Here is a 144,179-nt window from a genome sequence, read left to right on the forward strand (position 1 = left end):
GTGGAGGATGTGGAGTGTTTACTTGTTTGTTTCTACTTTCTTGTGCAAAAAGAGTGCAACTGCTATTTTATTCTGACTTTATTTTTATGGGTTAGAATATTTTTCCAAGTAAGGACTGGACTATATTTGTACTGAGAAATGACAGGATCTCTCTTTCGGATGACTAGTCCCACTGAGGCCCAAAGCAGGATATGGCCCTCACAGTCAACGCTACTTAGCCGAAAGTGTTGGCGTGCCTTTCATCCTCCTTTTAATGAAATCACGTTGCAAAGGGAGTGATGGTGTGGATCCTACCCATGAAAACAAAAGTAGTAGAGCTGACAGCACAGAACTAGCAGACAAATACAGAAAATGTACAGTGAAGCATACTTGAAATGGCCAATGTCCTTGTGCATATATACCAATGATAATTTTTCTTTCAAAACTCAGTTGCTTTTTCACCTCTTGTGCAAAACCTGCTGCTCAATCAAAGGTTCAAACGGTATAGGAGAGTTGTCTTTTTCCAGCCACCATCCTTTCAGAGGAAGTGCTGTGCTGAAGCAATCTGAAATTCTTCATTCCTATAAATGCATATCTTAAATTCCCTCCCTCCCCCCCTTTTTTTTCCACTGAAGTTGTGAGAAGGGATATCTGAGGACTGATAGCTGAGGCTTGTTTCAGGGATTAGTTCCCACTGGCTTAATATCATTTTCAATATACTTTGAATGGATGAAAATTTGGGCAGTGTTTGGTTTTGAGAAAGTTATAAATAGGGTAATTTACATGGTGCTTTAATCCTGTTTAATTAGAATGGTGTTTTTTTGGTTTATTTTTCTTTTTGAATCTTTGTAACTTAAGGGCTGCCAGAATACTTTGATAGGTCTGCTTAAAACAGGCAGTTCAAAGGAAAGAAATGAGTATATAGTCACGTTTCCTGAAATATAACCCTGAAGGAATTTAGGCAATATTCTAGGACCATTTTACAGAAATGTCTCTTCAGATATTATTGTAATATTTCATTGGGAGCGGTGTGGTATGTAGCAAAAAAAAACAAGTTTTTTTTGAGTAATACTACAGCTCAGACAAAGGATGCTGTAATGTATTACACTTTCTAAATCGATCTTGGTTCAAATGTTCAAGAGTAACTTATCTGATGGCAGAAAGTGTCTCCACAACGAGGTTACACCAGTAGTCAATCTATTCCTTCCTCAGAGCAAAGCTACTGAAAATGTGATCAGTGCATTGCTAAATCTGTGAAATTAATAGGAGTGAACCTCATTATTAAGGCAGAATTGATAAAGAAACAATATTAACTGGAAAGTTAACAATTTACCTAGTCCTCACAGAGCTGTTACTAAGTTTGGTAATTTAAGGTGGCTTGCTTAGGGTACTTTTTACTTGCTGGTCACTGAAAATGATTGTCAAACCATATTGGCTCAAGAATCACCCATAGCTTTCCTGTTCGTCCAAGGATGTTGCAGGCACTCCTTTCTTCTGGAGGCAGAGTAGCAACCTTGGCTCCTTGTTATAGGAGTCACGTAAGCACCCATCATAAAAGTTATCTAGCTCCAAGAGATTAGAGTAAATAAAATAAATAATAACGATAATAAAAACTAAACGAAACCTGTAGTTGTTAATGTGTTTCATGGCTAGTTTTGCATTCTGTAGAGACACTGATTTTAAATTCTGAAAAGATGAGGTGTGGTTACAACATCCACATCATGCACAGCAAAGTACCTTACATTATTTTTTTTAGGTGTCTTTAACCATGAAGACCAGAATCTATGGTAATTCCACACACAAGTATACTGGTTGACATTCTGTTGTGTCCCCTCTTTCATGTAAGTGCTATTAATGAGTTTACATTTGGATACTTTAATTTTTTGTGTCCTTTTGTGCCAGCACAGAAGTATCATTTAGAAAAGGCAGTGTGCTGGTACCCATGGGCCACCTTAGAGAAGCTTAATTACATACATTGATGCTGTTTTGATGCATTTCTCCTTAAAAAGCATCCATTTTGTAAAAATGGTCTGAAGTACAGAGCTAGAATCATGGAATGGCTTGGGTTGGAAGGGACCTTAAAGATCATCTAACTCCCACCCCAAGACTGTTAACAGAGAGCAGTGTGAAGAAGTGTCGGCACCAGTGCATGCAAAGAGGCTGCAGCACAGAGCAGGGCTCCACATGAAGCAGATGCCTTCCCTATCAGCCCAGAACGTGTAGCAGCACATTGGGTGCCACGTGGGGCAGGCAGGGTTTCAGCTAGCAGGTTATCGCTGCAAGCACTGCTGCCAAAAGGGCAAGTTATGATAAACATTGACCCAGGGCGGCAATCCTACAAACAATGACTGGACTGAGCAGAGTCCCTGTTCTTTCCATGCCCACAGCAGCATTTTTCCAGGGTGCCTTTGCATTCCTCTTGGCTGCCTAGCAAGGAAGTATGAGTAGCTGGATGCTCAGACAGTGTTTTCTAGATTTTCATTTTTGTCTGAGAACATAAAATGGTTTTATCTTAGACTTTGAAGGGAAGATGCTACAGAAACAGAAATTACCTGTTCTTTATGCTGTTATAAGCAGAAATACTTTGCCTGCTTGGTTGGCTATTTTTCCTTTAGGGAAGCAAACTAAAATGGTTCAAAGCTTTTCCTTACTACTTGCTGTTATACAAGGCTTTTCAAACTGAAGGAAGAAAATTATCCAAGCAACACAGATAATATTGAAAAAAAAAATGAAAATTCAACTAACACTTATCACCCGAGGTTTACTTTTTATATACAAAAAGGCAGACTTCTTAGAGCAGTAAATTTCATCATTATAAAAGGTGATATTATAACCATTTTATTTCAGTTTTCATCATGTGCATTTTCAGAATCTTTTTCACTTAACCTACGTTGTCATCTCTAAGGCAGTTTGGTGTTTTTCTTGATGAGTTCTTACCTTGGCTGGGTTTTCCAGGTTCTCCTGCTCCTGCCTTTCCATTCTCTCTCCATGTCTTACCTGCAGTTTTCTCTTTCAAGAGGCACCGTGTACTGCTGATCTTGTGGGACACAGAAGTGCCCAGTTCTCCCCAGATCACGACTCCGTTCAGGCCCTCACATGTGGCAAGGGGTCACTTAAGTACCAAGAAAAGCTACCTGAAGGCTGGACAAGGGGGCTTCATTCCCCCAGCAGACTTCAAGGAGGACAGTATTGGCTATTGCAGTTTGCTGGCCCAGATGGACTCACCAAGATATTTTCCTCCGTGACTGATTACATTAATGACAAGGGCTTGAGTCAAGGAATTCAATGATAAAATGATTTGCTACACCAGTAACATAGTTTGGGCTCAGGATTCCGCGAAGGTGTTTCAAGGAGAGTAGATTGTAAGAGAGCACAGCACGTCTTAGAATGGAAATAAACTGGCCACGGGATCATCTGCTTGTGCTGGGAGATTTGTCATGTGGAGAGCATAAACAAATCTTAAGAACGAGGCGAAAAACAACTTATATTAATGGCACAGATCAATGCAAAACATTATGGCACTGAGCCTTGCGGTGACAATGATATTAAAGAACCTCAGATGAGCTGCAAGATACATGAGTCTCCTGGTTAATGAATGATGGTGTTAATACCTCAAGGTGTAGAGGGCATGGGTGTATGCATTTTTCCTGAATGTGTAAAAAACTTTACCAGCTGATTTTGGCGCCACTTCCAATAATGTCCAGTTCTTGTACTGTACCCGGCTTTTTGTTTTGTTTGCTGTACCCAGGATGTCACCAGAGTGATGAGAAATAAACATTACCAAGAGGGAACGGCAGCCCAGCAAATGCTTCGCACCATTTACCTTTATATTGTTTGCTGAAGCCTGGGCTGCCCCTGACGTGCCCTCCTCGCAGTTGGACAAGGAGGGACCGGCAGTGCTAAGGGAGACTGGAGCAGGACCTCAAGTCTCACAACCCAAAAGGCAGATACTGTGCAGATGCACACCACTGAATTTCAGCTCCTCGCAAACAGCAGCTGCTTTCCGTGATTGGCAGGGTATTTCCCACAAACTGAAAATAATCTAATATTTATTTTCAGCCTCAGGATCCAGCTGTGTTTGGAGCCGATTCACTTTTGGTGAAAACCTCCAAACATTACTTGAACATTCGCTATACTTTGCTGCCCTACCTGTACACCCTCTTTTACAAAGCTCATACCCAAGGGGACACGGTTGCACGTCCAGTTTTGCACGAGTAAGTGTACCAAAGAGCCTTTGTGGTAATTTTATTAGGAATAAAAGATTCAGACAGCTTGAATGTTGATAGGAGCTATCCAAATAGGTATGTAATTTGTGAAAATGCATGTTGGAATATATATATAGAGAGACAACTTCTGAATTCATGAAATACCATTTTGGTGTAATCAGAAGAGTAATCAGAAACCATCTGTAATTTCTGTATATATGCATATATTATTGTCAGTCAGTCTTAAGAGGTGCTATGAAATGTTATTGCCAGCTAATCAAATCACTCTGGGCCATGATCTGTATATTAGAATGTACATTTCCTTACCTGGAAACTTTTGAACACAACTAGGTCAAGAATACGTCAAGAAAAAGAAGGAATTTTCACCTGACACTTTTCAGTCATGATTCTGGGCAATCAGTACTTTGAAATACTAGGATTACTGATGATGGTCTAGTTCTTCAAAATGAGTTAGTGCCCTGTCCTTCCCAATTCCCAGGTTCTACTCAGATGAAGCGACGTGGGGAGTTGATAGGCAGTTCCCGTGGGGTCCTGGTCTACTTATTTCTGCTGTCCTTCATCCAGTACGTTTGGCTCTTTGTGTGACAATTTTGTTATTCAGCTTGAAGATAATAGTTCCTCTCTTGTGTATGTATTTCCTCCTGAAATCACACTTCCTCTCCCGTTTAATGCTGAACAAGGTGAACCACAAAAATGGGGTCTTCCTATTTCGCATAGGAGCTCAGGAAATGTCCTCTGGTCCTATTCTGGTCTGAACTCTTCTGTTTTGAGCAGACCTTGAGCGAAGTTTGTCATATGTCAATAAGGTGCTCATATGTCATTACTTTTTCATAACTTTTAAGTGAAAAAAAATCTGTTATTTAGTTAGTCTTCCTTTTTATTTATTTATTTTTTTCCCCCATGTTTTCACTGTAGCTACAAATATGTTAAGGTTTGGTACATTAGCATTCTGACTGTTAAACTGTGGTGTCAAGATTGATACATATTCTGGTATAGATCCAAATTAGTTTCAACGGGTGCAAGAATTCACATAATTAGCGTTGGACACTACAAACAGGTAGAAAATGAAAAAGTAGCGCTTTTTTTTAACTCTCTGGAGTTATTTAAATTACTTGTGAAAACAGTAGAGATTATGTCAACTCAAAGATACAGTATTGAAGCCAAAATATTTCGTGCCATCTGGTTCCCACAGCACACCGGTGCACGAGCATACAAGTAAGCATGTACAGGCTATATTTGCCATGTTGCCAACCTCGCCTTTGCAAAAGCAGTCAGGGAAGTTGTTTCCCCTGGGACAGTCACTATAATTATGCCAAAGCCTGTCAACTTCATCTCTGGTGGTGAACTGGCATTGATAATCCTTACCTCGACAGTTTTGTTCTGTCAAAAAAAAAAAAAAGATACAAACCTCAACCTCTAGTTTACAGTCAAATTAATTTCTGTTTTCATGAAAATTAATGCATTTGGAATACATGCATGTCTAAGGAAATCAGTGTTAGTTCTAGCGCAATGGAAGAACCTTGGAAAAAATAGAAATAGAAATAGAAATTTTAATCTTGAGGGGAAGAAAGTTTTGAAAAATGGAAAACCTTGAACCATGGGATTTTCTATGGTATTTCTGAGGATTTAGGTAGGCATTCAGTTTCCATTAAAATAAAAGGATTTGAGGTACTTCAGTCCTTTAGGCTGCTTTTGCAGCCTTTGTCCTTTATTATGTATATTTTGAGAGAAGTCAGCAAGCAGGTTGAACATTAATTCTGAAACAATTGTTTTGAAGAGCTTTTATAGAACACTGTATCTTGCATTAACATTTTAAGAAGTGTTAGGACAGATCTTATTGTTTTCTTTGCAACAAACCATATCATTCAGAGCTAAGGATTATAGTTTATGGTGGATGCCAGCTGGTACTGCCGCATTTCAGGTGGACCCAATCTTCTCTCTTTCATGTCCTATTGTGTCCATAGACAGCTGTCCAAGACAAAAGTACCTGAGCTTTCTGTAGCTGTACTGGAATAAAATGTAGGTGTGAACGTAGCAAGAACTGCAGCAATAGGAATGCACAGCTAAAAATGAAGTCAGAGTAATACTACCACTGAGGTTAAAATATATATTTTGGGCATGTCCAATTCGTATTCCTAAAGATTAGGCTCAGGTTCTGCAGATGGTTGCTCACAGAGGCAGTTTGATATTTTCCCATGTGAATTAACCTGACTACTGTCCATCTGTAGGTGGTATCTGCATTGGTGCAGTCATGCCTCTGTCTTCTGATAGGAAAAAAAACCTCCTCCTTGTAGATACTTTGGCGGTCCCTTTTTTTTTCTGGTTTATCATCCAGTTGTTAAATGCTACCTTTATCCTTGGTATAATCTGTTTTTCCACTCGTCTGAAGCCCAAGGCTGTAAATCCACTTGCATGAAAGCAAGCATCTGTTGGGGTTCAGAACTGTATCCACTTTTCCTAAATTCGTAAATGCTTTGTGCTGTGCTGGCAGTCACTGTCTTTGTAACAAAAGCAGCAGGAGAAAAGATGTGATTATGCTTTGTTTCCCCTGCCTCAGCTGACACTGTGAGGTTCCACCCTGGGAGAAGGTCAGGACGGACAGCTGGAGGGGGCAAGGCTAGGGAACAGCTTGGCTCTCTTGACTGGAGCACCTCTGTCAGAGCCTTCAGATTCACTCGCGTGTCTCTTTGAAGTAGCAAACCTCGGTCAGGTATTTCCTACTGGGACATGTACATCAGAAATCTTAGCCCAGAAATCTGTAGTTTGAAGGGTTTCTACACCCTAATGCTGCAAAGGAAGATGCTGGTGGAGTGTTTTGTGCAGTCTGTTAGGAAGACAGCTACGGAAAATGCCAGAAAGTAAGGTATTTGTGCTCCACAGGTATTGTGATGGCAATCCTAGAAAATCTGTTGGAATGAGAAAAACTTCATGCATCGGACTTGTAGGACTCCCTTTTATTATTTTAACTGTGCCAATCATATCTCACAGAAAAACTTCCAAGCGTCTAGTTTTCTTTAGATTTTTGTGAAAGTTTGGGATGCTTTTAAGAAATAGAGCTGTGATTTGGCTGATTATTGCAGCAGTAAATATTGAAGGCCTTGGGTGGCTGCTGATATGACAGCCGTATGTACTGCTTTGTCAAAATCTAAAATAACGAAGCTGTTATTGTACTCTCTTCTGTTGAGAAACAAAACAATAAAACATCTTGTGATTCTATTTCCTGGCCAAAACTTACAGGTTGCAGTCTTTTCAGAGAAACAGTTTACAGTTTGCTTGCATTTACATTTTCTCATATGGAAAAAAGTAACAGATTGTAGTCAATTTCTGTATTTCTTTTTCCTGGTGGTGCGTTGTTTCCTCTGTTATGTCTCCATGGCATACATTATTAATATTACAGTCATTTTCTGCATGAAACACTTACTTTAAATATTTTGAAGGCTTCACTTTGAACCATACATCTACATTTAAGAAGATATGAGTAAAAAAATATCCATTCATTTTAGAGATGCTGAATATATTATTTTGGGGGGAAGTTTAGGAGAAGGGCAATAATTATTATGTTAAGAAAACAGTATCAGTTTACTTTATACTACTGCACAGAGAACTAATAAGAAAAATAAATTAAGTCAGGAGAACTTTATGCTGATTTTTTTGATAATAAATCGATGGTGTGAAGACCAAAATTGTCTATTAGCTCCTCCTGAAACAGCAACAGATGAATTGGTACAGGAAGTTCCCTGAATTTGTTGCATTCTTAGGAAGATTTTTGCAATTTTGGATATTTGGAAATGTTTTTTCATGTGAAATCAAACTCTGGTCATGTTATGGACTGTGTATGTTTTAAACATTTGCTCAAGTTGAAAGGTACTTTGATTTTGATAATGACAGATGAATAAATATTCATTAGCAGCTCAGATGTGAGGAGCAGGCATAGTTTCATTAGAACAACTAGGCAAGATTAATGAGAAGTATGCAGAGGTGGAAGGCTAATGCATTAACCTGCGTCAGCTCATCTAATCTCAGAATACCTAGTCTGAGTGTTTCTATTGAATTATAGGAGGATACTGAAAGATGCCCGCACAGGACTATTGGAGCTATCCCATTTGATAAAGATGGAAACGCTCTTTTATAATAAGTCATAGATGACAGTATGGATGCCTAAAAGAGAGTGAACACAAAAGAAATCATGACCATTAACAAAAATTAACTGCAGTTGTTATAGAATACTCCTCATTAAAAATATTTTTTTTCTTTTCTTCCCTTCTCATTAGATTTGCCTTCTCATTAGATTTGGGATCCCAGCCAGATGATTTAATTGTCAAAACTCCATGCATGGAAGGTCAGCAGTATCTTCCGGACGGTACCCCAGTTAGACACTATGATGTCCACAGTCTTTACGGATGGTCACAAACAAAACCTACCCTCGAGTAAGTGAGATTTGCATACTTTCTTGCTATCTCCAAAATGTGTTGCCAAGAAAGTTGGTGTCCATATTCTTATGGCCCAAACCTGCCTGAGTCTCTTTCAGATGTCTGCGAAATCTTCCTTTTCATCCTAGTAGTGTTGATTCTGCCGTTCTGTTCAAAGTGGAGTTTGGTGTTCAGAGCACCAATGCTCCAGGTTTTGCAGTTGGCAGTATTTCAGTCACGTTCCTGCTCAGCTTGCGCTGTGATCTCGCGTGTGGTGCAAGCAGGGTGGTAGGAACCTGAGCAAGGATGTGCAGGGGAAGGCATGGTGGGTGTGTGCAGGTCGGAGCTGAAGCTCAGCTTCCACTGTTGCAGTGCAATAAAGGCATACTGCTGTTGGAGCCAAGTAGAAAAAAACTAACTCAAGCATGTCTACACCAGCAGCTGCTTCACTCGTTGTGTCAGGACAGGCAGGCAAAGCCTTTATTTTGAGTGTGGCAGCTTTAAAATCACTGACCCTGAGCAGATGCAATTTTCAAGGTACCTTTTAGCGGCAGTTTACCCAAGTCTGATATTAAAGAAAGTTATTCTTCACCTAGCTGCAGAGCAAGTCTTTGTATAGCAGTTCTAAGGGTTTCATCCATACACATTTTAAGTTGTGCAAGCCCAACTGCTGACCTGTATTATGAAATGAGGTGGTCACGGTGCTATTTCTCATATAGTTTAATTGGGATGTAATAACTCGCCACCAATCGTTGTCCTGTCCCAGGGTGTTCACACATAACACGTTGCCTTTTCAGCAGAGGTTTCTATTAAGAGTCAGCCTTCAAGGCCATCCTGGGGCGATGCTCAGCATTGTAAATGGGAGCAGTCAATCAAAAGGCATTGGTCTGCTATTCTGTTACAAGGCAGAACAGGTCTGAACATTTGGATCAGCTGTTGTTAACAGTAATTACTCAATGACAGTCTCACCTCATTACTGCAATTAAAATATAAAACATGTGTTTTCTGTTTCTAGCTAGTGCTAGGATAGCCTCTTATTTCTAGCCTTGATACTGTTTTAGCCTTACACATGTAGTGAGGGAAAACGAATACAGGTTTTTTAAGAATGTTAAGAAGGGCTCTATTATCTTGGGTATTCAAAATTACTTGAATATGGGTGAAGAGAGAAAACAGTGACTTTTAAAAAAACACATTCTGTTCATAAGGCTTTCCTTTTAGGAATTTATTTTCTCGGTTCCAAGACAGTTGTCTGTTCCTTAGTGAATAGGATCCCAGCTGACTTTAGATAGCGTCTGATCTAACGATAGTATATTTGTGCTGTTTCATTTCCAATTCAAGGAGTAAGCAAGGAACAGTGTTTCCTTATAGGTCTTAATGATCTTAAAGCCCTTGGTAACTTTGATGTTGCCATAAGACAAGAAAATACCAAGGCTATTTGATTTTTTGACTGAGTGGATGCTACTGTCGGCAGCGTGCATGGCAGCGCTGTCGGTCAAGGCACGCATGAATCTGCTGACAGGAGAGGGAGGAAAGTCTGATACCTCTGCTGTCAGCCAAATCACATGCAATTTGGATATTGTAAATAGACAATAATTTAACAGTGGGAGCAATATTGCTGTCATTCCTGTGCATCAGGTGTGAACTGAAATGTAGTGAAATATTTTCTTCTCTGTTGAGAGGTACTGTAACAGAAATGAGTACAATAAATTACACAGCCTATACAGATAGTCTCACAGTTGAAACAAACAGAAAACTGTTATTAATAAAAAAAAAGAAAGAGATCACAACTAAGAGATCTCTCTAATTAGATCTCTCTCTAGTACTCCTGACTAAAGGAGTAATTGTGACACAGAAGATGTGTAGTAATAATAACTTATTCTAAGAGTAAACCATCCAAACAAGAAGATTGTTCGCATACAAAAACCACAATATGGGAAAAAAAAAAAAAAAAAACCACACTGTAATGGAAAAGTAAGCTGTAAATTTTTGCCTAATTTGATAGTTTCATTTCTCTGTTAATTCAACAGAGGAACCTTCTTTGTATTGGCTCAAGGCTGTTCTTTTGTAAAAAGGCTTTTGCAGAGATGTGAAAGCCAGAACCTTTAAGAGTGAATCTAGCAACCATTTTGAGGTAAAGGTTTGGAGGGCTTGGTGACATGAGGGATTTCTTTTCAGGGATACAGTTTTTGCTCAGTCCTGAAGCAGAGAGCTGCCACCCTAAGTCAGTAAAAAAATTTGGGCCCTGCTCATCCCTGGGCGGTTCAGTGGGCAACGTACACTTTCTTTGGATTTCAAATTTTAGCAGGACCTTCCAAAGACTGTTGAAGGAGGGTAAACGAAGCAGCGGCTGAAAATGTTTGATAATACATTACAAAGAAATAAAAGGTACTAGAAAACTTACCGTTTGTCTTGGAAGAAATAATTACAGCACATTAGTCTAGTTTAATTACTACGGTAATTTAAGTGACTTGTGTATTTTTGCTATAATTATAGCATCACTAAAGCTGCAAATCCTGTCGAAAAATAAATAAATAATGCCTTATTGAAGCAGCTGTTTAGGCAATTATGGTGGAGCTAGCATTGGAGAGCAGTGCAATTCAATCAGTGCAGCTTTCTAACTAGTATTGCAGTTCAGTATTTTGCTGTAATGATTCACAGTATGCGTGCACGCCTGCAAAGGGATTCTTCGAAGAAACCAGGGCAGTTATGCATCCACACTAGGCACACAGCATAGACCAGCAGCAGCAAGGTGTGAGTATCCTTTGCGGGACAATTAGGAAGCATAAATTCTTCTCATCTCCACAACTTTTTTTCATAAAGCCTATTTGTTACCTTTGGAGGTATTTTGTGGCAATTGCCAAGCCTTTATTTAAGAAAATAAACCATTTTTTTTTATTTGTGGATTGGACCTAGCTGGTGAATTGTTTTTCTTTCCAGCTCATTTGCAGAGAGACATCACCTAATGCCAAGGCAGTCACCCAAACTAGTCTTCCTTGAGCTGTGTGGCTCATTACCTGGTGTGAGATGGAAACAACTGCTTTAATATATGTTCTTCTAGACAAGCCCATGTTGGTCTCTTCTCATCAAATCACAGAGTCATAAAATTATAGAATACTCTGTGTTTGAATGTACCCACAAGGATCATCAAATCCAACACTTGTCTCCACACAGAACAACTTGAAAATCAAACCACATGTTTGAGACCATTGTCCAAACACTTCTTGAACTCTGACTAGTTTATTTGTTTCTGACATGATTATAGCTCCATGGCTTGTTTTTTGTTCAGATGAGTTTTTGGTTCCTGCTGAACATCTTCGTATGCATCTGACATCCAGCTCTCAGTTCTTTACATACCACAAAAATATGAGAAATTAGAGAAATTGTGAAACACTTTTTTTCTTCTCATTCTGCATTATGTGTGTATTATCTTTTCAACTATTGACATACCAAAGTGGAAAGAAAAACAGCTGGTAACATTGATTTATTTCTTCCTTCAGGTATGATGGACTTCAGTCTCTACATTATCTTATGTAAGTTAATGAGTTATTAGCTTATATTTAATTATCTTGACACTGTACAAGAAATTACAGTATTCCAGCTGGATTATTTGTCAACTTTCAGACAGGAATTGATATCTGTGGCTTCTTTAATGAGTCAAAGTACGAGCTGTGTCTTTGTTGGATGCAGCTGGGTCCATTTTACCCATATTGAAGGAATCACGATGGGAAAGGAACAAAGGTGAGTTGCAGATTTTTAGTGGTTGTTAATGGATAGACCTTTGCAATGCACATGTAGAGAACAGCTGGGGCATCACACAAGCCTGCCAGTGTCAAAAAAAGCACATTCCAAGCAAAACGGACATGAAAAGAACATGTTTTCCTCTTCATAAAACAAACAATAGTCTTTGTATGCTAGTTCTATTGTAATCCTCCCCTCGCATGGGAGGTTTTATGCCTGCAAAGGGGCTGCTCTGGTATTTAGACCACTTGGAGAAAACATGATCTACATTTGCTAAATGCTCTTAAAGGAGCAAAACTGACCTTGGAGTTTGAAGCCCTAATTGTCCATAATTATTACCACAAATGAGAAAACGGGACAGTGTAATATGACTCTGGAATAAGAGTCAGGAATTTATGTACTTTACACATTTGCCACCATCAGATATTGTATTTCTTTTAGGAATAAAGGAAAATAATTGCTTAAGCGTAGGCCTTGATGGCCAAGGACTATATTGTAGAAAGCTGTAAAACTAGGTAAGTGGAAAAATAAAAATTGAAACAGCACGTAGATTCCAGTTAAAGCTTCAGGTCTAGCCGAGTAGTGCTATTTGTGTGGCACAGGCCTAATGAATCCGAGTCTTTTCAAAACCTACGTGCTTATCTTGCCATGGCACACCCTTCAATAGGACTTCCAAAGCCTTTAAAAATGCAGATTCAGGGTTATCATGTTGCTTGCAGTCTTAGCCAATTTGCCAAGGTATTGTTCAATACATTTAGTAAAGATTGGAAGTGCTCCCTGACATCAGTCATTAGTGCTTTGGTCTCTTTTTGCAAGTCCTGAGTGCTGCCCTGCAGGAGAGAGGGATAATAAATTATGTACTCCAGGATGTGTAACGCCTTCAGGACAACTTGCAAGAAATATTTTTTACAGTACTCCCCACAGGTTTTTCTCGTCTTCCTTCTTTCTAGTTCCCCTCTTAGGGATGACAGTCATACCTACTGTTTTCACTGTCACGTAGTCCTTTACCAAGATCTTAGTGATCTGCTTGCTGTAGATCAGAAAAGCAGAACCCACAATGCCCACTATCATCAGCATTGCTTTCATTAGTTCATTAGAGTTCATTTTGTGCTGAATAAGAGGACTGGTAAAATATATAACAATGATTTCAAAGAAGCATCAACATCTAACATTATCATGCATAATTGGACAGTGAATAGATATGGAAATGGGAAATCACTCCCGTGCTTCCTTCAGCGAGAAACATTTTTCTCTTGTTGGTCTTAGCTTCCTTGATCTTTCTGAAGCAGTTTGTTTGCCTTCTTATATGTCTTACCTCTAAAATTTGTTCTCATTTAAATAGCAAACAGTCCAACAAGAAAGTATCTTATGTCTAAAAGCATTTCTTGCACAAATGCAGTTATACTCTCTTTATATACAGTGAGAGATATACAATATGCATATATGAGTAGAGCATATGGGCACCCTTCTTCAATTGAAAGTTTTATAATATATTAACTGTACAACTAAACAGCGAACACACTTGATTGTATTCTTTCTTTCTAACAGATGCATATGAAGATGGTTCATATCTGCTAACATCACTTACTGCTAAGCAGGTATGTAATGCTAGCTAACAGTTTTTGAATAATCACTTGAGATGATTCTTAACTCATTCTTAACTACTCATATTTTAATTTGGCCCTTTGCAAAGTTTAGGTATTCCCCCTTCTCACATTAATTCTAGATGACAGACCAGTTGTTATTCAGTAGGGTGAAGACTGTTATGGGTCTATACATATTGCTTAAAAAAATTATTTGGTAATCCAGAAGCATATATTAGTGCACACTAGAAGAACAAATTCGTTTGGCACTTTGTACTCATATACATCAGAGTAACCTGGTTTATTTCAGTGGGGTTATTACACAGATGTGAATGTTCATTTTAAGGAGTTGGCCCACAGTGAAAGCTGCAGGACGGATGTTGGTGCACATCCTGTAGCTGGAGATGGTTTCTCACAGGGAACTGCGTTTGCAGCTTAAGAGTAGACTGGCTGGAATCCTAGAAGTACACATCTGACAGTCTTTTTGGCCTATCAGAAGGAATTGACAAGGAGTCTGTTGTGCTCATCATCGAATCCACCACAGGTTGTACGATTAAACTGTGTTAAGAACAAATTTAAGAATGATCCCAACTGTTCTTTCTTCTCATTTAATTCTGTCTTTGTCAATTACTTGGATGTTAATTGGTAAGGAAGAGAAGCGTGTTTTGCTAACATACACTATTTGCAGCTGAAAGGAGAGTATGAAATAAATACACCTTTTCCTGCTCTTACAGAAAGCTGGTAAGGAAAAGCCTAATTAAAGGGGTCGTGAATCAACCAAAAGTTAGAAATGCTCACACTAAAATAAACAGACCCATGACTACTGCATTAAATATGCAGAATTATATCATAGCACATTTAGTCCATAGAAGCAGAGAAACATTTCTGATGGATCTAATAGATTTGGACCCTACTCAGAACCAGAGTCAGTTCAAAAAAGGTCTTAACTGAAGCTCTGCAGGTGAAAATGTGTTTTTTAATCCTAGTTCAGGCCTCACAGAAACTGGGAGATGAGGCATAACTGCTGTCCTGGTGACAGCAGAGGACAGGTTTGCCTATGCGGCAGTATCTGCCTGTGACAAGGGTTAAGAGCATGTGGCTGCTTTGCTCCTTACACCTTGCAGCTGAGCAGCAATTAAAGACATAGCAGATTCCAGGACCTAGATAGATTAACAATGTGAAGAAAACTGAAGCCTTCAGCATTTGGAAAATAAACAAGAATATACAGATATATTTTCTTTAAAACACCTGAAAGGAAGGATGGCAATTGAAAGGCTCAAGTGGACTTGAACCAGTCTAATGCCAACATCCCATTTCATTTTTTTTTCTTTCAGAATGTTTTAGTTTTTCTTTCAGAATGTTTTAGAGATCACAGTTGTACATCACGGTTACACTGATCCAAGCAACTGAATGTTTACCAAAATTAAAGTCCTGCGCATGACCACCAACGTTCACCAGCTGGGACAATTCCATCAGCTTATGTGCTGAGCTACAACAGCACCACCCAGGTAGGATGCTGTTTTTGGCATAATGGAAAATATTCACAACTTCACAACTTATGTTAGCAATATGCTCTTAAGCCTTTGGGGATTCAGCTCTCAGCTCTAATACCATATTTAGAGGATAGTTCAGCAGGACATATCATCATTAACTGACAGTCACTTTTAGGAGGTACTGTTTAATAGAGAGTAAATATTGTGCAGGAGGTGCAGTAGAGCTTTTAAGCACAGAAATTACTGTAGAGGAACCCAGGCTGCTCCTGACTGTGAAGAAATGGTGGGGTTTGTTTTGTGCTGGTTTCTACTCTTCCTAATAGCTTACTCACAGCCTGCGATTTGAAGGAAGGAAAAGCAACAAATGTTTTTGTAGTCTCTACATGACCCTATTGTTGTCAGTTTTGTCTGACAACTTTATTTCCTACCTCTGTTTGCCAACACCATTTCTTCCTCTGTCAAGTCAGATTTGAGCTGTAGGCAAGGCAGCTCACACAGGGCCGCTACGTGCACAAGTCCAATTCCATGCCTCTGAAGTTATCGGCTAAGCTTCCCACCAACTTCAGAGTGCCAGGCTTTCCATCTGCACGGGTCATGTCTGTCCCGGGCATTTTTTCCCAGACAATAAAGTCAAGCACTGCTAAAGCCAACTGAGACAAATGACTACAATTGTATCGCCACTCAGGACAGCACTCCAATGGAGCATCTTTCAAATGCAAACAGAACTGCTGGGGCACTCGGTCTCACCACTTTTCTGGTAGAGGGCCTAATCTCTTCTGCTATTGGGATCTTACCATCCTTTCTTTGAAATTCAGTATTTTGTTAAGTCTCAGTACTTTCCGTCTTTCAGTGGAAAGCCAAAATTATGTAACTTTTGTACGTAACGAAACAGATGAATTAAGATTGTGAAACAGAATGGATGTATTTCATTCTGGTTTTTATTTTGGATGAAAGAAAAAAAATGGATATGCACAGCTGAATTGTAGTGTGTTCCAAATTTTGCTGCCTTATATATATGTATATATAAAAACTAAATGCTAAAACATCCACCGAATGAAGAAAAGTAGAATCTCTGTCTGGCTTCCTGCTTGCCCCCCCCCCCTTTTTTTTAAAGAATATGCAACATAAAGATATGTAACATAAAGATATTGCTTATTGCAACATAAGGAATATGTTACCTGCATGGACTTTGAGTTATAATATTACCCATAATAAGTTCTACCATCTTAATTTTAACTCTGCCAATTGTAGTCACTACTGATTAAAAGTATTTAAGTATGCGCAAAGTAAATGTTTTCAGATTGTTTTAGCATGAAACAATGCTTCCAGTTGTTATCCATAAACTACTATGGTACTTGCAAAATGTCAGCCAGACCTTTGTGTTCCCCAATGCTGAAGTCGCAAAATTAAACTTGAAGTTTCAAGGTTAAATGATAAATATTGGTCTCTGAGTTTTTATTTCACTGAAGGAAATGTCGTATGTTTACTATAATAGTGATTCATGTTAACGACTTTCTGTATCCTAAGAGTGCAGCATACAAACTAAAAGGATTAGTACAGTGTGTTTACAATTAAATTTGATGGGAATAAACTGCTGTCAGAAGTAGTGGTAATCTCTACTGACTGTGCTTAAAAATCATTTAAAGGCTGCTTCTCTGCTTTAAAGGTTTGTAGTAGAGCAGCCAAGTAGCTAACATCTCATAGGAAGATCAGTGTTCTAATAGGACTGAATTTGCTGAAATTTGCCTGTAAAGTAAGGAAATTGGAAATGCAGGGGAAACAGGTAATAGAACAGATGAATAGATCATTTAAGAATGAATTCACCATTTTGATGAATATTTTTGTCCAAAGGAACAAAGTACAATCTTGAGCTAGTAATGACCAACTGCATAAGCAAGCAAACACAAGGAAATTGCTTCAGAAAGGGGACGTGCAGGTTACTAAGCCTTCGACCCATCCCCTGTCAGGTTATGTGCTACCACTCGGTGCCTGCCCAACTGATGTGGGAAACATTAGGCACAGACAAAAGCTTCCAAGAGCTTATTTTCATCACTTTTGGTATTACCATGTTTATTTGAGGAATCATTTGGTTTTCTTGGCTTTGTAAGGGCTTGTCAGAGCACAGCATGTTAGCTGAACTACACGCATTTCGGCCAGGGGGAACGGCTTTTACTGAATCCCCAAGATAATAATTCATCAGGAACTCATTCAGACTGAGAAATCACAGCTTCCAACAGGTGTTGGCTGCCTCAGGGAGGTGCTCCCCACTCTGTCTCTTCCCAATGGCTGAGGAAATGAGGATTGTGGCCAGGTTTTTGTGCTGGGGGCATCAGGAGCGTTTTCCGTGAGGAGAGACCAGGGGCTGCCACTGCCAGCACAGCCGCTTCCAGCCGAACTGCCACAGCACGTGGCTGAGCCCATCAGCAACCTGGGTGGTGCCTCTGTAATAACGTATCTAGGAAAGAGTAAAAAAAATCATGGTGGTGCAGCTCTGAGAGAGAGGAGTGAGGAAAAATGTGAGACAACCAGCCCTGCAGACACCAAGAAAGAGGGGCAGGAGGTGCTCCAGGTGCTGAAGGAGAGGTTCCCCTGCAGTCCGTGGTGGGGAGGACCATGGCAGAGCAGGCTGGCCCCCTGCAGCCCTTGGAAGACCACTGTGGAGCAGATATCCACACGGTAGCCCACGGAGGACTTCACACAGGAGCAGGAGAATATGCCCTGAATGGATCTGCAGCCCATGGGGAGCCCACGCAGGCTCAGGCCTCTGTCAGGAGCTGCGGCTTGCTGGGGACCCGCACTGCAACAGTCGGTTCCTGAGGACTGCAGCCCATGGAAGTGACCCATGCTGGAGCAGTTTGTGAAAGACTGCATCCTGTGGGAGGGACTCCACGCTGGAGCAGAACCGTGCGAGGAGGAAGGAGTGGCACAGGTGATCTGCCTGTCTTTGGCTCAACCTGTGTGCTTTTTTGTCATATTTTCTCCTTATCCTGTTGAGGAGGGGGAGAGAGAGAGGCCTGGTATGTGCCTGGGAGCCTGTCAAGGTTTGCCCACCACACACGCAAACTTGATTTTGACCATTTGGGTCCAAGGATTTTAAGTTCACAGTACAGGAACTTACAGATTGTGATGTTTGTTTGATCAATAATAATCACCCATTATGCTTTCCTCAAGATGTCTGCAGTTGAGAAAGACAGGAATCATTGAAGGCCTTTGCCTTTACACTTCAATAATATGCTTTCAAATTGAATTATTTTTATCACAAAGGAATTGTTTCAAGAGTGACAATGAATAAAAAAAAATAACAAACTGAGTATTTATCTTCCTGAGGCGCTGATAATAGGTGAAGACATTAAACTGTTGATATATATAAATACATATATATTTGTCATGTGCTAACATGTACAGGCAGAAAGAGTGGCTATAGCTTCTATACCAAGTGTTATTTCAAAAATCACAAGAACTGAAGGAAGCATCAAATAATTTCGTGTAAGAGTAACAACTTTTTTCCTTCTCTCTGTCCATTCACTTGAAAGTGTTGGATCTTCCCTTCTAAACTCCATAGGTGCATTTATCCTTCCTGGAGCACTAGGAGAGTCCAAAGGCAGAAGCAGCAAACAATATAAAGGTAAATGGTGCGAAGAATTTGCTGGGCTGCCGTTCCCTCTTGGTAGTGTTTATTTCTCATCACTCTGGTGACATCCTGGGTACAGCAAACAAAACAAAAAGCCGGGTACAGTACAAGAACTGGACATTATTGGAAGTGGCGCCAAAATCATCTGGTACAGTTTTTTACACATTCAGGAAAAATGCATACACCCATGCCCTCTACACCTCGAGGTATTAACACCATCATTCATTAACCAGGAGACTCATGTATCTTGCAGCTCATCTGAGGTTCTTTAATATCATTGTCACCGCAAGGCTCAGTGCCATAATGTTTTGCATTGATCTGTGCCATTAATATAAGTTGTTTTTCGCCTCATTGTTAAGATTTGTTTATGCTCTCCACATGACAAATCTCCCAGCACAAGCATATGATCCTGTGGCCAGTTTATTTCCATTCTAAGACGTGCTGTGCTCTCTTACAATCTACTCTCCTTGAAACACCTTTGCAGAATCCTGAGCCCAAACTATGTTACTGGTGTAGCAAATCATTTTATCATTGAATTCCTTGACTCAAGCCCTTGTCATTAATGTAATCAGTCATGGAGGAAGATATCTTGGTGAGTCCATCTGGGCCAGCAAACTGCAACAGCCAATACTGTCCTCCTTGAAGTCTGCTGGGGGAATGAAGCCCCCTTGTCCAGCCTTCAGGTAGCTTTTCTTGGTACTTAAGTGACCCCTTGCCGCATGTGAGGGCCTGAACGGAGTCGTGATCTGGGGAGAACTGGGCACTTCTGTGTCCCACAGGATCAGCAGTACACGGTGCCTCTTGAAAGAGAAAACTGCAGGTAAGACATGGAGAGAGAATGGAAAGGCAGGAGCAGGAGAACCAGTCAATCCAAGGAAAGTACTCAATCCCATCATTTTTGCTGTGCTGTTGCCAGACCACAGAGCTTTGTTTGAAATGTTGCACTATTTGATGTTTTCATTCAGACTCCCACATGAGATTACAAGCAACTGTAAAATATCAGGTGTTAGGCTTTAAAAAAAAACAGGGGGAGGAGGGCAGGGGGGTGGAAGCTTCCAGCTGTTGTAATCAGAGAGATCACCTTGGAACTGGTTTGAACAGAATCTTTAAAGGTTTGTAAAGATTCACGCGCAAAGCAAAAGCATCTGATGGGATGATGGGATTATTTATTTCAGGATTTTAATCCTTCATCACAGAGACGAAAAAAATTACCGCTAGGTGCAAGGCTGCAGCTCAGAAGTTACTGTGCAGGTTAAAAGATAGAGAGGGAACTATGTTAATGGAGATCATAAGCACCTTGAACTTTGAAGTTTCCTGTATCCTGAACGGTGTGAGTATGAGCTGATCCATTCTCTCTGCGTGAGCCCTTGTGTCACTTCTGCAGACCAGGCTGCCCACTGAGTACTTACTAAATGCCATATAGAAACAGAGGCTGAAGTAAATGAGATTCTTGGCACTGATGTTATGCACATTTTTCAGTTATTATTACAAATATGTGGAATATTAAATTTTCACCCTTTTAAATAGAGATCCTAAGCCTTTAATAATTTTTTTCTTATTATGACCGTCCATTACTTTTGCTGAAAAAAAAAAAGCAAAGCTGAATAATAAACTAATAAAATGTCGAAATAAGTAAAAGAGCTGGCTAGGAATCAGTATGTAATAACGGTGGCTTTGCTTTGTTTCCTACTCAGTAGCAGCAAGAAGCACAGGCGCTGGCTGGAGGACCATCTGCAGCAAGGGCAAGGAAAGTCATAGAAACAGTCAGCAGACAAGCTTTGATAAAAAAAAAAAAAAATGCAAAGGGTCAAAACAGTGATTTCATTAAGCAGTCGCTTTCAGAATTATTTTTTCCTGACTCTGAAAGCGGGGAGGCAATCTGTCGTTTCAGATTTTGTTCAATAATGACCTGAAAAAATATAATAGGTTAGGAATTACAAATAATGAAGTTAGAACTGAATAAGGTGTGTCTGGAGTGTTATTTGCTAACTGATTTTTGCTGTTAGGTTATTGTCAGTATTGCATCTTCATAATTTAATCATTAAATATCATGTATGTTTTTATTTATTTATTTATTTACTTTAAGTAAAAGTACCAACATCCATTTAAAGAGAATAACTAAAGTTTCTGGCCTTCATAGTTGCAGAAAAACTTGCATGTGCAAATTCACAATCTAAGAAGGTCAGAAAGAGTCCCCAGCTTTTTGCCTTTGTTTTTGCAGTTGTTTGTTTGTTTTCAAATTGCATTAGAAAACTATATAAATTGCTATTTTGCATCTGCCTAACATATGACTGAAAATCTTAAGAGCTGGCAGAGTCTTGGGCTTCCTAGTGGTTTGTGCATATACATCTTCAAACTGCCACAAGTAGGTAGTCATATAAGTATTTATTTTACATTAATGTGCATTTTGATTGCCAAAATGCAGATTGGACTGACCGGGGTTCTTAAATCCAAGACTAAATTTTGCCTGTGTTTTTCTTGCTAGGCTGTACATGCTTTATTTAAGCACATATGTGTATTTTCCGTGTTCTAGAGAGAAAAACATCATGACAGATATCAGGAGGTTTAAAAGGCAGTTTCATCTGTCTTGTAGGGATTCAGAAGAGTGAAAAGGACTTTTTTGAAGAGATTTAATACATGATACATGCATTTTTATTTTATGAAACTAGTCCTTGATTTTCCCACCAATAGATTTCATATGAAGCCATATATTTTTTATTCAAAGCAATAAGCTGCACTTAGAATGTTAACCTTGACACGTCCTCGTTCAGAAAGTGTTTCAGAAAATGTCTCCAGATCTGTTAACAGAAGTAAAGCTTTCTTTCTGCTGCTACATTTGAGATAGGAAGGAGTACAAAAAAAAATTTACACAAAGCTGAAGAAAACGAAGACTAAAGAGTAAAACTAACAGCCATTCCCAGTAATGACTCCAGAACAAGCACCCGCAATGGGCTCCGTCTGTCAGCTTGTGCCATGCCTCATGAATAAATCTGATCTAACATGCTGCCAAGTTTCCACTTTCAATAATGCCTTCGTTTTCCAAAGTCAGCATTTCTTGAGAAAAGCATCTAAGCTGGGTTAGATGGGTTCTGCTCTGTGACTCAAACTGCGGATTCAGATATTTGAGGAGAGGTGGGGGACCAAAGGGGTTGGAGGGGATGCCACAGGGGTGGCCATTGGGCCTTACATGCCTGCGAATACCATCAGTATCCCCTTTGGATGACAGAGCAGAGATGAGAGAATGTGTATCTGAGAATTACTGGTGGTGTACTTTTGAGTTTTATGGACTATCAGGAGCTAGCAATTAGCTGGAAAAAAAAATACTTATTCTTTTTCACCCTCATTTATAGGCAGCAAAGGGTATCCTAAAGTTAACATTGTCAGCTGCAAATGACAGGTCTGAATCATTTGCTTGTAGGATATTTTACATTTCCAAATATCCCTAATACAATCTCATTACAATTTGAAGAATAAAAAAAAAAAAAATAGACAATAGATTTTGATCAAGTAACTCTGTAAAACACGTTTTGATATTTCCATGTCTTGAATCATGAATAGCCACAGAGAAAATACACTTTTTTTTTTCTCCAAGCAAGCTTGTAATTCCTTTTTCAGCTAAAGGACAGATCAAAAATATTGGCAATACATAAAATTTGGCTCTACTAGCACCTACCATTTGCTAGCTTGAAGAACAGCAGTTATAGACATGATCAGGTAATTTACATTCATGATTATAATTCAAACTGTCATGATGCTTCTTCCTTCTACATTGAACACCTTCTCAATTTCTGCTTTTATGTTCACTAACTATGAAAAAAAAAGGAAATGTTAAAATATTTTTTAATCTGATTTCACGTCTTAACAACTATCAGATCATCACAACCATCTGAGAAACATGTACTGCTCTGTCTACAGTAAAATTTTCAGTGGTAATTGTTATATTGCTGTATTTTAGAGATTTACAACAAGTAATTTCGTCAACTGCCCTAAGAGCTGTGGAATTTCTTCCTCTTTCTACAGTATATGTTCAGTTGGAAATGTTATCATTGCAGTCATCATCATGGCTTTTACTGGGCTGTAACTTGAAATAATAACTCCTAAATAACATTTGGATTCAGTTTTTTACCATGTTCATTATCTTTGCCATACTTTCTTGGCTCAGAAGTGTTATTTGAACCAGGATAAAGGCCCATGGTTTAGGTACACAGAAAGTAATTTAGCTATGAGAAGACAGAGTTTATACAATGTCTAATTGCATTTCTCTTAGAAAAACTACACATACTTTGAAAATGAACTTCAAACATGTTCTGGTTTTCCATGAAAACTGAATTATTCAGTTGAACTTATTTCTGTATCTCGTTAATAAACAAAATCAAAATCTTTTGGCTGTCATTTGCTATGAAATGAAAACTACTTCGGTTTGAGACTAAGCTCACGTGATCTGATCTTGAACTGTGAGGCACTTTGTGCAAATGAGATTGCTTTGAATGAATTCAAATCCATTCTCTCCAAAGTCCCACTGGGGAAATAAATGTTTGCAATACATTTTTGTGAGGCTTTCCCAGTTCTTTTACTTGCTTGGTTGAATTTTCATTAATTGTTCAGTGTCTGAATGAGACTCCTGGGCAAGTATACATTTTTATTTTATTTTATTTTATTTTTTCTCCATTAGAAGTTTTCTTGCTCAGTTTCTCTTTAAAATTGTTTTATATATATATATATATATATATATTTGTCCTAACTGTAGGGATTTTCTGTGTCCTTTACAGAAACCTATAACAAATTGGAAAGCTGAATAACAGTATGCCTTCATTCTGAGGTCCAGAGGTCCAGTAAAATTTTCCCTGCTCTGGTAAGGCTTCTGCCTAGAAATTTCCACAAAAGAGCTGCCTAATACAGGTTTTCAAAGGTCTGTGCTCATCACTGTGCTTATTGAAGCTTAAAAGAGCAAAAAGATGCCTATGGTGTGCTATGCATTTACTTTGTTATAGGCATTAATGAACTTTTGAAAGTGTTTTCTTTGCAGTCCTCCATACGGAGCTCACGGGTGCCAGTAGAACCCTGGAGGTTGGTGATGCAGTAGGCAAAGCTATGCTGTGAACCACATCACTTGTTCCATGTGTTCGCTGAGGTCCTAGCAAAGTGTTGAAGAACTGATTAAGATGTGCAGTGAACCTTTTTCAGGTTGAATTCCACCAAACTCATAACGCTTTGTTTGGTAGTTTTCTGCAAAGGTCTGAGTTTCCATTTACTCACCTGATAAAGACAATAAGGTGCAGTCTATAAAAATAAAAGGAAGAGGTATCAACCTAAATATTCCTTTGCTCTTGTTTAAACACTGCCATAGTCATTTAATATTTCCATGCCGATCAAGCTAGAGAGAATGTGAAATGATTTGAGCTCAAAGGCTAAGATACTGAGATACTGCTTTCTAAATAAGAAGTCCTAGTCTCCAACCTCTGCTTTAGCACCACGTATTTTCTTCATTGTTTATGTGAAATAGAGAAATAATCCTTAAAGCACCCAGTCTTCTCTCCAGATGAATATAACAATTGGAAAAGTGTAGTCATAGTTTCTCTTAGCTCTCTCTGTGGTCTGGGACTGTTCTAGTGGAATTTCTAAACCTTGATCTTTTTAAGTTTGAAGAGGAGTTGTGTTTCTATTTTTGGAAGGTTATATTTTTAGTTGAATGCTGCAAGAAGTCTTTTGTGATTTCAGTGCCAAAGAAGAAGATTTTGGGGGCAGGAATATCGTCCACGTGATCTGCTTGTTATTTGATGGTGGAATTTTATCAAGGGGTTCCCAGGAATCCTCTAAGAGCTGTGCCGAATTTGGATGGGTTTTCTGCTTGTGTGCATCTGCCTCATTAGTTTGCCAACAGTCCTGAAATTCTTGGGAGGACATTCATCAACAGTATAAACCAATTTACGGCAGCAGAGTTACAGTAGGAAGAGATTGGGTCTCCTGCCAACGACCTGTTTTGTCACCAAACTGTCACCAATATGTTGATTTTACCAAATTATTTGCCTTTTGCTCAGCTAGGATATTTGTTTTGTCTCAAGAAAAGCAAGCAATTACTCAAAGTAAGCAGAGTCTGTAATGTTCAAATATTATGCAGACATATTTAGATACAAACCATAGTACAACTGTACCTGTACTGTCATGATGGGACCGGCACATAGCCCCCTTGTCCCTGTGCCTGGGAGAGGAGCCCAAGCAGCAATGCCTATGTGGCACTCCTACCAGAGTAGGTGCTTGGGGACCAGCACCTCAGGGAACAGTCCATAAGACCTTTGTTCAACGGGGCACTGCAGCCAGAATTTTCAGGGTGTGTATGGTTCCCTGAGATAGCAATTCAGCGACTTCTTGGAAAGGCTGGACCCTATTCTGTTCTCTAGGTAAAAAGCTGTTGCTAATCAAACCATTTGAAGCATTTGAAGAATTATCATCATCTTCCTTATCCAGACGGAAAAAATCATGAAGCATGCAGGTGAGCGTAGGAAAATCACCACCTGACACTCAGCTAATGAGTAACTGAGCTGGGAGTGGGGCACAGACATATGGGTCTTTGCTCTGAACAGGCAATGTGTGCTTCAGTACACAGAATGGAGATAAGGGCACATATCTCCTTCTGAAGGAACAAGGGCTGCATCTTTCATATCTCCTTTCAGAGAAGGGAGGAGACCTCAGCAGGCATCTGCCTTGTCATATGCAGAAGGTAAATCAAGCTAGTTTCTTTTTCCCAGTCTTGAGGGATGAGTCTTTGAGCACAGGATTCCCCACAACTGCCTCTAAAAAGTGCTCAGACTTCCTCCTTCTTTCTGTATGACCATGGCTGCACTGAAGAGCTCCCGTCTTGCTGAACGGGATTGCAGAGCGGTTTCAGCCATGCAAATGCAGCATGTGGGGAATACAGGAGGGCCAGTATGCTCCCACTGGATCTTTGGTAGATGGTCTTCCATGGCAGTTAATGATTATGTTCCTGCCTGAACTGGTGATCTGCAAGCAGCTTATTGCAGGAATTAAGGGCTCCAAACTGTAACTTAAAGTAAATGTTTGATACTGGAGCATTGGAGGGAAAAATAAAAATCTTGTGAAGCTGTAGAAAAAGAACTTGCTCATCAACACAACTCTCAGGGAGCCACCTATGACCGCCTAACAAGTTTTTTTTCAAGTTGTATGTGATTTAATTAAAACTGGCCCTGTTAAAAGCTGATAGATAAATGTTTCTGTCTAAATGACTACATTTTGAACAGTACCTAATTTCCTAGGTTTTTTCCTAGACTCTAGTCTAACCTATATTCCCGGGCTTCTAGTAATTCTTCTTAACGGCTGTCAGAAATGAATCGGCTCTTAATTCCTGGAAACTAAATCAGGACATAGCAGAGACCATGCTGTTCCAGCTCTTGATTTAATAGAATTCTTGGTTTTCTTTATGGTCCCTTGGTGTCCCTGACTGAAGAGCCTTCTCCGTTCCTGCTTCTTAGAGCTCAATATCACATCTTGACCTGAAAGCCCCATTGTTGATATCCTTTGTAGGTAAATTAAAATACACTCAGCTGGGAAACCTGCTGGTTAACCCTCTTGTGAGACCTTTTTGTTCAGTGCTTTCATGCTCTCAAGTTGCATAGACAATGTGCACTAGGTGATTGATAATATGAGATTGCAGCACTGTGAATTCAGGAAAGCACTTAAGCAAATGGTTATATTGATGGCAATGTGATTGCAGACATGCTTAAATGAAACTCATGGCCATATGCTTTGCCGAACTGTGTGCTTTCTTGGAACAGCTAAATGAAGATATAAAACTTGGAAAACAGATATGCACAAACAGCCACCCCAGACCTCCAGAACCATTGGTATCTTCATAATTCACGTGAAATTGTTATGTCTCAATATGCGCTCATAAAGCAGCATACTTAGCAATGTTAAGAGGGATGTTAGAATTACATTTCAAGAGCTTGTTTGCACACATGCAGATATGCATGATGTTGTTACAGTGAAATGGAGAGGATGAGATAACTAAATACCAGGGTGTGTTTCAACAACGGTCAGTGAGAGTGGTGGCATTCAGAGATGAATGGTTCCAGGAGAGCCCTGTGTATGATTGATTTTGTGTCTTTTAAGTACTGACTAAGGAGAAGGGAACCATTCACTTGGTGCTTAGAGGGGTCTCCAGTGGGAGGGGAAATATTTAGGAAATTAAATAAATTTGCAGAAAATTCAAAACTACAAGTGACACTTCTCAGCCATCTCCTTATTACTGAAAAATAGCTTATAAGTACGGTAACAATATGAACTAAAAGTTTTCCTTTGGAAAACAGAGATTTAAGGTTATGATTAGATCTGTTGTAAGGAGAAGGCAAAACCTAATTCCACGTTAAGATTTCATATTAAGATTATGATTGAAAACTCTTCCCTGTAAGCTCTTTTCCATGCTAATCTTTCATCTTTCTCTTATGATTTTGACATTTCTTGTTAGAATCCCATGAAATCTGTTTATATTAATATTAGAATTAATAATTCATAGTTCATTCCTGAAAAAGTTTCAGTGATCATAAATTTGATTCTCTCTTACAATTATTTTAATAAGTCTTTTACTCATTTGGGAACATTTAATGACTTCATGTGGTGATTAAAGCAGAAATGATAGACAATGGGAAGGTTGCATGAAGGTTCTAGAAATAATGATATGGAAAAAGAACAGAATAAAACTACTAAGTCATGCAGCACGGACAAACGTATTGTCATTTTATTGCTGTTTTTCTCTTATTTAGAGAACATGCTGAGTAATACTGAACCAAAATATTATTAATTAACTAGCCATTCCTTGGCTACAATAACCATAGTAACTAATTTTAGCCCAAAGAGTTTCTACAATCTGCCTGTAATTATGTACGGGCCTGCTATTGGTAGATTGGTTAGCAAACAATGCAATGAGCTGATAAGAGCTGAGAATAAAGCATTGATTTTGAGTTTGAGCTTTACAACTAAGAGCAGCAGATGAAGGAAGCAGAGGGGCTTTAAGGTATGTCATCCAATTTATTGCATCCAAGTTACTGGAGACCTTTACTTCACTGCTGCGTACAAGTCACGCAGTAGAACTTTTATAAATTAGAACTATTATAAATTATAAATCCATGTTTTTGAAGTCTCAGGTCTTGGGGGAGACCTTGAAAATGAAAAAGCTGAAATATAATGCTATGGTTGTTTGTGGGTGGTGGGAAGAGTTTGATGACAAGGACTTTAATAATATTCTAGTTTTCAGAAAAATAACTGTCACTTGTTAGGGCTCCTAGTGGACCTGTATTCTGACAATGTTAAAGGAAACTCAGGAGAGGAACTGCTGGATTATCATTTGTTCATTATAAAGAAGAGGCCTTAAATATATACTTCGCAATATACAGTGTAGTTTCAGACTTTAAAAATGGTATTCCCTGGGGAAGTAACAATAATCATAAAAATGGCTAGCAATTTTGATATCACTAGAGAAAATGTGAATAGCACTATGCTATTTAGAAAAGCTTTTTAAATATTTTAAATTATTTTTAATTAAGGAAAAGGACTTGTATCTAAGTATTGCCTTCACTATTCTGGGGATGGTTGATGTTTCAGTATTGCTTTTCCTCTCCATTCATTCCTGTGGCTGTGGGATTTCCAGGAATAGGGATGCTGGTGGAGTGATAGAATATATTTGTAGGAAATGAGAGGTGATGAAGTGCAACAGATTTAGTGTTACTTCGCACACACCATACACAACTTTTACTAAAGTGTTTTTCTTTTGAGTTATCACTAAAACCCTTGACAATGTTTTCATATGCTAGTGCAATGCACACATATTCCTTCACTTTCTTACTTGAGCTAAAAAGAAGGTATTTCTCTGTATTTAAGGCTGTTTTATAAGGCTAAATGTTCATAACGGAAGGTAAAATGCAGTTGCTGCTGCCAATGTATATTGATCTGGACACTGGAGACTAGTTTTCGTTAGTTTTATTGGTGGTGTGCAGTTCAACATTAATAGTACCACGTTGTTCTGTGTGTGGGGCTGAGCAGCTGGCTCTGCAGACAGCACACACCCCTTGGCACAGCACGCCATGCTCCACTGTGCCTCGCAGAGAAGCGATACTGGGAACAACACAGGTTTTAAACAGCAGTTTAAGGCACTGACTCCACCTACATACTCTCCTTCATTTCAGTTGTGATTTCAGCAGCTTCCAGGGTACCTCCTGTGGTGGTTTCTTCTGCCTCGACTACCCCTCAATGTCTGTGAAATCCCACGGGTTTATAAGCACGCTATTTTCTTCCACTTGACAAATAAGTAACTTACCCTGGCTCCTATGGCTAGTCTTTGCCAAGCGTCACAGGTGTGATATGCTATTAGAGCTCATTAGCATTTTTTGTTAACTACCTTTTTTCACCAACCAACATCCTTCTTTATAAAAGAGGAGGTAGTATGCGTTTGTTCTAAAGAAGGAAATAAACCTTGCAGAATCAGACAAACAAACAAACAAAAATGCACAGGGATTTGTTTTCAGTTTCTGGAGTTTCAGTAAAATGTAAGAAACTTCATAGTTACTCTCAAGTGAAAACTCTTATTTGTGAGTATTTAAAAGTGGTTTATAGCGAATAAAACACATTTCTCAGTGATTTCCCATGAGTGTAATAATGCAGTATTCTATGCTGTGTGAATTATCCTGAACAGGAGATTTATTTTTAACCCCAGTATTAAGTGACGTGTTTTAAAAACTAAAGAATGTATAAACATATATTAATTACAATTAATAATGTAATTTATAGAGTTTTCAAAGCTATTACTTTTGTTTTACTTATGCCAATGGTGTTACTCTGAGCCTAGATGGGCAAGAGGAAGTTCAGTGGTTTGGAAACCACCCTGATTGCCCTCTTCTGTCTGGTGACGGTGGTGGCCATTGTCCTCATTGCGCTGCTAGCATCAGGACAACCTGGAGTCAAAACGACAGGTAAGTACTTGCCATTTGTATTACCAGATGAAAACTCTTCATCAGGAACTGCTCAGCTCTGCTTGCTGAGGTGATCATGAATCCCATGCAGCTCCAGGAGCTGCCTATTGGCATCGTTTAAATCACCATTGAGTCAGGCTTCTCAAAAAGCATTGACGTTCAAATGAAAAACAAACAAACAAACAAAAAAAACGGAAGCATTGCTCTGCTCTTCTTTTTAAAACCAACGTATTTCCTGCGGCTTTCAGTGTTACAGTTATATTCTTAATGGAGGCTTAAGGTGCTTTTGTCTGATGCTCTAATTCAAGCTGCCTGGATGAGCAGTATTTCATGGGAAGGAGCATACATAAAAGCAGTTACACACCACCATTAAAAAAAAAAAAAAAAAAAGAAATCCTTCTGATTTTAATTCGGTGTAAATTTTTTACAAGAAGCGATGCATATTGAGTTATATGACTTACCAAAAATAGGATTACTCTATATCTTAAGAAATAAATCTATCAGTGTTGCCCATATGTGCAGAAATTGAAAGTGAAGTTCTCCTGTCTTTATCTGGAATGTACAATGTTTCAAATGTAAGGTAAATCACAGTAGCAATATTTTAAATTCATTTGAGTCTATTTTAATGTTTAGAGTTTCCAGATGGTGTGAAATATTTAGCAGAAGCACTTAATGATTTAAAAGGTAATACAGATATTCCTAAATTTTGGAAATCCTGTTACTAACCCCTTATTTTATTTCTCTGGCAGGATTTACGCCAGTATGTCCGAACATATTAACAGCAGAGAGAATTGACTGCATCCCAGATCAAGTAGCAACAAAGGTCTGAAAACATTATAGAAAAAATTACAAAACAGAATTTTTCACAAAAAGATTCATGTTTAATTATGAAAATTTACTTTGTCTCTACTATATTGGTGGTTTTATAACTTTTTGTTGTTGTTTTTGTCTCTGAACATCTGAATGCTTTGCAGGGAAGCTTAACTCCTATATAACCAATTTTAGCTCTTTGTCATAAGGTTTGATTTTTCTAGCCACTGTGGCAGTATACTGTGAAGGGTTGAAGACCGCTGCCAATATACTTCCCAGCAGTCTCGCTTTATGATAAGTGGGAACAAAATTAGGCAAACAAGAAACAGTTAGAAAAATTCACTGTTTTCAACAATTTTGCCTAAGCAATTTATTTTTGTCTGGTGGTCAACTATTAGCATTTACAATAAAGCATATTTTAGAAATAGGTCAAGATGCACTTTACACAGATGAACATGATTTTTATAATGCAACGAACACTGCCAATTTCCTTTCAGAACTGATTTGAATTTCACTTTCTCTCTTTCTTGGTTGTTGTCTCTCATCTGAGCAAGCACGGTGTTTAGAAATGACCTTCTTGCTTAAGAATCCATGAGTTAAGTTTTCCAGCGAAAAATAGCATCTTAATTTTTTAGTCCTCTCACATTCAGAACATTTTTATGGTGGCTGTTATAGTAAGGCTATTATTGAGGCTATTATTGTTATTTTTATAACCATTATTATTATTCATTTTATCATGGATGTTCTTATTTTCTGATGGGTGCCTGCCATCTTTCTTTTCATCATGGGGTGCAGTTTATGAGAAAAGACAGTATATTATGATATGTGATACTTACGTCATTCACAGAGGTATAAAAAATGATTAATCAACTGTTTCAATCTCTCAGTGAATTCCCAATCCAATTCCAGAAAAGACAGTTGTTAATGCTACTGTCGTGCCACGGTTTGCGTTATGATATATAGTTCAATAAAGTCCTGCAGGTTAACAGATTAGTAAAGGCTCAACTCACAGCACGTTCCTCTTCTCTTTTGCTTCCATGCCCCAGGAGCAAGCACGCCACGACAGATGTCATGCAGATCACTTTAATCTTTAATTACAACCTTTGAACCAGTCACCCCACATTAAGTGCTGCACTTATCACAACGGAGGAAAGTAGTTTTGCTCTGGTTGCAACTGCAGGCCTTTTTAAATCTGACCTTGTCTTTTGCCCTTGGTGATTAGGAATAATTAAAAATGATCAAAATACAGTTACCAGAAAAAAAAATGGGGGGCCAGATGCAGATTTGAACACAGGGGTACTTGCTCTGGAATTAGAGGTAAAATAAATGATTCTTAAATCTGCACTTTCCTTAGTGAATACTGGGCAGCAGATTTCAGAGGATTAGAGTTAAGGATCACCTTTAATCTGTGCCCTGAGCAAAGCTGAAGAAAGCCTGATACAAGCCAGAGTCCCACCCCGGTGTCTCTTCATTCCTTTATAAATTTTCTCCTGCAAGAATTGTTGTCCTTCTTTAGACTTATTCTAATACTGCAACCAGCAGAGCTTTAAACCTACAGGTATCTGCTTAGGAAAGAACTCTTCTGTAGTGGTTTCCGTTTGTGGTTTTCAGAATAACAAGCATCTGGGAACATTAGGCCTTCCCTAAGCTCATGTAGCAGGTTAGTGTCTGTCTTGATTTCTTTATTCACTGACAATGTCCTAGATGAAGCTAGGATTGCCGAATAGAAAAATAGAAGTATGGAAAGCAAGTAGATATTGATTAACCAGCCGCAGGATTGCTGAAGATAGAAATCCTGAAAGAAAGTAGACATTTATTAACTATTCACTGCTGTGGAAAATTGTTGCAGAGTTTTATTAGACAAGGAAAAAAAATACTGTAAGCAGAGCTAGTATTGTCCAGTCCTAGACTGATACCTTTGAAAGCTTGAAGGGAGACTGTATAGCTTGTTGTTTCAAAACTATCTTGCTTGCACAGGTTTGTTTGGGTGCTCAGAAAAGAAGTTTTAGTTCAGCACATAGCTTAAATATTCTTTTAGTCTTTGGTGCTGAGTTCAATGTTCAGAAGCCATCTCATTTTGTACCCCACCATAAAACTTCTCCCTGTATCCAGGATTTTTTTTCTAAATAAGCTTTGACTTTCTTTCTGATTTTATTGCATATTGGTATCTATTATGCTGTTTTTATAGCTCAGAGGCTGCGATAACCTCCCATCTTTATTTATATTAATGATAACTTTTATAACAGCCTCGACAGTATCTTTGTTTGAACTCTGTTCCTTCCCCTGTGTCAGGTGCAACCAATCTTTTACTTCTGAACTTCCTTATGCAGCAAGCTCAGGGTGCCACAAAAATACAGGAATGTAGTTTACACAACTGCTAGAATAAGATCTAGCTAGAAGGCCATCACTGCACTGTAAAGTAACTGCAGAAGATATTCAACGGGCGTTCATGAGAAGTAGCTGGGAAAAAGAAAAGTGTATTTATGAAGTTGGAAAAGGAGATGCTTGAACTACCAGGCTTCAGGTTAATCTGTTGTTCAAGCTATTCTGTGTTGCAGGGGGTACCCACAGGTCTAGGAAGGAATAAGAAGATTGAGGTAGTAACTCTGTTGATATGTGTTTAGGATACTTCCCCTAACTATGAGGGAAATGAAGGAAATAAAGTTTCTTTGCTTTGAAGAATAAAGCTGCAATCTCTGCAGTCATGGAAGGGATGGGTGCTTCTTCTCATTTTCTTTGAAATAGTTCATAGCCTGGGAAGTAGGGAACTCTCGTGGTGGGAGTTGAGAAGGTGGAAAATGAGCATGATGTTTTACACAGCCTCAGAAAGTGCATTGATTTGTGGATCATGGGGAAGAAATTGTGTTACTGTATCTCTCCTCCAACTGTGTTTTTGTTTGAAAACTAATGAAAATGAGAGCATACATGTTTTCTAATGTGAAGAGTCCATGACAGACAGACATTTTATCTGTGTGGTGAATCTTGGTTTATCTTGAGTGGTTTTGTGGAGATTTCTGTGCTCAGTCCAATCACTACGGAATAAATGCATAAAAATGTCTCGGGCCAGTGAATCTGTGAGCTCCGTCTGTGCTTTCTTTGGCACTTGTATTATTTCTGCACTGGACCTGGCTTAATTTTCTCTATTCAGAGACTGTATTTGACCTGTACTGACTAAATTGGGCTCTATAACCCAAAGAAGAGTGGCATATGCACCAGCAGCAATAGTGATTTTTGCACATCTCCACCTATAACATGCTGCAGAATATTTTAGGTAAATATGGGACAAAAAAAATATATATATTTGAGTACAAACAAACAGCCTCTGCTAGCACACAAGTGGAGAGAGAGGTATTGAAGACCTATATGTTGGATTTGGGTGCCTGAGATCACTCGTGGACATTGCCCTTTGCCCTCAGTGGAGCTTCTTGTATCACTGCTGCCCTTCGCCCCGAGTAATTTGTTGTTATTTTAACATGAGAAAATGTGTGAACGCTTATAGTGATCTATTACTCAGATGTTATCTTCAAACATAAAACTCATGCAGGCGATCTGTGAATAAGTTAATTTATAACAGCAAAGCAAAGGTATTCTAGTTTATTGGAATGCTGAGAGGTGGTGTAAAGGTTGATGCCACTACACTGAAATACATGCTTTGAACAATAGGTTTAATTGCTCAGTCATTTGATTTTATTTTTTTTAAGTTGATTTATCTCAATATAAGGTTCTGCAGAAGCAATCTTAACATTTCTGTAATTGGAGAATTATGTTAAAATACTTATCCTGTACCTGATTATTAATGGTGCATATGTGGATTTTTTCCAACCAGATGTTTACTAGACGTTAAGCCAACCATAAATTTTATCCAGTCTCCAGTGTCTGTTGGTTTGTCTATACCACATCTGTCACAGCTCAAAGGTTTCAATAGTTTTTTACAGGTTCATTTGTCTGTGGCTATTCTGGTTTTAAGAAAAAATTATGTCTAATAAGCAGGTTTCTACTCTGAATACAGAAGAAAAAATGTTTGTTCTGTTCCATTCAAATTGACAATAGATTTTCAAAGAAGGAGTTGGTCTGACTGCACATGTTACTAAGGTTTCTGATGTTTGGGGCCAAATACGCTTCATGTGCATTTTAACTGTTTTAGTATAAAAAGATTTATTTGTGTAAAATCAATTAATTTGTGCCCTTCATGTCCTTGAATCAGAGCGTCTGCACCTTGCGTGGCTGCTGCTGGAGTCCCCAGAGTGATACCAGTGTGCCCTGGTGTTTTTTCTCTAGTAAACATGGGTACGAAGTGGATGGGTCCGTAAGATCAACTCAGACAGGTAAGCTGTGATCGGAGTTCCCCAGTTTTATGCACTTGTGGATATCTGATTTCACAAAATAACGTTGCAACATGTTTTTTTCTCAAGGATTTGAGGCCACATTAAGAAGGCTGCCGTCACCTTCCCTCTTTGGAAATGATATCAACACTGTCCTCCTCACAGGAGAGTATCAGACTTCAAATCGCTTCCGGTTCAAGGTTAATCTTTTTCTTATGCTGTTTTAAGGTTTATGTTTTGTGCAAGATTTTAGGCTGGCTGTTGCTGTGCAGTAAGTTTAGGAAGGCTCAATTAATCCCTCTGATGCGCCCTCATGACTCTCACTGAGAAGAGCTCAGCTTTGCCTTTCTTTGTCTTCTCTGCTCTTACAATGCATAGGGTTAGCAGGGGTATAGCACAGTGGGTTTTCTGCTTGAAGCAATTATGGAAAAAATCAACTTTTATATTGTCCTTACTTTATTACCTATTTTCCTCATTATAGGAAAAGATTTTGGGGGCAGATGTATTTGTTTCCTTTTTATATATAGCCTGGCCATATCTCCCAATAACTTTGTCAGACATCTTTAGGTCTTCCAAAGCTTTCTGTTCTTCATGGAAAATTCAGCAGTTTGTGTAGTGAATGTGGGGTATCGATGGGTTCTGGGGTCAAGCAGGGCTCCTGTGGGAGACCTTCCTCTTGTGGCGGGTTTCCCTGGAAATCAGGGAAAAAGAGGGTCAAGTATAGTAGGGAAACAGTTGAAAATGTGTGATGAAATGGGGAAGAGAATAATGAAGGAAGAAGGAGGAGACTGACAGGGGTGGGAATATGCTAAATCAGACCCATGTGTTAATGCTGAAAAATGTTTAAATTAGACATTATTTTTTAAAGGCCTTACACTTTTATTATTTAAATACGTGCAGATTACTGATCCTAAAACAAAAAGATTTGAAGTCCCCCATGAGCATGTGGGATCTTTCAGTGGATCTGCGGCCTCCAATTTAAACTACAAAGTGGAAGTGAAGCATAATCCCTTTGGTATTGTGGTGACCAGAGTGAGCAATGGAAGAGTTCTGTAAGTAACGTTGGTATTTTTTTTTTGGGTAACACTGATGTCACTGGTTTTCTCTGAAAATCCATGTTGCTGTATAAGTAAGGTATTCCCCAGACGCCGTGTGTAAAGTGCCCTCTTGGACATGTAGTCTACTTCTGCTCTTTTGACTGATGGACATTATGCAAGGGCTCTTGTGAGGACTTTTGAAATAAATAGTGTGATATGGAGAGATCTGTTGTAAAGGTTTTAGGTTTGGCTACCTGTTCTCTTTCCACCAGTACTAGGGAGATCTTTACAGCTATTTTGTTCCATCAACACAGGGAATCACTACTATCTGAAGACCTTCTCAGTTCTTCAAATGACATGTGAATACTCTTCATTGCATCTTTTATCTTAGTTGTTGCAATCATGCTGAATCTTTGAATCACCAAAACCAGGTTGTTCTTTAGACCTATGACAAAAGAGTAGCTGTTGCAAGACAGCGATAAGTTGGTCATGTAATTCTGTAAAATATTTGATGTACTTACATATTGAAAGTTTTCATCCCACTTGTTTCCTAAGAATAAACAAACTTAGCTCTGAAGTAACCACATAGCTTTAAGAGGCGTTAAAAGGGGAAGTGTCAGGATGAACATGCCTGTTAAATCAGTCAAAGAATGATTACCTGTCAGAGTTCTAGGATAGTTAAATTATCAGTGCTTCAAGTTTAACTAATTAGCAATTAGTTTTATGCTGTTATTAGTATTGTTTTCTTATATAGAATCCTCTATAATGATTGATTTGCAATTCTACGGAGCACAAAAGATGGACATGGTATTCAGTAGTCCATGACTGATTAAGCAGGTATATGAAGGGAAATAAGCATTCTAGTTCAAAAGAACCATGTTGAAACATGGATGTTTTCCTATATCCCCCCCCGCCCCCTTTTCTTTCTTTAAGGTAGAAAATGCAACCACTTTTATGAAATTTAATAAATTTTAATGATGCTCGAGTCCGAGTTGAAGAGTATCTCAAAGTAAGCCAGGGTTAGCATGAATTAAGAGCAGCCCCTCAGATGTAAATCCTTGATAAAGTGAGTGCTTTTCCCTAACACTTAAACAAGCAACCAAAAGAGAAAGATTTTTTGGAAAGAAAAGAGTGAGGATCACTGTCATTGCAAATCACTACAAAAATCCTAATCATCCAAATAATTATAAAGCCAAATAATTATAAAGCTTGCATTATCATTTGTTACACTAGAGCCCGCCTCCCCCCCCCCCCCCCCAAGAGTTAGAGCTCAAATGAACCAATTACCATCATTATTTGCAAGACAATGTGAATGACTGCTATAGCTTCACTGGAAATACAGACTTTCCCACCCCAAAGTATTAGAAAGCAAGCAGTTGGGCAAAATGGTGATTGTAGTCATTAAAAATGGACAGAAGTATATGACATGAAGACTTGACCCTTTCAAACATAAATATTTTTAACTTTAAAAAAGAGAAATGGTAACATGGGAAATTAAAATTATAGCAAGCCTGAACTCCCCCCTTTCTGTCATTTGTGCAATGTTTATAACTGATAGTAAGCTGTATATTTACTTATTAGTTTTTAATGGTGATTTAATATTTTTAAATTAAAAATATTTTAATATATTTTAGTGATGGTAATATACTTATTCATGGTGATAAATACATTGTATGAATACATCTGAAGTGACAAAGTCTGTGAAAATCAATGCAGTTGTGTTTGCATAAAGCTGAGAAAAAGTTGTCCTTCGGCTCCTTCTTCATATGAATATCATGATGAATGACACAGATATCACATGAAAATATAACTTTTAAAAATTTGTAATTAAAACTAGAGTGTGTAGATAAAAGCATATTACTTTGAAACTGTGTATGATGTTAAAAATTATTGATGTAGTTTACTTTCTCAAAGTAAGTCATTTTCTCTGCTTTTGGTGAAAAACTGTGTTTCTGCATATCCCTGTAAGCTCCTGTTTTAATGAAGCTGAAGATAACCCTCAGGTCTCAGGATCAGCTTCCTTACAATTGCTTTGTGATTTAAATCTGGGTTAACTCATAATCACATTCTACTTATGATTGTTTCATTTAAAAAAATAATGAAAAGGTAAAGCTACTTCTGGGTAGGGGTCAATTCCATCCATTTGCCAGGTGGAAATGTTCAAAGTCTTAGAGCAATAAAAGAAGAAAATGAATATGTTTAAGATCAATATTAATAAAATTCAATCTTTTGATTGATTAAAGGACTATTGTCTGACAGTAGGAATTGCCTTGCATTTTACTCCTCTCTGCCTCAACACTGCTCAGATTTCCTCAGTTTCCTGAGCCCCTCTGTAGAAACAAGGAATAAACTTTGCTTTAGCTTAAGCCTTTAAAGCTCTCCTAATCTTCATTTGGGATGTGAATTGTTTGTAATGAAAGGGATTGGTGAAAGATACAAAATTAAATTAACAGAAGAAACTTTATTAATGAAATTGACTTTTACTGAGCAGATTCACAATTCAGTGCAAAAGATGCAGGGTGGGAAGCGTTGGTGGAAGCGGTGATTGTGAATGTATGTCCAAAAATAGATGGGCCACTTGTATGAGAAGTTTCTACAGATCAATTGGTACTGCTCTTCTCATCCTATGTGCAAGGACATCTCTGTCTGCTGCAGCTGCACATTGTCCCCTTCCATGTGTGTCCCCTTTGGGCCTCTGGATGGAGACCTGAGCCTGCCTATCCATCTCTAGCTAAAAGGAGTAGAAACAATTATTCTATCAATTCTTGGTGAAATCTGTGTTTTTTTTCTTAATTGTTTCATCAGGTTTGATACTACCATAGGACCACTGCAGTATGCTGACCAGTTTTTGCAGCTATCAATCAAGCTTCCTAGCAGCAACATTTATGGGGTGGGAGAGCATGTGCATAAACAGTACCGACACGATGTCAACTGGAAAACCTGGCCCATGTTCAGCAGGGATATTGGCCCCTCTGGCGTAAGGACTTATTTTATTATTCTCTATTCTTTGCAAATGAATTCTGGAATCCAAAGCTGTTATGCAGTAGACATTAATAATATCAATTGAGTTTTTCCCCAAGAACTTCTCAGGCACTGTATTTATTACTAAAAGCTAGATAGTACTGATGAGAATTCCCTAAGATAGCCTTTTGTAAATATTTTTATTTTTGTCTTGATGTGAAATTGAAAATCAGTTTCTAAAGATATGAGTCTTCAGTTTCTACTGATAAGCAAAATAAATAACAATATGTCTTAATCCTTGCTTTGTGCAGAGTTTGGTACATATGACACATGCTGCTTCAGTTAACAACATTGTAGTTCGGCAAATGATGGCAAAGTTCTCTTTAACAGCTGTCTCTTTATGAGATAAAATATGTCTGTCAGCAGTTATTTGTGTCTGTAGTCTTTTTCCAAAATGATTTCCAGGGCACCCATATTTTTGATAATTACAGAAGAATCTTACATCTGCACTGAGACTTCTCTAGGCTTTGATCCAAGTTCTCCTCAACACTGGTGCGCACAGGCACATGGTGTTGGTCCGTCAGTTCCTCCCTGCAGTGATTTGCTCACAGAGTTACAATGAGTTTGTGTGGGTTAAAATCAGTTGAGATGCTGATTCAAACAACAGTAGTCATTTTCTGCTTGTGGTAAACAATCAGATCTTATTGCTATACTCATTAATATACTTTGCTTTGACTAGGGAAATATTTGCTAAAGCTTGTAAGCAGTCAGTTGAGCTAATACTATGAAAAAAACAAAACATTCAAAGCCCTACATGTCTAGTACAGAATCAACACATGGACATTGTGCAGAAAGAAATCACTATAGAGCATGAGTGAAGGAATTTTTGTTAATGTGAATATTTTTGTGTGTTTTTTATTGAAGTTCCTCGAGTAATTTATTTATAACTCACCAGTGAGCCTCCAACAGACACCGTTTGTCAGTGTTACTTCAGTATAAGAAAGCAGCAATCCATATGATTTATTTTCAGAGAATGCTTCAGTATTTTGCTGAAATTTAAGCTATACTAACAGAAGCTAGGGGGAGAGACCACTATATGTAATTAGTTAATAATTTGGAATTAGGAGATCAGGGTTCAGGACCAAAATCTAAATTAGGTCAGATTTGTCTCACTATAAACAAGCTCTACTGTAGAAATCATACCATTTATTTCCTATCTCTACTACATGTTCAGCTTATAAACTGCCTCTTGTTAGTGATTAGTACTTGAAAGTTTGAAGATGGTTCTTATCCAAATGGCTCTATTGAGTGTAGGCTGATTAAGTTAAACTTAACAGTGAACAAAATCAAGTTAGGATAATTTCACATTGCTCAGGTTCTGTTCCTCTTCCATCATGTGTTCTGAGTTTTCAGTCGCAGGGGTGAAACACAGCTATGACAACAGCTGTGATCTTTTCATTTATTTGTTTATTTATTTATTGTTGTTGCTAGTAATAATGGAAAAAACAATATAATGGAAATAAAGAAGACAGGTGCTCTCTTACTTACATACACTAGATATAAAAAATGGTTGTCTTGCAGGATTCATAGTAACATAGATGAGAGGTAAAATCTTGTACTAACTGTCAAGTTATTTTGTCACTCGATGTGCACATATATTACACAGAAATAGTACTACAATGTATACAGACTTGCCCAAAGTTCCATCATATCTGCTTGTCTATGTTATCTCTATATTTCAGGAAAGTTCAGTTTTAATTGAAAACATTCTCATAAAGGAGAAAAATGCCAGGCAGTAGAAAACAAAACTTTAGGAAAAGTGTCGTGATTTTTCTTTCTGTTGTTTGCTATATTTTGAAAAGTTTCAAGTTCTACATATGTTATATTTTGAAATATCCCCAAAACAGTGTTATTAGATTTTAACTCCTCTTCTCTCTCTTATTTATTTATTTTATTTTATTTTTTTCTCTCCTTGAAGTCAATGCATAACTTATATGGAGTTCAAACTTTCTTCCTGTGTTTGGAAGACAGCTCTGGAGCCTCTTTTGGTGTTTTCCTGATGAACAGCAATGCCATGGGTAAGAAAACTTTCTCTGTAACTCTAAGTATTGCAGCTAAATATCTCTTTGAATGATACGCAGGATTGAGATCAAAACTGGGTTAATGTAAATATGCCTTTTAAAATCCTATTGTATATAAAATCCTAATGAATGTTGTCTTCAATTATCTGATGACAGTCATTGTAAGCATTTAGTAGTTTAGCAAATACGCAATGTTAGCAGTGAGTGGCTCAGGGTTACAAGCAGATTATGTTGGACACCTGAGTGTCAGAAACTTCTCTGAAGCCTTGCACAGCTCTGAGCAGATGTGCAGGATAACAGAATCAGAGTGTAAACTTGGGGCGAGCATTACTTGAAAGTAAACACTCTTTTGTCTTTGAAATAGACATGCACATATGTATGCTTTAGGAAAACATTTCTCTTGAGTCTGGAAAGTTGTACTGAAAAGTTAAAGAGAAAAGGTTGTGCCATTGGATTTTTTTCTGATTCTTTTCTCTTTGTGGGATGTAAAGAAATGCAAACATGAACATCTAAGAGTCTTCTAAATACATTTCCCCTTCACTGCCAGTTCAAGTAATGGTTTTGAGTTCCTTAGGTATTTCTGTTTTGTGTTTTTGTTGTTGTTATTGTTGTTTGTTTTGTGGTTTTTTATTTTTTCCTTAAATTAATTTTTCTAGTCTTCAATATTAGTATGACAAAGTTATTTTATATTTAGCTGGTATTCAGAATTGGGTTTGTGCATTCTTCTCTGGCAGAGTTTGCGGTGCAGCCTGCTCCAGCAGTGACCTATAGAACCATTGGTGGTATCCTTGATTTCTATATCCTCTTGGGGAACACTCCAGAGCAAGTAGTCCAGGAGTACCTGAAGGTACCTTTATATAGAGAGACTACACAGGGAACAGACCCTTAAAAGTTTTTGTTTTGTTTTTATTTTATTTTATTTTATTATTTTTTATTCCCTTCTTTATGTCTTTGCTATGTTATCTATTAATTGAAAGTATGATTCACTATATATTTATCTGAGAATAACTGTTAGTATGTTGCTAATGTGACTGCTGCCATTAGTAATAGCTAGCTGGTGTTAAACTGGGGTGTAGATGTTCTTAGCTGGCCTACAGGCAGCTGAAACCAGAGCACTCCTTTTGCTGGAGATACTGTTGCAGAGAGGATGCATCTGTTTCAGGCACAAGAAGTCTGTAGCTGCTAAGCTGATCAGTCTGTACACCCTGACTGATTTCCACAGTGAGCTAGAGGTGGTCTACACAGAGCAATTTATGCTTCCGTGCTGAGGCTTACCCTTACTATAAGGACAAATTCTTGTTCATATGGCAGCATTATAGGGTTGATATTGTGTTTTCTGATACGTCATGATCTTCTAGTCATTAGATATCACAGACATAATTTCTTGTGGTCCGATCAGGTTTCAGTGACACCTTAAACAACAGACAAGTGACAATGAACCCAACTTCATTGTCACAATGTATTTGCCTTTCTTAAAAGGAAACATATATATATACATATATATAAATATAGTTGAAGGCAGATAAAAAAATATATATATATATGAATGTTGCATTTGGAGTGCACTGCTCATTTTACGTTCAAGCTTAGTGTATATTATTCAAATGGTTTGGGGCACTGAGGTGACACACAGTGTCTGCTAATGGTGCCTAATAATTTTAATTTAACTAATAATTTTACTCTCAACTTGCAGCTTGTGGGACTGCCATTGTTGCCCTCCTACTGGAGCCTGGGCTTCCAGCTCAGTCGCTGGAATTACGGGTCCTTGGATGAAGTGAAGAACGTGGTGGAGAGGAACCGTCTGATTGACCTCCCTTATGTAAGTTCAGGGTTTGAGGAGGGCAACAACCCATCAAGGCAGAGTCCTGTGGGAGAAATTGCCCAGAGATTATGACTGTGGTGTTCTTCTGCTAGTTCATTTCACATCAGTTCAAATAAGTAAATTTCTAATAAAATACCAAATATGGACTTCTGGTGTCAAAAGTTTATGCTTTTTAATGGCAGAGCCAATATCAGAATCGGACACCAGGAGAGGCTTAATTACAATAAGTTTTATCTGCCCACTTTATTGTAATATCTTTTCAGTTATATTTTCAAACTATATCTACTTATTTTGTAGTGTTAGCTAGTGTGCTGAAATATTTTTTCAATGTACTGTGGACAGTTACGGAACCAGAGATTATTTTTAGTTGATAAGCAAAGGTAAGTAACAAATAAATTTTAATGAGATTCCAGATTATAGTAGCCTGATGGTGTACAAAAGATGAATACACCCTATTTTTTAAGATAAGTGTTGAGGAAGAAATGTTTGGATTTAAAGGGTAGTTCTAGAAGTCAGGCAACTGCAAATACTCACCCATCATGGGGATAGTAGAAAGGATGCTGTTACACATTCATTTGAATTCTGATGTGAAATACAGTTTCTTTAAGGCACAAAAGATGTGTCAGTACAGTACATTTGGACTGTGTGAGATGAGATGCACATATTACAAACGGTCCTGACTGCGTATTTTCTGTCAGGCTGCAGTAAAGTCCCAAAAGTAAATTCACTTCAGGATGAGCAGGAATTCTCATAAGAAATTACATCGTAAAAATATACAAAAAAAAAAAAAAAAAAAAGCCTTTACATGTTACATCTCATGTTTAAGCTGAACTCTCTTCTCTTCCAGGATGCTCAGATCACTGATATTGACTACATGGAGGAAAAGAAAGATTTTACATATGACAAAGTGCAGTTTAAAGATCTCCCTAATTTTGCATCTTATCTGCATAACTATGGAAAAAAATATATTATCATATTGGTAAGAATTTAAGTATTTATTTTTTCCTTGTAAATACTATCATTATAACTATATATCATTATACTTTGCATATTTTTATGCAATTATTACACTTCCTGCTTAACATTCCACTATAACTCATGGTGTGTATCTTTGTTTCTTATTATTGTATTTTATTTTTATTTTTTAAAACCTTTTTAGGATCCTGCTATTAGCACAAAAACCCTATCTGATGGTAGTGAATATGGAAGCTACACCAGGGGACAGTCTAAACGAGTCTGGGTTAACGAATCAGATGGAATAACACCATTAATTGGAGAGGTAAACACATTTTTATGAAGTTTAAACATGGTCAGTTTGGCTTAATTTGGCCAGGAGGGTCATTTTAAACTCTCTTCTTCCAGTGAAATTACCAGCCAGTGAGAACCAAGTTTATAAGGTCCCACTTAGCATATGATACATTTCAACCCTTCTTGATTAATTTTTATACATTTTTTTACATTATGTGTGTCTATTTTTGGTACAATCCTGTTTTATATTAATACAGTTTTTTAGGAAAACTAAAAGTACATGCCGTTTTTAGTAGGGGGAAAAAAGCACTTAACAGCCCTGCCAACCCATTGAAAACTTATGCAAGAAAAATGGTATTCTAATAGCCAGTACTTCATTTGATTTTATCAGGCATCTCACAATGATAAAAACAAAACAGATTATATATGTATATATATATATATATAATTATGGACTTCAGTTAATGTAAATCTGGGATCTGGGGGCTCTGGTTGACGGTAGGCTCACCATGAGCCAGCAGTGCAACTTGGCAGTGAAGAGGGCAAACCGTATTCTGGGGTGCGTTAAACATGTTATAGCCAGCCTGTCAAAAGAGGTGATTATTCCACCATATTTAGCATTGGTGCAGCCTCATCTGGAATCCAGTGTAGAGTTCTGGGCTCTACAATTTTAAAAGGATGTTAAGGTATTTGAATGCATCCAGAGAAGAACAAGAATTATGTTTAAAGGATGAAAGAAAATGGAAGGCATGTCCTTTGAGGAGGGGTTGAGGACACTGGGTTTGTTAAGCTTGGATAAGAGAAGGTTGAGGTGTGACCTCACTGCTCTTTACAGCTCGTTGAGCAAGGGAAGTGGAGAGGTAGGTGTACATCTTTTCTCCCTGGTGTCTACTGACAAGACACATGGGAATGCCTAAAAGCTGAATGAGGGGAGGTTCAGACTAGATATTAGGAAAATCTCATTTACCATGAGGGTTGTGTGACACTGGAACAGGCTTCGTAGGGAGGTGGTTGATATGCCGTGCTGTCCATGTTTCAGAGTCATTTGGATGCACTTTGGGTCAGACCCAAAGTAGTCTGACAGTTAGACTTCTTGATGACCTTTGTATGTCCCTTCCAACTGGAACTATGCTATGCTATGCTATGCTATGCTATGCAATTCTATGCTATTCTATTCTATTCACTTTGATACATAACCTCATATTCTGCCATGTACCAAAAAAGGCATTGAAGAGCAAATGGAAGAGAGGGCTTAAAAGAGGAAAAAGGTAGAGAAAATCCTTTTTGGTAGAGAATTTCGGTTTTGTTCACATTTTTTTAATGTTTGGCCTAGGCCTGGTTCAAGTTATTATTTGGAAAACAAAACAACAACAAAATCAAACAAAGGAAGTTTAATATATTATAAATTTTCATCTTCTTCTAATACAATTAACAGTGTAATCAATTATTTCCTTTTTAATGTTATAGGTGTGGCCGGGGGAAACTGTGTTCCCAGACTACACCAACCCAGACTGCACCAGCTGGTGGGTGGAAGAATGCAGATTGTTTTATAACACAGTGCCATACGATGGAATCTGGATTGTAAGTAATTCTGAACTTTCATTTTAAGATAGATGTTTATCAAAGGAAAAGTTTAAAAAAAGTTTGAAAGGAAAGTTTACTGTTAGTAACCTGAAATCATTGCAGGATGTTCATGTCTTTTGCTGTTGGATATGCAATTCAAATTTGATATCAATTCAAATTTGATATTCAAACCTTCTTCCCCTTAGACTTTTTCTGTTTTTCCTACTTCCTTTTACGTAAAAATAAAGAACTTTTCTGAAAGAAAGCAAGAATCTACTGAATATTTGGATATGCATTTTAGCAAGCTATAACAATTTTAAATTAACTTCTGTGGCAAAGTTGTAGTCCTTTACCTGCTACATGATCGAATATGTAGCTCTCACTTGCTTTGCTGACTGTGGTTCCATCAGGTCAATCTTTCAAGTGCAGACTGCACAGCTGTCCCGCAGAGAGCAAACGATTTGAGTCACGGAAACTAGTCACTAGACCAGTGCTACAGTGCTAAACTGTGCTAAAGATGTAGCTCTCACAAAATGATGCTCACCAGAATACAGAATTCCGCCCAACAGTGAGATCTGTATTAATACAGGAACAGTCCAGTTCAGAATCCAAGTGGTATCACTCTTACCTAAATGTATGGTACTAGTACTAAGTATTCCTTAAAGGGTAACAGAATAGAACATGTTGGGAATACATAGTTGAGGAAACTTTATTACAATCTGCATCTGCGTCTTACAGTCTGCATCTTACCTTTTCAGGACATGAATGAAATATCCAACTTTGTTCAAGGCTCAAATAAGGGTTGTGCACAAAATGACTTAAACTATCCTCCATTTACTCCCAGTAAGTCTATCTTCTTTAATCGTAGAGAAAAATATTAAAAAGAATGAATTACAAATTACTGTGCAATTGCCTACAAGGATGCAAAGTGAATTTACTCTAGTTCTTATGGATGGTGTATGAACATTCTAATTGAGAGACAATACAGGTATGCCTTGGCGTGATTCAAAAGCGCAGTTCATATAAATCAAGAGAAAAAAAATGTGTTTTTACCACTTTTCTAATGATTACTGAATATTTTTGCTGCCTTAATTATCCCTGAAGATATATTGATGCTCTTTCACTCAGTAGTTTTACATTTGTACACAGCACAACACTTACATGGAATTCATATTTGCTATTAAGTACTAACTTCAGGAAACCATTACCATCATATTGTCCAATAGTGATTCAGAAATTTAGGGTGCAGCAGTACAGTTCTTCTTTGCATGGGTAAACAGTCAGTTGCAGGACAAATGCAGCTGGACCAAGGTTGAATTGCAGTCAATTTGAGCCAGTGCTTAGTGTGTCATTTTACTGTAAAATTTGGAAGTAAAAATGTTATTTTCTCTGACCTCAAACACAGATGAATTATTCAAATTAAACAAAAAGTGTTTCCATCTGTTCTAGATTGCAACTATTTAGTATCCCCAGTTCTAATTTAAGATGGAAAATAGGCAAGGATTACCTGTTAGTTGACTGAAAGTTAAAACTTTAAATAATGAATTAGCTTTTGAGGGTCTCTTCAGCATTCACAGCCCCCAGGTAGCTCACAGAGCAAATATGGGCCACTTGTGACCTCACAGGCATAGTCTGCTACCTTACAGTAAAGCGAATAGTCAATACAGAGAATGCGGAGTCTGCTTACACCATCTTGTTGCTCCCAGACATATGCTTGGGCTCACGATAAAGCTGACAGTGAGTCCACTTGTGTATAGATTAATTAAGAGAGGTGCCAGCAGAAAGCACTGGCACTGAAGGGATTAACTGTGGTTACCATTTAATCACACCTAGGCAAAGATAAAGTGTTTGAGATAACTATTTTATGCACTGAAGAAATTGATACACATTTTCCGTATGTCTACTAAATTCTACTCCCTTAGCAAAGCTGCATTTCAGGAGCTGTTTGCAGTTATGCATGATTTTTTTTTTCCTATTTGTGTGTTGATGGTCATGTGGTATACAAAGCTCAAGAGCAGAAAACAGCACCATTGGAGCAAAGTTGAATAAAACCAGCAGCCAACAAAATAATTGTGTTCCTGTAGTAGTAATAGTGATATTTGTTTAATGCAAACATAGTGAATTTGTTTAATGGAAACATTAAAGAATGAAAGAAAGGCTTCAGTGTCATGAAAGTGCACTAAATAAAAGGTTGGAATATTCAGAATCAAAACATGCTTTAAAACTAAAATCTATGTTCCTTTATTGAAGGTATTCTTGATAAACTCATGTTTTCCAAGACACTTTGTATGGATGCAGTGCAGAAGTGGGGCAAACACTATGATGTCCACAGTCTTTACGGATATTCCATGGCCATATCAACAAACGAGTAAGGAATGCATCCTAATATCTTTACAAAAAAGTTTCAGGTTTGCATCGTCCAAAATAGCAACTTCTAAATGAACCTGATTTCTGGACAAAATTAGACTGTATTTAAGCCACTGCAAGAAAAGCAAAATCTACTAACTAAAGTTCTGGGTCAGGCGTCGATAGTCAAAGACTTACAGAAGGGTTATTCAAATTTAACATCTTGAACTTTGCTAAAGGATGCCTGTCTAACTGTAAAGGAGTCCAGGTCTCTGCAATGACCGATTATAGTAACTTAGTCAGTATAAATCTGCTTTATATAAAACTACTGAAGCCTCTGTTATCTTTATTCTGTTGCATAGCTCCAGTCTTATTTCATTTTCAGGGTCATCAATACAGTGTTTCCTGGAAAACGAAGCTTCCTGATTTCGAGGTCTACTTTTGTGGGATCAGGAAAGCACACGGGACACTGGCTGGGAGATAATGCAGCAACATGGGAACACATAAAATGGGCGATACCTGGAATGCTGGAATTTAACCTCTTTGGAATTCCTTATGTATGAAATTCTAGTTTGTGACCTTTCAAAACCAATGGAAAAACATTACCTCTTTACCTCTGTGATAATGGGTTGTCTAGTCAAAGGCTGTTTATATAACAATCTTAACTCTTCAGCTATGCCGTAATCCCCTTTAGGGATCTGGTTTTAACATTTTTTTTCCAATGACTGATTTTTGGTTTAGGCCACGTATTTTGGTTTCTATGACTGTATGTGTATGGTGAGACTTGCAGGTAACAGACATATGCCAAGCTACTTGTTACATCTAGTATTATTATATTCGTTAGTGATTCATGTGGTGTTTTCCTTTCCATTTCCATTTTGAATGAAATAGAAGCATCCATTTATAAGTGAAATGACCAAATTGTTCTTCAAGATTTAAATTTGTATGATTTGGCGTTGTTTTCTGAACATATGCCTATGAGTACCAAACAGGAAGGTAAGGGTTAGAAAGAAAAAAGAATGATGGACAGTGCTAGGAGCCAATCAGTTGACTGGTTGTTTGATTTATTGATTGATTTTGTACAAAGCCTAGTTAAAGGAAGATGTTTTCAATGGATTAGTCACCCTAGCAAAAAAAAGAAGGATGAATTGATACGTCCCTTAAATGTTACATCTTGTGTAGAGATTAGAGGTGCAGTATACTCTCTATGCAACACATTCTGCTTTTATTTAAAGATTGGAGCCGATATTTGTGGTTTCTTTGATGACACGACAGAAGAACTTTGCAGGCGGTGGATGCAAGTAGGAGCCTTTTACCCATTTTCCCGGAATCACAATGCTGAAGGATACATAGTAAGTTGTACCTTCTCTTACAAACTGTTTTGGATTCCACTCCCACATTTCCTTTGATAGTATCCCTAATGATCATTACCATCACTAGCAATTAGATAGCAGAGCAGTCTGAAACTGACAGAACCTTGAGCTCTCTTTATGAAATCCTGCCTTCAAGAGGTTAAGAGGTTCTGCTTCAGAAGGGTTAGTTTCATGTACTTGAGGCTTCATGGATTTGGCAGCAGTTTCATCACCATTATTTGCCCCTTCCAGTGAGGGCAAGCACTCGCTGCTCTGTAACCCATTAGCCTGATTCTCAGGAGCACCCTTTAGTGTGCACTGGCATGCGTGCCCAATGAAACGTGGGCTGCCCCTGACGTGCCCTCCTCGCAGTTGGACAAGGAGGGACCGGCAGTGCTAAGGGAGACTGGAGCAGGACCTCAAGTCTCACAACCCAAAAGGCAGATACTGTGCAGATGCACACCACTGAATTTCAGCTCCTCGCAAACAGCAGCTGCTTTCCGTGATTGGCAGGGTATTTCCCACACAATGAAAATAATCTAATATTTATTTTCAGCCTCAGGATCCAGCTGTGTTTGGAGCCGATTCACTTTTGGTGAAAACCTCCAAACATTACTTGAACATTCGCTATACTTTGCTGCCCTACCTGTACACCCTCTTTTACAAAGCTCATACCCAAGGGGACACGGTTGCACGTCCAGTTTTGCACGAGTAAGTGTACCAAAGAGCTTTTGTGGTAATTTTATTAGGAATAAAAGATTCAGACAGCTTGAATGTTGATAGGAGCTATCCAAATAGGTATGTAATTTGTGAAAATGCATGTTGGAATATATATAGAGAGAGACAACTTCTGAATTCATGAAATACCATTTTGGTGTAATCAGAAGAGTAATCAGAAACCATCTGTAATTTCTGTATATATGCATATATTATTGTCAGTCAGTCTTAAGAGGTGCTATGAAATGTTATTGCCAGCTAATTAAATCACTCTGGGCCATGATCTGTATATTAGAATGTACATTTCCTTACCTGGAAACTTTTGAACACAACTAGGTCAAGAATACGTCAAGAAAAAGAAGGAATTTTCACCTGACACTTTTCAGTCATGATTCTGGGCAATCAGTACTTTGAAATACTAGGATTACTGATGATGGTCTAGTTCTTCAAAATGAGTTAGTGCCCTGTCCTTCCCAATTCCCAGGTTCTACTCAGATGAAGCGACGTGGGGAGTTGATAGGCAGTTCCTGTGGGGTCCTGGTCTACTTATTTCTGCTGTCCTTGACCCGGTAGGTTTGGCTGCTTGGTGTCTGTCTCATAACCACCTCATGGGGAAGGGGGACTCCTCAAGTCACTAGCTGCAACTCTTTTCTCTGGTGGGGGGCTACAGCATAAAATGCTGAAGTTATGTTATTGCTGTTCCGTTATTCCTCGGTTAGAAACCACCTTCCTTTTTTTTTTTTTTTTTTCCTGAGCTTTTGGAGTTTGTCTGACAACTTTGTTACTCAGCTTGAAGATTATAGCTCCTCTGCTGTGTATGTATTTCCTCCTGAAATCACGCTCCCTCTCCCATTTTATGCTGAACAAGGTGAACCACAAAAATGGGGTCTTCCTGTTTCCCAGAGGAGCTCAGGAAATGTCCTCTGGTCCTATTCTGGTCTGAACTCTTCTGTCTTGAGTAGACCTTAAGCCATTTCACAAGAAAAATGCAGAATTACTTGTCTATTAGCAGTAACGCAGTTTCTTCTCCAGGTGAAGTATGTTTTTTTGCTAGATGATTGTACATATTATTCATTGGTACATCACATTACTGACTGTCTTTGGACTCCTTGCAAATGTACATTTGTTAGTCTTCTTCCCCTCCCCCTCCACCCCTTCACTTATTACTTTCAGTGAGAGAGCCCACAACATATTTTTGTCACTGTTGAAATGGAAAGTCTTGCACTTTATATATTAAATCCCATATAATCTATTATATTTTCCATCTCCTGTTTTTCAGTCATCTGGGGAACCAGTCATCTGGTCTGATATACTGATTCAACTCATCTTTGCATCATCTCAGAATTTCACTCAAAATCAGAGCTTTTCTCACGTCATTTTTTCTTGTCTTACACATCACAAGAAAGTTTAGTCTATTAACTAACTTGATTTCAAATATGACAGTTGTTTCTTTATTCACATTTCAGGGTGTGGATGTAATTCAAGCATATATTCCTGATGCAGTGTGGTATGAGTATGAAACGGTGAGTAAATGCCCAGGAGACTATGGGGTGATTGTCTAAAGGTCTGTGTGATAGAATAAGATTGTCAGGCCTGCTTCAGTGATAGAGACCTGAAAGAAAGCCTACAGGGAGGAAATGGTGAGATAAAGGATGAAGTATGGAGGGGGTAAGCACATGAGTCAAAACCTCAAAGAAAGGACATGGAGGTGTGGAATATAGTGCAGGGGATGAGAAGTCAGATTGAATAGAAACTTCAGCAAAGACATACTTGAAGTAAAGTAAAACATAATGATGCATGAGAGTTTGGGATTTTTCTTTATTAATCTCATTTCTGCAAATAAGTTTCCCACTGCTGGGACCTCCCACTGTGAGGGCTTTCCTCACATCTGATGTCCCAACAGGAGCTGCTGTCTGTGCTGACTGACCCAAAACTCAGCACTAAGAGGTGTTGATTTATATAACATATTGATATGTGGTTATTTTATTTCTTGGGCCCAGTGTCACATTGATATTTACCTAAATTCAACCTCCTCTGAAAGGAAAAGTTAAAATGAATGCTGTCTTAAATCCTGAGTTTCATAACAGTGAGTAATGCAACATACCCATTCTTTTACATCCCTGTCAATAAGGGGGCAAAAATACCCATAAGAAAGCAATGGACTGATTTGTACCTGCCAGCAGACAAACTGGGGCTCCATTTGAGAGGAGGCTACATTTACCCTACCCAACAACCAGCTCCCACAACATCTGAAAGGTATGCTTCCAAACCAAATGCTTTCATCATTATAGTAGTATGAAGTGTAATTTCAAGAATGGGCTCAGGACTGCCAAGTTACAAATCAGTAGCAGCCCATCCAATTTAGCATTCTCACTTTGAGACTTGGGAACAACAGTGAACAACAACTCACTTCTGCTACTGTTTACATGATATAGGTAATGATGCATTAAAGGTTTATTTGCATAACATTTTTTCAACTTGCCATGTATTTTAATCCATTTCCATGAAAATAAAGATGAACAAGGACTAATCTAAGACAACTCCCCAAACATTGTAACTCTTCCGATTACTGCATTCTTAGCATGAACAGGAAGGATTTGTTAAGACTGTCTCAGTAACTGTCTAGATACATGTAAGACAGAATGTCTTTCTTTTGATAGTCGCAAGAATCCAATGGGACTTATAATTGCCCTGGATGACGACGGTAAAGCTTACGGGGACTTGTTCTGGGATGATGGAGACTCTACAGGTGAGCTATCCATACTGAAATAAGTACGATAAACCAAACTTAAATATTCTTACAAACTTCGATCTTCCAGCTCATTTTATGGAGCAAGAATAAGCCATTGTGGACATTGTTACAACCCATTAATAGTTACTCATACTCATACATTACTTTTTCATCACTTTTAAGTGAAAAAAAAAAGTTAGTCTTCCTTTTTTATTTTTTTCTATTATTTTCAACCCATGTTTTCACTGTAGCCACAAATATGTTAAGGTTTGGTACATTAGCATTCTGACTGTTAAACTGTGGTGTCAAGATTGATACATATTCTGGTATAGATCCAAATTAGTTTCAACGGGTGCAAGAATGCACATAATTAGTGTTGGAAGCTACAAACAGGTAGAAAATGAAAAAGTAGTACTTTTTTTTTTAACTCTGTGGAGTTATTTAAATTACTTGTGAAAACAGTAGAGATTATGTCAACTCAAAGATACAGTATTGAAGCCAAAATATTTCATGCCATCTGGTTCCCGCAGCACACCGGTGCACGAGCATACAAGTAAGCATGTACAGGCTATATTTGCCATGTTGCCAACCTCGCCTTTGCAAAAGCAGTCAGGGAAGTTGTTTCCCCTGGGACAGTCACTATAATTATGCCAAAGCCTGTCAACTTCATCTCTGGTGGTGAACTGGCATTGATAATCCTTACCTCGACGGTTTTATTCTGTCAAAAAAAAATAAAATAAAATACAAACTTCAACCTCTAGTTTACAGTCAAATTAATTTCTGTTTTCATGAAAATTAATGCATTTGGAATACATGCATGTCTAAGGAAATCAGTGTTAGTTCTAGAGCAATGGAAGAACCTTGGAAAAAATAGAAATAGAAATTTTAATCTTGAGGGGAAGAAAGTTTTGAAAAATGGAAAACCTTGAACCATGGGATTTTCTATGGTATTTCTGAGGATTTAGGTAGGCATTCAGTTTCCATTAAAATAAAAGGATTTGAGGTACTTCAGTCCTTTAGGCTGCTTTTGCAGCCTTTGTCCTTTATTATGTATATTTTGAGAGAAGTCAGCAAGCAGGTTGAACATTAATTCTGAAACAATTGTTTTGAAGAACTTTTATAGAACACTGTATCTTGCATTATCATTCAGAGCTAAGGATTATGGTTTATGGTGGATGCCAGCTGATGCTGTTGCGGTTCAGGCGGACCCAATCTTCTCTCTTTCATGTCCTATTGTGTCCATAGACAGCTGTCCAAGACAAAAGTACCTGAGCTTTCTTTTAGCTATACTGGAATAAAATGTAGGTGTGAACTTAACAAGAACTGCAGCAATAGGAATGCACAGCTAAAAATGAAGTCAGAGTAATACTACCACTGAGGTTAAAATATGTATTTTGGGCATGTTCAATTTGTATTACTGGAGATTAGACCCCAGTTCTGCAGATGGTTGCTCACAGAGGCAGTTTGATACACACGAGATTTTCCCATGTGAATTAACCTGACTAGCGTCCATCTGTAGGTGGTATCTGCATTGGTGCAGTCTTGCCTCTGTCTTCTGAAAAGAACAAACAAAAAAACAGAAAACTCCTTCTTCTAGATACTTAGTTAGTCTTTCTCTTTTTCATTTTTTTTTCCTCCTTCCTAGTTTATCCTTCAGTTACTAAACGCTACCTTTGTCCTTGGTATAATAATTTTTCCACTCATCGGAAGCCCAAGGCTCTAAATCCACTTGCATGAAAGCAAGCATCTGTTGGGGTTCAGAACTGTATCCACTTTTCCTAAATTCATAAATGCTTTGTGCTGTGCTGGCAGTCACTGTCTTTGTAACAAAAGCAGCAGGAGAAAAGATGTGATTATGCTTTGTTCCCCCTGCCTCAGCTGACACTGTGAGGTTCCACCCTGGGAGAAGGTCAGGATGGACAGCTGGAGGGGGCAAGGCTAGGGAACAGCTTGGCTCTGTTGACCGGAGCACCTCTGTCAGAGCCCTTAGATTCACTCACGTAATAGCAACCTTGGTCAGGTATTTCCTACTGGGACATGTACATCAGAAATCTTAGCTCAGAAATCTCTAGTTTGAAGGGTTTCTGCACCCTAATGCTGCAAAGGAAGATGCTGGTGGAGCGTTTTGTGCAGTCTGTTAGGAAGACAGCTACGGAAAATGCCAGAAAGTAAGGTATTTGTGCTCCACAGGTATTGTGATGGCAATCCTAGAAAATCTGTTGGAATGAGAAAAACTTCATGCATCGGACTTGTAGGACTCCCTTTTATTATTTTAACTGTGCCAATCATATCTCACAGAAAAACTTCCAAGCGTCTAGTTTTCTTTAGATTTTTGTGAAAGTTTGGGATGCTTTTAAGAAATAGAGCTGTGATTTGGCTGATTATTGCAGCAGTAAATATTGAAGGCCTTGGGTGGCTGCTGATATGACAGCCGTATGTACTGCTATGTCAAGATCTAAAATAACGAAGCTGTTATTGTACTCTCTTCTGTTGAGAAACAAAACAATAAAACATCTTATGATCTTACTTCCTGGCCCAAACTTACAGGTTGCAGAGAAACATTTTACATGTTGCTCACATTTACATTTTCTCATATGGAAAAAAGTAACAGATTGTTGTAGTCAATTTTTGTATTTCTTTTTTTTTTTTTTTTCCTGGTGATGTGTTGTTTCCTCTGTTATGTCTCCATGGCATACATTATTAATATTACAGTCATTTTCTGCATGAAACACTTACTTTAAATATTTTGAAGGCTTCACTTTGAACCATACGTCTACATTTAAGAAGATACACATGAGTAAAAAAAAATAAAAAATAAAAATCCATACATTTTAGAGATGTTCAATTCAATTTTTTATGGAAAATTTTGGAAATTAGATCTCCTGGCCTAATCCAAAAGAAGTTTAGGAGAACTGTCTCATCATCAAAGAGACGATAGTAAGGTCAAAATGGAAACCTGTTGGATGGAACATGTAGTGAACACTTCACTTGGCTAACTTGCCTTTTGCCTGCAAAACGAGAATGTGCAGAGAGAGCATAGCAAGTCATATTACTTTGTCATACTCTTATCCTTGAGCTATATTAATTTATATATAGTTTACTTCATTCCTATGGAAAGAGAGTTGTTGGCCAGCATATAATTTCTTGGTGTTATAGCAGATCTGCAGTGAATAATCACTCACTTTGTAGCTTTGGTGGCCTACAAGCTGCCTACAAATTTCACTCTTCTGGGCAAATGTAGAAAAATAGGATACCATAAGACAGCAGCAAGAACAATTACAAGTCTAGAAAATAGGCCTCATAGAAAAAGTTGTGTGATCTAAATAGAAAGATGAGAGGAAATACCAAATACTATAGAGATATTGAAGGTGATAAACACTTTTGCAATGGCAAACAACCTCCCACTTGGATAATAAACAGAAATAGTGAATGTTTCTATTGCTTCCTGTTAGAAATGGGAATCCTCTACAGCAATGGTTGAGATAATGAATCTTCAATTCTGAGCTATATGCAGGTTTTTAAAGAATACAAAATAAGAGTCAGGTCTTCAGAACAAGGTGGAACCAACAGTAATTTGTACATAATTTGTTCCAAACATCTTCTGAATGACTTTATGATAATCAGTAATTGATTGGTGACACAGTCTTGGTTCGTATGCATTCTTTTCTGCACTGCAAGTGTAACTTATTTCTTTTCCTTACAGGTACACTTGACAGTAAAAGCTACATTTACTATGAGTTTAATGTTTCTGCTGTAAGTATTCTCTTTTAAATGATTATATTTTCATCTGTTATCTTTATCAAAATGTATTGTCAAAGGGCATTCTTTTCTCCCTCATTCTCCCATAATAATTACTGAGAAATAAAGTGTTTGGCAAAGTCACAGCAGAGTCATTTCAAAAATAATGTAATTTAAATGTAATGAAAGTATTTTAGTTGTCTTTACTTCCCCTAATTAATTTTAATATCTAAAGAACTCTTAATTCCCTTTACTTCATAAACTCAGCAGCAATGTTTATTGAGTGGGAGAACTATAAAGCATCAGAGGCAGTTAAAACAGTGCCAGGAAGGAGAAGGATATAGTGTTTGTGATTCTGAAAAATTGTGAAATTGAAAAAAAAAATAAAAATCTGGGATACTGAAAAAGTGTAGCTTAATGTCTCCAAAAAAGGGAGGAGTAGACCTATATCCTGTTTGAACCTACAGCATCTGCTTCATGATTAATTTTCTATTCCGTTTTGTCCAGAGATATCATATGACCAGGATGTCAAGTAGTATGCTAAAGTATTATTTTGTATAATGATAATAATATCTGTGAAAGGTATTCTTTCCCTTGCTATGGTAAAACAACAAGGCAACAAGTGAGAGAAGATGCATAGGCACAATGCGTAGGGTGGAAGCACAGGAACAGAATTGAGAACTATGCCTCTATATATACCTATCTATCTATTACATATATGATTTACATTTAATCTTATAGAATCATTTGTAGATAAGAAACTTTAGTTACTCTTGGAGTTTGAAAGTCTTGTAGCCAAAAGCATCAGTTTCGTCCTGTAACAAAGAAGAAAGGATTATGATGATAACAACAAGCAGGACAATAATTATTATGTTAAGAAAACAGTATTGGCTTTCTTTATACCACCCTGTGGAGAGCTAATGAGAAAAATAAATTGGTAAGTCAGGAGAACCTTGGGCCATTATTATTATTTATTTTTCTAATAAGCTGATGACTACCTTATTTTTCAGAATATTCTACAAATGAATGTCATAAACAATGGTTATGTCGATCCAAACAACCTGAAGTTTGAAGAAATCAAAATACTGGGAGTGCTCCAGGAAATAACAGAACTTACTGTCTCTCAGAACAATGTTCCACAAACTTCTTTACATAATATCACCTACTATCCTTCAGATAAGGTAAATTATAACAGTCAAATGGAAAGCATTGGAATTGCATGAATTGGATTTTATACATTGCAAAGGATAGTCCTCCATAGTAATACTGTTTCACCAGAATACATTGTGTACCTGAATACAAGTGCAATTACATTAAATTAAGCCGTATAGGAAGAGCATCCAAGTTTTGCTCTCAGACCGTCAAAATGACATGATGTTTAGTGGTGCACTTATTCCCACAACAACATTTGATGTGTCAGAGGAATACCTTTGTGATTTGGTTTGATGTTGAAGGAGGGTAAAAAATTCCTACCTTGCCAGTGAGCATTAGTTTATTGATTTTTATTTATTTATTTTTAAACAAAATCAAGTGCACTTTTTGAACCTCCTGTATCAGTTTGTTCAGCATTTTTCACAGCATGAGTAGTGGTAATCAGCAACACAGTGCATTTATGTGCTAAGTAAGTGAATCTGCTGCTAGTGGGGAGCTTTCATAGAAGTGCTTTTGCGCACTAACGGTAGCGCTGACATTGCTTTGAACTTGTTTTGAACGTGCATTGTATACACTCTTTAATTATTACATGCACTTGTGTTACCTGTTATCTCAGTAAATGACTCAAAATCAAAATATTTTAACTTTTTCTGACCTCTTGCAATCATATTTCAAAAGGTGAGAGAGCTGTGCCCCTGTCTTTATTTGTGTGTGCTTCCAGAGAAACCATGAGATCAGCTCCATTTTTTAAATAATCTTTTTTTTCAGGTTCATCTTCTTATTTTCACGTTATTTGTAAGAATTTCAGCTGTGTGCATTTATAAAAGTAAGATGATATCAAATGTCACAGGACAGTTTTTTGTGAGATGCCATGTAGGAAAATGCATTGTTCCTGAGGAACGGCTTCTCTACTAACTGAAGGAAAGATTGATCTGCTGTAGGATTTAATAAGTATTTATTGTGTAATATTTGTAGGTTGTTCATATAACAGGACTTCAGCTTGAACTGGGAAAATCCTACACACTGCAATGGAATCAACAATCAAGTATCAACGAAAGGTTTGATTGTTATCCCAATCAGGATCCAACAAAAGAAAAATGTGAACAACTTGGCTGTGTCTGGGAGGTAAGCAAAACTGATTTCTCTAAATGGTCGTGACAGAAACCTTTCCGGAATCATAGCTTTCTCTCTGTTGTGGTTACAGGGGAAAAAGTAGTCAGGCAGATTTGTCAGACATAATTAGTATGGGGGCACTGCCATCAACTGACCTGTACTAGCAATTTTATTTGCTTCACTGATACTAAGGTAGTTAGCAACAATGTAAGTTCTTTCAAAGTGTATCAGAAGTTGAGGAAAAATGTGGTATTCTTTGCAAGATGGTAAGAAATAATAACAGAGTTGGAAAAAAAAAAAAACAGAACAGAACAGAATGGAATAGAATATCAGCATATTTAGCTACTGCCTCTTCTGCTTCACTGGCACCTGCAAGACTCACCCCTTTTGTCTCACCTTCATAGTCACTGAAGCACATTTTAAGTTAAAAAAAAAAAAAAAATCCTTTAGATTGTTTGAGAAGAAATCCCTGAATCCCCTGGATATTATAACTCCTGTGCAAACGAAATTGTTCATATCTCTGTTGATACTTATGTATCCAACCCATAATGACTGACATACAATTCTTTATTACACAGTTTCATTGATGGATATCTTATGACTACAAACATGCAGGAGCACTCTACCCTGGCCGGGTTGATCTTTAAAAGGTGTCTCCAGCTGAGTTACTCCCTGCTCCTCTAAATCTAAATTCCGTAGCCTGGACATATCTACTAAGTATGAAGACCAAATTGTCTGTTAGCTGTTCCTGGAACAGCAACAGCTGAATTGGGTGGATGAAGTTCCCTGAATTTGTTGCATTCTTAGGAAGATTTTTTTTTTTTTTTTTTGCAATTTTGGATATTTGGAAATGTCTTTTCATGTGAAATCAAATTCTGGTCATGTTATGGACTGTGTATGTTTTAAAAACTTGCTCAAGTTGAAAGGTGCTTAGATTTTGATGACAGATGAATAAATATTCATTAGCAGCTCAGATGTGAGGAGCAGGCATAGTTTCATTAGAACAACTAGGCAGAATTAATGAGAAGTACGCAGAGGTGGAAGTCTAATGCATTAACCTGCGTCAGCTCATCTAATCTCAGAATAACTAGTCTGAGTGTTTCTGTTGAATTATAGAAGGAAACTGAAAGTAATTTTGACCTTGCTGTCGGGAGATCTTTGATACATAAGATGTAATTCTCAGTGGATATTTTAGGGATAATTTATATGACTAAAGATATATGCAATCCAATGGAAAGGCCTGGTCTGCTGTTGCCTGAATATCTAATGTGGTTTTGGCACATCCTCCTGAAGGCTGGTGGAGACTAGAGGGCAACGGGATTAGGAGGGAGGAACTTCTGAGAATTTCAGTACGCCAAGACTCAGCCATGTTTCAGGATTCAGCAGAAGATCACAGATACAGGGAATTTAAATCCATCTTCATTGTGCATGGGCTCAATTTCCTGACTGAATTATTTGTACAGGCTTGACTGAATTATTTGATTATATCTGAATTTTAGTATAGAGATCACTGGGTTCTGCATTGCTTCTTTATTGTTCAGTAGTTGTATTAATTTTTCCCCAAATTTCTCCATTTGACAGCTACCTGATAAAAATGGGAGCTTTGGATCTCATGCTGATAGCATGAAATGCAATAGGCCAGCGTCACTCACTAACCTGCAACCTATTGTCATTTGCAGCAGTCACCATCAAACCCAGACAGTCCATCCTGCTACTACAACTCCGACAACCCTTACTCTGTTGGTGGAGTAGAATACTCCTCATCAGGTTTGGTAGCCAACCTGACCGTAAACAGCATCAATGCCAGAGCTAATGAGAATTACACTGCACCAATTGGTACGCTGCGCTTGGAGGTTAAATATCACAGCAACCACATGCTGCAATTTAAGGTAATTTCAGTCAAGAGGTTTGTAGTTTGTAATGTCCCAGTGTTCAAAATAGTTCTGTTTACATAAATTACATAAATGTTAAGGTTTTGTAGACAAGGCCATGCTTTTTTGTTTGTTTGTTTGTTTGTTTTGTTTTGTTGTTGTTGTTCTATAAGTTTGTGCTGGAATTTACAATGAAGTTATCTGAATTGAAGTTATCCTGTCGATGTATATCTGTAATGTCAGCCAGGAACTCTGCAGCTAAAGACATTTTTTTAGTATACAGGTAAATTATGCTGTAAGCATAATTGTGATTGTAATTTTTATTTTTGCGTTAATTCTTCCACCTGTGTTCTAAATTTTTTAATGCCCTACTGTTTAGACTATCGCTTCTTATTGTGCATTTAATAAGACTGAAATAAAAGTGATGATGTGATGCACAAAATGTAAGACATCAAGAAGTAAGTTGTGTGAGCTTACAGAATAAAAAAACTTAAAAAGGAATCTCTATTTTGAGTTGTCTAAAAAATGACTAAAAGATTAATCAGAGAGGTATTTACCACACACATATATGTCTATATTTAAAATAGTTAAAACATGTAAAATACCAATAAAATTTCAAATAGACACTTGAATTAACAGATTTAAATAATTAACCAGACATTAATGATCCGCATTTCAATCCTTAAGTGTTGTTTTTTGTTTACATCCCAAATACTGTGAAAGAATTGGAGCAAAAATATGTGTTGAAAGAAAATACTCAGCTTGGCAAAAGTATTCAGTAATTTACTGTTTTAATTTTAACTAATTCTCAATTCCTATACGATAAGTAAGATTTCAAACAACTCATTGAAATGAATTCATTTTCATTTTTTCTTTCATAGATTTATGATTACCAGAATGCACGATATGAGGTTCCTATATCATTAAATCTCCCAAGCTCCCCAGTGAATACAGCCCAGGACCTGCTCTATGAAGTATCAGTTCAGAGAAAACCATTTGGTATACAGGTTCGACGCAAAAGCACAGGGACAGTCATGTAAGCCACAATCAATCTATTTTATTTCATTTATTTTTGCTAGCTTTTTCCATCCCAAACCATTTTTTTGGTTTTTTCAAATACCTCAAGACTAGTTTTTTTATCCTTCCCACAAAATGGCACTGTCTGCTAACTGCCAGGTGCAGCTCTATCAGAGATGGCCTCACCATTGCACTGTATGAGAGCACTGACCAGGGAAAGGATGGAGAAGGCACCATAAGCAATATCATTTTCTCACATTTACAGCTTTTCCCCCGTCACTTTGTAGTCTGACATTTGCTCAGTCCTATGTCACATGAGAAAGTGTAGAACAGAAGAAAATATTTTTCAGCCTAAAAGAAGTTCTTCCAGCGAAACATGGCACTAAAGGCTGCTATATTCTTTAAATTTATGTTTCTTTATATTTATATACTTTTAAATATTCTTATTTTCTTCCTACTTTAGCTGGGATTCACAGCTGCCTACCTTCACATTCAGCGACATGTTCATTCAGATTTCTACCCGTTTGGCATCCCAATATATATATGGATTTGGAGAAACAGAGCACACCATGTTTCGACGCAACATGAGCTGGAACACCTGGGGAATGTTCACAAGGGACCAGGCTCCTACTGTAAGTAGAAATGAACCTAGCGTGCAGAGATATTCAACAGTGCTTTAAAGTCCAGTGGATGTCTGCTGGTACTGGACACATTTATTGAGGCTTATAATTTGGACGGTGTTTCAATGGCAGTGGTCTTCTCTAAGCCTATTTTTGCTTTGTGACCAGCAAACCCAAATGTGTGGAGCTCAGGCTCTAAGTCTGATGAATATGGCTTAGAAATCACAGCCCAGTGCTCCTTTTTTATGCTTCCCAACAAGTTGTTCTGAAAGATTGAAACGTATCAGGCCAAATCCCATGGTTTTGGGATTCAATTAGTGCTTAGAGGGGTAAATCAGAAATCTTATGTCTGTGCATTCATATATGTTATATGTGTTATTTCCTACAAGATAACACAATGTTGGCAATTTTCAGGGAATGAGCAGTGAAATAGTGGCAGTTTATTACATCTATAACTTAGGTGCAGATTTCAATATATTGAAATATATTCAAAAATAACATCATCTCCTGATCATATAGATAGATGTCTGCTACAGCTGGAAAAAAGAGAGAATTTTGTCCTGGGAAAGCTCTTTCTCATTAGCGAGTTTTAAAAGCAGTAGTACCTTTGCTTTCCTTCATGCTTGGTCACTCTGAACAAGACAGACTCCAGTTGTCAAGCTGAAACTGATTTTCTGCAGGTGTGTTTTGTAGGCGTGTATGTTGTAAGTGTATACTTTTGAAGCTTTTTGTTGTAGATTTGGAAGTTGTGTGTCTCATCTTTTACTAATTCTTTTAAAATAGATGTAAACAGGTCATTGCTTATGATGCTTCAGCTTTAGAAAGTATTTTATTTTGTTTGCAGTATAAGTTGAATTCCTATGGTTATCAGCCATTTTACATGGCTCTTGAAGAAGATGGCAATGCCCATGGAGTTCTCTTGCTTAACAGCAATGCAATGGGTAAGAAAATCTTCATTTTATTTTCTCAACGTGTTTTATGTTCAGTGGTTTGCAATAGCTGCTAATCCAGGCATCCTTTTTTCATTTCACTTTCCCCATTTCTAGATGTGACGTTCCAGCCAACCCCTGCCCTGACATACCGCACCATTGGAGGAATTCTGGACTTTTACATGGTTTTGGGCCCAACACCAGAACTTGTTGTTCAGGAGTACACTGCAGTAGGATTCTTACCCTATTACAAACTAGCATTCTTTGTGGACTGGTTGGTTGGTTGGTTTTTGCCTATTCACTACAAATACTCTCCCTTACTTCTAGCTGATTGGACGACCAGTGATGCCACCCTACTGGTCCTTGGGGTTCCAGTTGTGCCGCTATGGATACAGGAACGACACTGAAATTTCCCAGCTGGTGGAGCAAATGAAGGCGGCTAACATTCCCTATGTACGCTGGTAGCACTTAACATTTGAGTTCATGCCTGAACTTCAGGCTTCAGAGTATCAGTTAAGACCCTTTAAACACACACAAAGGAAGAAAAAAGAAAACAGAACAAACAAAAAAAAACCCACCCCACTACTATGGTAGAGAAGAGCAAACTCTGTTTTATGCTATAGCTGAACATCTCTGCGTGCCCTAGGTCATGTTAAATGTGGTTCTTAGGCTGCTTTATATTATCTTTTAATCATTCATAATAAAGAAGCACTCAGATGTCTCTCACCATGCTGACTATGAAGGAGCAGTGATAAACAGGAAAAACAAGGAGGAAAGAAATAATGCAGCGTCATTTCAATTGGATATTGCTCTATGTCAAGTCAGCTGTTTTGGCACAGTCTGTTTTTGGGAAAGGAGTAAAAACACATAGGTCAAACAAAGTTATAGGATAGAATAGTTCAGTTGGAAGTGACCTTCAAAGATCATCTAGTCCAACAGCTTGACCACTTCAGAGTTAAACAAAAGCTAAAACACATTAACGAGGGCAATGCCCAGTTGCCTCTTGAACACTGACAGCCCTGGGATATCAAACACCTCTCTAGGAAGCCTGCTGTCAACCAGCTGCCCCAGATCCCTTTCTGCTGAGCTGCTCTCTAGCCACTGTCTCCCAGTCTGTACCTGTGTCTGGCATTACTCTGTCGCAATAGTTTAAATTGATTGTTACTTCTTAGCAGATGTTCTATAAATCTGTATTTGAGGGGGAAAAAAAAAAGGAAGAAAAAAAAAGGAAATAAAAAGAAAATGATTTTTTTTCCTCATTGCTTTTGTGAATTGCAGGATGTCCAATACGTAGATATTGACCATATGGAACGGCAACTGGACTTCACTCTTGGCGCACGCTTTGCGGGATTACCGGCTCTAATTAACAAAATAAAAGCAGAAGGAATGAGATTCATCATTATCCTGGTCAGTTTGGCATACTTTTTTCATTGCAGAATTCAGAATGTGTTTAAAAGCATTTCTAAACTTATTTTTTCAGCATAAAGCAAAAGTTTGTTACATTTCATTTTAGGATCCAACTATCTCTGGAAACGAAACTGATTATCCTACTTTCTCGAGAGGTGTAACCGACGATGTCTTCATCAAGTGGCCGAATACCAATGACATTATATATTCCAAGGTAGTATTCTTAAAAAGTGTATGACCATAGAGGTATGCCATAGCCAAGTGAGCATCATGTCAGCCTAGACTTCAGTGCTATCCATAGGCACAGTCTGCTAACATTATGTTCATGCCTGAATGTAAATGATACATTGAATAAATACTGCAAACTGAATTGTCTTCAGTATACGCTGTCATTCATATATGTGCCAGTAAAGAATTGTTATATCTTTCTGTTGCCGGTGCTCAGTTATATTCAGCGTGGTTTAATAATTTCAAAATGTTCTTTGTCCTATAGGTCTGGCCGTTTCTTCCCAATGTTGAAGTCAATGAGTCACTTCCCGAGCAAACCCAAATACAGGTAAATATTGGTACGGTTTGGCTATTGTCTCAAATATAGAGGGAGAAGTACATCATTTAAGAAAAAATAGCAGTGAGCTAATTGATAAAATCTCACGTCAGAAATAAGATGCAGAAAATGGCCAGCCTTCCTAACAAAGTCAGAACAGAAAGCAAGTAATTATTTTTTGTTTTAGAAAATTCCAGCATTTTATCAGTGGGATGCTTCCAGTGCTCTATCTTTTCTATTGTCCTATTTTTACAGCTCTATGGAGCACATGCAGCTTTCCCAGACTTCTTCCGCAATTCCACAGTGGAGTGGTGGAAGAGAGAAATCCTGGAGTTCTACAACAATCCCCGTGACAGCTCAAAAAGTGTGAAGTTTGATGGCCTGTGGATTGTAAGTGTAGAAATGCATCTGATTTGTGGTGTGAATGTGTGTCAAGCACGTGCACAAGCTGCAGACTGAGATTGCAGCTGCGAGGGTTCTCAAGGGCATCTACAATACTGCTTGTTTGTAATTTAGAATTCAGTGTATTTTGTATGATTGAAGGAAATACAATCAAGTTTTGCTCTGTATTTTTAGGACATGAATGAACCGGCAGCTTTTTATAATGGCGCCATTGGTGGTTGTAGAGATGACCTCCTTAATAAGCCACCATATATTCCTCGTAAGTCTGATGAGTCCATAAAATGGTGTTAGGTCATTCTCACTACTATGACATTTCTTACATATTGGTACATGTGACATGAATTCCTATAGTTAGGTATATTAAACCACAACTAAACTCCTAACTGAAAGTGTCCCTTCTTTTCCAAGAATATTAGCACACTTAAATCACATATTTTTTAGAATGAGCATTAACGGCACTTCTAAAAACTAAAGTTATTTGTAGTTATGTGACTACGTATGGATTTTGATAACTATTTTATATTTAGGTGCTTTGTTTTAGACATGGTAGAGAACGTAGTTCTCTCTTCTGCAGTTCTCTCTGATGAATAATGCGATTAACTGAAAATGCAAAAAATATTCTTGTGTCACCTCTCATTAGCATTTATCCATACAGTAAAATACCTGAAACACTTGGCTAGCATTTATCTATACATAAAAATAATTGACATTCTTAACTAGGCTTTACTTAAGTGCTGGTATGAGGTAGTACAACTCAGGAACTATTTATTAATGTTCATCATTCATCACTCTGCTGTTCTGCTATTAGAGTAGTCCTATTGCTTACTGTGGTCTTCGGTAGTTATAAATAGTTTCTCAGGAAACATCGGGAAGTTAATATTCAGACATAGGCCTTCACCAGCACATGCAACACCCAACCCAATTTATGTTTATATGGATGACAGGACAGGGTTTACAAAGATGTGCAGTATCTGCTGAATTAGGATATACCCTGTTTGTTCTTTGAGCCGCTCCAGTAAGAGCATCTGTAACAGAGCTATTAACACGCTTAGAAACCCAGATGCCTGCACAGGACTAATGGAGCTATCCCATTTGATAAAGATGGAAACGCTCTTTTATGATAAGTCATAGATGACAGTATAGATGCCTAACAGAGAGTGAACACAAAAGAAATCATGACCATTAACAAAAATTAACTGCAGTTGTTATTGAATATTCCTCATTAAAAAGCATGTATTCTTTTCTTCTTCCCTTCTCATTAGATTTGGGATCCCGGGCAGATGGTTTAATTGTCAAAACTCCATGCATGGAAGGTCAGCAGTATCTTCCGGACGGTACCCCAGTTAGACACTATGATGTCCACAGTCTTTACGGATGGTCACAAACAAAACCTACCCTCGAGTAAGTGAGATTTGCATACTTTCTTGCTATCTCCAAAATGTGTTAACAAGAAAGTTGGTGTCCATATTCTTATGGCCCAAACCTGCCTGAGTCTCTTTCAGATGTCTGCGAAATCTTCCTTTTCATCCTAGTAGTGTTGATTCTGCCGTTCTGTTCAAAGTGGAGTTTGGTGTTCAGAGCACCAATGCTCCAGGTTTTGCAGTTGGCAGTATTTCAGTCACGTTCCTGCTCAGCTTGCGCTGTGATCTCGCGTGTGGTGCAAGCAGGGTGGTAGGAACCTGAGCAAGGATGTGCAGGAGAAGGCATGGTGGGTGTGTGCAGGTCGGAGCTGAAGCTGAGCTTCCACTGTTGCAGTGCAATAAAGGCATACTGCTGTTGGAGCCAAGCAGAAAAAAACTAACTCAAGCATGTCTACACCAGCAGCTGCTTCACTCGCTGTGTCAGGACAGGCAGGCAAAGCCTTTATTTTGAGTGTGGCAGCTTTAAAATCACTGACCCTGAGCAGATGCAATTTTCAAGGTACCTTTTAGCGGCAGTTTACCCAAGGCTGATATTAAAGAAAGTTACTCTTCACCTAGCTGCAGAGCAAGTCTTTGTATAGCAGTTCTAAGGGTTTCATCCATACACATTTTAAGTTGTGCAAGCCCAACTGCTGACCTGTATTATGAAATGAGGTGGTCACGGTGCTATTTCTCATATAGTTTAATTGGGATGTAATAACTCGCCACCAATCGTTGTCCTGTCCCAGGGTGTTCACACATAACACGTTGCCTTTTCAGCAGAGGTTTCTATTGAGTCAAGGCCATCCTGGGGCGATGCTCAGCATTGTAAATGGGAGCAGTCAATCAAAAGGCATTGCTCTGCTATTCTGTTACAAGGCAGAACAGAGAACAGGTCGGAACATTTGGATCAGCTGTTGTTAACAGTAATTACTCAATGACAGTCTCACCTAATTACTCCAATTAAAATATAAAACATGTGTTTTTTGTTTCTAGCTAGTGCTAGGATAGCCTCTTTTACTTCTAGCCTTGATACTGTTTTAGCCTTACACATGTAGTGAGGGAAAATGAATACAGGTTTTTTAAGAATGTTAATTTAAGAAGGGCTCTATTATCTTGGGTATTCAAAATTACTTGAATATGGGTGAAGAGAGAAAACAGTGACTTTTAAAACACACATTCTGTTCATAAGGCTTTCCTTTTAGGAATTTATTTTCTCAGTTCCAAGACAGATGTCATTACCTGTTTCTTAGTGAATAGGATCCCAGCTGACTTTAGATAGCGTCTGATCTAACGATAGTATATTTGTGCTGTTTCATTTCCAATTCAAGGAGTAAGCAAGGAACAGCGTTTCCTTATAGGTCTTAATGATCTTAAAGCCCTTGGTAACTTTGATGTTGCCATAAGACAAGAAAATACCAAGGCTATTTGATTTTTTGACTGAGTGGATGCTACTGTCGGCAGCGTGCATGGCAGCGCTGTCGGTCAAGGCACGCATGAATCTGCTGACAGGAGAGGGAGAAAAGTCTGATACCTCTGCTGTCAGCCAAATCACATGCAATTTGGATATTGTAAATAGACAATAATTTAACAGTGGGAGCAATATTGCTGTCATTCCTGTGCATCAGGTGTGAACTGAAATGTAGTGAAATATTTTCTTCTCTGTTGAGAGGTACTGTAACAGAAATGAGTACAATAAATTACACAGCCTATACAGATATTCTCACAGTTGAAACAAACAGAAAACTGTTGTTAAAAAAAAAAAAGGGAGAGAGAGATCACAACTAAGAGATCTCTCTAATTAGATCTCTCTCTAATACTCCTGACTAAATGAGTAATTGTGACACAGAAGATGTGTAGTAATAATAACTTGTTCTAAGAGTAAACCATCCAAACAAGAAGATTGTTTGAATGCAAAAGCCACAATATGGAAAACAAACAAACAAAAAACAAACAACACTGTAATGGAAAAGTAAGCTGTAAATTTTTGCCTAATTTGATAGTTTCATTTCTCTGTTAATTCAACAGAGGAACCTTCTTTGTATTGGCTCAAGGCTGTTCTTTTTTAACAAGGCTTTTGCACAGATGTGAAAGCCAGAACCTTTAAGAGTGAATCTAGCAACCATTTTGAGGTAAAGGTTTGGAGGGCTTGGTGACACGAAGAGTTGGTTTTCAGGGATACAGCTTTGACTCAGTCCTGAAGCAGAGAGATGGCACCCCAAGTCAGGAAAACACTCAGGCCCTGCTCATCCCTGGGCGGTTCAGTGGGCAACGTACACTTTCTTTGGATTTCAAATTTTAGCAGGACCTTCCAAAGACTGTTGAAGGAGGGTAAACGAAGCAGCAGCTGAAAATGTTTGATAATACATTACAAAGAAATAAAAGGTACTAGAAAACTTACTGTTTGTCTTGGAAGAAATAATTACAGCACACTAGTCTAGTTTAATTACTATGGTAATTTAAGTGACTTGTGTATTTTTGCTGTAATTATAGCATCACTAAAGCTGCAAATCCTGTCGAAAAATAAATAAATAGTGCCTTATTGAAGCAGCTGTTTAGGCAATTATGGTGGAGCTAGCATTGGAGAGCAGTGCAATTCAATCAGTGCAGCTTTCTAACTAGTATTGCAGTTCAGTATTTTGCTGTAATGATTCACAGTATGCGTGCACGCCTGCAAAGGGATTCTTCGAAGAAACCAGGGCAGTTATGCATCCACACTAGGCACACAGCATAGACCAGCAGCGGCAAGGTGTGAGTGTCCTCTGCAGAACAATTAGGAAGCATAAATTCCTATCAGCTCCACCTTTTTTTTTTTTTTTCATAAAGCCTATTTGTTACCTTTGGAGGTATTTTGTGGCAATTGCCAAGACTTTATTTAAGAAAATGAATCATTTTTCTTTATCTTATTTGCAGAACGGACCTAGCTGGTGAGTTGTTTTTCCATCCAGCTCTTTTAGAGCCATACCTTGGGAGTTCCTCTCCTTAGTTATCAGCAAGCCACTGTCTCCCCTCCCAGCAGTAATGAATGAAGCCATCTGGGTTCTGTGGCAGAGGCCCTGAAAAGCCCTTGACAGTCCTAATCCGCTGCTTGCTGTTTCCCTTTAACTCCTGACCCCAAAGGCTTTAGGTGCTGGTGATGCACAGCAAGGCCATGAGCTGGGAATCTTGAAGGATGCATTTGGTTTCTCCCTCCACATGGCTAGTCTACGCCATCTTGCCAGGAGCACTCTCTGGCTTCTAATGTTGGTCACTTCACATCAGATTCTTACCATGTTGGTGCTTCTGATGTGATCGTGGGTCCATGGCTTGCTTTTTGCTCCGGTATCTTTCTGGCAACTGGAGTTATGTTGACAGATCTAGTATTCTAGACCCCTTTTTATCTTCCTGGTTTTAGTTTTCTTCAGATTATTTTCAGCTGGTTCTGCAAATTTTCAGATGCTACAATAAAGGAATGATGTGCCGTATACCACATCGCGTAGCCCTGTAAAATGTGCAAGCTGGACTACATTCGTGTTTTCCCACAGAGTAATTTCCCTCAGCTGGAAGTTTGCATTTTAGCACCTCCTTGTTTTGCCACAGGTTTGCTGGCACTTAATTCTGACTTTCTGCTTCTGTGCAAATCACTGTGCACTAGCATGAAAAGCACATTTGGACTGTATGGATCCATAGTACAACATAGTACAACAAAATTTCTGCCCTTTGTTAGGAAAGTATAAGACACTATATTTATTTTCAAAGAGGATCTTATGTAATAAGTTCTCATGTAATTTATTTCTTCATCTATTTTCAATGTCAGCGCTTTGCGGAATGCCACAAAAGAGCGTGGGATCGTCATCACCCGCTCAACGTATCCCAGCAGTGGAAGATGGGCTGGACATTGGCTGGGTGATAACAAGGCAGCTTGGGATCAGCTGGCTAAATCTGTTATTGGTATGTAGAAAGAAGAAGGTCTCTAATCAGTATATTCTGTGCAGTAACTCCTTTTCCTTGACTTACCTGCTTTTAGAATTTATTGGTTTTAACTGAAATACGCTCTTTGTTCAACAACCAGAATCCATGGTCAATTCCTTTGTGACTACTACTTCTTTACTTCTCCCCTGGTTGTTGGGAGCTCCTTTATTCCCCTGGGACCAGCCACCTCCCCCCGTTGTGTTCTGTCACCTCAGTTCTCATCATCTGCTAGTGCTGCTGTCCGACATGTCTTTGTTTCTGACAAACCATCTCCCAACTCTTTCTGTAGAAGAAAAACGAGAGAAATTAGAGAAATTGTGATTTATTTTTTTTTTCTTCTCATTCAGCACTATAATATATATTATCTAGCACGACCATTAGCATATGAAAGGGGGAAGAAAAACAGCTGGTAACAATGAATTATTTCTCCTTTCAGGTATGATGGAGTTCAGCCTCTTTGGAATATCTTATGTAAGCTAACCAGTTATTATATTTTATTTAATTATCTTGACACTGTACAAGAATTTACAGTATTCCAACTGGATTGTTTGTCAACTTTCAGACAGGAGCTGATATCTGTGGCTTCTTTAATGACTCACAGTATGAGTTGTGTCTTCGCTGGATGCAGCTGGGTGCATTTTACCCATATTCAAGGAATCACAATGAGAAAGGAACAAGAGTGAGTTTCAGATTTTTAATGGTTGTTAATGGATAGACCTTTGCAATGCACATGTAGAGAACAGCTGGGGCATCACACAAGCCAGCCAGTGTCAAAAAAAGCACATTCCAAGCAAAACGGACATGAAAAGAACACGTTTCGCTCTTCATCAAAAAAATAAGTCTGTGTTTGTATGCTAGCTCTGCTGCAATCCTCCCCCCTCGCATGGGAGGTTTTATGCCTGCAGAGGGGCTGCTCTGGGATTTAGACCACTTGAAGGAAGCATATACTATGTTTGATTTGACTGAATCCAACTCCTACCTATTGTTCCCTTTAGGCCGTTTTGATTTACAGTCACTACACTAAAATACAGTGCTTTTGTGGCAAATGCTGTTAAAGGAGCAAAACTGACCTTGGAGTTTGAAGCCCTAATTGTCCATAATTATTACCATAAATGAGAAAACGGGACAGTGTAATATGACTCTGGAATAAGAGTCAGGAATTTATGTACTTTACACATTTGCCACCATCAGATATTGTATTTCTTTTAGGAATAAAGGAAAATAATTGCTTAAATGTAGGTCTGTGCTGGCCAAGGACTATATTGTAGAAAGCTGTAAAAGTAGATAAGTGGAAAAATAAAAATTGAAACAGCACGTAGATTCCAGTTAAAGCTTCAGGTCTAGCCTAGTAGTGCTATTTGTGTGGCACATGTCTAATGAATCCGAGTCTTCTTTTCAAAACCTACGTGCTTATCTTGCCACGGCACACCTTTCGATAGGACTTCCAAAGCCTTTAAAAATGCAGATTCAGGGTTATCATGTTGCTTGCAGTCTTAGCCAATTTGCCAAGGTATTGTTCAATACGTTTAGTAAAGATTGGAAGTGCTCCCTGACATCGGTCATTAGTGCTTTGGTCTCTTTTTGCAAGTCCTGAGTGCTGCCCTGCAGGAGAGAGGGATAATAAATTATGCACTCCAGGATGTGTAACGCCTTCAGGACAACTTGCAAGAAATATTTTTTACAGTACTCCCCACAGGTTTTTCTCTTCTTCCTTCTTTCTAGTTCCCCTCTTAGGGATGACAGTCATACCTACTGTTTTCACTGTCACTTAGTCCTTAACTGAAGGATAAGTAAATGGAGGTGCTGTAGTTTGGAGGCAGAGGAATTTGCAAGGGTCTACTGAAACTTTCACAGCTGTCTTGCCAGGCAGATTTTGATGCACATTTGGTAATTACTACTACTGCCACTACTACGGTTAGGTTTTATGAAGTCATGAGAAAAACATAAAACGAAAGAGATGCTAAATGTGAACACTCTTGTAAACATCGGTATTATTTTTTTCCATAGGTGTTCTAAACACACAGTAAGCCAGTTTGAGTAGCAACTGTCTCTTCTCTTTTAGAGGCAAGATCCTGTTTCCTGGAATGCAACATTTGAGGACATTTCCAGGAAGGTGCTGAATATAAGATACACTCTGTTGCCCTATTTTTATACATTAATGTACGACGCCCATGCCCACGGCAGTACTGTGATCCGCCCCGTACTCCATGAGTAAGTGTGACTTCTTTGCTCCCCTTGTCAAGAATTTCAACAACAAATTCTGGAGTTAGAACCCTCCTAATGATGTTTTCCATTATTTAGAGCATTTTTTCTGTTAAAAAAAAAGTATGAAATTGAGAATATGAGAAGTTCTCTGTTTTATGCTATGCAAAACTGAACATTTGCTTAGCTAGAGTTAATGTATACATTTTAAAGCTCACCCTTAGCCTCTTTAGGGAGAAGCAACAATGATGTTTCATTGAATGCTAGACATATTGATGCTAGATATATGTAGAATTAGAAAGCAGATGTTGCAAAAACAGGTGGACAAAAACTTTAAGCAAAGAAGAGGGATATAACTCTGCCATAAGTCATGACAAAGTTTTGCAGGGAAAAGCATATTTTATTTATTTATCTATTTATTTGTTACTGGCCAAACTGATAGAATTGATCAAAAAATAAAAAAATAAAAAGTTATTGGTTGTACAAAGCCTTCTTTGTCCCTGGAAGGACAAAGGTTTAGCTCCTTTTATTATAAGATGTGCTCTAGTGTATATATAGTATATATACGCTTGTCTTGGCTAAAGATCATTGAGCTGTTTACATGTATTGTCTTGATTTTTTTTCAAACCACCTGCCCAAGGAAAAAGTGACACAGATGAGAAAATGATTCACAGTCTGACCACTACCTAATCTTAGTACTGCCGATATCTCCAAAGCAAAACTGATCTTTTGAGTTTTGTGGTCTAAAAATCCTGAAAATCAATTTGCCAAAGGAACGGCAAAAAAAGAAAACTAAGTAATAGCCTGCATTCCTGCAATGATTTTCACATTAGGATCTCTGTGCATTCTTGGCAAACAATAATTGATCTATTTAAAAGGAGACAGATAAATAAAGTATATATTTTAATCACCTATCTCAGTTATTGTTAATACTAGAATAAATACAGATGAGGAAATAACAGCTACTAGGAATAGTAGATTGCATTACTGATGAAAGCATCTGAAAAGAACATTTTGGAAAAGTTCAGCACTCAATGTTTAATCAAGATTCTGTTAACGTGCAGGTTTGTGGAAGACAGAGCAACATGGGATATATATGAACAATTCCTTTGGGGACCTGCACTGCTCATCAGCCCTGTAATGCAACCGGTATGTGCTTAAGCACCCAAGTGTATATGAAAGTATTAAAGCTACTTTAGCTAAACTTTCCTCTTTGCTTTAACTTCCCTAAAAAACGTATCTTTAATTCCAGAATGCTGTAACGGTGGATGCTTACATACCTGATGCCCGCTGGTATGATTACTACACAGTAAGTCATTTTCAAAATTGTATGTATTCCTTATAATGTTGTTCAGATAGTAGCAGGGTGTGCTGAGGTGTGAAGCCACTATCTCCCTTTTACAAACTTGTGTTTATCATCATTTCTTGGCATTATAACAACTACATCTTCTTAGCTGTTTTCTTATAAAAATCCTTAGTTCCTTTTATTGTAATAATGTTTAACAGGACCAGAGCTGTACTACGTACTATGTACTTGAACTATGTACTCCTGCCTCCTTCTTTCCCCCCAGCTTTTATTGCAAAGCATGACATCGTATACTATGGAATATCCCTTTGGTCAGTCTGTGTCCGTTGTCTTGGCTGTGTCCCCTCCACAGCCTACAAACTGGCAGGGCAGCGTGAGAAGCAGAAAAGTCTGTGACTCTGTATAAGCACTGCTCAGCAACCGCTAAAACACCAGTGTGTTATCAACACCATTTTCATCGTAAATCTGAAACTTAGCACCACGCAAGCTTCTTTGAAGAAAATTAACACTATCCCAGCCAAAACTAGCATAAGAATGCTGGAATGGAGAAAGACAAACAGGGTTAGCTGCACCAGCCTTTCATGGAAGATAAGAAAAGACTAGTAAGAAGGAGTAGGCATTAAAAATCACTTCGTTGATCACACGTTTGTATTTCACCTGAATGGCCGCTTTGATTCAGCTGCTCTCCCCTGAGGTTGATAAACACTTTTTCAGATGCATAGCTTTATGGTTTCTCTTATGTAGAGAGAGCAATGTAGGGCATTATGTAGTTACTCCTGTATTAACAGCACGATTTGTAGAAACAACTCCTAAGGAATCTGCCTAGCAAAAAAAATAAATAATAATAATAATTATTATTATTATTTCATTCTAAAATAACTGTAAAGGGAGATCAATTCAACAGAAGACATTTTTTTTTTTTTCATAAACAGGATGAATACATTGGTATTAGGCGACAGTCAGTAACTCTATCAGCTCCTTTGGACCATATCAATCTTCATATCCGAGGCGGTTACATTCTCGCATGGCAACAACCTGCTAATACAACTTTTTACAGGTACAATAAGAATAACTAGAATATTAAAATTTAGTTGTAGTTATCATATTAATTAATAATATCATATTATTACCAGTCTTTAAAGAATACATTTATTTATAGAAGCACCTGAGATTTGTGGATGCTTTTTCTCTTCAGTCTCTTCCTAATGGTCTCCTTTAAATGTAATGCTGTGGGGTCAAGAAAATGAGTATCAGAGACCAGATGAATGGCAGACAATATTTCTAAAACAAGTTCTAATGCTTGGGAGAGAGGAAATGTGATTAGCTGAGGATATTAAGGAAAAAAAATATTCTGTTTTGTACAGCCGGAAAAACCCAATGGGACTTACTGTTGCTTTGAATGACACTCAGATGGCAGAAGGACAGCTTTATTGGGATGATGGGGTTCGCATTGGTACGTATCATGTTTTCTTGTCATCCTAAAAAACCTTTCCAGCTGTGAGGGTGGTAGAACACTGCAACAGGCTGCCAAGAGAGGCTGTGGAGCCTCCATCTTTGGAAATATTCAAAGCCCAAATTAAATAGAGAAACAAAAAACAATGAGAGGAACTGGAAAGAGATGAAACAAATTACAGCAGTCCGTGAACAGCAAATAATGCTCAGCAGCTAGCTAACCACTTTTTTGTCTGCAGTTCTAACAATAACATTGCTGTCAAAGTGGAAACGTGAAGCTATAAGAAACTGCAACCCTTCGCCATCACTTGGGAAAAAAAAAAGGCTTTTGTGGTTGCTTCCGCCTTAGAAGTCCTCAGTGTAGTGGGGGGTGTTTGAGCATTAGAGGCATATAGATATGCCAGACTCTGCTGGCCAAAGCAAGCCCAGTTCTGGAGGCCTTATCTGAGCACGCCCTCAGAGCCAAAAATTTAAGCTCCACGTTAACAAAGTGATTTTTACTGATTGAGACCACAGAATTCTACGATTTATAGAATTAATATTAGGTATCAAAGAAATGGTGTCCTGGACCTAGGGCAGCAAATACAACAAAGACTTGTCCTCAAACCTATGGGAGCCATAACCATAGGAAACGTGGGAAGCTTTCACTGATTTCCTCAGCATTAGTAAATCTAAATTGTCTTCAGACAAGAGATATTTGCGTGCTGTTTATCCTTCCTATACAGAGCCTATTACCCTTGTAATAACAATAAGCCGTTACCTGAGATTACGACAAATAACGCAGAAAACTGTTATGTTGCACAGTGATGTGTAGGGAAGTTTGCTGTAGAGCAGAAAGGCAGTACCTTCAATGCCTGTTATCATCAGCACTACTTTCATTAGTTCATTAGAGTTCATTTAGTACTGAATAAGAGGACTGGTAGAATATACAACGGTGATTTCAAAGAAGCATCAACATATATAGTAATCATGTGTAATTGGACAGTGAATAGAGGTAGAGGTAGGAAAAGCACTTCTTGCACAAATACAGTTATGCTCTTTTTATAGAGAGAGAGACAAATATACAAATTTGGGTAGAGCATACATACACACTTCTTCAATTGAATGTTTTATAATATTTTAACTGAACAGCTAAACAGCGAACACATTTGATTGTATCCTTTCTTTCTAACAGACGCATATGAAGATGGTGCATATCTGCTAACATCATTTACTGCTAAGCAGGTATGTAATGCTAGCTAACAGTTTCCGAATAATCACTTGAGGTGATCCTTGTCACATTTTTAACTATTTGTATTTTAATTTGTCCCTTTGCAAAGTTTAGATATTCCCCTTTCAGACTGATCCTGGATGACAGAGTAATTGTTATTCAGTAGGGCGAAGACTGTTGTGGGTCTCTAAATGTTGCTTTAAAAACTTCTTTGGGATCCCAGCAGCATATGTGAGTGCACACTAGAAGAACAAATTCGTTTGGCATTCTTTGTACTCATATACATCAGAGTAATCTAGTTTATTTCAGTGGGGTTATTCCACAGAGGTGCATAGTCATTTTAAGGAGCTGGCCCAGACTGAAAGCTGCAGGACAGATGTTGGTGCACATCCTTTAGATGGAGATGATTTCTCACAGAGCACTGGGTTTAAACCTGGATCAGGCCTCACAGCAGCTGGGATATGAGGCATAACTGCTGTCCCAGGGATAGCGGGGAAGGTCTGTCCGTGCAGCAATTAAAGACACAGCGGATTCCAGGATCTAGATAGACTAACAATGTGAAGAAAACTGAAGCCTTCAACGTCTGGAAAATAAATAAAAACATACAGACATATTTTCTTTAAAATGCATGGGAAGTGAGGAAAGCAATTGAAAGGCTCAAGTAGACTTGTACCCGTGTAATTACTGCATCCTATTTCATTTTTTTTTTCTTTCAGAATGTTTTAGATATCACAGTTGTGCATCATGGTTACACTGATCCAAACAACTTAAAGTTTACTGAAATTAAAGTCCTGGGCGTGAACACCAACGTTAAGCACGTAGATGTATTGCAGGATGGTGGGATAATTCCGTCAGCTCACACTGTGAGATACGACAACACCACCCAGGTGAGACGCTGTTTTTCGCATAATGCCACCTTCACAACTGAATATGTCCTCTTAAGCCTTTGGGGATTCAGCTCTCAGCTCTAATACCATATTTAGAGGATAGTTCAGCAGGACATATCATCATTAACTGACAGTCACTTTTAGGAGGTACTGTTCAATAGAGAGTAAATATTGTGAAGGGAGTGCGGTAGAGTTTTTAAGCACAGAAGTTACTGTAGAGGAACCCAGGCTGCTCCTGACTGTGAAGAAATGGTGGGTTTTGTTTTGTGCTGGTTTCTACTCTTCCTAATAGCTTACTCACAGCCTGCGATTTGAAGGAAGGAAAAGCAACAAATGTTTTTGTAGTCTCTACATGACCCTATTGTTGTCAGTTTTGTCTGACAACTTCATTTCCTACCTCTGTTTGCCAACACCATTTCTTCTTCTGTCAAGTCAGATTTGAGCTGTAGGCGAGGCACAATGTGCAGTCTCCTGGTCTCAATGTCACTTGGTGGCATTTTTCTGCAGCCAACAATAACTCTTTGTGCAATGCTTCTCTCTGGGTCAGATGCACACATGCTGTGAAACGTGGAAAACGTAGGAAAATGCATTCTTCCTGAGGAACGGCTTCTCTACTAACTGAAGGAAAGATTGATCTGATGTAGGATTTAATAAGTATTTATTGTGTAATATTTGTAGGTTGTTCATATAACAGGACTTCAGCTTGAACTGGGAAAATCCTACACACTGCAATGGAATCAAGAATTAAGTATCAACGAAAGGTTTGATTGTTATCCCAATCAGGATCCAACAAAAGAAAAATGTGAACAACTTGGCTGTGTCTGGGAGGTAAGCAAAAATGATTTCTCTAAATGGTCGTGATAGAAACCTTTCCAGAATCATAGCTTTCTCTCTGTTGTGGTTACAGGGGAAAAAGTAGTCAGGCAGATTTGTCAGACATAATTAGTATGGGGGCACTGCCATCAACTGACCTGTACTAGCAATTTTATTTGCTTCACTGATACTAAGGTAGTTAGCAACAATGTAAGTTCTTTCAAAGTGTATCAGAAGTTGAGGAAAAATGTGGTATTCTTTGCAAGATGGTAAGAAACAATAACAGAGTTGGAAAAAAAAAAAAAAAGAACAGAACAGAATGGAATAGAATATCAGCATATTTAGCTACTGCCTCTTCTGCTTCACTGGCACCTGCAAGACTCACCCCTTTTGTCTCACCTTCATAGTCACTGAAGCACATTTTAAGTTAAAAAAAAAAAAAAAAATCCTTTAGATTGTTTGAGAAGAAATCCCTGAATCCCCTGGATATTATAACTCCTGTGCAAACGAAATTGTTCATATCTCTGTTGATACTTACGTATCCAACCCATAATGACTGACATACAATTCTTTATTACACAGTTTCATTGATAGATATCTTATGACTACAAACATGCAGGAGCACTCTACCCTGGCCGGGTTGATCTTTAAAAGGTGTCTCCAGCTGAGTTACTCCCTGCTCCTCTAAATCTAAATTCTGTAGCCTGGACATATCTACTAAGTATGAAGACCAAATTGTCTGTTAGCTGTTCCTGGAACAGCAACAGCTGAATTGGGTGGATGAAGTTCCCTGAATTTGTTGCATTCTTAGGAAGATTTTTTTTTTTTTTTTTTGCAATTTTGGATATTTGGAAATGTCTTTTCATGTGAAATCAAATTCTGGTCATGTTATGGACTGTGTATGTTTTAAAAACTTGCTCAAGTTGAAAGGTGCTTAGATTTTGATGACAGATGAATAAATATTCATTAGCAGCTCAGATGTGAGGAGCAGGCATAGTTTCATTAGAACAACTAGGCAGAATTAATGAGAAGTACGCAGAGGTGGAAGTCTAATGCATTAACCTGCGTCAGCTCATCTAATCTCAGAATAACTAGTCTGAGTGTTTCTGTTGAATTATAGCAGGAAACTGAAAGTAATTTTGACCTTGCTGTCAGGAGATCTTTGATACATAGGATGTAATTCTCGGTGGATATTTTAGGGATAATTTATATGACTAAAGATATATGCAATCCAATGGAAAGGCCTGGTCTGCTGTTGCCTGAATATCTAATGTGGCTTTCGCACATCCTCCTGAAGGCTGGTGGAGACTAGAGGGCAACGGGATTAGGAGGGAGGAACTTCTGAGAATTTCAGTACGCCAAGACTCAGCCATGTTTCAGGATTCAGCAGAAGATCACAGATACAGGGAATTTAAATCCATCTTCTTTGTGCATGGGCTCAATTTCCTGACTGAATTATTTGTACAGGCTTGACTGAATTATTTGATTATATCTGAATTTTAGTATAGAGATCACTGGGTTCTGCATTGCTTCTTTATCGTTCAGTAGTTGTATTAATTTTTCCCCAAATTTCTCCATTTGACAGCTACCTGATAAAAATGGGAGCTTTGGATCTCATGTTGATAGCATGAAATGCAATAGGCCAGCGTCACTCACTAACCTGCAACCTATTGTCATTTGCAGCAGTCACCATCAAACCCAGACAGTCCATCCTGCTACTACAACTCCGACAACCCTTACTCTGTTGGTGGAATAGAATACTCCTCATCAGGTTTGGTAGCCAACCTGACCTTAAACAGCATCAATGCCAGAGCTAATGAGAATTACACTGCACCAATTGGTACGCTGCGCTTGGAGGTTAAATATCACAGCAACCACATGCTGCAATTTAAGGTAATTTCAGTCAAGAGGTTTGTAGTTTGTAATGTCCCATTGTTCAAAATAGTTCTGTTTACATAAATTACATAAATGTTAAGTTTTTGTAGACTAGGCCATGGTGGTTTTTTTTTTTGTTGTTGTTGTTCTATAAGTTCGTGCTAAGTTATCCTGTCGATGTATATCTGTAATGTCAGCCAAGAACTCTGCAGCTAAAGACATTTTTTTAGTATACAGGTAAATTATGCTGTAAGCATAATTGTGATTGTAATTTTTATTTTTGCGTTAATTCTTCCACCTGTGTTCTAAATTTTTTAATGCCCTACTGTTTAGACTATCGCTTCTTATTGTGCATTTAATAAGACTGAAATAAAAGTGATGATGTGATGCACAAAATGTAAGACATCAAGAAGTAAGTTGTGTGAGCTTACAGAATAAAAAAACTTAAAAAGGAATCTCTATTTTGAGTTGTCTAAAAAATGACTAAAAGATTAATCAGAGAGGTATTTACCACACACATATATGTCTATATTTAAAATAGTTAAAACATGTAAAATACCAATAAAATTTCAAATAGACACTTGAATTAACAGATTTAAATAATTAACCAGACATTAATGATCCGCATTTCAATCCTTAAGTGTTGTTTTTTGTTTACATCCCAAATACTGTGAAAGAATTGGAGCAAAAATATGTGTTGAAAGAAAATACTCAGCTTGGCAAAAGTATTCAGTAATTTACTGTTTTAATTTTAACTAATTCTCAATTCCTATACGATAAGTAAGATTTCAAACAACTCATTGAAATGAATTCATTTTCATTTTTTCTTTCATAGATTTATGATTACCAGAATGCACGATATGAGGTTCCTATATCATTAAATCTCCCAAGCTCCCCAGTGAATACAGCCCAGGACCTGCTCTATGAAGTATCAGTTCAGAGAAAACCATTTGGTATACAGGTTCGACGCAAAAGCACAGGGACAGTCATGTAAGCCACAATCAATCTATTTTATTTCATTTATTTTTGCTAGCTTTTTCCATCCCAAACCATTTTTTTGGTTTTTTCAAATACCTCAAGACTAGTTTTTTTATCCTTCCCACAAAATGGCACTGTCTGCTAACTGCCAGGTGCAGCTCTATCAGAGATGGCCTCACCATTGCACTGTATGAGAGCACTGACCAGGGAAAGGATGGAGAAGGCACCATAAGCAATATCATTTTCTCACATTTACAGCTTTTCCCCCGTCACTTTGTAGTCTGACATTTGCTCAGTCCTATGTCACATGAGAAAGTGTAGAACAGAAGAAAATATTTTTCAGCCTAAAAGAAGTTCTTCCAGCGAAACATGGCACTAAAGGCTGCTATATTCTTTAAATTTATGTTTCTTTATATTTATATACTTTTAAATATTCTTATTTTTATTTTCTTCCTACTTTAGCTGGGATTCACAGCTGCCTACCTTCACATTCAGCGACATGTTCATTCAGATTTCTACCCGTTTGGCATCCCAATATATATATGGATTTGGAGAAACAGAGCACACCATGTTTCGACGCAACATGAGCTGGAACACCTGGGGAATGTTCACAAGGGACCAGGCTCCTACTGTAAGTAGAAATGAACCTAGCGTGCAGAGATATTCAACAGTGCTTTAAAGTCCAGTGGATGTCTGCTGGTACTGGACACATTTATTGAGGCTTATAATTTGGACGGTGTTTCAATGGCAGTGGTCTTCTCTAAGCCTATTTTTGCTTTGTGACCAGCAAACCCAAATGTGTGGAGCTCAGGCTCTAAGTCTGATGAATATGGCTTAGAAATCACAGCCCAGTGCTCCTTTTTTATGCTTCCCAACAAGTTGTTCTGAAAGATTGAAACGTATCAGGCCAAATCCCATGGTTTTGGGATTCAATTAGTGCTTAGAGGGGTAAATCAGAAATCTTATGTCTGTGCATATATGAGTGTTGTTTCCTACAAGATAACACAATGTTGGCAATTTTCAGGGAATGAGCAGTGAAATAGTGGCAGTTTATTACATCTGTAACTTAGGTGCAGATTTCAATATATTGAAATATATTCAAAAATAACATCATCTCCTGATCATATAGATAGATGTCTGCTACAGCTGGAAAAAAGAGAGAATTTTGTCCTGGGAAAGCTCTTTCTCATTAGTGAGTTTTAAAAGCAGTAGTACCTTTGCTTTCCTTCATGCTTGGTCACTCTGAACAAGACAGACTCCAGTTGTCAAGCTGAAACTGATTTTCTGCAGGTGTGTTTTGTAGGCGTGTATGTTGTAAGTGTATACTTTTGAAGCTTTTTGTTGTAGATTTGGAAGTTGTGTGTCTCATCTTTTACTAATTCTTTTAAAATAGATGTAAACAGGTCATTGCTTATGATGCTTCAGCTTTAGAAAGTATTTTATTTTGTTTGCAGTATAAGTTGAATTCCTATGGTTATCAGCCATTTTACATGGCTCTTGAAGAAGATGGCAATGCCCATGGAGTTCTCTTGCTTAACAGCAATGCAATGGGTAAGAAAATCTTCATTTTATTTTCTCAACGTGTTTTATGTTCAGTGGTTTGCAATAGCTGCTAATCCAGGCATCCTTTTTTCATTTCACTTTCCCCATTTCTAGATGTGACGTTCCAGCCAACCCCTGCCCTGACATACCGCACCATTGGAGGAATTCTGGACTTTTACATGGTTTTGGGCCCAACACCAGAACTTGTTGTTCAGGAGTACACTGCAGTAGGATTCTTACCCTATTACAAACTAGCATTCTTTGTGGACTGGTTGCTTGGTTGGTTTTTGCCTATTCACCACAAATACTCTCCCTTACTTCTAGCTGATTGGACGACCAGTGATGCCACCCTACTGGTCCTTGGGGTTCCAGTTGTGCCGCTATGGATACAGGAACGACACTGAAATTTCCCAGCTGGTGGAGCAAATGAAGGCGGCTAACATTCCCTATGTACGCTGGTAGCACTTAACATTTGAGTTCATGCCTGAACTTCAGGCTTCAGAGTATCAGTTAAGACCCTTTAAACACACACAAAGGAAGAAAAAAGAAAACAAAACAAACAAAAAAACCCACCCCACTACTATGGTAGAGAAGAGCAAACTCTGTTTTATGCTATAGCTGAACATCTCTGCATGCCCTAGGTCATGTTAAATGTGGTTTTTAGGCTGCTTTATATTATCTTTTAATCATTCATAATAAAGAAGCACTCAGATGTCTCTCACCATGCTGACTATGAAGGAGCAGTGATAAACAGGAAAAACAAGGAGGAAAGAAATAATGCAGCGTCATTTCAATTGGATATTGCTCTATGTCAAGTCAGCTGTTTTGGCACAGTCTGTTTTTGGGAAAGGAGCAAAAACACATAGGTCAAACAAAGTTATAGAATAGAATAGTTCAGTTGGAAGTGACCTTCAAAGATCATCTAGTCCAACTGCTTGACCACTTCAGAGTTAAACAAAAGCTAAAACACATTAACGAGGGCAATGCCCAGTTGCCTCTTGAACACTGACAGCCCTGGGATATCAAACACCTCTCTAGGAAGCCTGCTGTCAACCAGCTGCCCCAGATCCCTTTCTGCTGAGCTGCTCTCTAGCCACTGTCTCCCAGTCTGTACCTGTGTCTGGCATTACTCTGTCGCAATAGTTTAAATTGATTGTTACTTCTTAGCAGATGTTCTATAAATCTGTATTTGAGGGGGGAAAAAAAAAGGAAGAAAAAAAAAGGAAATAAAAAGAAAATGATTTTTTTCCTCATTGCTTTTGTGAATTGCAGGATGTCCAATATGTAGATATTGACCATATGGAACGGCAACTGGACTTCACTCTTGGCGCACGCTTTGCGGGATTACCGGCTCTAATTAACAAAATAAAAGCAGAAGGAATGAGATTCATCATTATCCTGGTCAGTTTGGCATACTTTTTTCATTGCAGAATTCAGAATGTGTTTAAAAGCATTTCTAAACTTATTTTTTCAGCATAAAGCAAAAGTTTGTTACATTTCATTTTAGGATCCAACTATCTCTGGAAACGAAACTGATTATCCTACTTTCTCGAGAGGTGTAGCCGACGATGTCTTCATCAAGTGGCCGAATACCAATGACATTATATATTCCAAGGTAGTATTCTTAAAAAGTGTATGACCATAGAGGTATGCCATATCCAAGTGAGCATCATATCAGCCTAGACTTCAGTGCTATCCATAGGCACAGTCTGCTAACATTATGTTCATGCCTGAATGTAAATGATACGTTGAATAAATACTGCAAACTGAATTGTCTTCAGTATATGCTGTCATTCATATATGTGCCAGTAAAGAATTGTTATATCGTTCTGTTGCCAGTGCTCAGTTATATTCAGCGTGGTTTAATAATTTCAAAATGTTCTTTGTCCTATAGGTCTGGCCGTTTCTTCCCAATGTTGAAGTCAATGAGTCACTTCCCGAGCAAACCCAAATACAGGTAAATATTGGTACGGTTTGGCTATTGTCTCAAATATAGAGGGAGAAGTACATCATTTAAGAAAAAATAGCAGCGAGCTAGTTGATAAAATCTCACGTCAGAAATAAGATGCAGAAAATGGCCAGCCTTCCTAACAAAGTCAGAACAGAAAGCAAGTAATTATTTTTTTGTTTTAGAAAATTCCAGCATTTTATCAGTGGGATGCTTCCAGTGCTCTATCTTTTCTATTGTCCTATTTTTACAGCTCTATGGAGCACATGCAGCTTTCCCAGACTTCTTCCGCAATTCCACAGTGGAGTGGTGGAAGAGAGAAATCCTGGAGTTCTACAACAATCCCCGTGACAGCTCAAAAAGTGTGAAGTTTGATGGCCTGTGGATTGTAAGTGTAGAAATGCATCTGATTTGTGGTGTGAATGTGTGTCAAGCACGTGTGGAGCTGCAGACTGAGATTGCAGCTGCGAGGGTTCTCAAGGGCATCTACAATACTGCTTGTTTGTAATTTAGAATTCAGTGTATTTTGTATGATTGAAGGAAATACAATCAAGTTTTGCTCTGTATTTTTAGGACATGAATGAACCGGCAACTTTTTATAATGGCGCCATTGGTGGTTGTAGAGATGACCTCCTTAATAAGCCACCATATATTCCTCGTAAGTCTGATGAGTCCATAAAATGGTGTTAGGTCATTCTCACTACTATGACATTTCTTACATATTGGTGCATGTGGCATGAATTCCTATAGTTAGGTATATTAAACCACAACTAAGCTCCTAACTGAAAGTGTCCCTTCTAGCTAGCATTTATCTATACATAAAAATAATTGACATTCTTAATTAGGCTTTACTTAAGTGCTGGTATGAGGTAGTACAACTCAGGAACTATTTATTAATGTTCATCATTCATCACTCTGCTGTTCTGCTATTAGAGTAGTCCTATTGCTTACTGTGGTCTTCAGTTGTTATAAATAGTTTCTCAGGAAACATCGGGAAGTTAATATTCAGACATAGGCCTTCACCAGCACATGCAACACCCAACCCAATTTATGTTTATATGGATGACAGGACAGGGTTTACAAAGATGTGCAGTATCTGCTGAATTAGGATATACCCTGTTTATTCTTTGAGCCGCTCCAATAAGAGCATCTATAACAGAGCTATTAACACGCTTAGAAACCCTGATGCCTGCATAGGACTAATGGAGCTATCCCATTTGAAAAAGATGGAAACGCTCTTTTATAATAAGTCATAGATGACAGTATAGATGCCTAACAGAGAGTGAACACAAAAGAAATCATGACCATTAACAAAAATTAACTGCAGTTGTTATTGAATATTCCTCATTAAAAAGCATGTATTCTTTTCTTCTTCCCTTCTCATTAGATTTGGGATCCCGGGCAGATGGTTTAATTGTCAAAACTCCATGCATGGAAGGTCAGCAGTATCTTCCGGACGGTACCCCAGTTAGACACTATGATGTCCACAGTCTTTACGGATGGTCACAAACAAAACCTACCCTCGAGTAAGTGAGATTTGCATACTTTCTTGCTATCTCCAAAATGTGCTGCCAAGAAAGTTGGTGTCCATATTCTTATGGCCCAAACCTGCCTGAGTCTCTTTCAGATGTCTGCGAAATCTTCCTTTTCATCCTAGTAGTGTTGATTCTGCCGTTCTGTTCAAAGTGGAGTTTGGTGTTCAGAGCACCAATGCTCCAGGTTTTGCAGTTGGCAGTATTTCAGTCACGTTCCTGCTCAGCTTGTGCTGTGATCTCGCGTGTGGCGCAAGCAGGGTGGTAGGAACCTGAGCAAGGATGTGCAGGGGAAGGCATGGTGGGTGTGTGCAGGTCGGAGCTGAAGCTGAGCTTCCACTGTTGCAGTGCAATAAAGGCATACTGCTGTTGGAGCCAAGTAGAAAAAAACTAACTCAAGCATGTCTACACCAGCAGCAGCATCACTCGTTGTGTCAGGACAGGCAGGCAAAGCCTTTATTTTGAGTGTGGCAGCTTTAAAATCACTGACCCTGAGCAGATGCAATTTTCAAGGTACCTTTTAGCGGCAGTTTACCCGAGTCTGATATTAAAGAAAGTTACTCTTCACCTAGCTGCAGAGCAAGTCTTTGTATAGCAGTTCTAAGGGTTTCATCCATGCACATTTTAAGTTGTGCAAACCCAACTGCTGACCTGTATTATGAAATGAGGTGGTCACGGTGCTATTTCTCATATAGTTTAATTGGGATGTAATAACTCGCCACCAATCGTTGTCCTGTCCCAGGGTGTTCACACATAACACGTTGCCTTTTCAGCAGAGGTTTCTATTGAGTCAAGGCCATCCTGGGGCGATGCTCAGCATTGTAAATGGGAGCAGTCAATCAAAAGGCATTGCTCTGCTATTCTGTTACAAGGCAGAACAGAGAACAGGTCGGAACATTTGGATCAGCTGTTGTTAACAGTAATTACTCAATGACAGTCTCACCTAATTACTGCAATTAAAATATAAAACGTGGTTTTTGTTTCTAGCTAGTGCTAGGATAGCCTCTTTTACTTCTAGCCTTGATACTGTTTTAGCCTTACACATGTAGTGAGGGAGAATGAATACAGGTTTTTTAAGAATGTTAATTTAAGAAGGGCTCTATTATCTTGGGTATTCAAAATTACTTGAATATGGGTGAAGAGAGAAAACAGTGACTTTTAAAACACACATTCTGTTCATAAGGCTTTCCTTTTAGGAATTTATTTTCTCAGTTCCAAGACAGATGTCATTACCTGTTTCTTAGTGAATAGGATCCCAGCTGACTTTAGATAGCGTCTGATCTAACGATAGTATATTTGTGCTGTTTCATTTCCAATTCAATGAGTAAGCAAGGAACAGCGTTTCCTTATAGGTCTTAATGATCTTAAAGCCCTTGGTAACTTTGATGTTGCCATAAGACAAGAAAATACCAAGGCTATTTGATTTTTTGACTGAGTGGATGCTACTGTCGGCAGCGTGCATGGCAGCGCTGTCGGTCAAGGCACACATGAATCTGCTGACAGGAGAGGGAGGAAAGTCTGATACCTCTGCTGTCAGCCAAATCACATGCAATTTGGATATTGTAAATAGACAATAATTTAACAGTGGGAGCAATATTGTTGTCATTCCTGTGCATCAGGTGTGAACTGAAATGTAGTGAAATATTTTCTTCTCTGTTGAGAGAATCTTATGTAATAAGTTCTCGTGTAATTTATTTCTTCATCTATTTTCAATGTCAGCGCTTTGCGGAATGCCACAAAAGAGCGTGGGATCGTCATCACCCGCTCAACGTATCCCAGCAGTGGAAGATGGGCTGGACATTGGCTGGGTGATAACAAGGCAGCTTGGGATCAGCTGGCTAAATCTGTTATTGGTATGTAGAAGGAAGAAGGTCTCTAATCAGTATATTCTGTGCAGTAATTCCTTTTCCTTGACTTACCTGCTTTTAGAATTTATTGGTTTTAACTGAAATACGCTCTTTGTTCAACAACCAGAATCCATGGTCAATTCCTTTGTGACTACTACTTCTTTACTTCTCCCCTGGTTGTTGGGAGCTCCTTTATTCCCCTGGGACCAGCCACCTCCCCCCGTTGTGTTCTGTCACCTCAGTTCTCATCATCTGCTAGTGCTGCTGTCTGACATATCTTTGTTTCTGACAAATCATCTCCCAACTCTTTCTGTAGAAGAAAAACAAGAGAAATTAGAGAAATTGTGATTTATTTTTTTTCTCATTCAGCACTATAATATATATTATCTAGCACGACCATTAGCATATGAAAGGGGGAAGAAAAACAGCTGGTAACGAATTATTTCTCCTTTCAGGTATGATGGAGTTCAGCCTCTTTGGAATATCTTATGTAAGCTAACCAGTTATTATATTTTATTTAATTATCTTGACACTGTACAAGAATTTACAGTATTCCAACTGGATTGTTTGTCAACTTTCAGACAGGAGCTGATATCTGTGGCTTCTTTAATGACTCACAGTATGAGTTGTGTCTTCGCTGGATGCAGCTGGGTGCATTTTACCCATATTCAAGGAATCACAATGAGAAAGGAACAAGAGTGAGTTTCAGATTTTTAATGGTTGTTAATGGATAGACCTTTGCAATGCACATGTAGAGAACAGCTGGGGCATCACACAAGCCAGCCAGTGTCAAAAAAAAGCACATTCCAAGCAAAACGGACATGAAAAGACACGGTTCGCTCTTCATCAAAAAAATAAGTCTGTGTTTGTATGCTAGCTCTGCTGCAATCCTCCCCCCTCGCATGGGAGGTTTTATGCCTGCAGAGGGGCTGCTCTGGGATTTAGACCACTTGAAGGAAGCATATACTATGTTTGATTTGACTGAATCCAACTCCTACCTATTGTTCCCTTTAGGCCGTTTTGATTTACAGTCACTACACTAAAATACAGTGCTTTTGTGGCAAATGCTGTTAAAGGAGCAAAACTGACCTTGGAGTTTGAAGCCCTAATTGTCCATAATTATTACCATAAATGAGAAAACGGGACAGTGTAATATGACTCTGGAATAAGAGTCAGGAATTTATGTACTTTACACATTTGCCACCATCAGATATTGTATTTCTTTTAGGAATAAAGGAAAATAATTGCTTAAATGTAGGTCTGTGCTGGCCAAGGACTATATTGTAGAAAGCTGTAAAAGTAGATAAGTGGAAAAATAAAAATTGAAACAGCACGTAGATTCCAGTTAAAGCTTCAGGTCTAGCCTAGTAGTGCTATTTGTGTGGCACATGTCTAATGAATCCGAGTCTTCTTTTCAAAACCTACGTGCTTATCTTGCCACGGCACACCTTTCGATAGGACTTCCAAAGCCTTTAAAAATGCAGATTCAGGGTTATCATGTTGCTTGCAGTCTTAGCCAATTTGCCAAGGTATTGTTCAATACGTTTAGTAAAGATTGGAAGTGCTCCCTGACATCAGTCATTAGTGCTTTGGTCTCTTTTTGCAAGTCCTGAGTGCTGCCCTGCAGGAGAGAGGGATAATAAATTATGTACTCCAGGATGTGTAACGCCTTCAGGACAACTTGCAAGAAATATTTTTTACAGTACTCCCCACAGGTTTTTCTCTTCTTCCTTCTTTCTAGTTCCCCTCTTAGGGATGACAGTCATACCTACTGTTTTCACTGTCACTTAGTCCTTAACTGAAGGATAAGTAAATGGAGGTGCTGTAGTTTGGAGGCAGAGGAATTTGCAAGGGTCTACTGAAACTTTCACAGCTGTCTTGCCAGGCAGATTTTGATGCACATTTGGTAATTACTACTACTGCCACTACTACGGTTAGGTTTTATGAAGTCATGAGAAAAACATAAAACGAAAGAGATGCTAAATGTGAACACTCTTGTAAACATCAGCATTATTTTTTTCCATAGCTGTTCTAAACACAGTAAGCCAGTTTGAGTAGCAACTGTCTCTTCTCTTTTAGAGGCAAGATCCTGTTTCCTGGAATGCAACATTTGAGGACATTTCCAGGAAGGTGCTGAATATAAGATACACTCTGTTACCCTATTTTTATACATTAATGTACGACGCCCATGCCCACGGCAGTACTGTGATCCGCCCCGTACTCCATGAGTAAGTGTGACTTCTTTGCTCCTCTCGTCAAGAATTTCAACAACAAATTCTGGAGTTAGAACCCTCCTAATGATGTTTTCCATTATTTAGAGCATTTTTTGTGTTTTTTTTTTTTTTAAAAAAAAGTATGAAATTGAGAATATGAGAAGTTCTCTGTTTTATGCTATGCAAAGCTGAACATTTGCTTAGCTAGAGTTAATGTATACATTTTAAAGCTCACCCTTAGCCTCTTTAGGGAGAAACAACAATTGTGTTTCATTGAATGCTAGACATATTGATGCTAGATATATGTAGAATAAAAAGCAGATGTTGCAAAAACAGGTGGACAAAAACTTTAAGCAAAGAAGAGGGTGATAAATCTGCCATAAGTCATGACAGAGTTTTGCAGGGAAAAGCATATTTTATTTATTTATCTATTTATTTGTTACTGGCCAAACTGATAGAATTGATCAAAAAAAATAAAAAGTTATTGGTTGTACAAAGCCTTCTTTGTCCCTGGAAGGACAAAGGTTTAGCTCCTTTTATTATAAGATGTGCTCTAGTGTATATATAGTATATATACGCTTGTCTTGGCTAAAGATCATTGAGCTGTTTACATGTATTGTCTTGATTTTTTTTCAAACCACCTGCCCAAGGAAAAAGTGACACAGATGAGAAAATGATTCACAGTCTGACCACTACCTAATCTTAGTACTGCCGATATCTCCAAAGCAAAACTGATCTTTTGAGTTTTGTGGTCTAAAAATCCTGAAAATCAATTTGCCAAAGGAACGGCAAAAAAAGAAAACTAAGTAATAGCCTGCATTCCTGCAATGATTTTCACATTAGGATCTCTGTGCATTCTTGGCAAACAATAATTGATCTATTTAAAAGGAGACAGATAAATAAAGTATATATTTTAATCACCTATCTCAGTTATTGTTAATACTAGAATAAATACAGATGAGGAAATAACAGCTACTAGGAATAGTAGATTGCATTACTGATGAAAGCATCTGAAAAGAACATTTTGGAAAAGTTCAGCACTCAATGTTTAATCAAGATTCTGTTAACGTGCAGGTTTGTGGAAGACAGAGCAACATGGGATATATATGAACAATTCCTTTGGGGACCTGCACTGCTCATCAGCCCTGTAATGCAACCGGTATGTGCTTAAGCACCCAAGTGTATATGAAAGTATTAAAGCTACTTTAGCTAAACTTTCCTCTTTGCTTTAACTTCCCTAAAAAACGTATCTTTAATTCCAGAATGCTGTAACGGTGGATGCTTACATACCTGATGCCCGCTGGTATGATTACTACACAGTAAGTCATTTTCAAAATTGTATGTATTCCTTATAATGTTGTTCAGATAGTAGCAGGGTGTGCTGAGGTGTGAAGCCACTATCTCCCTTTTACAAACTTGTGTTTATCATCATTTCTTGGCATTATAACAACTACATCTTCTTAGCTGTTTTCTTATAAAAATCCTTAGTTCCTTTTATTGTAATAATGTTTAACAGGACCAGAGCTGTACTACGTACTATGTACTTGAACTATGTACTCCTGCCTCCTTCTTTCCCCCCAGCTTTTATTGCAAAGCATGACATCGTATACTATGGAATATCCCTTTGGTCAGTCTGTGTCCGTTGTCTTGGCTGTGTCCCCTCCACAGCCTACAAACTGGCAGGGCAGCGTGAGAAGCAGAAAAGTCTGTGACTCTGTATAAGCACTGCTCAGCAACCACTAAAACACCAGTGTGTTATCAACACCATTTTCATCGTAAATCTGAAACTTAGCACCACGCAAGCTTCTTTGAAGAAAATTAACACTATCCCAGCCAAAACTAGCATAAGAATGCTGGAATGGAGAAAGACAAACAGGGTTAGCTGCACCAGCCTTTCATGGAAGATAAGAAAAGACTAGTAAGAAGGAGTAGGCATTAAAAATCACTTCGTTGATCACACGTTTGTATTTCACCTGAATGGCCGCTTTGATTCAGCTGCTCTCCCCTGAGGTTGATAAACACTTTTTCAGATGCATAGCTTTATGGTTTCTCTTATGTAGAGAGAGCAATGTAGGGCATTATGTAGTTACTCCTGTATTAACAGCACGATTTGTAGAAACAACTCCTAAGGAATCTGCCTAGCAAAAAAAAAAAATAATAATAATAATTATTATTATTATTTCATTCTAAAATAACTGTAAAGGGAGATCAATTCAACAGAAGACATTTTTTTTTTTTTTCATAAACAGGATGAATACATTGGTATTAGGCGACAGTCAGTAACTCTATCAGCTCCTTTGGACCATATCAATCTTCATATCCGAGGCGGTTACATTCTCGCATGGCAACAACCTGCTAATACAACTTTTTACAGGTACAATAAGAATAACTAGAATATTAAAATTTAGTTGTAGTTATCATATTAATTAATAATATCATATTATTACCAGTCTTTAAAGAATACATTTATTTATAGAAGCACCTGAGATTTGTGGATGCTTTTTCTCTTCAGTCTCTTCCTAATGGTCTCCTTTAAATGTAATGCTGTGGGGTCAAGAAAATGAGTATCAGAGACCAGATGAATGGCAGACAATATTTCTAAAACAAGTTCTAATGCTTGGGAGAGAGGAAATGTGATTAGCTGAGGATATTAAGGAAAAAAAATATTCTGTTTTGTACAGCCGGAAAAACCCAATGGGACTTACTGTTGCTTTGAATGACACTCAGATGGCAGAAGGACAGCTTTATTGGGATGATGGGGTTCGCATTGGTACGTATCATGTTTTCTTGTCATCCTAAAAAACCTTTCCAGCTGTGAGGGTGGTAGAACACTGCAACAGGCTGCCAAGAGAGGCTGTGGAGCCTCCATCTTTGGAAATATTCAAAGCCCAAATTAAAACAGAGAAACAAAAAACAATGAGAGGAACTGGAAAGAGATGAAACAAATTACAGCAGTCCGTGAACAGCAAATAATGCTCAGCAGCTAGCTAACCACTTTTTTGTCTGTGGTTCTAACAATAACATTGCTGTCAAAGTGGAAATGTGAAGCTATAAGAAACTGCAACCCTTCGCCATCACTTGGGAAAAAAAACAGGCTTTTGTGGTTGCTTCCGCCTTAGAAGTCCTCAGTGTAGTGGGGGGTGTTTGAGCATTAGCGGCATATGGATATGCCAGACTCTGCTGGCCAAAGCAAGCCCAATTCTGGAGGCCTTATCTGAGCACGCCCTCAGAGCCAAAAATTAAAGCTCCACGTTAACAAAGTGATTTTTACTGATTGAGACCACAGAATGCTACGATTTATAGAATTAATATTTGGTATCAAAGAAATGGTGTCCTGGACCTAGGGCAGCAAATATAACAAAGACTTGTCCTCAAACCTATGGGAGCCATAACCATAGGAAACGTGGGAAGCTTTCACTGATTTCCTCAGCATTAGTAAATCTAAATTGTCTTCAGACAAGAGATATTTGCGAGCTGTTTATCCTTCCTATACAGAGCCTATTACCCTTGTAATAACAATAAGCCGTTACCTGAGATTACGACAAATAACGCAGAAAACTGTTATGTTGCACAGTGATGTGTAGGGAAGTTTGCTGTAGAGCAGAAAGGCAGTACCTTCAATGCCTGTTATCATCAGCACTACTTTCATTAGTTCATTAGAGTTCATTTAGTACTGAATAAGAGGACTGGTAGAATATACAACGGTGATTTCAAAGAAGCATCAACATATATAGTAATCATGTGTAATTGGACAGTGAATAGAGGTAGAGGTAGGAAAAGCACTTCTTGCACAAATACAGTTATGCTCTTTTTATAGAGAGAGAGACAAATATACAAATTTGGGTAGAGCATACATACACACTTCTTCAATTGAATGTTTTATAATATTTTAACTGAACAGCTAAACAGCGAACACATTTGATTGTATCCTTTCTTTCTAACAGACGCATATGAAGATGGTGCATATCTGCTAACATCATTTACTGCTAAGCAGGTATGTAATGCTAGCTAACAGTTTCCGAATAATCACTTGAGGTGATCCTTGTCACATTTTTAACTATTTGTATTTTAATTTGTCCCTTTGCAAAGTTTAGATATTCCCCTTTCAGACTGATCCTGGATGACAGAGTAATTGTTATTCAGTAGGGCGAAGACTGTTGTGGGTCTCTAAATGTTGCTTTAAGAACTTCTTTGGGATCCCAGCAGCATATGTGAGTGCACACTAGAAGAACAAACTCGTTTGGCATTCTTTGTACTCATATACATCAGAGTAATCTAGTTTATTTCAGTGGGGTTATTCCACAGAGGTGCATAGTCATTTTAAGGAGCTGGCCCAGACTGAAAGCTGCAGGACGGATGTTGGTGCACATCCTTTAGATGGAGATGATTTCTCACAGAGCACTGGGTTTAAACCTGGATCAGGCCTCACAGCAGCTGGGATATGAGGCATAACTGCTGTCCCAGGGATAGCGGGGAAGGTCTGTCCGTGCAGCAATTAAAGACACAGCGGATTCCAGGATCTAGATAGACTAACAATGTGAAGAAAACTGAAGCCTTCAACGTCTGGAAAATAAATAAAAACATACAGACATATTTTCTTTAAAATGCATGGGAAGTGAGGAAAGCAATTGAAAGGCTCAAGTAGACTTGTACCCGTGTAATTACTGCATCCTATTTCATTTTTTTTTCTTTCAGAATGTTTTAGATATCACAGTTGTGCATCCTGGTTACACTGATCCAAACAACTTAAAGTTTACTGAAATTAAAGTCCTGGGCGTGAACACCAACGTTCAGCATGTAGCTGTATTGCAGAATGGTGTGGTAATTCCGTCAGCTCACACTGCGAGATACGACAGCACCACCCAGGTGAGACGCTGTTTTTCGCATAATGCCACCTTCACAACTGAATATGTCCTCTTAAGCCTTTGGGGATTCAGCTCTCAGCTCTAATACCATATTTAGAGGATAGTTCAGCAGGACATATCATCATTAACTGACAGTCACTTTTAGGAGGTACTGTTCAATAGAGAGTAAATATTGTGCAGGGAGTGCAGTAGAGTTTTTAAGCACAGAAGTTACTGTAGAGGAACCCAGGCTGCTCCTGACTGTGAAGAAATGGTGGGGTTTGTTTTGTGCTGGTTTCTACTCTTCCTAATAGCTTACTCACAGCCTGCAATTTGAGGGAAGGAAAAGCAACAAATGTTTTTGTAGTCTCTACATGACCCTATTGTTGTCAGTTTTGTCTGACAACTTCATTTCCTACCTCTGTTTGCCAACACCATTTCTTCCTCTGTCAAGTCAGATTTGAGCTGTAGGCAAGGCAGCTCACACAGGGCCGCTACGTGCACAAGTCCAATTCCATGGCTCTGAAGTTATCGGCTAAGCTTCCCACCAACTTCAGAGTGCCAGGCTTTCCATCTGCACGGGTCATGTCTGTCCAGGGCATTTTCTCCCAGACAATAAAGTCAAGCACTGCTAAAGCCAACTGAGACAAATGACTACAATTGTATCGCCACTCAGGACAGCACTCCAATGGAGCATCTTTCAAATGCAAACAGAACTGCTGGGGCACTCGGTCTCACCACTTTTCTGGTAGAGGGTCTAATCTCTTCTGCTATTGGGATCTTACTACCCTTTGTTTGAAATTCAGTATTTTGTTAAGTCTCAGTACTTTCTGTCTTTCAGTGGAAAGCCAAAATTATGTAACTTTTGTATATAATGAAACGAATTAAAAAGATTAGAAGAAGAAAGTAATATTGTAAAACAGAATGGGCATATTTCATTCAGTTTCTTTTTTTTTGGGGGGGGGGGGTTGTAGAAAAAGAAATGGATATGCATAGCTGAATTGTAGTGTGTTCCAAGTTTTGCTGCATTTTATTTATATATTTATATCCACGTATGTGTATATTCCTCAGCACTAAAAGTTCCTCTGAATGAAGGGATGATAGCTTATTGATCAGAAATAGAAAGCCTATGCTGTCTCAACTAACCAGTGATACAATCACAAAAGAAAGAATATATATTTTTAATTATATATTTATTATATATTTTACTTATATATATATATATATATATATAAATCCACTACACTCTGTTAAATGCAGAAAAAACAAACAAACAAAAAATACAAGAGTGTATCCTCAATGTATAGTTACCGTTTTTGTTTTTCCACAGGTCCTGAGTATCACCCAGCTTCAACTTGAATTAGGCCAAACCTACACAGTGCAATGGAGTTAAAATGCCTTCCAAATAACTTTGGCCATATTGCTGAAATTTCTCTTTGTTTTAAAACTGGCTTGAAATGTTCATACTGCCATTTTGTACCCTAAAAATACTTTACTCTGTAAAAACATATAACTTACATTCAGTTCGTATCAAGGTATCATGTGTATAAACGTAGTTTAGTATTGTTGAAGGCTAACTACAAGCTCTCCATGTAATGCAAAACTTATGTTTTAAATACTATGGCACTTGTGTCATATTTCAAAACTGAAATCTGAATGTAAAATTCTATGTTTTCTTTAAGCAGAATCTCTGGCTGACTTCATGCTTGGTAAATTTTGCAAACCAAGATGCATTTGGTGTTACCTGCATGAATTTGGGGCCATAATTCTGCCCATATTTAACTTCTATCATCTTAATTTTAACTCTGCCAATGTAAGTCACTATTATTAAGAAGTATTTAAAGGCAGATAAATTAATGTTCTTAGATTATAATTTTAGCATGAAACAGTGTTTCCACTTGTTCATCTATAAAATATTAAGGTACTTGCAAAAGTCATTCAAAGTATTTTGTATGACTTCAGCCAGACATTTGTGTTCCCCAATGCTGAAGTTGCAAGATTAAACTTGAAGTTTCAAGGTTAACTAATAAATATTGGTTTCTGAGTTTTTATTTCACTGAAGGAAATATCGTATGTTTACTATAATAGTGATTCATGTTAACGACTTTCTGTATCCCAAGAGTGCAGCAAGCAAACTAAACAGATTGGTAAAGCATGTTTACAATTAAATTTGATGGGAAAAAACTGCTGTCAGGAGTAGTAGTAATCTCTACTGACTGTGCTTAAAAATCATTTAAAGGCTGCTTCTCTGCTTTACAGGTTTGTAGTAGAGCAACCAAGTAGCTAACATCTCATAGGAAGATCAGTGTTCTAATAGGACTGAATTTGCTGAAATTTGCCTGTAAAGTAAGAAAATTAGAAATGCAAGGAAAAAAAAGTACTTCATTTAAGTATGAACTGTTTTGATGAATATTTTTGTCCAAAGGAACAAAGTACAATCTTGAGCTAGTGATTACCAGATGCATAAGCAAGCAAACACAAGGAAATTGCTTCAGAAAGGGGACGTGCAGGTTACTAAGCCTTCGACCCATCCCCTGTCAGGTTATGTGCTACCACTCGGTGCCTACCCAACTGATGTGGGAAACATTAGGCACAGACAAAAGCTTCCAAGAGCTTATTTTCATCGTTTTTGGTATTACCATGTTTATTTGAGGAAATTCATCATTTGGTTTTCTTGGCTTTGTGAGGGCTTATCAGAGCACAGCATGTTAGCTGAACTACACGCATTTCGGCCAGGGGGAACGGCTTTTACTGAATCCCCAAGATAATAATTCATCAGGAACTCATTCAGACTGAGAAATCACAGCTTTCAACAGGTGTTGGCTTCCTCAGGGAGGTGCTCCCCACTGTGTCTCTTCCCAAGGGCCGAGGCAATGAGCATTCCTTCCTGCAGTTTGTACACGCATGGGGAGCTGAGAAGGACACAGCCCACAGCTCACTTCTGAAATACTTGTGCAACATCACTGTTCTTAGCTGGAGACCAAGAAAGCTTTACACTGAACTTGGTGGCATTTTTCTGAGGCTAACAATAGCTCTTTGTGCAATGCTTCTCTCTGGGTCAGATGCACACATGCTGTGAAACAGCTCCTGCTACAGCAAGTCCCACTGATGCCCAGCGAGCCTTGTTGAGTACTGGGATAGTCTTCAACAGAATTAAGGGAGCACCAAAAACACACTACTTGTATTAATCCTAACTTAATAGTGAGGGTCTTACCTCAACCAAATTGAGGAAATGGGTTTCTCAACCACACAAGAGCATTTGTGCTTTTATTAAAGGATGTTTTTCTGCTCTGTGCCAACATGTGCTTCCTTTTCGCATCTTTTCAGTTACTGCATGATCCAAAAATTACTAGTAAATTTCAAATCCATCATAAAAATACATCTTCTTTTCACTAGCATATATATGTGTAGTTGTGTCTATTCAAGCTACAAAGCTCCTACTACATGATGCCTTTTTCTGGGTTTTTGAACATGTCCCACCTGTGACCAGGGTGGGTTCAGAGTCAGGTGAGGGCAAAAGCAATCTTCTGCTACATGTGCAGCTCCAAGTTTGTAAGGAAAAGTCGTTAGCATTTCTTGTCCTCAACTCAGGAATGATTACATGGGGCCAGACCATGTGGTTATAAACTCTATATCCATTATACACACAAAAGCCACAAAACCTCACAAGGCTGTAGAAAAACAGCAAGCACAAACGATTCTTTCCCCAGTTGGTTTCTGTCTACCACATGTTTTCATCTCAAAGGTCCATAAACTAGGTGTATTCTGGATGTCCAAGTAAAATTCATTTTGTTTCTATAACTTTCTCCACTCTCCCTTTTTATTCCATTTTAACTGAGAATATAGAGCATCTTCTGGTGAGAAGTTCAGTAACGCAACTGCTCAGAAAGCAGTTGCAGTCCCACCACCTCCGTTTGCAGTGGGAACTGGCTCCTTTGCAGACCCACCACCTCCCTTTACAGTAGGAACTGCCTCCTTCATTGTTCCACTTGGCAACACCGTCCCATTGAACCATTGAACCTGTCTAATTAACGCTGCTTGTACTTGCTTTTCACTTTAAGGAAAAAAAAAAAAAAGAAGTCTGCCTTGCTTTCATTGCACTTTTTTTTTGTTTGTTTTTAATTAGTTAAATAAATAAATAAATATCAGTTTTATAAGTTAATGAATTAATGAAAGAAGACTGTGAAAGCACACCTAGCAGTTGGCTGAGGCATCTCTTTCCCTGTCTCAGAAGCAGGGGTTCAGAACCTGTACGTACTGGCCCCACCTGCAGCCCTTCTCTGCCACAGTTCATCTGCAAGAGACGAACCCTGAGCAACAGTTGCTGATAAACAGGAGCTGTTTCTGCTTGAGTAGAAGTCATAAATCTTTTCTACTGAGATTGCTAGCATTAATAAGTAGTCAGACTATAGATTGAAGTAATGCTGGACTGGGTAAGCTCATGCACAACTAATAGTCCCTAAAGCGGTTAACAAAGAATATTTTCCCCTTTCTTTTCTCCCAGCAGATCGATTTTTGACTCATTCTCTGAGTAGTTTGACTTTCTAGCACTTAAAAATATTACTTGTAGAATACCATAGCAACACCCTGAGGTTCGAGGTAATGCTGCTATCACACCAAATGCCACTAGAAAATTCTTACTGAAGGCATAGTGTCTTCCCAGAAAGATATGAAGTTTTTCCTTCAAAATCTTTCTTAGCTTTTTTGGCTGTTGTCCTGGGCATACTTAGAAAATAAATCCAGAGAAAACTGTACTTGCTAGAAGTCCTGTATTTGTTTGGTACATTAAAAATTTCAGCTACATATTTCCTAGTATCAGAATAACAGAGTTACATTATGAATAGCATATGAAGATGAAGTTTTGACTATCAAGACAGAAGTAGTGTCAGAGACCCAAAAGACTGCTGGGAGTTAGGAGAATATTAAAACCACCACACAACATCCAGCCTGGTCTGAAACCAGTATGATCATGGCTAGAAGCAAGATATTGGGCAATATGGCTGCATGGCTCCAGTAAGCACTTTTTACCACAGAATCACAGAATGGCCAAGGTAGGAAGGGACCTCTGAAGATCATCTAGATCCAACCCCCCTGCCAAGCAGGATCACCCAGAGAACCCATTATATGGGTTATGAGGTGCCCTTCTCCATGCCCCTCAGATACCACCCTGCAAACCACCGCCCAGGGGAGAGCAGACCTGGCCTTGCACGAGCAGGCACAGCTTCTGGGTAAAGCACTGCTGCTGGGGTGTAAGGCGGCGTGGGGGCTTTGTTGGGATTCCCTCTGGGCCCCTTGTGCCCCACTAAGAAACCTCTGCTTGTGGTCTTAGAAAGCAGAGAGACAGCAGAAGTGGGTTTTCAGTTCACTCGTTCTCCTTCCTACTTCTAAAAGAGCAAGTATGCTACACCTCTGCGCACCCTTCTGCGCGATCTACGTCAGTAGTTTATCTCCGTGTTTTAAATATGGGTACATGGCTGTAGTAATGTGCAGTATTCACATCTAATTACCTTTCTAATGCTTTGAAAGTGGAAGAATCCAAGGATTCCTCAATAATAAAACACATGAAGTGCAAGCCTGGAAATAGCTTGGAGCTTTCTTTCTAGAAAGCATAACGCAGTGAGCACTATCGGGATGACAGCTCAGTAAATTACATCCTTGCCAGACAAGTAGCTGGAGGACGTTTTCAGAAGACAGCCCAGCAATAACCAGAGGGCAAGTTACCTTAGACAGATTCTGACTCAAAAACCTATGGAAACAATACTAAAATACTGGTCTTTCCAGGACACTTTTGGGTCAAAACACCAGACTCCAAGCTGCAGGGTCAATTTCTGTAGTGTCACACCTGACGTTACTGCTGTCTGGGCAGATGACAGAAGCTACAGATTTCAGCTATAGCATGTGCTACATAAATACTGTGTTTTATAATATTTTTATATTATAATTTTATAAATATTTCTGGTTCTTACAGATTAAATGTAGTCAGGATGCTTTTATTTTTGACTTTTTGCAGTTATTTTAAAGGACGTCTCCTGGTCCCAATGTGCAGAAAGTGAACAGATGGGCTGTCCAGGGGTGGAGTATCTCTGCCAAACAGGAGCAGATATTGTAGGGCTAAAGAGACATTGCTGCCCCTGACAATACTAGTCTGTTAATGTAAAAGACAAAACAGCATCACGCTTGGCTGTGCTTGTTCTAATGAAGCTGCCACACACGCAGTGAGTTGGATTTTTCCTTAGTGTCTGGAAGTAGCAGCTGGATGGCAACATCTGGCAACACGGCAGGAGCATGGTCAGGTTTTGAAAAGTGAGCGCTGTTTCACTATTCAAATGTCTTCACTCCCCCAGCATGAGCTGCTCATCTCTACTTCCCACATGGGAGGTGGAGTTCTTGCTTTCCTCATCCTTGTATTTTATTTATCATGAGGTGGTGAGAAAATGAGCTTGCTTGGATGTTTTAAAGCTTCTCCCATCAAATGCAGGTGTTTTTTTTTTGTTGTTGTTTGGTTGGTTTTTGTTTGGTTTTGTACTATCAGTTGATGAATTTGGGGGGGTTTGTTCATCTAAGACAGGATATTTTGGTACAATATCTGAAGTTTGTACATTTGTCGTTTTGCTGAAAATGCTAATATCTCGTAGCGTTCTGAGGATTAAGACAAGTTTGTTGGTGTTTTCACTGGTATTAGTAATATGCATATATTGCAATACCAATTGTTACAAATTTTTGAAAATAATGAATTGGAATTGAAATGTTAAAAATTAATCCAACGGGACATAACACTTCAGAGTGTCATATGTAGAAAGATTAAGTGTTTAAATTTACATTTGGTGCATGCTATATGGAATTCTTTAGTGAGTTTGTATACACATACATATACATGATATGTGTTATTTAAGTTATTAACATTTTATATTCTCTTGCGTAAAATATTTTTTTTATTTTACTTAGTATATGGTTATTCTCAAATTCAGAGTCTTTTTAGTTGAATTTTTAGTGCAGATGGGGCATTATGCACATAATAATAATTATGTAATAAGCAATTTAGAAATGCTCTCTGACCAGTGGTTCCCTTTTAATAATTTCATGAGACCTTTCAGGTGGATATAGTGCACAATTTACTCCCACTGATAGAAACCCTGTATTCAGGGTCAGGCCATATAGCAGCTGATATTAACATATTCCTTTTTTTATTATTATTATTTTAAATTGAAGCAATTTTCATTGAGAACTCAATGCAGAAAAGGCAAATAAAAGTGACGTTCATGTGAGATGGCCAAAAACTCTTTGTTAAAAAACATTATTTTTCATAAATTGCCTCTTAAAAATACCAGTGTTTTTTTTTCTTTTTTTTTTTTTTTTTTAAAGAGTATAGGCAGTGTTGAACTCAGAGGGAATGTGACCAACAGTTTTTTGTCAAGTATTCAGAATGGCAAGTTTTGGAGAGGCAACAGGAACTCGGAGACTTTCAGTTCCTACCTCCGTAGCGGTCCTGAGGATTTTGTCCTGCTATGACCAATTTACAGTCCTTGCCTCGATGGGCTGGGGACTGGGGATAACCAACTCTGATTTCCTCCTGACATGGTTTTATCGTCCAGAAGCTCCCTCCAGCCCTGATTGGCTTCACTGTGTGTTCATAGGGATGGAGGAGAGTGGAGTCTGGAGGTGAGATCTTCCAGGTCCATGGCTTTCCTGGCTGCTTTGAGAAAGCTGGGCTGGAACAACACCGAAAATACTCAGCTGGGGCCAGACATGGGAGATGGAATTAAACCAAATGATGCACCATCCTTCCAATTTCCTATATTTATGGATTTTTCTTATACAAGGATACAAGGTTCCATGAAGACTTCAAATCACTTTGAAACAGCCAAACAAATAATAATAAAATAATTAAAAAAAAAAAAAAAGCACTCATCTGTTTCTATTATTTAGATAAAGTCTAGGACTGAGGAGTACAATCTTATGTTCTGAATCCAGAAGCGCCGCTACCTAAAAATTACAGAACTTCAATAGTTTGTGTTATTTTCATGAATATGGATTTAATGGAGAGTAACGCATTGTGACTTACCATTGTAATGTCTGAAATTAGGCCAGAAAATTGAAATTTGAAAGAGTTGAGCTCAGGAACCATTTTTCATTCCTTCATGTTATTATTGCTTTCATTAATATATTATATTGGTTATTATTTTTAAGATTCGTGAAAAAAATAAATAGTATTTCTTAACAATAGTTAGTCCGATATATATTTAATAAAGGTTACATTTAATGACACTTTCTGCCTCCTCTGAAAAGACTGCACAACTCAGTACATTCATGTGAAACAACAGCTGCAAACTCTCTTTTCTCCTCTCTGTTGTCTCCCATTTGACCTACACAATCCTTTGCTACATCCTGACATGTATCTTCTGTGCCGGGATGTTTGGATTAGGGCAGACAGATAAACCAGCTCCAGGAGGAGCTGTCGGGTTAGAAAACACAATTGGTCTTGTTTAATCATGATGCTTTTTTTTATCATGTTGGGATCAATGCAGTCTACTCCCTCCACAGCTGGTGCTCGGTGCCATCTCCAGGGCATGAGCGATGCCAAGGAGGGACTTGGGCAGCGTGAAGTGACCCAGACGTTACCTGAGGGTAAAGCTAACAGAGCTAGGGAAAAGGTTTCCTCCTGCATTAATATCTCTATATAATATCTCGTTGGCTAATAACATCGTAACAGTGCTTGCAGACTCCTAGGGGAAAATAGTAACCCTCATTAAAATGATTCTCTAGGAACTTGCAGTGAATCCAGAAACTTTTGATCTGCAATTATTGTATTGTTTTGTTATTTGTTTTGTTTTATTTATTTTTTTTACCATTTCTTGTGCCTTATCTCTGTGGCATAGAGAGGGTTGTGTACTTGCTGCACTCAATTCTTTTCTGCCTCTTGGCTTAAGTCAGTTTCTTCTTGTTGGCTCCAGACGGCACCAGACTCTGAACTCCTCCGAGCCTCAGCTGAGGGTTGCAGAGATAGACATTTTTCTCTGTTTTCACTGATGATCAGCTATTTTATAGATGGAAAGCAAACTGTGGGAAGTGGGTGTTAGGGACAATGTCATCTGCTTTCACTATTTAAATCACCATTTCTCTGCCCATTTCTGCTGCTTCAGCTGTGCCACCCTCTCCAACTGGAGACCCTTTGCTGGGAAGCAATGGACGAGCTTCCTTTTTCCTCCTCCTGTGCCATCAGGTTTATCCCTCCCTCTCTCTTTCTGACCACTCGTTTCCAATTCCTGATGGTCCCTCGCAGCCCCGCTCCCCACCCCCAACCCAGGCCCCCGCCTCACGCCCACCTCTGCATTTCCCTGCCTACATCTGCAGAGACGGAGAGAGGAAAACGCCGATGCTGCGGGTGCCTCGCATTGAGATGCATCAGCCAGCCCCACGCGCTGCTTGGCAGAAGCACTGGAGTCCAAAGGCTAAACCAGAGGTAGTCACTTTCTAACAGCAGGGCGTAAGTCAGTCCCAGGTTTTTCTGACATTTCAAAATTCTGCATTTTCCCCATATTAAATAAAGAATAAAAAGAAAATAGAATTTCCTACACTGCATATATGAACTCTCAGATTAATTTCTTGTTATCCAATATTCCCCAATTCATTTTCTGTTGAAGCAGTGATGCTAAGGAGGCTTTTTTTTTTTTTCATACCAGGCAGCTCTTGCTTCCTCTACAAGTTTTCATCTGATTCCTTTAATGAAATACCTCTCACAATTGAGCTAATCTCTTCTACAGCTCCTCCTTTTCTCATTTTCACTGCCAGCCTTTGCCTTCTGTTCACTCTATGCTGCTATCAGTCTTGAGAAAATGCTTTTAAGGGTTCTACCTATTCCATCTCTAACTTGAGAAAACGAAATATTTTCATGCCACCTCTACACACTGCAATTTTAAATGGATCTAATCAGTTCTGCCCTCTACCTTTTATAACTAGAAACATTTTCAAATGAAAATTGAGATATCCCATCCTTCAGTGATAGCCTAATCTCTCACTCTTTCCATATAACATTTCAAGCAATAAAAAAAGTTTGCCTGACTTTCAGAACTTACCCACAGCACAAAAGCTTTTTCCAAGAGCTTTAATTGAAGCTAAACATCTGTTCAGGTTAACGTCTTATCTTCAGCTTGAATACAATAATTTCTTTTTTGTATTTTACCTTCGATTAGCTGTGTACCTTTGAACTCTGGGATAACTACCCCCCCTCTTGTATCCTTGTCCCATTTCCCTGTAACTCTTGCATAACTACACCTGATGTAAATAGAATTGTTCATATGTTAAATATATTTTTTCTCTCATTTTTTCCCCCAACATCATCATCACGAAAAAATATATAAGCCCTGAATCTGTTATCTTCTATGTTGAAAATAGACTAGACTAGACCAGACTAGACCAGACTAGACAACAATAGGAGTAGTGCAGTTAGAAGAGACCTACAAATACCAAGTCCAACTGCCTGACCACTTCAGGACTAACAATAGTCCAGATTACATATGAAAAGTCTATTTGCCTGTGATGGATGTTGGCCAGCACACTCCACGGACTGCAGTCAGCTTGCCCAGATCCTTCATTTGGCCCCACCGATGATTTGAGAGGTCCAAGTGGCACTGCCAGGCACTGGATTTCCTGGCAATTTTCACAAGGAAACATTTTTTTCATGTCGCCAAGCACCTCTCCCAGTGTACAAATGTGCTCCTACACAAGTGATCGACACAGCAAGGTCCTGTTTTGCCCTCTGGGAGCATAAAGCAGGAGGGATGCCACTGCCACATCCACCCAGCTCTCCCGTGGGCTGCTCTCCGGGGCAGAGAAGAGGCAGCAGGCGGCTGCATGAGCTCCTCATGAGCTTTTGGCATCGGCAAGCTTCATCCCACGCTGGGACTGGGGCTTGCTCACAGGCACTCTTGCACGCATAGTGGCAATTAATCGTACGGCACATCTGCAGCACGCCTGGCCACATGGCTGCCCGGGTGCTGACTGCAGACGTGGCCTTTCCTTCCACACACCGTGAGAACAACGCCCAGTTTCCGAATCCTGCGTGGGTAAAGGTTTCACTTATGCCTCATTTTTCTTGTAAAGGGCTGAGTCTCTTCCCGGATTTACCTCCCTCCTCCACTCAGAAATTCATTCCACATGGACAGGGCACTGGGGCAGGCACAAGAGGGATCGCTCTTCTCAGTGGGAGCAGAGGGACGAAGCGTCCCGCTACCTTCTGTGCTCCTTCTGTGGCCCCAGCTGACTCAGAAACCTCAAGATAACTAAATCAACAATAAAAACTAAAAAGAAAATGATGACAAATTGCATATTTTGATTGGCATTTTTTTCAGAATTACACCTGCTTATGTCTTTCTTTTCCACCTCCCTCTGATCATGCAAACAATCTCTGGTGATGCAAGAGGGAAAAAAGTGACAGCCGGGTTGTTCTGGGTTTCAGCAGCCTTTGTATACAAATCTGCAGTGTGCTTCTCCTAGTGACAAGTGATGGGATGACTGCTACTGCAGAAAGGGCCTGTGCAGAAAAAAATAGCTCTTAAATTGCTCAAACAGAGCTGCTGGAGCATGGAAACATGCAAGTAATTTTGTCATCTAGTCTCCTAACCTCTGATGTAGGTACCAAACCCAAACTACCTGTCCAGAATTTATAGTGAGGTTCTGTTAACAAATTTAATTCCGTATCAGAATATACACATCATCAAATCCTCCCTTGTCTTAAACTGGAGACTCAAAAGAACGTGGCTACACAAATAATTCAAGCAAAATAACATATTAACATAAAGCAAAAATTAAAATACACTTGCAGCATGGTCCGAAGTATTTTTTGGACATCAGCAATGCATGACTTAGAATATTTTAAACTACTAATTACCTCAGGTCTAAGTGCTTGTATTCAGTGATTACTTACTTCAGGATAGACACAGGTAATGGAATCTTATTAATACGTCTCCAAAAGAATTCAGAACAGAGAAATGTCTCTGTTTTCTTTGAATTTCTATATTTATAATGTATGGGCTAGTAAATAGTTATCAGTTGCCTATTGCACAAGGTATCAAACTAAATACCATACAGATCTAAGCAATTTATAATTAATATGGCAATTGCAGATTTGGTGCACTTAAAGTTTTTTTTTTTTCCTTCTCTTTGTAAATGTCCTTTTTCACCACAAGTCCCACCCCAATTCTTTCAATATCATCTCCCAAGTGGAGACTATTTTCATACCTAGTATGCACATAAAAATAAATAAAAAGCCGATTATAAAATCATTCATGAATCCTTCTACAGTGAGAATGGGCTCTCAAAAAATCAGAGAATAGAGTGGCACATAAGGGCAAGAGACACAGAAGAATGAAATGATGTGAAACAAAACTACCGAATAGAGACTTGGTTCACAGTGTATTTTGACACCAAATTTATTACAGACACGGCTGCATATTTCATTTCAAAAAGTACACTGAATACAACAAGAGATAACACCATTTTTTCTGTACATATCTTCCCTCTTCCCCAGTTATGTGAATGTATATCAGCCTCCGAAATATTTCCAAGGACGATTTATTCCCTCTACATTTCTTCATTAATGCAGCATTAACGCTCAGAGACTTCAAAGTTTCCAAACATTGGAACGCGGTGAAAAATTCTTGCCACTGTAGCAACCCAACAGTCTGGGTGGCTTTGAGGACTATTGAGCACACGTTAATCTGATTTTCCCTCTACTGACTGGCAAATTAACAAATAAACAGTAACATTAACAAATGATGGTGAGAGACCTGGCATTAGGGTGAGGTTATCGTCATTATCATCATTATATTATCATCAAGAGAAGCTGTGCCGGTTCCTCCACCAGGAGGAATCCTGAGGATGCTCAGCTTGCTGTGGGCTTTTTTCATTTCAGCATATTCTGCCTGGCAGCACCTACTAAGTAAAGCACAAATAAATGGTTTTAATAAAATAATTTGAGATTAAATTATTTCTGAAAGTGACGCACATAACCAAGATGATCATACATGAAGGAGGATCTTATTGAAACTAATATGTGGTTAATAATACTGCTGAGGAAGTAAGGCGAGACTTGGGTTATTCTGGCTCTGCACAGTTCAGTTAAAACTTTTTTTGAGCATCCTTATTCTGGTTGTGTTTTACAGGAAGAACTCAAGAGCCTGCTAGGTGATGTGCCATGTTCCACTGGGGCAACATGTCAGGTCCTTGTGCTCAGGGCAGTATTTTATAGTGTGCCCTAAATATGAGTCAAGTATACTAACGTTACTCAGGTACGGCAATGCTCGGTGACACCTCAGTTAAGGAAAACCTGCGTATATGACTGAAGGCTCCAAAAAGTGCAGGAGAGTGTAAGGAATGACGATATCTGATTAGACAATCTGCAATTATAAAAACACCCGTAGTAAAAATATTTTGCCTGACCCAGTGATTTTTACACCTGAAGAGATGCTTAGAAAGCCAGGCTCATTCTACGAGAAGTCACGGGCTATGGTGAACAAGGCTGTGAGTATCTGCATGTTGCTTTATAACAGGCAGACTTTTTTGTTGTTGTTCTTTCAGAAGAAAAATGGGCTATCCGATACTTTTTCTCCCAGCCATGCGGATGTGCAGGAAGAAAACAGGCCTGCCCACTGATCAGCATCCCGCATGGCTTCATTTACACCACAAGCCTGTGCTGCCGAAGCCTGGCAGGTACCGACAGCCCGGCTGCTGCACGGAGGGTGAGAGGCTGTGCCCGTGTCATGCGTTGCTTCTCACCTAAATCTCTGGTGCCCATGGGAGCTGATGTCACTGTACTGTCCTTTGCTGTCACTTGTACCAGCCGCAGAGCACCACACACAGCTCTTTGTCCTGGGAGGTGGCCAAACCAGCAAAGATGTAGAAGATTCTGGCGGCTTTCTTGCAGCGTGGGTCTTCTGACCGCAGTAACTAATTGCCTCAAAAATAAACCATAGCACAGAGACATCGGACTTATTAGAATAATTTATAGCAGCATATATCCCGTCTATGGGAGAAAACAAACATTCGCGTAGTTCAAACTAATGAGGCAATCTAAGTCTCAGTGCATTTTATTTTCCTTCGATGATTTCATTAAAAAGCTAATTTGCAAATAATTTAAAAATACGATGCATATATACATGCACCATACATCCCACATGGAGACACAAATCTCTCGGCGTTATCTCTGTGCACAGCGATGCTGGTGCTGTGCACCTGGTGCCCAGGTTGATGAGTGATGGGGGTGCAAATCTCTGCCCCTCGCTGCCGGCCCGGCCCAGCATCCCGCAGACCTCAGCAAGTTTGGATCCCCTGGGTTTAATGTAATGCCAGCTACACGCATGTCCAATACAAATGGATTTCTGTTTTCTCAGCATTTTTGGGATTTGGGGTTTCTCACAGAATAAAAGTCATGTAGAGCTGTACAGGAATTACACCGAAAATCCTACCAGAAGAAGATGCCCGTGTCCTTTCTAGAAGGCAGCTCTTCCGACAGTTCCTCAGTGCTTGCTCTTCCTCTCCTGTACACTGAAACATGGTTCCCTCAGCTCAGCACTTCCCTCACTGGATGTCTCTTACGCCACATCAGACCGACTTCCCACAAGCTGAAGTTTTTGATATTTCTTCAGACATTTTATGCTTTTGTAACTTTCAAGAAATGAGTCCTGCCAGCAGCCAGTGCAGGCTTTTGCCGGCAGCACCACATGCATGACCAGAGTGATTATTTAAACTCTCAGCACCTAGAAGATAGAACCATTCATTAATATCTTATGAGAAGAATTTTGGGTCAGGTTTTTTGCCTCTCATAATGCATTTTAATGCATTTCTTATTGAGTCTTCCATTACATCCTGGAGAGGTAATTCATACTTTCCTTCTATTCAATATTTCCTTGCAAGGGAAGAACAAAAGCTGGAATTATCCACCTCCTGCTAGATAATTCCTAGGAGATTTTTTTTCATTTATTACTAATAGATGTTGGATAGTGAATATACTTTCCAGCAGACCATAAAGCATATTTATGAGAATACACATACATATATGGGTCAAAAAGGAAATTATTTTTCCTTAAATAAAGGCAAGAAAAACAAACAAAAAAAGCTTTTCTTTTAATGACTACAGATTGAAAATGTCAAACTTTGAGGCCATATATTTTCAACATAGATTGTGTGAAAGTTCCGTTACATATTGGGTAATGAATCATAATGTTCTGGGTTTTGTTTCTGTTTTTGCTTTTTTTGTCATGTAGAAGCAAAACCCAGAGAGGAAATATTTCCAAGTGCTAGAAATGTGGATTTCATATTCATGTGTAGCATATACCTATATAAAAAGTGTCTACGATGAAAAATATTTACTCACCGAGACATTTAGCTACATATTCTGCAAAACTGATTATGTCAGCTGGGAAATATTTAGTTACTAGACAAAAGATGCAATTTTTCTCTCTCTGGATACGTATAATGAATATAATTAAAATAACACACTGTAATGTTAAGATACGAACAATACTATTTTTGTATTATGGCGTCTCTGTAAGTTAACTTATTAACTACTTGGTTTTTTGTTACTTGGTTACTTGGTTAACTTTGTACTTTGTACTTGGTTAACTACTTGGTTTTTTATGGACGTTTATGCTTCAGGAAAAAAAAAAAAAAATCTCTATCTATATACTGTGCATTCCCATAGATAGCTTTCCAACTATCTGTTCAGTTGTGTAGATGTATGGGTACATGCCGTGTGCTTCCTTTGTTTTTTTGGAGTTAATTTTAAGTCATCAAGAATTTCAATAAATCTGTACCTCTCTAATGCAAGGCTTAAAGTAGTACATTCTTAATATTTTTGCAATTATCTTCAAGAATGAAGATAAAATAAAAACTTCAGTTCCCGTAGCCTGATATTTTATGTTTTTCTTTTAATAATTTTTGGACTTCTTAAATATAAAAAAAATCTTTCAGATTGTTTCACGATCACATATAATAAAAAGTAGCGGCTATGCACTTATCACGAAATGTGTACGAGAACATCATCCTCATGCTCAGATGCTCACAGGAGATAGTGCTAGATATCTGCTGTGAAGGAAAATATGGTTGTTCTGTAGCAAATCTGCAGCAGTTTTCAAACACGCTGCAGCCAAACAGCAGTGAGAACGGCTGTACACAGCGAGAAAACGCTGCTAAGAAACTTTAGTCCCTCAGTCCCTTTACTGCAAGTACCCTGCTTTTATTCTTATTTACTTTATAGGTACCTTATAAATATTTAATTGTAACAGGACCCATGGAATAAAATGAGCTTTTATTGCAAGATGACCGAGCGGTTACTTGGTTTAACTTTCAGGTACAATTACAGTTTTTATTGCCATGCTACCAGAAGAGCAAAGACACAGTAAAATACTCAGACGAGGAGGGTCAGCCAAGGGGAGCCTTCCGAAAGCATCAGGGCTGTGCCTCACCCCACTGCACCACCCCGGTACTGCCAGCATGAGGAAAGGGCTCCATGTAGCACTGCGGAAAAATAGGGAGACCAAGAAACTTTTTTTTTTTTTCTTTTGAATTTCAACTCACACATTTGAACAATAGCAAAAAAAGCAACGTTGCAGTTGAAACAAAAGAATTTCAACTTCCACGTAGTCTTTTTTGTTGTCAGCTTCAGAAGTTTCCAAAGCCTAACAACATTACTTCAAAAGCATTTGGTGTAAAAGTACACTAGATAATGAAAGAACATCCTTTAAGAATATTTTCAGACACATAAAAACCCCCAGCAAGCTTATATCACTGACATTTTGACAAATGATGTACCAAAAAGGATCTGGTCACAGAAAGAAAGATGGTGGGGAGAGTGGCACTTTCTCTCCAGCTAATTGACAACTTGGGAAACAAACACATCAAAAGAAATACATTACAATATTACTCCAGTGAATAGTCTGTCAGAAAATGCAGCCTGTTTATTAGTTTGAAATCAGCATTCATTTTGATCTCCGGCAGGGCAGAGACATGGATTCGGGAAGCAGAAGAAATCTATCTGCGAGGCCTCGCAGCACGATGTGCTGAGGGAAACAATGAACATGCTTTTGAAGGCCCATTAGACAGCAGTGAGAGAATCTGAAAAGGCAGCAATTTAAATACTTTTTTGTGCTTTGCAGCTTCTTCCTTATTTAACAGCTTAGCTGGGCTGCATACATTAGAGTCAAGGGTTGGAAGTAACTTCAGGAGGGGAAGTTGGAGAATGATATGTCGAAGGTGTCACTCAGCCGCTTGGATGACTGGATTCAGGACAGCATCATTCAGCACAGAAACATCTCCAAGAGGTGGGTTCGGAGAAAAATATCCTGAAATCCAGCATCTGATGTCAACTATTTTAGATGCAACCAAGTTGTACGGAGCTGTTTCCCTGTCTCACCAAAGCAGCAGAGGCATCTGCTTTGGACTAATCCAGTTCAGACCCTGGTTCAGACTGATCCTGTAAATCCCACTCCACCTCCCTGTATTCTCCCAAATCACACACACACACGCACACTGCCATCCAACAGCAGGATGAAACGGACTGCTTTTCACTTGAATAGCCCGTGTCAGTTAGATGCAAGCCTATCACAAAACACTAAAACCTTTGCATTTTTAACGTTACTAGCCTCTGCAAATGCATTTATTGTTAGCAGTTTTATCGTCAGAACATCTACTGGCTCTGAAAGTCCTCCCACTCCACCCATTTTTAAAAATAAAATGAAACAGGGAAAATGGGAAAGAATGTAATAAATGTGACATGCCAGAACTTATTAGTGAAACAGATAAAGTATTATTATGAGATAGAAAGAGGAAAAAAGGAAAGAATATAATAAAACCCCTTTAAAGTACAGAAAAGAGCAGAAAATGTGAGAATTTAGATTCATGCATGGCCTAAAAACTTTATGACCCTCTCCAATGAAGTCAATAAGCAGATATTAAGGCTTTCAGCATCAGATCAAATTCACTCCTAACATTTAATTCCATTAGCCACTGGGTTTTCAGACCCTTACTAGAGCGGTCTATGGGGCAAATACAGGAAAAGGAGTAGAGGTGATTAAGACCTTCCGTGAAAATGCTTCTTTTTTTTTTTTTTTTTTCCTTTTTTTTCTCTCTCTCCACATTTCTCTCTTTACAGTGCTGGAAGATTTTGACATGGCTACTATTAGCTTCTACTCTGTCTCCCTGCTGCAGCCAGAGGCCTAGCAGAGAAGCAGCTCACCCACCTGGGGAGTTGTTCAGTTGCCCCACAATACAGGTATGCCTCAGTAAACGCAAATAACAATGTAAAACGCTAAAAAGTTTAATCTATTATTATTGTATTTCTTAAACCATTGACTGCATCTTCTAGCTAAGAACACACAGAAAGAACAAACAACATTTTGATGCAACTGTCCTTTTTATTTCTGCAAGTACCACCACAAATGGGGCTGGTGAAACTGTGGCATTACTGATCTCAGATAACTTCCTAGTGACTGGATCCGGGCCCTTTAGTCAAGTTAAATAGTTTGGAAGTTAAGGGCAGTCTTGCTTGACGAGACATTCTTAAATGACTAGACGTTCTTAAATAATACAGAAGAGGGGAACTTCTAGTGAAACTAAACCCAGGGAGAAATAGTAATTTCTTCACAAGTAAATTTGATTTTTTTATCCAAGCTACAGAGCTTATATGGACGAAACATGTCACCAGACCGCTTCATGAGGACCCTCTGTGCTCCTGCTCGCTTCAAAAGCTCCTGCTTCAAAATTGCCTTTTACATGCAAGAACCTGGATCTGGTGGCTTTTTTCCCACACTGGCACTTTTTTCTATCACAAAAATGAAATCCAACATGAACCTATCACTGTTGAAGACAATAAAAGGAAACAAAATGCACTGGTGGAAACTTTAGTGCCAAGTTTCAAGTTAAAATCCACCCTTATGGCTCTGTTAGAAATGCTATAAAATACACCTTGTTTATAGGAAAGCTGACATATTCCTTTGATGCCAGTAGTCTCTGTAGGTCACCAATGCCTACAAAGTAGGTTTGATGGTTTTGCCAAGAGAGCTATGAGAAGCTGTAAGGAAAAGGCCATGCCTGTGAGGAAAAGAGCTCCTGTGTGGAAGTTTGAATGCTTTTCATGACTGCTTTGGGCAGCCTCTCATGGTACGTGTTTCCCCAACACAGCTGCCCAGCAGCCACCCCTCTGCCCTTCCAGGCCTTCTCTGGACATTTTCCATCTTTCCCTTCTGCCTAAAGATTGTGCATTTCAAAACTAAAAATGACGTATGGAGCACTAAAGCTCCTTATGTACATTATAGGCTATGGTAATCACACAATTTACCACATTGTTAAAAATGAGACAATTGAATAGTGAGTTCTGGGCATTTCCTTTGCAGGCTCAGTTATTATGCATTTTATTTCACTTTGCAGAGAATTTTTTTTGGTCTACTGCAGAAATATTATCATCAAATATTAATAGTTTTTCCCTATTCTCAGTCATAACATGCTAAGCGTTTGACTGTTTTCCAACATTTTAATAAACTATTCTCAAAAGAAAGAATTATGAATTGTCTTATATGATGAAGCAAGATTACACTCAGAGTCAAAAATGAAGTTCCATTTCTGAACAGTACAATAAAGTCTACATGATTGATGAAGAAATGTTAGGGCTCTCGATATACGAATGCAATTTGTCAATCTTTTTTTTTTTTTAAATACCAGAACACTTCAGATATTCTTGTACCTTCCACACACAATTCAAAACCCACTTGAACTTCTGTGGGAGGCAATTAACAATAATGAAAGCTAACTTCAGTTTTTAGTACATTGTTTTTAAATGCCGCCCACAGAAGTTCATGTAGATCTTGAACACTTTAGGTGAATAAAATTTCTGTTTCAAGAAGGAGATGGACAGAGTCTACCCAATATTAGGAACTTTTGCTTGCCTTCACTGCAAATTCATAAACTTGTTCTTATAACAGAAACCGTGTTTGACTTCCAGAAGGTGAATACATGGGATACAGACTCACTTCATTTATAAAGACTACAGCATGGTTGGGGAGGAACTCAACCTCCAGGTTCATCTCAAATTGTGGGGATCCAGAACTCAGCTAGATTTCATGGCCTCTTTTCTTTTTTAACTGGACCCATCTAAAGACAATCAGCACAAGAAACTTTTCATTTGCAGTGTGTCTGAAGTTTAAACAGGTCCTTTTCTGAAATTCTTCCACCCAAAAGCTGACTCCAGAAAAAAAAAAAAAAAAAGACAAATACTGTGTTAAAACGAAGACATCCTTTGTATATCATTTCAGTTCAAATTCATGAATCTTTAGCGTGATTACTGCTGCTAGTACTCCACCAGTTTGAAAAAAGTAGATGGCCACAAAATATAAAGAATTATTGCTAACAAAGATGTGGTGCAGCGCATTTAAACCTCTTGCCAACTGCAGAAGTAATAATTAAAGTTTGAAGAACATAATACAACAAATATAATGGTTCGCTTTGCATCTTAAATAGATAATGAAGTACTAAATCTAGCATTTAATGCACTCGGTACTATATAAATAACGGGTTACTGCAGTATTATTTAGTACGCTAGTAAAACTAACAGATGACCAAATCATGCCTCTCTTACTCCCAGTATCAGTTCCAGTGGGTGATATTCTCCCGCTGCAGTTAACGGCACTACTCCCATTCATTAACAGGAAATTTTGGACCACTAGAGACAAACACAACTCTCCTTGAGGCAGAGCAACTGGCTGTGTGACTGGGGTAAGGCGCACAGGGAGAGGAAGTGGTCGCTCTCACAGCCGGCGGCAAGGCGAGGCTAAGTGCTCATCTTAGCGGGCAGCCAAGGCTGAATTAAGCAATCTTGTACCTGACTACCATGCTTCTAGTCGTGGCAAGACAATCCTCTTGACATAATTTAATCACACCTGTGAGGATATTATACCACGGCATAAGCAAGATATTTTGAGAACGCCGTGTCTTAGCTGATGACATTATCTGAGTCACTTTTGATGGGATTAATATTGTTTAAGTAAGCTGAAGAGAATTTCACCGTGCTAGATAGAATAGCAACAGAACAACAGGTCCAGAGGGTGAACAATGCTGTTAGAGGCAAAGGCGGATAATTATGAAATGTAATTATACTTTGAGTTTCTCAGGGAAAAGGATAAGATTTGATAAACACTTTATCACGTTCTTGCTGTTAGGTAAAAAAGCGTATCTCAAGGAATTTAAAACAATGTGACAGCAGTTTTGGCAGTAAGTGTTTGAGATGTTGAATCCTTGGATTAGACAGGTCACTTATATGTATGAAAACATTATTTAATTCATGTGTCCGGTACCTGTACGAATAAAAGCTAGAGGTACTGTGAATATGTGTGCTTAGACGTATATGATGAGAATTTTGGACTCTGGAACTAATCACCCAGCTAGCACGGAGCCTCACTCCCTGTAGCACTGGCTTATCTTTACCCCTTTGTTTGGAGGCAATCCCACCGCTTCTGCAGCAGCAGGTACGGAGTGGCTCTAGCTTGGACACAAGCTGCTCTAAACTTTATTTAACACTTTAAACTCTTTAAACTTTCTTTAACAGTCTGAACAAACATATATGAAAAAAAAATAATCAGAAGATAAAGGAATAGCAGTAAGGGCTCCCATTTATTCTGCTTACTTCCCTTTACCTTTGTACTAGAATGCGTGACACTGTTGTTTACACTGACATTGCCCAATATGGACTGATTTTTTTTTTCTTATTACAAATTGTGAAGAAGAGGATAGTGGAATGACAGTAGCTGTAATTGCCAACATAGCCACACCTGTTATTGGATAAAGCAGAAAATATTTTGTTCCATCCTTATACTTCTAGTGAATTACACTTTTCACACTGAGCAAATCATACATGATATTAATGACCTTCTGCCCCTCTTTTTCTACATGCACAGTAAGTGCAAAATGTGTTTTGCTGAGGACCCTGAAAGTACTAAGAAGTTGTGAATAGGAAAATTTTTAAACAACTTCATTATTTGTATAATGTAGTTTGAATTCAAAAAAAATGGACTCTGTAATACTGTTGCAAGATGTGGCTTCAACTGAACTAAAATTGTGTTATACTTTTGCAAAACTTTCTTTCTACCTTATGTTTATCCAATTTAGAACAGGTATTATGGGGACAGAAATACAAATTGGCTGCAGAAACAGATGTGCTATAAAATGCAAAAATCTGTAGCTGTTTTAACTGGCATCCCTTGCCTTTTGTCACTTCAAATCAAGGTTTTCACACATAGTTTTGGCTATTTTAATGAATAGTTTTAAAAATCATTTTACATAAATAGAAAAAAAAATCCAGCAGATCAAAATTTTTTTATCCAATCAGTGACAGATTAACAATATGTTTTGTGAGGCTAAGAGGGAGTAAGAAGAAGATACATCTAATTGTATATTTTTGTCATTTGGTGTCCCCCTTAACAATAAAATAAGCTGTCAAACTGTCAAGGTGTGTAGACTTCACAACAAGCAAGGAAACAAAAAACTTGTGAAATAGCTTGAGAATAGAGATGCCGTAATAGAAAACTTTGCTTTACTGTACATTTTTCAATATTTACTTAGATCAAATATCTAAAAATAAAAATGTCTGCCTTTCCCATTAAATTAGTCTCAGCCAGAATATGTTGTCAAATGCATACATTATCTAAAACCAAGAGAAAAAGGTATTAAAAATAGAAGAATATAAATAAATCAAAAAATAGAAAACAAGTGAGTATCTTGCTTTGAAAAAAAGAGATTTGCTTTCATATACATAAATACAAATGACTCTTTCATCCTGGCATGTATATCCTTAATTAGATGTATATGTACAGGGTTTTCAAAAACTACAGAGGGCCTGTCAATATAGTTTGTAATATATATATATCTGAACACTAAATGCAGCTATTTCTTCTGTAGAACAATGTGGAAGTTTGCTTGCAACAATATTTGCATAAATTTGTTTTTAACATAAAAAGCAATAAATTCTGTGCTAACTATTGCCTAAATTGACCATCTAGATGAGTTTGTTGTTGATGTTGTTGTCTTTTGTATTAGAAATCCAGCAGTTTGCTTGTATTAATTAGGAAGTGGAAGGTGAATGGAAAATGGAATTACTTTCCACATCAATGCTAGAAATACAGAATATTTTTGGACATTCAGAAGTTTTCAGAATTCTGTTTACCTATTGAGAAGTTAACTTCTAATGCAAAGTGAAAAGAAAGAAAAGGTAGCAAACTGATCCACTAACAGTCGCTGTGAAGATTTTCTGGTTCACCTATGTTTAGACCAACAAATATTAAACCATTTAATCCTTTAACAACAATATAAGTGGTCTTCTAAACTTATGTGCCATTCCACCTGTGCTGGACAATACTCTTAATCGTGACTAACAAAGGACAAAGTGTTGGTCTAAGAAAGTGTTGAAAAATGCAGATTCAGGTCAGCAGAACTATTTATAACTAATTCACAAGATTGCCTTATCTAAGGAAAAAACTTTTAGCAGACATCAAAGTGTTTTATTTTGTTTCAACATTTCAAAGCAAAATAGTTTCTATTTTTTACTTTCACACTGTTTCATTTCAAAGTACTTCTTTTTAAAGAGTAAAACATAAAGACATTTTTAACATTTCTGTTTTGCTAGAAAAGCTAATGAAAATAGTTTAGATTAACATAAAACCAGCCACTAGCTGTCTGGGGTGTTTTTGGCTCACCTACCAAAACAAACAGCAGTTGAGCTTATAAATTCATAATATCACAATTCAAATGTAACAAGACACTATGAGAAACTTTATTCCATCATTTGATAAATAAAATTCAATCAGGTGGTTTGTGTCACATATATGGAGCTATGGACTTAGACTTAAATGTTAAAAAAGTACTCCCTGTTCCTCAAAGTATACAGAGTTTAATTTTCCTTATTTTTAAGGAATCTCCTTTCTTTATATACGTATATATGTGTGAGTGTATATATATATCTTTTCTCGTTTCAAGATTCTTTGACATATTTGCTAAGGAATGAGCCTACCTGTTTGTCGGAAAAGAATCTGCTGCCTGACTTGCACAAAGCCATTAGCTTGATCACAGGGAAAACAGCAGTTTCCCCCAGTTAGCACAAAAGAAACTCTATGTCACATCATTTCTAAACATTCACCTTGAAGGCACAAACTCTATCATTCTTCTAAGGAAAACACCACAAACCAAGAACACTCAGGGAACATACCAGATTTTAGTATCTATTATTTCTCACTCAAGAGAATCAAGACGTTCAATCAATCAGTCATCTCCATTAAGATGATTTCATAAGTGGTGTTATACGAATATACAAGGTACTACTAACAACTATTTTTATTTTTTCCATCCCAGTCATGATTTCATTGTGTGGAATTTGAAGAATTCACAAACAGCATGGCAAGGTCTGGAACAAGAAGGCACCTTGCCCACACTCAAGCCATCAAGAGAGAAGCTGCTTGGATAAAACCTTGGTCTTCAAAAGCTACGCGCTTCAAAATTATAGCAAACATTTTGTTAGACATATCTAGCATTCATTTTCACGATTTCTGCATAATGACAGATATAATCCCAAACCATCTTTAAAAAACTCAAAAAGTTAGCCCACTAGCATACTCATTCTTTGAAAAAAGTCTGAAAACAAAACCTCGCCCAAAGGATGTTTTGTGTTCACCATGCTTGATTAAGAACCTAGAGCGATCTTTTGTAATGATCTCTTCCCATAGGCCAAGAGTCAAAATTCCTGCTTCCCAATAGTAGAGGAAAAATAAAAATAAATAATAATAATAATAAACAAACAAAAACTGAAGTTCTCTGTTGTATTTACACTGAGGACAGCAAACCAAGCCAACGGAGCTCTCTGGGAAGGACTTGTTTCCATAGTGCTACTAACTTCTCAAGGCAACACAATAAATCCTGTAACAGATCATAATTGGATTTCCATAGCAGAATCTTCGCATTCTGATATTATTCTGATTCAATTTCTCAAGTCACCGGTACATATTTCTCGGAGGGTCTCACAAAGACCATTTTTCTTAAGTGCCCTGGGACTCATCTGCGGACAGGAAGAGCGCTGGGTAACAAATGGCATGTTTACTGCTCTGTAATATCAAAAGAAGGCTTACGCTGGTTTTCTTTTGCAATTTGTTTAATTTTATAGATCTGTGGATATGCAAAATGAAATAAAACCTTCTCTTCCTTCTGCCTAATGCATAGTTATGATTTATGTTCTAAATAGCCCCCCTAAATGTTCAAAGACTCCATTACAGGAGCAACTGTTTAAACACATAATAAATGACAGTCTTTATTCCAAATAATTTATAATTTGAATAGAAAAAGAAAAAAAACTGTGAAAAATAGGAATTGTCTTCTCATTCCAGAAGTTGCAAAAGCAGGTTCTGATTCAGCAAAAGATGAAACTTTCTGTGCCAAGTAGGGGACTGACAGCTCAATGAAGTGTTCCTTTTCTCCTTCTTACAGCTACTTTACACAGTTCACTAATAGAGAAACGATTGCTGACACGTAATTGTGTGTTTGAGCCCAAGAGGGTAAAAGAATCCAGAAAGCAGCCAACCTCCTGCTGCCCCATTACAGCATTAGGGTGGATGGGGCAAGCAGAGCTGGAGCTCGTTGAAATCCCAGCACTGCCCTCCCAAATCTGTCTCCAAAAAACAGAAGATATGAGACTGAGGCTGCAAAATATGTCACTTGTATCCAATCCCCATCAATCCTCTGCAGACCAGCAGGGCTGCTGATGTGCTCGGCATCAGACACAAAACTAAAGGTTTGCAGTACTGCCCTCACCAGCCCACTTTTTGTAACAGCGTAGTCTGGTGGCCAAGGCTGGTGGGGAGTTTAAAATCTGCTGCTGAGATGCAATTTCCCAGTCAACCCGTGCTTTTCTGTTTTGATTTAACGTAAAGGAATCGTTCCTTTCTGAATGAGAATCACCACCAGGCTTTTGCTTCTCCCAGCCCTCAGACGCATGCCACGGAGTGCAGTGCTTCGCTGTGCGGCGTGATTCACGACGAGGCAGTGCATCAGTCAACGCTTCCCTGAGATTCACTGGAAGTATCTCAACACTGCCTTCAGCTATTTCCTTTAGTTTAAATATCTGTCTTCCTTTATGGCTGCTTTTTACTGATCTGAGGCAAGAGCAGCAAGGCAGACCTGGTGGCTGTGCTGCTTTCTACTGGCCAGGCTGATGGGACGAGGTCAGCGCCAGCCTTTGGCTGGTGAGTCAGGGAGCCAGAGCTCGGTGCACCAACTTGAGTTAGAGGATGATGGCCAGAAAGCATTAAGCACAGCACATGGGTTTTGCAGAGAGCAGGACAGTGTATCAGTTGACCTCTTACAAGGACTAGAATCCACCAGACCCAGCTGTCTTCCTGAACAGCAAAGCCTGAGTGTGTAAAGGTGGTTGGGGCTCTGCAACATCTGGGTAATGGAGACGACTGCTCTGCCTGATCAGGTACCCCCGTCCTTCCCCACGCAGAACAGCTAGCAAGTGAGAGCACTGCACCTACCTGAAAGGCACCTACCTAAGGGCATTCCTGGAAAACATTTGCCTTAACAACAAAGTGTACAAATTAGAGCAAACTTGGTGAGTGCGTGAATTCAGGACCCCAATGCTATTGCAGTAGGAACGTTTTTTCTCTGCCCACACCCGACAGAGAACCTGGGCTGCACCAGAGGAGGTGTTTGACCAGCCGCCCCAGCAGTACCAGACCCAGTGCGGTTTTTGCTGTTTTATGCCATGTGATACAGATGAACTCATTATAAAGCCACCAAAAATTTAATAGGCTAGATCATATGTGTGTGTGTACATATGTGTGCGTACATGTGTGTATATATAACTATCACACTTTGTATCTCTTCTAAATGTTGTGAGAACTGAAATAATTACACTGCTCACAAATTGAATTAAAAGCTTCTCATTTTTCTTTTTAAAATTTTGGGGAAAAAGTATAGAATCACTTGTTATATTTATGCCATTATGGACATTTCAAAAATATATTTGAATCTGCTTGTTGAGTTTTCTATAAGTGTTCTCAAATTATGGGCAAGATTGTAGTGCAAATCTAGAACATATACTGCACAGCACCCATTTAATGAGACCTCTGCTCTGGCAGTAAATCTCACTTCTTGTGCAGAACTTTGAGAAATTTTTCCCTCTTCAATATCCACCCAGAAAAGCTGTTGATTCAGGTTTTCTTTTCTTCTGCAAAACTCAGGCTCCTCAACTTTTAAACTTCTCTCAAAGATACATACTGATACCATAAGTCATCCAGAAGTCTATTTGGATTTAGGAAATGAATTTTGCCTGGCCTGTCCTCAAATCCTGGCAATCCACATTAGGCTTACAGGGTATCTACTCCGTGGAAAGTACAGTATTATTCTTCCCACACAAGTTATTCATCTTGCAAAGGAAGTTGAAGGAAAAGGAAAGAAACCAAAATGGCTCAAACAAAATGCCTTTACAGCCACAGCCCCTCAACAACTTATTCCTACAATTAAAAAAAAATAAATAATAATCTTATAATAATCACGCAGAAAAATGTTTTCCTGATTACTGTACTCTTTATGTATCCAAGAGTCATATTATGTTAGCATACAGGTGTACATATTTGCAAAGGAAATGGCAAATTTCTAATCAGGTTTCACCTGCTGCCAGACTCGGTGTAAGAATATACCAGTGACTGTCAACAAAATGTCAAATGAAATTATGCAATGTGCAAAGTAAATGTAGGAAAAGATCATTTGGGAGACGTTTCTAATCATGTTAAATACACATAGCAACACTAAAAGCCTGAATTTCAAAGGCATGGAGGTGCCTAATGAGATTTTTAAAAATGCCTTTTTAGCACTGCTGAAACATCGCAGGAAGTGCCTGACTGCACCTACACACCTTTGAAATTATTGTTTTATGTTTCTATCTTCAAATCTAAAAATACCTTTTTTGAAGTTGCAGAATGAACCAAGAAGGCTCCAAGGAGCAGCGTCGTCTCTGTGTACTTGAGATTGAAGGAGCATTTAAAGGAGCTATCCTTTGACTTCAGCAGGCTTCGGACTAGGCCCGATAAGGAGCAGAACTGGAATTCCCACAGATCTGTCTGTGGCCCCACTTTATTTTGGTTCCTGGAGAGCACATTTCTGGGGCTGTATCTTTGCAGTGACCAGTGGTGGGCAGAGTGGCTGGGAGGTGGCCTCTTTTGAAGCCATCTGAAGCCTCCATGTCACAGTCCCTGGCCCGGGCCATCTCTAGGCTAGACATTTTCTAGGTATTCCCCCCGTGATTCTAAGAAATGAGTTCTGTGGATCTTTCAGTCTGCCGTACATCTGAAACGAGGGGACTGCACTGCAGCCCAGCAGAACAGCTCAGAGCAGGACTCAAGCAGTACGGCATGTCATTAAGGAGTCCTGCAACAGCCTTGGACTACGCAGAGTCAGTCAATAAAGAAAAAGAAGGAAAAAAAAAATGGATTTTGGTTTACTTTGAAACAAGCCAAGCCTTACTGAGCAAACTCACGAATATTAACAGATAAGTGTGGAGGACTGAGGCTTGGACCAAACCAGGGAGCTAAGCTCTTGACAGCACAGATATACTTGCAATTTCAAACAACCTTTTTTTTTTTTTTTTTTTTACTTTTAAATTTGATGTTTCTCTCTTGGTACAAAACAGAGATATATCCTCTTAAAGATGAAGGGTAAATACTGCATTTTAAAAATACAATAAAAACTCATTTTCCATTTGCCATTTTTTCTCCCCACAAAAAGCCAATGATTTGCATAGTGATGCCCAGGCCCTCCTTTTCCTCCCCATGGACAGGCTCTGATGCTTCAGAAACACAAAGAGCAGAATACAAATCAGTTCCTACTTCCATGATATCCCATGATTTCAGCTGAGAGCAATTTACTTAAGATGTATTTCTTCAGCTGGGAATACACAGCACCAGTTCTCCTTATTGTCCTGGACATTTCACCCACTACACCATTAGTTTCCTCTGAGGACAGAAGTAAATAGCACAATTTGTTCTCACAGAAGACTAGCTGTTTCTGAAATGTGAAGAAGCTCATGGCAAATGGGCAGAATGTTAGGAATAAATAAGAAAAATGGGGCAGCAGAAATAAATCTTTTATGATGACTTCTCTCATTCATTTAAAAGGGAAAAAGTCCTTGCTGTTGCTTGCAGGAGTCGAGGCACAGCAAAGTTGCAAGTACCAGAGAAAATATGTTCAGTTCATGGGTAATTTTCTACACAGGCTTGAAATATAAACTTTAAAGAAAAATGTGAAGACAAAGGCTTCCAAAAACAGCTAGCAATTTAAGAAAATTATATCAGCAAGCAGAGAAAAGATGTGTGCTACAGCCACTTTAAAAATAAATTGCTTTAAACATGTAAGTAAACAAATGAAAACATTAAATCTTATCCTACTTTTCAGCAAGCTACTGCTATGCCAAGACAAGAATTTAACTGTACGTATTGTACCTCAGCTTACAAAAAAGTTTAACTGCTTTCCTGCTTCAGACTTCTCTGAGACTCCATTTGTCAATCCACCTTTTCCAGGTATGGTTTCATGCTTCACCCTGCTTATCAGAGAATTTGCACCGTGCAGTTTAATCTAAGTCTTTTAGATGCTCAAGATTTAGATGGCTCAGTAAGGTTATTTGAAAATAGTAAGTCATCTTTTTTGATGCTTCTTAGATTATCAGGAAGATTCAGTACAAGTACAGGTGACAAACCCATCCCAGACAGTCTTCCTGGGAATTTTCTGAGCAAAAGCAGAAGTCAAATATCTCAGCTAATTTTTTCTTCAATTTTCAGATGACATAGCGATGCAGACAGGTCTTCCAGGAAGACTGTTTCAAATGATCAGGGCAACGTGAAGAGAAGATTCATCAATGCACCTGAGAGAAAAGGAAGTATTAGGCAAGCAAAACGTTGGTTGGAAATACTGGGTTCTAAGCATTTAAGGATTTTCACTGACACCAGGTAGAAGATGGCTCAGGTTTATCTAAACAAACTACAACCCAATCTCCTGTCCCAAGTAAAGGATATCAGGAGCAGCTATGTAAACCTCCAGTGTCCAAAGTGAATGCTTTATCCAAAAGGTCCTTCTCTTTCATTTTTCTCCTATGCTTTTAGGGCAGAAAGGAATGAAACTTTCATAACCATAAGTGTCCAAAGAACTTGGTCCCTCAGAAATGTTTCATTTCAATAACAAAATTCTTTGAGTTTGTTGAATACTTTCTAACCTGCTAGATAATGTGCACTGTAATTTCACTTCCCAAACACTATTTTGTTTCCCAGCCCAACAAACTGATTGATCATTCTTGTTATCTGTCTCAGAGCTTTCTCACTGAGTTTTGAAGAGAAGTTATAGGGTGAAATACATTCAGAAGATAGAGTGGTTGTAACTAGAAACCTTGAGATTTAAGACTAACTTACAACACTTTGCCTTTCTCTCTAACTTTAAACCACAGGGGATGTGGGGTGTTAAAATGCCATGGAGTGCATGTCACAGAGCAGAGATGAATATAAGGTAAAACATTACAAATCAATTCAAACTTTCAAAATGTTTAACACTCGTGTTAAATTCCTTAACAACTATGCTCCTTCCTCTTATATCTAATCACTGTTACATTCAGATTTTTATCATAAGGGGGCAAAATGGGTGACTGTAAATACGGCTCTGTGTTAGTGAAGGCTAGCCCATGAATATATATGAAAATCGAAGCTGACATCTTGTATTCATGGAGGGGACTAGGAGAAGGCATGAGTTATGAGTTACTTCTGTTTAGATTCCCTCTGAACATGGACACACTTAGGAATTTGGTCCATAAACTTTAAAGATTATTCAATTAATTTTTCCGTTCAAGTGAGCTCCCAACATGAGCTCCATTAAACCTTTTGTCTGCAATAAAGTCACCAGACAGCCACAAGAAAATGCACCCCAAGAGTCTCTGCAGAGAGCACACAGCTATTTTTGTGACAATGATTGTCAAGGGAAAAGAAATGTCACATCACAACCACAGCTTCCTGAGGCGCCCTGAAACACAGCCTCGGAATTAGCAGACTTTTACGAGCCCACAGGATCCCACAGAAGGAAGACTGCAGATTTTCCTACTTCCGCATGTGAAGAAGTAGTCTTCCCAAAGTTTTATAGCCAATAAAATATCCCTGACCACAGGTCGGCCAGTGCCAGCACTGGTACCAATACACAGGGGACCAATGCATCAGCTGGGTGTGACACAGTGCAGTGGCAGCCTGTCCACCTGCAGTCACAGCCCTGGAAAACAGCACCGCAGGGAAGCCCTTGGACAACCCTAGGAAAAGACAGAGCAAGAACAACTGAGATCAATGACTGAGGTGTTTTTTTACATGTGAATTAATGTGGTTTTCAAGAAGCTGCAGGCAGAGCTGTACAGTATTAAGTCAGCCTACAAAAAAAGGTTTCGCTTACCTCTCTACCAAATATAGTCCTTAAAAACAGAAAGAAGAAAGCAGAAATAGCTCCATGACGTGATCCTGGCAGAAGATATAAGATATAGGAGGCTGGTATGGGCTGAAGCACAGATGAGCCACGTCCAAGGAAAATTCCGGCGCAGCAGTGAGTGTCTGCAGCGCAGCAAGTGGCGGTGGTGGCTGCGTGCATGGAGTCCATCGGGGCAGGGCAAGAGGTGCTCAGCAGGACATCCCAGCACATGCTGACCCCAGGATGGAGCCCAGGGCTTGGCACCTCCGTGGAGACCCTCACTGATGCTGCAGGGTGAGGGTCTGGACGGAGCACAAGTTGAGCCTCATCAATTGCTCCCCCTGCTCCCAGGGTAGAGGAGCCATCCCGGGATGCAGCCCCTTTCTCGCACTCTGCTGGTACTCTGGCTTTCTTGCACTCTGCTGGTATTGTCACCCGAAGTGAGACCCTGAAAAGCCACCGGCAGAAATGGCTTTAGACATTTGAATATCTACTACATCAGAATTTCACACTGAATAACCAGGAAAGACTGAATAACCCAGTCGTGGGACCAGACAGTAAACCACGCTTTCTGCCTCCTGATGCCAGAAGTGCCACAATTCTGCCCGCATTTTTTCTTTTATTCTCATACATATGTGTTAGTACCAAAATATTAACAAGAATAGTAAGTAAAAAGAGAAGTCATTAAGATACCTGTGGCCAGTGAATTGGGAAAGCAGGTTATTCACAAACAGAGGAGAATCCCTTTAAAACAAGATTTTCTCTTCCAAACAAAAAGCACTGGAGAGGACATAGCAGACCACTGCAAGATGAACTAACCTTCACAACATTTTTTTCTCCGTGGTAATAAAAATTCTGTCCACACAATGTTGGTAATATTTTACATTAACTTACAACACTTAGATCTGACAACTTGGCAAGCTCAAATATAGGCACATGTAATCTATAATTTCCTTTCTGTTTTTTCTATATGTTTTTATTAGGATATTGTGGTTTCCAAAGCAGATGCTATATATCTAAACTGGAATTGATTTTATTCAGGACTTTTATTCAGGAATACATACTGCAAATAGTTTAATATAAATGTCAGCCAGGGATAGGAATTCACCTTAGCAATATTCAGAGGTTAGGACAATATGTCACTGGAGATGCTTCGTTAATGGCTAGATGCTTTGTACTTTGTACAATGGCTATATAAACACCTGCAAAAGAGAATCATGAAAAGCAACTTTAATAAACTGAAAACTCAGTCGGAAGGTGTTTATAAAATGCATTCAATTTCTCTGTGAGTTATTCAGCAAAGAGAAGGAAGCTGTTGTTGGAGAAGAAAGGCCATTAAGTTGTTGAAAACAACTATTTTGAAATTGCAGCCAGTGCCTAGGCTTCATGCAAAGCCTCCACTATAGCGAGTTTCTGTCTTGATCATTAATTTTCATGCCTGAAAGTAGTCTTGCATATTTTATTCTCATTTAGAGTACCTGAGAAAAATAAATGCCAAAAAAAAAGGAACGGATGTTTTTTAAGTTCACCCAAAGTGATTAATACTTCTTAACTTCAGTGCAACAAAAGGACACATCTGACCTACACCACTGAAAGAAATGATGCACAGACATGTAAATCTTCGTTAATTACCTCTCTTTGCAACATGGAAGAATGGGTGGTAACCTGAAGAAGAAGTAATCAGCCACTCAAATCACAGAGTAGTGGAAAGGTTAGATTCTTACAGCCTAAACATCGTGAATTACAGGAAACATAATGCCTTCAAATTCCAAACTGCTTCTTTTTGACAGAGGTTTTAAAGAGAATGAAAAAAGAGAAAGTAATCTGTCCTCACGACAAAAACTGTAATGAGAATATTCTCCTCCTCTTTAAAATCTCTTCAGTGAGGGAAAATATGCTTCTATATCAGGGCCATGAAATATTCGATTCATGTCAGCAGATTATACATCTCAAGAAATGCACGTGATCAATCGATTTGCCTGTCAGATCTCCATTATGAAAGCAACTGTGCTGAATCATCGAATCATCCGTCCTGGCTTCCAGCTGCCCTCTGCCATGACTGCTGGTTCCCATTTGGTTTGTAATACACAAATCTGAGTTCTCTAGTGGGCAAGGAATAATCAGGAAAGAAGCATGAACAATTACAAATAAAAGCTAAGCAAGCCTATCTAAGCTACGAGATTTTAAATCTGCCATGAAAAGTATGCCCAGTAGTGAAAGCATCAGATTTTTTTTTTTCTCTGTAACACTTGGACGAAGATGCCCGGAGTTCAGTCATGTCTGTCCCCATGGAGGGCCAGGCTGTGCTGGGGCACCAACTCTGTCCTGCTCCAGCAGGTGCTTAGCTGCAACTCGCCACAACGGGACTTACTCAACCTCCTTGCCCAGCTTTCAGCGAGCTCCACTAAGCGCTTCTCGAGTCCCAGATGGCATCTCTGTACTTAACGGACCTTGTCAGAAACGTGTCTAATGATTTTAATTCCATGCAAAAAAATAAAGCTTCCCAGTGTTTCCTTGCTAACGTACCTCTAATATGCCTTGGAGGAAAGTCGCTCCCGGGTGTGAAAGTGTTGTCAGCTCTTCTTGGCTTCTCTACTGAGTAGTTCAACCAAGATGTGCAAACAAGTTTGGATTTCCATAAGAACTAGATTTTTATTTTTTTTTCCCTTAATCCATCCTTAACCATTATCAGTTTTCAATAAGCATCAGATGAATAACAAACATTTCTTGCAAGTGGTTACTTCTGGGGCTATCTTTAAAGGAGCCTCACACTGATACCATCATTACCACTACACGTGGGTATAACAAGTTCTCTTTGCTATGTTTAAAAAAATAATCATGGCACCATGGTGTTTTACTGTTGTAGTTCCTCTTTCTCTTGCTCTCTTTCTACATCAAGCCCCATAGGAAGCAATCATTCCTATGCAAATGCTGCATGCTGTAAATGTAACTTCTCCATAAGCTGCCTTTCCTTGGGGAGACCGATCTGCTGTCTGTGTTTGGATACATACAAAACAGAACTGTGGTGGTTTCCAAGCAAAGCACTAAGCTGCAAAAATTTTATGCTATTAGTGGCCTTCTGCATCATTTACATTTCCATGTATTGCTTCTGACTTGTGCACACTTTACAGAAGGAGCAATAATAATCCCATTTACGCAGTAACCGACACTGGCCAGATTCAATAATACGAGGTAACTGGTACCAGCAACATATAGACTCATCAGCCATGCCACCCCTGTAGTGCTACCTCATAAACTACTCAGAAAAAAAATGTTTAAAAGACGATGACAGCCAGAAGGGAGACAGCTGGTGGGGACACTGAATTGCAAAGTGCTTCCTATTCCTGATCTCACAGTGGAATGCCAAGCTTGCAGTGCCCAGTGACCATCTGGGGCTAAAAAATGAGAAAATGGCCTGCTCACACTGGACTCTGCAAGATGCCAGGGTGCACACTCTCCTGAGCAGGAAGAGTCTTGATAATCAAGAAAATCCCACACTCTCTCTAGATTTCAGGGCCAGCTGATTACAGGGGCCAGATATGCCTTCTCAGTTCTGACCATGGCTTGTGCTGGGAGCTCTGTGCCAAAGCCAGCGGTGTCAGCTAGTGGGGTGGCACAGGGGTCATGCATGGGATCCATACTGTCACACCTGGGAAGGAAGAAGAGGCTCTATCCAACATTACTGACCTAAAGTAAATAAATGATATTGACCTAAAGTAAATAAATAAATAATGTGAAGCCTTCATATGTACTATAACATTCAAAACAGATGTATAAATAGCGATTTCCAGTAAGCCTGAATTGTTTGCTTTTACACATTTTATAGTAACATGGTGGATTGGATCTTTCCAGATCTTAAAAGGTTGCTATATCAAGAAATCTGGCCCCTAAGAGCTTCTCTCTGAACAGCAATCACATGTGGAAGGTTTCTTGATTGCCTTTTGTGACTGTGCAAGGAGGACGTAATTACTAGCTCACTTCCTGACATGGAAAATGGGTTTGAACATGGAGAGAATATCACGTTTCCTTTAATGGTACCTTTCTGGCCAGAAGCTGCAGCTTTTGCTAAATGCATACATTCAAAAGGAGACCCAGTTCATACCAAAGAGATACAGATGGGACCATTTGTACTCATGATTATTGGGGTATCTTCAGCAAACAAACACGTTTCTGTCCTTATTGCCAGCGGCAGAGTTCTGCCTCTGGACCACCCACCTCCTTCTCTCCTGACCACCCATCTCCTTCTCTCTTCTGACCACCGGCACTGCTCACACCTCAGTTCTCCATCCAGAAAAACCAAACCAAACCAAACCAAACAGTTGTGCTTGCCTGTTTGGAGAGAAAGTGCAGGAGAGGGTATGAAGTCTAGCAGACCATTAATTACAGGAGTTATATTGGATTAAATACAGCTACAAAACAAGCACAAGCCACAGAGACTATGGCAGATTCTGAACATCACGATGTTTAATGTATCAAGTAACTTTGTAAAAGGAAGACATGGTGAGTTGGTAACTAAAAATAAAGGAATTAAATGCTGCACCCTTTCACAAAATGTATGTAATCAAACAAAATCTGCCTGAAACACAAAATTTCTTTCAAACAGGAACTACTGTAAGGTATTTGCACAGAAAATCCTATTTTCTATAGTTTAAATGTGAAAAAAAATAGTAACTGCACAAAAATAAATAAAAGTTTTAAAAGTGGCTCATAAAATAACTCATAAAGACCCATAAAATCTTCATATGAAATTCACCAGTTTTCTTTTTCCTTCTTTTCATCAAAGCCTGTTGTACTTCACCTCAACCTGCTCATCTCTCTAATCTCATCCTTGGGGGATGTCCGTGAAACCAAATGCATCACTTCTGGTTCACGAAGCGTTTTAGCCTCCCTCAACAGGCAAATCCTTCCATTAATAACACACTTCTACCTCTAAAAAAAGATTATTCTATTTTCAAAGGAGAAAACAAAGAATAAAGAAATCAATGCATAGGCAACATTATTTGAGGAAGTAAACAGAAACAATCTTTTTGCTAATCAAACAGAAATAAAGCAAAGCAAGGCAAGAGTCAGCCACTGGGAGCCAAATCTCCATCCCTTTGTGGTTTCTTGGCTCTGCAACTGCCTCTCAGCACTTTCTCTTTCTGTCTTTACTGTTTTGTTTTGCATTTCTTCTTGCATTTTAATCTATTTCTGTGGCTACATAAGACTTGTGCTGCTAAATCAACATATTCTTCAGTCAACCTGGATATGCCATTTTTCCTGCTGCTACCACAGGCCTGGTTTCGGGAGAGCTGTGATCGCTACTGGGTGCTGCAATTGGATGCTCTCCCTTCTTCTAACTGGGAAGAATAGAGCCCTGATTCACTTATGTTAGGAATAGCTAGAAGTGTACTTTTATAACCTTGTGGGAATTTAAATACATTAGCCTAATTAAAATTGTTGTTGTATTTGTTTTGTTAGGCTCTCCCTTTCATCTGCATGATAATGATTTTGCCTCATCACTTCAAGAAGTGTCTGTGGGTGGAAACAGTGAGTGATATATTCATATAATGAGGCTCTAAATGACTACAAAAGACTTTACATCGCTGTGAATCATCCATCTGCAGCGCTGCATTATTCAGAAATTAATGCAACCCTATAAATGAATAATGATTTAAATGTACTTTTAAAAATTGTTAATGCTCCAGCGTTTTTTCCTTCTCTACATAATCAGAAAATTGATTATGACTATGACTAGACCTATGTTCTTAATTTAAGTTATGTAATGGTAATGGGGAAAAAAAAAAAAAAAAAGTCTTGTGACAACAATGAAAACGGAAAGATTTCCAGGAGACTAGAACTGGGTTTATAACCTTCAGAATTCCCTAGCCAAATTCAGTCGACTTCAGAGGGAATTAACACGAAAAATCCTCCTAGAAGGCTGCCGGGTCTAGAGAAAATTGAATTATTACTGAAGTTAATGAAAAACATCCAAAATGGATTAGGATATGTATCAAATAACAAGAATAACATGACCATAGAAAACATTTTGCTCCTTATTTGTTTTATCCTATTACTCTTTTTTATAAACTGAGTGGTTAAGGGAATAGTAAAACAAGGAACCATATGAGCAGCTGAAGTAACACAAATACACTTCGTAAATATTTGTCTGAGAACCATCTCCCACGTAGATTAAATGATGGCCAAAACAGGGTGAATGTAAAAGGTTTTCATTCCTCTATCTGGGTTTTTATTTTTATAAAAGACTAATAGCTCTATCTTTTTGTGATACTGAGACAAGACTAATAAACAGATTCCAAGGGCAGGGAGTTAACAGATACATGAATTGTGACAAAAAGTTGGAGAGAACAGTCAAATAAGCCTTCAGAAACCAGGTTAAAGTCAGCATTACCTTCCGATGTTGGCTTCGGTGCTTCTGAGACTCAAATAATTGGGCTGCCCTTCCAGTCATGTCCCGAGTGTCTGTTAGGGCACCGTAACTCAGAGCATGCTCCCCCTTCCAGCCCTGTAAAGCTTATTCTTCTACAAGCTCTACAAGTATGCTGCTTTTTTAGGAGGATGGAGGATGTGACCAAGATCAGAACTGAGTATACGCATCTTTAGGAACATTATGGAACACCATATGAATAGTTTATTTAGGCACACGTTTTAAACCAGGAGTTATATACATTATTAAATGCTTTTCTACTCAAGCTATAACAGCAAATTTTCAGAAGCAGGCCAAAGATTAGAATTTGTTCTCTTAGTATTGAAACAAATGTAATCTATTAACTTGCTTCACCAAGATCATTAAACAAGGTTCACTCTGTGCAATAATAAAAGTATAAAGGAGACATATTTAGTGTTTTCATTGAAAATGGATACTTAAAAGAATCTTCAGCCACAGAAGATGGGTTCGATAAAGTCATCTTCCACATATCTGGTTTCTGTCTTCCATATATCTTCCATATCTTCCATATCTTCCATATCTGGTTTATATTCTGCAAGTCCCTATTAAATTACTGTAAATTATTGATGCTGTAAAGGGCATGAACTCTACTAAGGCTACTGTCACATACGTCCCCCTTATTAAAATCTTGTAAAAATCACTAGCACTTGAGCAGCAGAATTGAATTTGTGTCAAAGATACACTGAAATATTTCTAGCCACCTATTATGACTTCCAATTTCTTGGAGTTTGATAAACTTATCAGTACACACTTTTGTTATTATCTAATTCTGCTGATAAACTGTGCTCCCAACATTTCTGTCCACAAATGATTTACTAGGTTGAAAACAATATTGCCTGTCTTAATTCATCTTAGCTAGCGAGGCTTTGTTAAAGGACTAGACGAACATTGCGACTACGCTGTCTCTGCGACTACTATCAGTCTCTGGCGTGGGACAGCCCAGCCTGCAATGAAAATCACTTTCAGGGGAACCCGAAGCGATCTGCCTTACACGCACCCACTCTAGCTACTCTTTCAATTACAGACACTTGGTCCTGCTCTATACCACATCTAACACTAAAAGCAAGCGTTTGAAAATATTCAGATACACTAATAATTCTGAAAACTGTTTCCTTTTCTGTTAGATGCAAAGCAATATTTCTATTTCTGCAATTTGATTATTTGTATGGAGTCAAACAAAATTTCTCAAGCTTTGTCTCTGGGATCCTACAGTTTTCACAGATGGTGGAGAGGCTAAAGGTTTTTTTTTTTGTTTTTTTTTTTTTGTTTGTTTGTTTTTTTTAATACACTTTAAGGAAGATGTATCTTTGAATCCGTAAAGAAATTTTCCTCTTTTGAGAAGGAAAAAATTAGATCTCGATGCTAAATATCAGCCAATACTGAAAAACAAGCGTCTCATCTTAATTTTGGATAAGATCTTCAGCATCTCCTCTCACAGCTGACTAAACATTTATACTAACGAAATCAGGGTGGATGCCATTTTTAAATTGATTCGTTTTTCTTTTTTCCATTTTTTGCAAATGTCACTTTGTCTACTTTTTAATTACCAGTAGTAGCTTCTGAATTTAGTCGTCTCTTCAGTGAACTCATTAATTAAGAAAAAAGCAAACTTCTGCTATTGTCTAGAAATTGTTTTGGGTCTTGTTCAAAAAGCAAAATGATTTTGATATTCAGTACTAAGGAATTGAGTCAAAACCCCCTAAACTACCTCACATCTCACAAGTGCATGTGGTTTCTCTGTTTTAAATATACACAATGCGTGAATTATACTAGGAGATATACAGCTTTATACCGTTCATTTTGATGATTTTTATGTAAAGCACATAAAATCTGGCTCTCATTTTCAGAGTAGCTGGGAAAAGGCTATTATTATGAGCATAAGCAATGAGTCCAACTGGGCACATGCACAGATGGAACATAACTGATCTGTCTTGCTCTGTCCTGATCTTCATCATTGAAAGCTGGCAACCTTAAAAGAATTTTACGTTCCTTGTTTTTAAGAATTCCAGGTCCCAGTTATTGAGATCTGATCTCCAAAGGTCTAGGAAATGCTTTATCTGAAACTTGTAACATTAAAGAGGGATTGCCACAATTCATAAATTATTCTCTTTTTAATTTTCAGGACTGACAAATGTGCCAACTTTTCAATTTAATTAGGGGAATTCTCTGTAAGAGATGTATTTTAGTCAAGTTCTGTTCTCCCAGTTTCACTTTAGGTTTCATCCTTTACATCAACCAAAGCAATACACTCATCAGCTTGTTCTCTCAGAAACTGTCTCATGCAGATAATACAAAATGTTTCATTTTGTGTATTTACATTTATCTTGAAAGATGCTTTCAAATCCTCCTGTCTGGCAGAGACCCATCACTCTTCTGAGCTTCCTAAAGGAATAGCTTCCCAGAGCAGTGGAGTTAAAGGACACAAATTCATCATTATGAGCCACCTTTCACAGGTACTTCACCTCCTGCCTCCCAGCCAACAAACCCTGCCACTGTGTTTCATTCACAGAGATCTGCATTGTGGAAAAGCCAATCAAAAGAGGGTCAGAGAAATAATCCAGGAGGAAAAATAAATGAATTAGTCGAATGTTTAAAATCACAAGTTCAGTGATACAGTGTCTCTGTATTAATCACATATTTGAAAAAGAAATAGAAAATATCTTTTGAATGGAAGAATGTCAGACATTAGCCTTTAATTACTTCTCTGTATTTTTCCACAAGACCTCAAAACACAGAAGTCATTGGATCCCTACTCAATGGCTTGCAAGCTACAGTCTTAACTATGGATTTACTGCTATTGATTCATAATATAGTAGCCTATGAGAAATAGACTAAGTTCATTAAAATTACCTTTTTTTTTATTGAATTCTTTTGTAATGAGTTTGCCTCTAGCTGAACAAAAGGCAATTAATGCAATCTGGACTTCTCCTATAGTGATGAATCAGATGCAGGAAAATGAATAAATGACTGAATTTAAAATGCATTGTCTGTCCTAATCTCAGATGTAATTGAAAAAATAATATTCCCAAGTTACGTCACTTGGATGTACATAGTTTGAATGTATGTATTGCTGTTACTGCAATGCAGCAGCAATATCCATACCATACACGATCAATTATATTATTCTAATATGATTAATTTTATAGTTAGGGGCTTCATAATACCATATAGTTGTGGTACATGCAAGGTTTTGAATCATTAGATGTGAAAAGGTATCATTTAAGACTGGCTTTGAAATTATAAAAATATTCAGAAAAAAATATACTACTTTTTAATAGACGGGAAATAAAATATTTGCAGAGGCCATAATGAACACACGCACACTTGAATTCTATTCACCTTTTTGACTGTGAGAAACTGGGTAAATTTATTTCATTCCCAGGCACTGGACTTTCCCCTGACTTCGCTATTTTTTGGCTTTCAAGAATTATAATGCTTTGAGAATTTTTGAACTACTGTAGCTTGAGGTTTCTATAACTTAGTGAGCAGTAAGTGACGTGACATTTAAAATATGATTTATTATATTCCTGAGTACACATGCGTTACTCTTACAAGTGGCAAAAACACAAAGACTTAATAGAGTTTCTGTCACCCTAGGTAACTGTTTAGTCAGGTATACTACTGTCTTTTCTAACACCTATAGATTTTGGTGAGATTCCCTTTTGGCATATATAATTCTGCAAATTTTAAACATTGTTAGCTAACTGAATAGATGCATGTGAGAAATTAATCAACTTCCTTCCTTTCTAAAAATACCCCTGTTGTAGAAATGAACATAATTACTTCAAATAAAGAATTATCAAACTGAAGCTCAAGGTGTTGCTCCCTCAAACACTGAGGCAGCGACAGATAGGCATGGACTAGATAATGAATAAAGCCTAGAGAATGGGATGAAGGGCACAGTGAAAGCAAGCACTTTCAAAGTTTTATGATATGAAAATAAGTGCTAGTTCTATTCCCACATATGCATACCCTCACAGTTAAAGCATCATCATTCCCAAGTGAACTGGAATGATTAAATAACTCTAGCATTTCTAATGATGTCTATAAACCTCTGCCTTATTTTAAGACTTCACACTTTGAAAACTAACAAACAATATTCCCCAATCTACTGATCTTTTAGCCAGAAGGTTTTCATGGCTTCACCTTGAACTGTGCACCTACTGTGAAATGTCAGCACTGCCTCGCTCTGCACATGCATGGACACAGCGACTCCTGCAGACCTCAGGATGAGGGTGCTGGGGTGCTGGGACTGGATTGAGCCTCCCACCCTCGATGAACAGAACTTGTGAAAGTGTTCTGGTAATGGTTTTGGAACTCATGGGCAACTTCAACCAAATCTGAGAGTTGAATAAGATCTAATGATTATTTCCTACACATTTTGTACTGCAGGTAGCTCAGAGGAAAAAAAAAAAGGAAAAAAAACTCTACACCTGTTCCATGTTCAATGTGTGCACAGTGTGAGCTCAAAGACTACTCTTCCATTTGAATAGAACCATTTCCCAAAGGATTGTAAAAGAACAGAGTAAAAATGTGTTTTCTAAGCCCAAATCCTTGATCTGACTTCCAACAATTTTCTTTGTCTTAGTCATAAGCATTTCCTTCCTAATACTGTTATCCTTTTGGTAGTTTTCAAGATTGCTCTGTGAGGCATTTCTGGATTGCTTCTCATTATTCACAAATTACTCTGTAGATTATATTTAAGGATATACTCTTATTGTACTATTTGGTCTGGTTTTCTTTTTTCTCTTTTTTCTTTTTTTATGGTATCATGATTTATCAAGCACATGCCTATGCCTGTGTGCTTTTCCCCAGTAAAACATAGCTGCAAAAGACGCAAAGAAAGAACTAAATTGTTGCAATTTTGTAAAAGTAGGGCTTTAGGTAAAAGAGAAACCAGGTTTTGAACAATTTTGTCCTAATAACTTCTGATCCCACTGGGGAATTTCTGCAGCAACCAGCATGTCACTGCCAAAATATTCTGCAGAAAGGGGATTATAGGTATATGCAGAGATAACATAATCTTCATATAAATCATTTAAATAGTCAATCAACCAAGAGACACAAATCCATAGGAATCCTGGCTTCATTAGTTTCACTGCTCACAGAACTACTTGGATTTTTTTTTTTTAATGGTGCTTTAATCCTGTTAGATTTCAGAGGCAAAGCAGTTATGAGATTGAGCTAGGATCTATTCCTTCTTATGCATCATTAAACAACTCCAAAGTGAATTAATTATATCTGATCAACCCACCGAAGGCAATCAGGCCATGAAAGGTGCAAGTTAGGAGCTGCAAAACATTTATTACTGATGACAGGGCACCAGAAAGAAAACTCTTTGACTTTCAGATCCAAGTTTGAGCTAAAGATCTAAGCTTGAGTTAGTAGGGCTGGTTTTAGTGAAGTAACTCTTTTAACCTACAAAGTGCTTACATTTGAAGTGCAAAAATGGAATACAGAAAGCTCTGACATTATTTTCATTTTTACAGAGGCATTCCTGAGCATGAGACTACATTTTCACTTTGATGCTTCAGGTTCACCACCCAGCTCAATTCCTGCAGGACTTTACTCAGCATACTGAAGTGCCCTGCTGGGCAGGATCTCAGGAGCCCCAAACTCACCTGGGAGCTCCTGAGATGATGATCCAGACAGATACTTATGAATAGCAGAGGCCACAGTGACATTTGCTAATCACAGCCTCTTCTACTGTGTGCAGGCTGTCAACGCATCCCCACCAGGAGCTTGTACCACTCAGTACCAAACCCTCACTCTCAGTACCAAAGCTTCACAAACACTGCAAGTCCTGTGAAGTGCAAAAGGCACATCTCTGCAAGGAAAGAAACACCAGCTGGTGATACTGGGTATTTACATGAAATTTAACTATTCGCCAAAACTGTTTTCAATTAATGCTATAACTGCATAGCTGCATGTGGACCTAAACCGGTGACATCGCTATCATGTAGTAATTTAGATCTAGCAATCTAATGCTCTTTTCTGTCCAGACTAGGAAGTGGCTAAGAAAAAATTATGATAAAGCAATTCTGTTGGGGTTTACTTACCTCCATTACCCGGAGATATTTCAGTGTCTCTGATGCTGGCAGAATTCACATAGCAATTTGTCTGACCTGCTCCCCAGCGGCTGTCCTCACCCACAGATAAGTCAGCTGCAGATACACACTGCCCCAAGAGCTGCCTGTTCTTCCACAAGGAATTCCAAAATTTGGGTTTTGCTCAGATCTTAAGTACAGCTACACCTCTGTACAACACAGAAGGACCTGTATTTAGCATGTTACTATGTTAATATAAGTCTACGATGCAGTCAGAGAACTCAGATATAGGCTGCTGACAAATTTCTCTCTGGCCTAATAATTATCAGACTCAATTTATACACACAGCATGCACAATCTTTGCTTAGTTTTTCTCGTATGTTTTGCCAAATCCTTTTTAATATATTGAAATTGACATTTTTCTTAGTAATTTGAAAATGCTGATGAAAATAGTTCATTTTTTTCAATAAGCTCTACTACAAAATTAACAGATCCTTTTTTTTTCCCCCAGCTTTTATATTCTGTCATAAATGAAGAGATATTTAACAGGCAGACATAGTTAAACATATTTAACACACGTATCTAAAGGAGATGTTAATACTTTAAGTATTCCTAAAATATATCTTCCAAAAAATATACAGCTAAAAGATGCTTGTTAGCATGTAGTGTAGTTTTCATTAGCAGGACCTTTCAGTAAGTTATCACTACAGATCATCTTTGTTATGATGGATTGTGAATACCTTTTGAATTCTGATCAAGAGGGCATTTCACACCGTGTCACCAGGCCGCAGCTGTGTACAAGACTCCCGAGAACTCAGATCTCCTGACTCCTTGTGCTCGTTCTGGGTAACTGTAGTAACTTTGGAAAGCTATCTTTATACGCCTTGTGAACTCTTGGGGGAATTAATAATGACACTGTTCAATGCCTTAATGTAAATAGAGCCAGCCATACCCTCAAAGAACTTCTTTATGCAGTTCCTGTAACACAGCCTGGGGGAGCCGGTGAATGCCCTGCTGGCCCTCAGCTAGCGGGGAGCACACTAGGACAACAGCCCCCAGTACCGAGGGAACTTGGTCCTGCTGCGGTGAGACTGGAGAAGTGGCATTTCTTCAGCTGCACTACAAAACTGATTGGAAGGCAACACTAAATGTAAAGCATGTGGTCCTGGCAAGATATAACACAGAGCAAATTCCCAGGAACAAAACACAAGGGACAAGAAACAGAACATAGAGCAACCTACATTCCTCCACAACCTGAAGCCAGACCCTGCCATCTTCTTGGTGCTCCAAAATCCTGCTCATCTCTACCATGTCCATTCCGATCTTGCATCTCTGACCTGTAGAGGAGTAAAGTTTGTGTAGCTAGTGTAAAAGTACAGAGAAAGATACCCAGTCCCACGGCTTATTTCACATATGCAAGTAGTCTCACTGCTGAGCCGGGACAGGTGGAACAGAAAGAGCTTTCCCTCCTCACAAAACGTCAGATGTTGGTATGGAGAGATAATGGAAAGAATAAATGGCAGTTCCTTTATAACTTGGAGTCACAGATAAGGAAACTGTCCCTCAAACCATTACTCGTCAATAAGAGTGACAGGACAGGCACATTATTGATAACTGCAATTATTCAAAGACTTTTTCACCTCTTCAAATGTCAAGCACTATGAAGAATCCCTCTGAAGGCAACAGTCCTCTTCTTTTTTATAAAATTAAGCATTGATGGAGGCCTAGAGCTAACTTAACACAATCATAAAACAGATTATCTCCTCCGGATCCTCAGCATGTCCTAAAGTTTCTATCAATAATTTTTAATCCACTAAATAACCATTCCAGTACTTGATGCTGACAGAGAATATTGAAAAAAGTTATTTTATGACACTGATTACAACAGTGTGTTTTAAATCTGAACTCCATATGAATACTCATGAATATAAATCTTATAAAATCAACAAGCGCATGCTCCCAGAAGCTTTAGCCATTATCATGTAATGGCTAAATGGTGGCACACTCATGCAAGTCTAAACTTAACAAACACCTGCAGGATACTAAATTAGAAATTGTTATTTCTTAACTAGAACTAGATAAAACTAAAACTTACTAAAATTGGTTAGGAAAAAAAATGGTTAAAACTAAGTTATTTATGTTTTCATTATAGAATGGACCTAGAAATAATTTCATGAATAAAAAGGAGCTGTAGCTAATAGAGTTCAATACAGTTACAGAACAGTAGGTACTGAACATTACCACTTTTAGCAGAAACAGTTTAGAGTCTTTGACTAAATCCATCATGCATCTGTATGCAACAGGCTCAGCAAACAAGGAATTACATTTAAATAGTCAAGATGCAGGCACCTGATCTCATAGGAAAGTCTAAAGCTACAGACAAAAAATGCCGACCAGATTTTACAGGATAGGCCCATTAAAATTCTGGGGAATCTCCATTCCACCAGTTTTCTAAAAGAAAATCTTCGCTAAGAATCTGAAAAAAAATATATTAATAATCTATGTTAAATATTCTCAGATATTGCAACTGTAAAGGACTACAGATCCTTTTAACTCCCTTTCTCTGTAAACTCTGTGGTTTTTTTTTTTTTTGTAACTGCTGTTTAAATTCTATTTACTATTATTGGGTCCTGATTTATTTGTGAAGTTGTTTGCTTATATTTCTAGATCTCAACTAAAAAGAAAAAAATGAAGAAAAAATACAGCTGTTACTGGATTTAGTTGAAGTAATCTTGAACGTGGGTTGGCATGGTGCAAGGTTCATTGACTATTCAGACTTTTTCCTGAAACAGAGAAAATTGGATTTTTTCTCCCTGAGGCTACGAGTTTTATTTATGGATGCTGATGAAAAAAAAATTCTAACTGATGTTCACTGGTTATTGTATATGTGCTCACAGGGCCTCCTCTTACAAAGTAAAAATAAAATAAAATAAATAAATAAATAAATAAATGAAAGAGTAGCATTAATTGGTTAATCTTGCATAAATGACCTAGCTATACTATTGCTGTAGTTGTCTAAATAGGTGTTAATGACAAGGCATTTCAGTATTTTCTTGGGAAATCAATACTTTCAAAGTAGAAATTGTGATTTTCTGCCAAAATTAATGAATCTGCTGCTCTAGAGGTCAGGATGTCATTTGCAGTGGAGACCGTGAAAGAAACCATTTCTCAGCGCATTTATTCACATTGAGTGATAGCATTGGCCCAGAGTGAATATTAATAGCTGTATGATCAAGAGGTTAGAAAGTATGGACTGGAATATAATGCAACAAATGCCCAAGTCAGGGAGACAGAGCTGAGCTAAAAAAAGGCATTATTTAAGTGTTTGCTGTAACAAGAATAATGAAACAAAGTACATCAAATCTCCAGAGTGGTATTTTTTTTGTAGCTAGCCCACAGAGAAAAGTAAAAGAGTTATATGAACAGCTCTTTTCCCCAGCTCGTTTCCAATGCTGTCCTCTAACCTCAAGTTGAACCAACTCCAATAAACCCGCCAGGCCTGCTCTGCTCCTGGATTTTATTTCTACCGTGCTGACCAGCACAATACTTCTGTTGTCCAACACGGAGAAACCATCGGTTGTATTATTTACTGCAACATGGGGCTCATGCTGGAAGCAGAGGAAGGCATCTTCTGCTCCAGACTGTGACTCCATGTTCTTCAGTTACAGCCTGGAATTACCCACGTAGTAATCCCACTGGTTTCATTACGGAGTTACCTGTTGTATCATGGGATGTGAGAGAGGACCCAAAATCTAGCCTGCATTGCACAAGAGCATGAAGGTTTTATAGCTGAGGTCTGCATTATTATTTTCCTATGGATTACTGTTAAAAGAAAAGGCCTAACTCATACCTAGCGGCAGTGGCTTCCAGAGACAGTGGCTACTCCAACTTGGTTTCAAGTGCATTCCTCCAATTTAAAGTAGTCTTCAAACTGCCTGTAAATAAATTAGTTTCCCTTGTCCCTAGGCATATTTTCCCAAGGTTTCAAAGCTCTAATTATTATGAACAATATCTTCATGGTCTCCTGCTACATCTCTCAAAAATATAACAAAAAAAAAAAAAAAGATCTATTTTGAAAGTTTCTTTGAACTTCGTAAGTCAATGATTTCTTATATAACTGCAATAAAAACCTCTGGGAAAGAACCTATTATGAGTACTGTGTCAGCAATTTTAGCTTATTACAGATGGCTTGCTCCCCTTTCCACATAACTATTTAATGAATTTAAACTAAGGATTGTATAATTTCATAGCCGATGGCAGCCGTGAGTTTTTACCAGGAGGCTTTTAAGCTGAGATTACGGATCAATTAGTAAAGGAATTTAATGAAGAAAATAATTCTTCAGTGCAGCTGAGCAGT

The 144,179-nt window shown here is 38.4% G+C and overlaps 1 protein-coding gene across 2 annotated transcripts; it reads left to right on the forward strand.

The window, feature by feature from the left end:
• The first annotated feature begins 25,627 nt into the window (after positions 1–25,627).
• Positions 25,628–97,852, forward strand: LOC310903897 (maltase-glucoamylase-like). Of its 2 annotated transcripts, none has more exons than XM_083847946.1 (71): positions 25,628–25,777; positions 29,915–30,038; positions 30,788–30,861; positions 35,053–35,173; positions 35,261–35,370; positions 36,071–36,222; positions 39,013–39,184; positions 41,147–41,246; positions 41,984–42,096; positions 42,943–43,068; positions 43,919–44,050; positions 44,231–44,350; positions 45,787–45,900; positions 46,641–46,725; positions 48,133–48,250; positions 48,614–48,785; positions 49,464–49,580; positions 50,137–50,291; positions 50,782–50,866; positions 51,764–51,820; positions 52,429–52,553; positions 52,958–53,046; positions 56,732–56,781; positions 57,777–57,947; positions 58,894–59,043; positions 60,711–60,920; positions 61,784–61,938; positions 62,383–62,551; positions 63,384–63,480; positions 63,586–63,698; positions 63,796–63,921; positions 64,747–64,875; positions 64,982–65,089; positions 65,369–65,431; positions 65,675–65,809; positions 65,996–66,080; positions 67,084–67,222; positions 71,018–71,151; positions 71,609–71,643; positions 71,735–71,851; positions 73,235–73,383; positions 74,439–74,523; positions 74,627–74,683; positions 75,613–75,737; positions 76,045–76,133; positions 77,307–77,356; positions 78,059–78,229; positions 78,908–79,057; positions 80,726–80,935; positions 81,753–81,907; positions 82,358–82,526; positions 83,350–83,446; positions 83,552–83,664; positions 83,762–83,887; positions 84,710–84,838; positions 84,945–85,052; positions 85,332–85,394; positions 85,639–85,773; positions 85,959–86,043; positions 86,773–86,911; positions 88,637–88,770; positions 89,220–89,254; positions 89,346–89,462; positions 90,844–90,992; positions 92,052–92,136; positions 92,240–92,296; positions 93,227–93,351; positions 93,659–93,747; positions 94,922–94,971; positions 95,673–95,843; positions 97,152–97,852. In XM_083847946.1, the coding sequence occupies exons 1-71, from the start codon at positions 25,769–25,771 to the stop codon at positions 97,212–97,214; spliced, it is 8,136 nt and encodes a 2,711-aa protein (XP_083704072.1). In that variant the 5' UTR covers positions 25,628–25,768; the 3' UTR covers positions 97,215–97,852. The 2 variants fall into 2 exon arrangements, with proteins under 2 accessions (XP_083704072.1, XP_083704073.1); XM_083847947.1 differs by lacking the exon at positions 25,628–25,777 and adding an exon at positions 28,033–28,087 and having other exon boundaries at positions 29,857–30,038.
• The last annotated feature ends 46,327 nt before the right edge of the window (positions 97,853–144,179 follow it).

The sequence above is a fragment of the Anser anser genome, assembly GCF_964211835.1.
Source record: "Anser anser genome assembly, chromosome: 9".
NCBI lineage: Eukaryota > Metazoa > Chordata > Aves > Anseriformes > Anatidae > Anser > Anser anser.

Coding starts and splice junctions, on each gene's coding strand:
- LOC310903897 (XM_083847946.1), top strand. Junction 56,782..57,776: donor ATGAGTTTAATGTTTCTGCT/GTAAGTATTCTC, acceptor CTTATTTTTCAG/AATATTCTACAAATGAATGT. Junction 65,090..65,368: donor ATGACATTATATATTCCAAG/GTAGTATTCTTA, acceptor TTTGTCCTATAG/GTCTGGCCGTTTCTTCCCAA.